Raw genomic sequence first — 118,173 nt, 5'->3', positions numbered from 1 at the left:
AGTTTTCTAGTGGTTTATTGGAGATAAGAGTCTCATGGACTTTCCTGCCCAGGCTAGCTTGGAACCTCAATCCTCAGATCTCAGCCTAAGTAGCTAGGATTACAGGTGTGAGCCACCAGCACCTGGAGATTGTGTCCATTTTTAAGAGTCTACAGTACATGTAAAGATTCAGTGGATATTGGGGTAAAAAGACCTTCCTTTTAAAAGGGGGGCTCTAGATGAATCATTTGGAGCAGAATAATATCTTAGAACATGTGCTTTAAGGAGAAAGACAGAGCACAGTGGAATGGAATCCCAGCACTCAGAAGGCTGAGGCAGGAAGCAAGAAAATCCCAACTTCAAGGCCAATCCATACTACAAAGTAAGACCTTGAATATATTTTTTTTAAAAATAGGTAGAATGGGGCTGGGAATGTAGCTTAGTGGTAGAATGCTTGCCTAGCATGCATGAAACCCTGGGTTATCAAACCTCAGTAGCACATAAACAGAAAAAGCCAGAAGTGGTGCTGTGGCTCAAGTAGTAGAGTGTTAGCCCTGAGCACAGAGAGGCTCAGGGACAGTGCTCAGGCCCTGAGTTCAAGCCCCAGGACTGGCAAAAAAAAAAAAAGAAAGAAAGAAAGGTAGGTAGGTCATTGGGGTTCCCTTTTGGCCAAACTTTGAAGAGCCTAGATGTGTTTCTGTGGTAATAGGCCTGAGCTCCCAGATGTGAGGCAGCCTTTGGAGTTCCCATGAGGATATGCTGAGTTTGTGGGCCCCAAAGGCAGCCATTCTCAGTAGCCAGCTTTAAGTTGTTCTCTGTATCACCTTCTTTCTCTCAATCCTTCTTGCAAGACTTGGTTAACATTCTATTTTGGTCTTATTAGTGGAGTAATAGAAAAGCAACCCAGTCCCACAACCTGCATGTCATGAGATGTAAACTCAAGATTCTGATCCAATCACTTTCCTGACTAGGTATTACTATCCCTGTCAACACTGAACAGGTGCCATTGAGATTCAGAAGGTTCCTTCCAAATGCTGTAGAGAAGTGGATTTTGAGAGGAAAAGTTTATGCAAGAAATATGAAGAGGAAAGTTGGATGGGGTCCAGGTGAAGACAGAATTTCAATTCATTAATTCATTCAGCAAATGGTTCATGAATGTATCCTGTGGATACATCAGGATTGTCCTGAAAAGTTTACCCTACAGGAGGCAACAGATATTCTGGCATATTAGGTGTGTATGTGTGTGTACATGTGTGGGGAGAGGATATGTCCTCTAGGAGTTTACAGTTAAGGGTTAGAGTTACAGTTAAGGCAAAGGAGTATATTTTAAAAGTTTAGCCGTCATAAGGCATTATTTCTATTCAGCGAATTTATCCTATGGATCATGCTGTGTAATATGTGCCAGAGTAATTAGAGACATGGTCTTTAATCTTAGTGATAGGTGCTAAGAAAGAAAGTGACTACCCCTGTTCTAGTAGGGGAAGCTGTTTTTGACATGGTGGCTGGACGAAAGCCTTTCTGGGCTGAGACTAAAGGGAGGCCCTACACATTTGTAGAGAGAACATTCAATTTCAATGATTCACAGAAAGGATTGGGGGTGGGATGAGTGGTGAAGGGTTGGGTTGGGTTGTAATGTCTGGATTGTGCATGCCAAGCAGTCTTGTCTTTTGGGCTGAAGCTTGGGATGGTCCCAACCAAAATACCTGTTGCCCTCCGCATAAGAGAATTCTACGGTTAGATATCAGGAATATTAGAAGGGAGGTATTCGGAGGTGTAGGAACCTTGGCATTCTTCCCCACACTCAGCCAGAACATCTGTTTCAAACACACCCGACAGTATCACCCCGCCTATAAATAACCTAACCTACTCGGAGAGTTAACACTTAGCACATTTTATCCTCACCATGGCCCTCAAGTGAGGGCAGGCATTATCCCCGTTTTGCAGATGAGGGAAGCCAAGGCAGGAATCTTTTAAGATCACACAATCAGAAAGCTTCTGCGGCTTCAAACCCTCTAGGCTGGCTCTAGAGTTCCATGCTCTCACATCAGATTTTCCCGGGTGTGGCCCCATCTGGGCTTTACAGTGCATCCGCAGTGATAACGTACAGGTAAAGTAGCTGGACTCGGTTCCCCCTGCTCACCGGCACCTGCAGAGGGACGAGGGGACCTCAACCCTCAACTCAAGCGCCACGCCTGCCTGCGTTGGCCTCCTCTCCGCCACCAGAGGGCGCACCCAGCCGGTCGCCCTGGGCCTCCCAGCGTTCTCCCTCGGAACCAGGGCCACACGGAGGTCACAGCGAAGCCTCTTCACCGTCAGGCTCACGGTTTCTGGCTGGCACTTTCTACTTAGCCCTTCTAAAACCGAGGAGGAGAGAAAAAGTCACCTCCAAGCCTGTCCGGGGCCAGCAGTCCCCGCAGCGCGCCTCCCGCGTGTACCGCGGCAATCCAGTCTGGAGGAGGCGGGGCAGGAGCGCCGCCCCGCCCACACCATCCTCACGTGACCACCCCCAGTTTCCCCCCGCCCCCCCCCAAGATCCCGGAAACGCTCGCTAGCGGGCGTGCCCGAGCGCGCGCTCTCCGGTTCCCAGGCATCCGCGCGGTTCCGGGGCTGGTGGCGCGCACGCGCGCTCCCTCGCTCGCTCGTTCCCGGGCTCTCCCTCCTCCGGGTGCCGAGCTTGGCGGCAGAGGCTGCGCGCGCGCGCTGCCGGCTGGGCCCCGCCCCTCCCTCCCCCTTCCCGGGCACGCGGGGTGTTCGGGCACCGCAGCCATGTGCTCCTTAGCGTCGGGCGCTACGGGTGGGTACGCGGCCGCTGGGCCCCCGGCTTGCGCGGGCGCAGGCCGGGCCGCGTGGCCGGCGCTGCCCTGCGCGCAGGCTGGGCGGTGGGGCGAGGGCGGCGGGCGCGCGGGACGGCGGGCGGGCGGGCGGGCGGGCGGGCGGGGGGGTGCGCCCGCCCCACGCCCCCTCCGGTCGTGCCCGGGGTCGCAGGCACACCTTACTGTTTTGCGTGTGGTAGGCGGCCGGGGCGCCGTGGAGGAGGACGAGGATCTGCCCGAGCTGTCAGACAGCGGTGACGAGGCCGCCTGGGAGGACGAGGACGAGGCCGAGCTCCCCCACGACAGGCCGCAGACCCCATGCCTGTTCTGTGACAGGTTCGTCCGCCTGGGCGCCCGGCCTCACTCTTGGGGTGCCTGGCCGCTGGGGTGGGGTGGGGGGGTCCCGATCTGCCAGGAATGGACCCCCTAGAGTGAGCTGCCCCTCCTCCTTCCTGAACCAGTTGTCGGGGGGGGGGGGGTGGCTTGTGTTGAGATAGTCCACAGTCGTTTAGGAGGAGGAGGAGCCATGAACCGGAAGCCAAGCTTCAGACCGGCCTCAGTTTCCCTTGTGTAAGATGATGAGCTGGTTTGGGATTCGCTCTTGGGTTCCGAGATGACCCTTGTTACCTGAGCTGCTTAAAAAAAAGGAACACAGACACAGAATTCGCACCACTGGAATCTAGGACTGCAGTTTTTACACAGCCACTCAAGTGATTCTAAGCTCCTTGAGTAACGAGTCTGGGAGTCACGTCGAACTAGGTGACCCCAGAGAGCCATTCCACCTGTACCGCCCCAGAGTCTGAGCCGTGGACCTGCTCCAAACGGTAACATTGTAGCTGTTCAGGTGTACTAGTTCCATTTGGAGCCCCTTAGTCATCCTTTGTAATTTTAGTAGAGGCCCTCCCACCTGTTGAAGGAATGGACGCCCGGATGCCTTTTTGCACTCGGGAAAAAAAAAAAAAGGCTGCAATGTCGTTCAATTGTTCAAGGTCACAAAGCTGTGGTTCATTTCCCCAGTCCTTCTTTCCACTTAAAAGTCTGCCTCTTAGTCTCAAAAAACTTTGGCTGCTGTGCTTCTTGAGGCCTGATTGATATTGATCCTTCGTACTTTATTAAGCATCTTCCAGTGTCCCCATACCTGGTCATGATGCGCATTAGCCTTATATCCAGTGTTCTCACATGTAGCCTCAGTGGAGGGAAAATGACTGCCCCTACTCGAATTAACAGAAAGTAGTATTTATTGACATCAGGCTTCATAAATACTGCAGTAACCTGTCTTGGCAAACGTTTGCTGAAACTACTGTCTTTGCAAGGCATACAGAAGAGGACTTCGGTGCCTCTGCTGTGTATTCCTGTCTTGTGTGTCTTGAACTCTTCACAATGTCTGTAATTCAAGTCCTGTGAGAACACTACAGGATCACTTGTGAAAAACTGCTCCTGTGGGATATGCCAACCATAGAATTACATTTTATATTTTAAAAGCTTTTGAGCTGTGCCAGTTCAAAAATCCACTGAAAGAAGAGATGACACCGGTGAAAGAATCTCAAGTAGGAAATTTGCGTGGTTTGGTTTGGGAGAAACAAAGTCTATCCAAGGGAGCTCTCTGTACTGAAAACCTTTGGATAAATACAGTGCTTTTTGTTTGACAGATATGTTAACTTAGACATTTAAAAGATAGTTCATTTTGTTTTAGGTGTTGAATGAAACTCAGATGTACTACTTCTCAGAAGGGCTAAGCTCTCTGTTCTTTAATTCCTGAGTAGAATAAAATTGGAAACAAAACTAAAAACTAGCTGATTAACAATTCAATTGTATATATAATATGAAATCAGTGTTTAGACTTCCTGGGAGACTATTCCATGAAGCTGTATGTTTTTTTTTTTCAGGTTATTCACATCTGCTGAAGAAACATTTTCACACTGTAAGACAGAGCATCAATTTAATATAGACAGCATGGTCCATAAGCATGGTGAGTATTTCTCAGAATAAAGACAGTTTTACTTGTGAAAGTAAAAGACACTTTCTGGTACTAGTCTAATATAGTAAACAGAGCAGCAGCTTACCTCATGGAAATGTCTTTTGAAGAAAGATTCAGTCATTCATCTAGATGAAGTTCAATATACTTATAACGGTTTTACAATTAAAAAGAGAAAAACCTGCTTGGCATATGAATACATTATCATCCTATTAGAATCAGAAGATCAAGGACTTCAGAAAGCAGATATAGGTCATTTTGAAAGAAGACAGGCAATCAGGACAAAGTAGAATATTAACATTAAGGCCTATGAGATTGAGTTTTATATGTTTATTAAAAAGTATGGAAAATGAAGTTGTGAAGTTAAGGTAGTTACAAAATATTCAACTGATGTTTCTGTTGACTTGCATTTAGACATTTCTTAGACTTACAGAGTTCCACTTCTTCAGGAAGATACAGAAAATACAGAATTGAGTTTTTGGTCCCTATTTTTATTAAAAACTGTAAGTGACATTGTTGAGAAATAGCAACTTGGTTATTCACAGCTGTTGGACACATGTTTAGGTCTCAAGTACATTAAGTCAGGCACTGGTGGCTCACATGTATAATCCTAGATACTCAGGAGGGTGAGATCTGAGGATAGAGATTCAAAACCAGTCTGGGCAGGAAAGTCCATGAGATTCTTATCTGCAATTAGCCAGCAAAAAGCTGAAAGAGGACCTGTGGTTCTAGTAGTAGAATGCTAGCCTTGAGTGAAAAAGCTAAGGGACAATACGTAGGCCTTGAGTTCAAGCCCCAGTACTGCCTCAGCCCAATACTTTTTATGTTTATAAGTCAAATTCAAGTGTAACCATTTGTGAATGATGTACATACAGCCTCAGCTTTTCTTCCATTACTGATGTTGCATTTTAAAGTGAATTGGAATACTACTTTTTTTTTAACTTATTAATATTAGGGTTTTTAATATGCTATCAAAGCTTCATAACATTATTTTTCAGTAATTATCAATTTCCTGTGATGGCAAACAACCAGTTTGTCCAATAACAAATAATAGCCATTATATGATTGCTCTCTTTTTTTGTCAGTCGTGGGGCCTAGGCATTGTCCCTCAGCTCTTCAGCTCAAGGCTAGCACTCTATCATTTGAGCCACAGCGCCACTTCCATGATTGCTCTTCTTTAACTTAAATGCTGCTTCATTTTTTGGCAAGATAGAACAGATAAAAAGCCTCATTATTTTTTCATTTGCATCATTTAACTTCATGGTAAAGTTAGCAAACTTTGTATACTTATGTCGTGGCAGAATAATAATTTGGTAAGCACCATAAATATTACGGATTTGTAACATCTCAGTTCTAATATTAATTGCGAATTACTTGGTAAAATTTATTATCTAATCATCAGGCTGTGTATTATTCTGACAATGGAAAAATAATTGTGCAAATTTCTTTTTTATGTTCTTTTTTAGAAATACAAGAAAAGTACTTAGAAATACAAGAAAGTACTTAAAGTTTATCATCTAGGGCTGTTTTTCAGATAAAAATATTTAGAAGTGGGTGAACAAATGAAGCAGTGGTACTCAGTAGATACTATCTTGAAAATGAACTACATAACTTGTGGGTAGGGACTGGAGGGAAAAGAGAGCTACTGGTATAGGAAGAGAGCAAGGTAATGTCCAAAAAAGAATGTACTTTTTACCTGGCTTATGTAACTGTAACCCCTCTGTACATCACCTTTACAATAATAAAAAAATTTAGATAATATTCAGAAGTATCAAATATTCAGAAGTATTTCCAGTTCCTAATACAAAATTCAAAGTATAAGTGGTAGTTTAGAGATTAGATACTATCTAATCAGAGGACCATTTATAGATCAAGTCAGTTAAATAAAACTCCCATTAAAATAGATGTCTTTTTTTTTCTTCCTACTTAGGACTTGACTTTTATGGATACATTAAACTAATAAACTTTATTAGGCTTAAGGTAAGTTGGCAGCTTGATTTATAATTTTACATAGAAATTTATGAAATAAGGATCTCAGGACTTAATCCCTGAATTGAAGTTTTGAAGTTTAAGGGTTGGGGTACATCCAGCCTACTGTTTGTTTAAGGCCTGCAAAGTCATTTGGTACATGACTGGAGAGACAAATATGCTTCTCCTCAGTGCTGGTGGCCCTTCTGCCTGTATTCATGATTTTTTTGGTCCATAAATGCTGCTATAAATCTTTTTTTTTTTTTTTGTCCATGGAGGGGCTTGAACTCTGGGCTTGGGCTCTGTCCTTGTGCTCTTCAGCTCAAGGCGAGCACTCTACCGCTTGAGCCACAGCGCCACTTCCGGTTTTCAAGTGGTTTATTGGAGGGAGATAAGAGTCTCATGGACTTTCCTGCACGGGCTGGCTTTGAACCTCGATCCTCAGATCTCAGCCTCCTGAGTAGCTAGGATTGCAGGCGTGAGCCACCTGTGTCGGCGCCTGGCTTAAATATCTTAATGGCCCTTGGCAGAAAATAGTTTCCCCACCACTAACAGGCATATATGGGGAGTTGGGCTATTCATCATATTGTGGGAATTGTGGATACTTGGAACAGGCACAACTTAAGTACTAAATGAATGTGTATGCAGTTATAAGTGTCAGCCTGGGCACAGTCCCTGAGCTCTTCAGCTCAAGGCAAGCACTCTACCACAGTGCCGCTTCTAGTTTTCTGGTCGTTAATTGGAGATAAGGTCACAAGGACTTTCCTGCCCAGGCTGGCTTTGAATCATGATCCTCAGATCTCAGCCTCCTGAGTAGCTAAGATTACAGGTGTAAGCCACTGGCACCCGGTCACAAGTGTCATATTTTAAAGAGGTGAATCAATACTATGAAAAAAAGCAATTCTATATCAGATAAAAGGAAATGCTGACGGTAATTCTGTAAAATCAGGAATGTCTGATATTAAGTACTTTGAATGCTCTTTTTTGTTTGATTTGTTTAAAATAAATTTAATTAAATTTAAACTTATAGTTACTTTCCATCAATTTGAACAATACGAAACTTCATTAAAACCACTTATAATAACTTCTAATAACTCCTTAAATAGCAACACAGTTGTCCCTGGCTATATCCCGGTTCACTTATTGCAGCTTCACTGTATCTGGGGTTTTGAAAAAAAAATACATACCTAATTCTGTACCATGGAGCTCTTATTATGTCATGGGATTTTGCAGTATACTATATGTATTAATATAATACTTAGGATTTAAATTTTTCCGAAAAAATTTAAAACAATATAAAATGTTAATTGAGGTTAATAAGAGTGGGAAAGGTTTATAGGAGAGTGGGAAGGGTTTATAAAGCCTTAATATATATACATATATAAATAATAAAATATAACACTGTGGATTTTCACTTATTGGGGCGGGGAGGGGAGAGGTTCCTCTGGAATATAATTTCCATAATAGGTGAGGGGTTTCTTATATACTAATTTTGTGTAAAGCAGACTACATTTCTGATTTTTCTTAATTTCCCTAGTCTTTACTAGGGAGGTTTGTACTACAAGCAGTGAATAAACCATGCAATTAATTTTACATCCAGAATCCCACAGTTGAGTATATGAATTCCATATACAACCCAGTGCCTTGGGAGAAAGAAGAATATTTGAAGCCAGTATTAGAAGATGACCTTTTACTTCAGTTTGGTAAGATGATCATACTGTATCTACTTTAATATTTTTTATGACAAAATGAAAGTACTGTTTTAGGAAGATATACATGTAAATCGCGCCTTACTGGTAATTTTACTATATGATGTCACATATGTGATTTCAGCTACTCCACATGGTCAGCCACAGTCCAGAAATGTTAAATGGAAAGTTCTGGAAATGAACAATTTGTAAATTTCAAATGCGTGGTGTTTTGAGTAGTGTGATAAAATATATTCTATCCAGCACTATCTCTCCAAGATGTGCATCTTTCTTTTGCTCTGTGTATCTACATAGTGGATATTGTTGTTCTTGATGTCATTAGCCATTTTTATCTAGGATTGTCTGTTCCAATATGGTACCTGTGTTCAAGTAATCATTGTTCAGGGAGAAAAAAGATCTGAGAGCCATACTAGTAGTTACCAGAAAGGCATTTTAGAAGTAGTTTGAGATTACAAGACATTTCAAAACATAGGGAAATGAGTAAGAATGATTTTTAGTTATTAGACAATGCTTTTTTTTTAAAGCTTCAAAGTTGATTTAAGAACATTTGCTGCTTTTCTCCCAAATATTCAGATCACACAACTAATTTTAAGCTACCTAATGTACTGTTTTGATGCAGAATGTATTCCACACACATTTCCATGGGCTTATCCCACATACTCATTTTTAAAACTTCCTTTGTGGCAGAACCACTCTGATTTACTATAGCCTTGTTCAATTGCTTGTCCAGTTTGTTCTTTGGTTTGTTCTGTACTGTGTAGGAGGCCTGTGGAAATTCTACTGATGTCTTATAGTTTGTCAATCTAATCTGTAGGAATGAAATCCTATATTCTTTTCCTGATTGTTGTCTTTTTTCCATACTTCTTATACCAATCAGAAGAGATGGACCCGAGAGACCATAATTTCACAGTGTATATTTGAGCAATACTTGGTTCTTACCTCTCATTTCCTTGGGAAGTTGCTATTGAGTTGTGTGACATGGTGTACTGGGGAGTAGCACACTGTGTAACCTTAGAAAAAGCACTAAAAGCTTTCTGTATCCATGAGCAATTATTGCTAGGTTTCTAGAATTCTTTCTAGCTCTAAAATTTTCTAGCTCCATTTGGACATTTGTCTTTAATGTCACTTCTCAGAAGTGATCTCTTTGATAAATGGCAAAATGGCAATAGGTGTTCTTCATAACTTCTTACATTCAAATCACTGAATACTCAGAGTATGGAATTAGTATATTAAACTTAAGAGCAGAAAGAAACTCATGGTCCTCTCACTAGGAGGTCTCAATCTGGTATGGGTTATTTTTGGTTTTGGGTTTTTAATGTCTGTACTACAGTTTTAAGATAAGGGAGAATATGATAAATGTCATGAGAAGTAGAAAAGTTCCTACAGCTCAGAAGAAGTGGTTATTGAGATGAATGATATAGTGAGTACTGTGGGGTTTTTTGGTGGTTTTTTATTTTTTATTTTTTTTTTGCTGAACCTTGGGCTTGAGCTCAGGGCCTAGGCACTGTCCCTGAGCTTCTTTTGCTCAAGGCTAGCGCCCTACCACTTGAGCCACAATGCCACTTCTGGCTTTTTCTGAGTCATTTATTGGACATGAGAGCCTCATGGACTTTGCTGCCCAGGTTGGCTTCGAACTTTGATCCTCAGATCTCAGCCTCCTAAGTAGTTAGTATTACAGATGTGAACCACCAGTGGCCAGTGAGCACTATGTATTTTACTGTGGATACATATCAGTATGGAACTGTTCACTCTACATAGGTTTATAAACTCAGTTTATTTTAACCTTTAATTTTAATTTATAAAGCAATTGTAATGATACACAATGTAAAATATTTTTGCAAAAATACTTTTGTACAGTATCTGACACAGGGTAAATGGTTAGTAAAGGAGAATTTACTCTGTGTGTGTATATGTGTGCATGTGTGTTGGAAATTAGAAAGCAAGTCTTTGTGCTTACTAGGTATGCTCTCTGCCACTTGAGCCACAGCAGCAACCCTTTCTACTCTGCTTATCTTTAGGAAAATAGTCTCAGTTTTTGCTCATATTAGCCTGAACCTTGATCCTCTTATTTTTTTCCCTTTGTAGTTGGGTTGACAGACATGCATCACCATGGCCAGTTGTTTTTTGTTGTTGTTGAGATGGAGTCTTATGAACTTCTTTTGGATATGCTGGCCCGTAACCACGGCCTTCCTGATCTTGGCCCCCTGAATAGCTGAGATGATAGGTGTCTTCTTCTTTGCCTAGCTATTGGTTGAGATGGGAGTCTCATGAATTTTTTTGTCTGAGCTCAACTTGAACTAGGACTCTCCTAAACTCAGCCTCCTGAGTAGGTAAGATTACTGGCATGAACCAGCAGGGTCTGGCTGGCAATGTATTGTTATTAATAAATGAAGACATTTATATGAAATGTATATTAAATGAAGTAGAGCTAGAAGTAGGGATGGTGTTATGTGCAGTGCCTGCATTCGGTAACAATTTGTCATTTGTTGGAGAGAAAGTTGATATAAATTTGTCATTCCCCTGGCTCTAAGCATAATCACCAGCCATTCTACCTCCACTTACTTTCAGTATATATCAAATATGTGCTAAGTGTTTGCTTTTGAAAATGTAAAGATAGCTAAATTAGTATAGAACTGAAACAAACAGATTGATACTTAGAGCATAATGCTAAATAGGAAAAGGCAAATCCAAAAAGGATATTTGCTACTCTTCATATATACTCAATCATCTCTCCTTTAAATTTATTTTTCAAAGTTTAACCTTTAATGACTGATTGCTACAAGGCTGGACACAGTGATACATGCCTGTAATTCTAGCTGCTCAGAAGGCAAAGTGGATGATTGGAGTTCAAGGCCAACCTAAGCAAAGATCATATCAGAAAAATAACCTAAAGTAAAAAGGGCTAAGGCTGTAGCTCTAGGGTTAGAGTTCCTGCTTAACAAGTCCAAGTCCTTGAATTCCAAGTAACAAAATATCGATAAATGTCAAAGTAATCAGTTAATTAATAAATTATTCATGTAAAGCTGAGTGCTGGTGGCTCATGCCTGTAATCTGAGCTACTTAGGAAGCTGATATCTGAGGATCATGGTTTGAAGCCAGCCTGGGCAGGAAATTTCTGAGAGATTCTTATTTCCAGTTAACCACAAAAAGGCAGAAGTAGAGCTGTAGTTCGAGTGGTAGAGTGTAGTCTTGAGCAAAAGAGCTCAGGGACAGTACCCAGGCCCCAAGTTCAAGCCCCAAGACTGGCACAAAAATTATTAATTTAATTTCAATAAAGTTACTAATAAATTAATAAAATAGCTACAAATTATTTTAAAAAACTGTTACCAGGACAGATTTTTATTGTACCAGAACCTAAAACAAAAACCAGTTTGAAGATTTTTTTTCTTTTGGTGCCAGTCCTTGTGTTTAAGCACAGGGCTGGACCCTATCCCTCAGCTTTTGTGCTCAAAGCTAGTGTTCTACCACTTGAACAACAGCTCCACTTCTGGCAACTTGGTGCTTAATTGAGGGTAAGAGTCTCACAGACTTTCCTTCCTGGGCTGGCTTTGAATCATGATTCTCAGATCTCAGCCTCCTGAATAACTAGAATTATAGGCATGAGTCATAGGTGTCAGGCTTGAAAAAATTTCAAAACAAATTTAAAAAATGAGGGCTAGGGCTGGGAAGGTGGCTCAGTGGTAGAGTGCTTGCCTTGTATGCATGAGGCCCTGGGTTCGATTCTTCAGCACCACAAGCAGAAAAAATCAGGGAGTGGTGCTGTGGCTCAAGTGGTAGAGCACTAGCCTCGAGCTGAAGAGCTGAAGGACAGCACCCAGGCCCAGAGTTCAGGCGTTGGCAAAAAAAAGAAAAGAAAAGAAAAAAAAAGTGAGGACTATAGTAAGGAAGTAAAACACACTGGTGTTAAATAACTAAATAGTTTGGAAACATTTTGTTGTGCTCATTAAATTTTGGTGAATGAATAACTAACTCAGTAACTTGGTATTCTATGGCAGACAGAGATTAGAAGTTAGTGACACATTGCACTGTTTTTGTGTCAGGAGTTCAAGTTGGGGCCTTTCTCCTTGGTAAGCTTAGCTACTTCATTCCAACCCTGAAGTATCTTTAGGGAATCACAACTAAAACCTGGACATGTTTTTTTGTTTTTGAAGTTATTTCTGTAGTGCTACATTTGAGGAGAAAATAAATGTGCAATTGTTACCATTTCTTGCATTAAGTTGACCTGAAAGACCACTAAATCTAGTTGAAATTTTGTAAAACTCACCAGCTCTCTATTTAGCTTTTGCTTCTAGTGTTATTCTTTTTTTGGGGGGGGGGGGGTAGAGGGGGGAGGGCCAGTTGTGAGGCTTGAACTCTAGGCCTTGGCACTGTCCCTCAGCTCTTCAGCTCAAAGTGATTGCTCTACCACTTGAGCCACAGTACCACTTCTGGTTTTCTGGTGGTTAATTGGAGATAAGAGTCTCAGTGACTTTTCTGCCTGGGCTGGCTTTGAACCTCAATCCTCAGATCTCAGCCTCCTGAGGAGCTAGGATTATAGGCGTGAGCCACCTACCCAGCTAGTGTTTTCTTTCTACAAGAGAATTTATGATAATTTTAATATTAGCATTTGGATATTTTGCAATGTCAGTAATGTCAGTATGTAGATGCCACTCCACTGTGCTCAGGATGAAGTTAATGAATGTATAGAAGAAGTCTTCATGTACACTCTAGTTTTAAGGAATATCTTTTTTTTTTTGCTATGAGTATGGCTCATATGGTAGAGCATGTGTCTAGCAAGCATGTCCCTAAGTTGAGAAAAACAGCATTATCACTAAAGGAATATCATCTTTTTGTTTTTTATGTTACTGGGAGCTGAACCCAAGGCTTTGTGTGCTTTTCTAGGCAGGCAGTTTTAACATTTGAGTGACACTCCTAGCCCAAAGGAATATATCTTCAACTTTGTTAAGGTGTATTTGAAAATTATGTGCATTTATGATATGCAATGTTAGAATGTGGTGTATATATTGTGGAATTATTACCACCATCAATTTAATCAGTATTCATCACTTCCCAGAGCATTTTCTTGTGTCTGATGAGAGTACTTAAGACCTGCTAGCTTAGCACATTACAAGCATAGACTCTGCAGTGTTCACTGTCATCACTATGTGGTAGATGAGATGTCCAGAACCTATTCATCATGTACATCTCTATAGTCTTTCTGACTCTTAGCCCTAATGATCACTATCCTTCACTCTGTGAGGTGTTTTTTAGATTTCACTTGTAAGTGAGATCATATGGTGTTTTGTCATTTTAGACTTGATGATTAAGTGAAATCATGTAGTATTTTGTCATTCTCTGTCTGGCATATTTCATGACATAATATTATTCAGCCATGTAATTGCAAATGGCAGATCTCTCTGAAGGAATGTTTGAGATATTCCGTAGATAACACAGGCCCATAAGTAGCTTTGTTACTAGGGAAACTGGCTGTATGAGAGGTTTTTTTCTTTGCTGTTGTTTTCTACTTCTTTTGCTTCTGTATAATTAATATACATATATGTTCCATTTAACTAAATGATGAAAAACTTACACTGGCATCATATAGATGTTAAATATTGAAAAGTACTTTTGCTGGGATGATAATGGGCACTTAGAACAAATTTATTCCGAAGATAATATTTATAGTCATTATTATAGGATGTCCTGATAATGCTATCTGTTCATTTCTTTAGATGTAGAAGATCTCTATGAGCCTATGTCTGTCCCATTCTCGTATCCCAATGGACTCAGTGACAGTACATCTGTTGTTGAGAAATTGAAACACATGGAAGCCAGGGCGCTATCTGCCGAAGCTGCATTAGCTAGAGCACGGGAGGATCTGCAAAGAATGAAGTAATTTATCAGTTTTACAGAAAATTGTTTAGCTTTCTCAACTCCCATTGCTGGTGGGAAGGTAGACTACAGAACATTGTGTTTTTTGGAAAGCACAATATATTTATTAAATTTAGTAGCACTAAAGATACTTATGTAATATGGTTGATTAATATCACATACTTCATAAATGCTGTTTACTAATGGATAATGGATGTTATCCTCTTGAATGGCTTTGATAATTCCTTTTTTTTTGTCAGTCGTGGGCTCTGGGCCTGGGCGCTGTCCCTCAGCTCTTCAGCTCAAGGAGAGCGCTCTACCACTTGAGCTACAGTGCCACTTCCGGTTTTCTGGTGGTTTATTGGAGATAGGAGTCTCACGGTCTTTCCTGCCCGGGCTGGCTTTGAACCACGATCCTCAGATCTCAGCCTCCTGAGTAGCTAGGATTACAGGCGTGAGCCACCAGCGCCCTGCTGATAATTCCTTTTTTATTTTTATTTTTTGTGCCATTACTAGGCTTGAGATCAGAGCCTGGGCCCTGTCCCTGAATTTTATTGCTCACACCTGGTGGTGCCCTACCACTTGAGCCATAACTCTGCTTCCAGCTTTTTGCTAGTTACTTGGAGACAAGAGTCTCATGGACTTTCCTGTCCAGGCAGCTTCAAACTGCAATCCTCAGATCTCAGTCTCCCGAGTCACTAGTATTACAGGCTGGACCCATCAGCACCTAGCTAATGCCTTTCCTTTAATTTTATATTCCAGTTGGTTTCTTCACTTTAATTTTCCCATCTTAAGTTTTCAAAAGTAGAGATAGTCTACATTTCTTACTGGTTTACCTCAAAGCTGTTTGCCTGTTGGGTTTATAAGCTATGAGTACCCATTTGATGGTTTGCCAGAATGCCCTGCATGAGAAAAAGTAGTCAATTTAGTTCCCCTTCCTGGTGTCTGGATTTTTATTATTATTATTTTTTTTATATACTAGGAACCAGTCACATTGCTGTTGTGATTGGCAGAGGAACTGAATGTTCACCCTTGGGGTTTGGGAGTCTATTTCTTAAGATCCAGCAGGGGGAGCATTGAGTTGCTTAAGATGGACTCTACCAGCCACCCCTCCCCCTCTCTCTTCCCCAACCTCTAGGCCTTTCCTTTTTTCATGGTCCAATAAACCTGTCTCAAGGGTGTATTTCAAATTGATTACAGACAATTTGCTCAGGATTTTGTGATGAACGCAGATGTCAGAACCTGCTCGTCATCTACTGCCATTGCAGACCTCCAGGAGGATGAGGATGGTGTTTATTTCAGCTCCTACGGGCATTATGGGATACATGAAGAAATGCTAAAGGTTAGAAAAGTGCACAGATACACCAAGTTCATATGAATGAAGAAATATGTGGAAACTGCTCTTTTTGATTTGTATTTTAGGCCTTTTAAATTTCTGGTGCTTAAATAGCTGATCTTGAGGTGAAAAGATTGCAGTCATTATAGATTTTATTTAATGTCATTTTTATTCTTTATTATGGAGTCTTTTTTTTTAACCTTGCTAAAAAGCGACATATCATTTAAATTGTTTCAAGTGAATCTACTAAATAGAAATTCAACTGTACCCTTGTTTTTTTTGTTTTTTGTTTTTTCTTTTTGGGTCCGGTCGTGGGGCCTGAGCTCTGGGCCTGGGTGCTGTCCCTCAGCTCTTCAGCTCAAGGCTAGCACTCTACCACTTGAGCCACAGTGCCACTTCCGGCTTTTTTCTTTTTGCTTATGTGGTGCTGAGGAATCGAACCCAGGGCCTCATGCATGCAAGGCAAGCGCTCTACCACTGAGCCACCTTCCCAGCCCCTGCACCCTTGTTTTTTAACATGGGAACTAAATGATTAGTTTTAGTGTTTTAACTTACACTGGCAAATAATTCTTTGACATAATGTTTAATTATAAATAATTTTCACAATTTTTTTGTTTTTTTGGGGGGTCCGGTTGTGAGGACTGAACTCTGGCCCTGGGTGCTGTCCCTCAGCCCGTCAGCTCAAGGCTAGCGCTCTACCACTTGAGCCACAGCGCCACTTCCGGCTTTTTTCTTTTTGCTTATGTGGTGCTGAGGAATCGAACCCAGGGCCCCATGCATTCAAGGCAAGCGCTCTACCACTGAGCCACCTTCCCAGCCCAATTTTCACAATTTTTATGGCACGATTTTTATACTTGACATTGATATATACAAATATATGCTAAATTAGTCAAGTCATTTAAATCTAGTTATTTTAATTCGTAATGTATGTTTCATCAAATATTATATGTTAAAATAGCAAGGTTTTTGTTTTTTCTTTGTCATATTGAGGTTTCTACTCAGGGTCTTGTGGTTGCTAGGCTGGGATAATACCGTTGAACCACACTTCTAGCCCTAAAATTATAGTAACGTTTCTAATTCAGTAAAACTAAAAATAAAAGTTATAACACATATAAAAGTTAGATTGTGAGATAAAATAAAAGTTAATATAAAATATAAAGTATAAAATAAAAGTTAGATTGTAAAAATTTCTGGAAATTTTAGGTGTTTATCTCTGGGGATTTAGATTGGCATCTTCAGTTTTCTTAAAATGAACCCAGTGACATTCCTAAGTCCTTTCTTTAAAGCTCATTTTATTTAATGTAAACTTTAAGATCTAATTTTCCTGAAACATGGATCTTAACTAACTAGGCATATTTAATTAAATGTTAGAAGTTTTTGTTGAGGGGCTGGGAAGGTAGCTCAGTGGTAGAGCACTTGCCTTACATGCTCGAGGCCATGGGTTCGATTCCTCAGCACCACATAAGAAAAAAGCCAGAAGTGACGCTGTGGCTCAAGTGGTAGAGTGCTAGCCTTGAGCTGAAGAGCTGAGGGACAGCGCCCAGGCCCAGAGCTCAGGCCCCATGACCCAACCCAAAAAAAAAGTTTTGTTGAGTCAGTTTTGTAAAGTGGAGGTTTGCTGATTTATACTGTTTATATTTGTGGAGGTTTTTTTTAAAGCAATATTGTATCATTACTAATGGCATTGCATTATAAATATCAGGTGTCTTCTATGTTGTAAATTGATTTAAGTCAGGTAAACTTGTTTAAAAGAAATTTATGCTGGGTGTGCTAGGAGCCGGTGGCTCACACCTATAATCCTACTTAGGAGGCTGAGATACGAGGATTGTGGTTCAAAGCCAGCCTAGGCAAAAAAAAACCTAAGAGAATATTATCTCCAATTAACCACTAAAAAGCTGAAAGTGGTGCTGTGGCTCAATTGGTAGTGTTAGCCTTGAACAAAAGAGCTCAGGGGCAGCACCCAGGCCCTGAATTTAAGCCTTAGGACTGGTACAAAATAAAAAAGAGAAGAAATTTACTTATTTTGTTGTTCATTCTGTCTTGTCTCAGATATTTTTTAAAGCTAATTTTATTAGCTTTATTACCTTGAAAAAAATCTACCTTTCCCATCTTTAATCTAGGTAAATGCCATGATGGTATAGCACTTGAGTTGTTTTTCAGGCAAGTCTACACATATCACTAGTAGGTATGAATGGTTTCAGTGTAATTCACGAGGGAAATTCATTTTGAGCAATTACACATTTCTATCCTGAACACTTAATACTTACATCAGTAACTAGAGGATATGCACACTTGACTATTGTGCAAGTGTTTTTGATGTACAACAGACTTCAGAAGTTCTAGTACCATCCTTGTCCTTTGCTAGACTCACCTGTCATACAATGTAATTACCTCTTGGTGATGACTTCAGTGTTCATAGCAAGTAGGGATATATTTCATTAAAAAAAGACTGCTTTATTTTGCTAACTAATACAGTGGCTAAAGTAAAGCAAACTGGTCTCTGTTTTGTTTGGAAGGTCTAAGATATCATTTATAGGGGGATAGAATATGTAAACTTTAAAAAGTTTTCCTTTGTCCTTTTTGTCGAAGAGCTGTTGTTGACTAACACTATGAATGTAAGATGCATCATTGTCTTTTTTTCTATGGGAAGCCATCCTGTGTGCGCATGTATCACATATTATAGTGTTCAGTAATAATTTGAAATTTTAGTAGTTTTTTACTACTACAGTCTTACTTCATGTCTGCAGCTGACTCATGCTTTCAGTCCACCTTTATGAGCCTGTACATTAAAAGTATTCTTTTATTCGCATGTATAAAATTTAGAGTATATTCCCTTTTCTTGCCTTTAGCTTCATGTTTACCTGTTTTTATATTTGGAGGCCAAGGACTTCATGACCCCTTAAAATATAATTAGAGGTCTAGTTCATTTGTTTGTTAGTTTTAATGCATTGGAATTAAAGATCTTTTATTTCTTTGGTGTTTGCATTGACATCTTAATCTTTTGTTGGAATAAATTTTTAGAATTGATTATGAAAGGTAATTGTGAATTTGCTTGCATTTCACACTCTTGCAAAAAAAAAAATCAGTCTCTAAGCTGAAGTTATGTTAGATACAAAGCACTGGTATTCGTTATACCTGGATAAGCATATGAACAAAAACAGACGAATCTATAGAAAGAACCACATGAAGGATTGCAGCTTAGCTGGGCAGCCGTGCATGGAGCCAGGACAGCAGTTAGGGCTCTATTGATTAAGCAGGGCAGTGGTAAGGCAGGTGATCGGTGAGAGCTTTCCAGGTGACTGCATTCATGACTGATGCTCACCGTTGTACATATTGTTTCTTCAGCAAAAATCACCATTTTCCAGTGCAAAGAATATAAGTAAAAATCTGTGAAGTTAGGCTTTGAAAAGGACCATTTAAAAATTAGACCATGAGTGTTTACATACATTTGTTTAATAATTTTTATAGTAACTTTTAAAAACTAGAAATAAGGGCCTGGGAATGTGGCTTAGTGGTAGACTGCTTGTCTAGCATGCATGAAGCGCTCTGGGTTCAATTCCTCAGCACCACACAAACAGAAAAGGCCAGATGTGGTGGAGTGCTTGCCTTGAGCACAGAGAGGCTCAAGGACATTGCCCAGGCCCTGAATTCAAGTCCCAGGACTGGCAAAAACAACAACAAAAAACTAGAATTAAAGGGAAAGATATAATAAGCTTGAATAATGTTTTCTTGTAAAACAATTGAAATAATAATGAGAAAGCATGGAATTCTGAGTATTTCATTTTACAAATAAGTAAATAACTTGCCTTTCAAGATCTCTCCTTTATGTTTTAAAAAATGTATAAATATTGGTATAAAGATGCTTTTGAGGGTTATAATTTGAGTAGCATAACACTGCAGGTGACTGTTGGTACGTTTGGGGGATTGGTTCTAAGACCCTAAGGATGCTAAAGTCTGCAGATTACTCAAGTTCATTATATAGTGTGGTCCAGTGTTTACATATAAGTGACATGCATCCTGTTGTATACTTTAAAATTGTCCCTACATTACAGTACTTACTAATACAAAATAGATTCTGTGTAGATAGCATTATATTGTATTGTTAGGGAATAATGACAAGAAAAGCCTGTATTTAGAATTGATTATGAAAGGTAATTGTGAATTTGCTTGCATTTCACACTCTTGCAAAAAAAATCAGTCTCTAAGCTGAAGCTATGTTAGCTACAAAGCACTGGTATTCGTTATACCAGTGCATAGATGCAATTTGAAATATTTTTCATCTGTAATTGGGTGAATGCATGAAAATGAAATGCATAGATATAGACAGTTGAGTGTATTTTCTTTTTATCTAAGTGTGAAACCTCAAATTAGAACTTTTTTCATTTTGTGAGATTTATTTTTTTTTATCATAGTTGTAGTCCCAAGGAATGTAATTAGCAGTCTGTATGTGTCTCATCTTCAGGAATCAGTTGTTCCTGACATACATAAGTGTACAGGTGAAGATTTTTAGTGCCTGCCTTGTTCACAGTTTAAATGGGGTTTCAGTGCAGAGACGTCCATAATGTGGGCTGTGGGGGTTAAATGATTTACTTTTAGGCTTTCAGGCATTTAAGTGTCACTTCCTTTAGAAATTTAAGCATCATTTCCTTTAGAAGTTTTTAGTAAAAAAATAGGATTATTAATCAGATAGGTGCTGGGAATGATTTTCTCGGAGAAGCATTCGATTCTGCTTTCAAATGTGCCTGCTACATTTATTTATTTATTTATTGTTACATTATTTTGTTTCTTCTTTCACTTGTTTTAATGGAGCTTTGGTGCAGGGATTCATGCTTTACATTCTTGGACCTTTTTAAGATGATTTAAAGTCACAGGATGATAGTGCACTCTTCTAAGAGAAAAACGTGTGTTTTGAACGTAAGTGGTTTTGACTTTCAGTGATGCTTTCCGAATAAATGCTTCGTTATTGCTAATCTTATTCTGTATTTTTGTCTTAAAAACCAAAACCCTAAACTTGGTTTTCTACGCAAAAAGCTGTGGAAAGTAGTAGTATGTGAACAAATAGCAAATATATTCCTAAAAATTTTAATTGTTCCACGTGTACCTGTAAACACAATGTTTTGTTCTTTCTAACAGGACAGAGTACGAACAGAAAGCTACAGAGATTTTATATACCAAAATGCACATATCTTCAAAGATAAGGTGAGTAGTATAGGCTGTTCTTGAGTGGTAGAAGTCCTTCCTTTGCTCATTATTATATAGCAGTTGATTTATTTCACCCTAGCTTGCTTGCTTGCCTTTTTTTTTTTTTTTGGTTGTGAGACTTAAACTCTCGGCCTGGGCACTGTCCTTGAGCTTTTCAGCTCAAGGTGACTGCTCTACCACTTGAACCACAGCGCCTCTTTCACTTTTCTGGTGGTTAATTAGAGATAAGAATCTCACAGACTTTCCTACCCAGGCTGGTTTTGAACCTCAATCCTCAGATCTCAGCCTCCCGAGTAGCTAGGATTACAGGCTACCCTAGCTTTTTTTCTTTCTTTTTTTTGGGTCCTGTTGTGGGCCTGAACTGTGGGCCTGGGCGCTGTCCCTCAGCTCTTCAGCTCAAGGCTAGCGCTCTACCACTTGAGCCACAGCGTCACTTCCAGCTTTTTTCTTTTTGCTTATGTGGCGCTGAGGAATCGAACCCAGGGCCTCAAGCATGCAAGGCAAGCGCTCTACCACTGAGCCACCTTCCCAACCCATACCCTAGCTTTATTTCATGGAAGAACTTTATGGTGCTGCCCTGTGGTGCAGGATCCTGAAAAGAAATAGTGATTGGTACTGCTTTCCAGTATAGTTGTTTTCCTAAATTGAAAGTTAATTGCAACCAAGTTCCTGTGGCTTACACTTGTAATTCTAGCTACTCAGGAGGAGGGGATCTCAGAATTACCAGCTTAAATCCAGCTCAGACAGGAAGTCTGTGAGACTCTTACTTCTTTTTTTTGTTGTTGTTGTTGGTCGTGGCCTTGAACTCTGGGCTTGGGCTCTTATTTTTAACCAACCAAAAACTTGAAATGGAGCTATGGCTTAAGTGATAGAGCTCTATCCTTGAGCAAAAAAGTTTAGAGACAGTGCTCAGACTCTGAGTTCAAGATCTAGTACTGGCACAAAAGAACAAAAATATCATTAATGAAAAGAAAGTCATTAATTACAGTGACAAAAGTTAGGCTTCACTTATCCAAATAATTTTGCCCAAACCACATTTATGATATAGAGTAACTTACGTGATTTTAGATGTGTCAGATGAATCCAGTTTTATTCTAGTGTGCTTTAAGTAGTTGAAAATCAATAATTTTAAGGTGTTATTAAAGAATTTGGTTAAATATTATAAGGTAGAATTTATTTGCCTGATTTTAAAAAATATTTTATTGTTTTGGTCTATTCTACACCGTTATATTTTGCAGCTGTTGTACTACCTCATTTATTTTAGAGATGATAGACTTTTGATGCTGGAAATTTGTTTCCTTCCTTATGAATCCTTTCCATTTGTTCTTCTCTTGCTCTCTCCCTCCCCGCTTCCTCACTGTCTTGGCTACGCTGACATGTTTGTTCTTTTATTTTTGCTTATTAGAAACAGTCCGCTAATTTTCTCAAGAATTATGATTTTTGCCATTTACATACTTTTGCTTGGGAATTTTTTCACTCTTCTCACTTTAAGAAAAAAAGAAAATGCCGGGTGCCCTTTAATACCCGGGTGGCTTAATACCTGTAATCCTAGCTACTAAGGAGGCTGAGATCGAGATTCAAAGCCAGCCCAGGCAAGAAAGTCTGTGAGACTGTTATCTCCAATAAACTACCAGAAAACTGGAAGTGGCACTATAGCTCAAGTGGTAGAGTGCTAGCCTTGAGCTGAAGAGCTAAGGGACAGCACCCAGGCCCAGAGTTCAGGCCCTACAACCAACCAAAATAAAAACACGTAATACATATACAGACACAATGAATATGCCAGGTTTTTGTTTCTTCTTCTTCTTCTTCTTTTTTTGGCTTATGTGGTGCTGAGGAATTGAACTCAGGGCCTCAGGCACGCAAGGCAAGCACTCTACCACTGAGCTACCTTCCCAGCCCCAGGTTTTTGTTTCTTCTAACCTCTATTTTAAAAGATACTTCTCCACTAAAGCTACCAGCATAACTATGTTTATTGTAACATTATTTACCATATCTAAGATATGAAACCAACCCAGATGCCCCTCAGTAATGAGTGGATCAAGAAAATGTGATACACATACACAATGGAATTCTATGCTTCCATCAGAAAGAATGACACTGCCCCATTTGTAAGGAAATGGTAGGACTTGGAAAAAAATCATATTAAGTAAAGTAAGCCAGGCCCAAAGAAACATAGGCCTCATGGTCTCCCTTATTTCTAATAATTAGTATACATCTAGGATAATCTTAGCAGCTGAGCAGAATAGCTCAATAGCTGTGCACATAGGACCATGTAAGATGATGCTAAGTGGAATGAACTCCCAAGACATGGACACAAGAGGTTTTTCTTTTCTGTTGTTGCTCGCAGTGTACTATGTGATTTCTCTTTCTTCTGTGTTTTCCCCCCTATGGTTTATCCCCTGTTGTCACTGCATTCAGTTTTGGTACCCTGGGCATTTTATATATGTTTATCAGAACTAGGGAAAGGTGAGACAAAGGACAAAGGGGGAGCCTATGCAGCAGCGAGACTCACAAGACAACATGTTGGAAATGATCTGTACCTCTTGTCGGGGGAAGAGGGGTAGAGAGAAAGAGGGAGAAAAATGAGGAAAGGGGTAACAAGTTAGACAAGAAATGTAATCACTACCTTATGTAACTAACTGCTCTCTGTACATCATCTTTACAAAAAAACTTTTTTAAAAAGTACTTCTCTAAGATTCCCTCATGGGGTTTATATGACAGTGAAGCAGTGAGTAGATTGGAGGTTGTACTGATTTTTATATTGCTTTGGGATGTGTCTGAATTGGCCTTTTATTTTTTGTGCCTCTTTTGTTTGCTGTAACAGGATACTATCCTGTTACAAATCAGTTAGATAAAATTAGGAAATTATTTATATGTTGTTTTTTTGGGGGGAGGGGGGGTTCGGTCATGGGGCCTGAATTCTGGGCCTGGGCTCTGTCCCTCAGCTCTTCAGCTCAAGGCTAGCGCTCTACCACTTGAGCCACAGCGCCACTTCTGGCTTGGCTTTTTTCTTTTTGCTTATGTGGTGCTGAGGAATCGAACCCAGGGCCTCATGCATGCAAGGCAAGTGCTCTACCATTGAGCCACCTTCTCAGCCCTATAGTATTTTTTATTTTTTTTTTTTGCTTATGTGGTGCTGAGGAATCGAACCCAGGGCTTCAGGCATGCAAGGCAAGCGCTCTACCACTGAGCCACCTCCCCAGCCCCTAGTATTTTTAAAAAAATATAAAACAATACAGTTTTCCTCTACTTAATTTTTTTTTTTTTACTGAACTTAAAAAGGTTGTCCAAGGAAGTACAATTTAACATGTCCCTCGACGTGTCCAGTGCATCTTAGAATCATTTCCCCATCATTCTCCTTCCCCATTCTCTGACTCATTTCACATTTCCCACTACCTTTATCACATATGTACATTGAAGATTTTTGCTGTATTTGACCCATTCCTTTTTCGTTCATGTATTCCTTTCCAATTTACTCTTTCCTATCAAATTTCAGCTTTTAGATAATTCATTTTGTTAAACTATTAATTGTTAAAAAGCTTTACTCCATGGAAATTCATTTCTTATATACTGCATTATAGTCAACTAAATCATATGTATGTGTGTGTATAAACATATGTGTGTTTATGATTAGGATGAATCTCATAGATTGCTAGTTGCTGGCTTTGAATTGCAGTCCTCTGCATCTCAGCATCCTGAGATGCAGGATTCCTCTCTTTGTTTTTGTAACAGCAGAGATTTAGCCACTCATCAGTGGCCCATATCTAATACTTGCTACTCAGAAGGCAAAGATCTGAAGATCATGGTTTAAAGCTAGCTCACTCAGACAAATCCAAAATTTCTTATTTCCAGTTTACCAGCAAAAAGCTGGAAGGTGTAACTCAAATACTAAACTGCCAGCCTGAGTTAAAACCCCAGTATGGGGGGCTGGGAAGGTGGCTCAGTGGCTGAGTGCTTGCCTTGCATGCATGAGGCCCTGGGTTCGATTCCTCAGCACCACATAAGCAGAAAAAGCCAGGTGGTGCAGTGGCTCAAATGGTATAGCACTCACCTTGAGCTGAAAAGCCAACAAAAATAAGTAAATAAAAATAAAAACCCCAGTATGGGCACAAAACAAAACAAAATATTTTTTTAAAAGAATGTTGGTTAATTAAATTTCCTCCCTTTTTTCCCTCCTCTTTCCTCTTTCCTTTTTGTTTGAAATCACAAAGCTCCTGTGGAGACCATATGGGTCCTCAGATTAATTTAACCTTGGGTAGCATTTAATCGAGTTATCACCCTCTCATAATTAATTTCTGCAGTCCCTGGAAGAAATTCTCAGCTAGGTGTCCTCTTTATGCTTCTGATTTTTATTTACAGTTATAATTAACTTTTCCTTCATTTTTAGAAAAAGTAAATCAGCTTCCTTCATCATTACCTTATTCAGTTAGTTTGAATCTTTGAGTCTTTCTTTGAGTCTGTCAAATTTGTTTGTTTAATCACTGTCTTCTTAGCTAAAAGTCATAAAAATACTCAATTAAAATATTAAAATAGAAGCTCGAGAAATGTATTTAACCTGTGTTTGAATACTGTTTCTATGATTTATCAACCCTATAACCCTGGACCTGCTTCTTTCCATCTCTGAAGCTTATTTTCCTTATTTACATGTTTTGCATCAGGTAGTTTTGGATGTTGGGTGTGGAACTGGAATTCTGTCTATGTTTGCTGCTAAAGCTGGAGCAAAGAAAGTTCTTGGAGTTGATCAATCCGAAATTCTTTACCAGGCGATGGATATAATAAGGTAGACAATTTTTAAGGCTTTAAATCGAACAATTATTTAACTTGTTTTCTTATCTTTAGCTGCTATCTAATGAAGACTTAGACATTTTTTGCTTTTGGTAAACCTCTACTCTGGCATAATGAGATTATAAGCTGGGAACAAGATAGGTTTAAACTATGGTAATGAGTAATCTATTCTAGAATTATTTTATATTATTTTCTTATATTTCTGATTGTGACTATATAAATGTTAGTTCTCATATAAGCTAAGAAGTTTTTGATAGGTAGGATAATACTGACACAGAACTAGTATGTCAGTAGTATTTTCTTTAGCAAATAGATTGTAGGTACTATGTATGATGTAAATTCAAAAAAATTCCTAAAAACAGAATGGTTTATCCCCTAAAAATGTCTATTTCCTAAAAAATTCTATCCCCCAAAATGTCTGATTTATAGTTAATGTTAAAAGGCCTGTATTCGAAATAGTTTATAGAATTAGATTTCTTTAGCTCTTTAACAAAGCACCTTTTATTTGACATCTAGTAATAATTTCCAGAGAAAGTAATAGAAAGCTTCATGTAGCAATATTTAGATGTTTCTCCCACTTAAACTTATGTTCTAACTCTTTCTGTTCATCTTTTCAAATATTGCAAATTTAAAATATGATGATAAAAAATGCTTAATGTTTTTAGATTTTATTCTACACCATAGAAGGTAAATAATATGATTAAAGCACAGGTTTGTGTTAGGCTTGGATTGTCCTCATTTTACCATTTAACAAGCATTTTGAACTTGAAGTAGATCTTATTTTACCTGTTGTAAACCTGTTTTAAAGTCAAGTGAAAATGAAATAAGTTATAAGTAAAGTATATACATATATATTCATACAAATCATATAGCGTGACACAAAGCAAATGTTTGAACATTTATTATTATTATTATTAGCAAGTAATTGCAGTTGTAATTTATATGTACAGTTTTATTATTTAGTGAAGGTTTTCCTCCTACTTCTTTTAGAGTCCAGTTAAATATATCATACATGCAATTCTATTTAGTAGACATTTTCTTCTGAGTTCTTGAAATGTCCTATTGAATATGTCATCATATAAGCAGTTTAGTAAAGATTTTCTTCCTAGTTTTTGTGATGTCCTATTGAATACATTATCATCATTTTGAGGGTTCTATAGAGAGCACTTTTGAGTTTCTTGTGCAGCGGTCATACAAACAAATATGAGTGCCACTGTCCCAAAGAAGAGATTCTAGAAGAAGTAATAAAGAGTTATTATTGATAATGAGATTATGGTAAGATATTTCTAATCTTAGGATAGACCATATTTATGTTTTAAATTGTCATTTTTGATTTGTGTAAAATGGGACTTCCTGTGTTCTTAGTTTAGTTTATGGAAGAAATTGAAAAGTATACCAGTAACATTGTTTGGTTTTACTTTAGAGAAGTAGAAGAAGGTTTGATTTCTAGTGATTTTTTTTTTTTTTTTTGCTTTAGAAACATGGTTATACAAAGACTATATTTAAATTTGTTTTGTTTTGTTTTGTTTTTTTGGTGGGTCATGGGCTTGAACTCTGGGCCTGGGCGCTGTCCCTCAGCTCTTCAGCTCAAGGCGAGCGCTCTACCACTTGAGCCATAGCACCACTTCCAGTTTTTTCTGCTTATGTGGTGCTGAGGAATCGAACCCAGGGCCTCATGCATATGAGGCAAGCACTCTACCACTGAGCACCTTCCCAGCCCTCAAATTTCTTATATATAAATACTAGAGGATATAGTATCAAAGCTTTTTAGAAAAAAAACTTGTTTCTCATGTATACTTTTAATTTTTAGTCATTTAATGAGTGTTATCAGTCAGTCGTCATCATAGTGATTAATTCCTGAGAAAACACTTCAAGGAGGAAAGATAATTGTGCCTCAGTTTCTATTTCTGGTCTGTAATAAGGTAGAATAGCATGGTTGAACGAAGTGATAGAGGAAAGCTCCTTACCTCATGTCACCAGAAAGCAAAGAAAGAGAAAGAAGGAAGGACCGGGGATAAGATATGTCCTTCCAAGGCATTCTCCAGTGACCTTTCCTTACTTTTAAAAAAAAAAATGATGTAATGTTCCTGAGAAAGGAATTTTGGTTGTGTAATGTAAGCTGACATAATGCAGTTTAAGAAATTAAATCTGGCTGTTCTTAACTTGCAGACATGAAAAAACAATACAAGTTTATCTAAGATGTTATATTACTAAGGGCAAATAAACTAAAAAATGATGTATAGGAGAGAATGAGAACTTGTTTCTTATTCTTGCTATTATATTTTGAACTTTACCAAATGAATGTTTACTTCAGAAACATAAACTTACCTAAGGATAGCAAAGCTATTCTGCCAAATGATTATATACTCAATTCACTCCTGGGAAGCAGAGATAGCTTCTGGTAATGCTTTTGCCATTATTCTGGATGCCTTTGGTTTCTCATTGATGCTGCCCTAGAGTAAGCTCGTTATTCAGAATATTTTGAATGTTACTGAATTTTCCTGAGATGACTGATCCATCATACTGCCTTAATTCAGTACTTATAGTCTCATTGTGACAGTAAAGATGGAATCTTGTGTTACCTGTGTACAGAAAACTAGAAAGGAAATACTGAGAATGGCCTGAGTGGGCCTGGGAGTGTAGCATACTTGCTAGCATGTGCCAACCCATAGGTTTGATTCCCCAGCACCACAAAAAATAAAAAGAAAAGTCTAGAGGATGTTTAGATCTGCTATATTATTTATGTAACTATCCTCTAGATTCTAGGATAAGAGCTTTCTTGGTATCTTTTTCAACACCTAGGATATCACATGTTGAAAGCCAATTGAGTCATCATCACCAGGCCTGAAAATCTGTTGTCTCTGCTAGAATACAGATGATTTTTCATCACTCTTCCATATTAGAAGATGAATTACTGCTCATTCCAAATAGTAATGGCCTCAGTTTAATACCACACATTATAAGTGACACATACTTGGGAGGAGACCCACATGAATAGAGTTGTTTTAGGTCCACATCTCAGCCCTGTTTTTTGTTTTTGTTTTGTTTTAATTGCCTGGTAATATGGTGTTTCATGCCTCTGTTAGTTAAAGACCTGTGCTTTTTTGCTTGCAATTATGAATGGAATACTAGATCCTTTAATAAAGATAACTGGTGTTATTTTTCTGTCTGATGGAAAAGAATCAAAATACAATTCTTTGAGTAGTTTCTTAGTTCCTTTGGTAAGACCCATTTATGAAACTCTGGACCCCAGAGCTCTGTGTTATGTGAGGTGGCTTCCACCTCCCATAGAATCTTCTCTGATAGGTACTCTAAGCAGTGGATCTTTGCAACTTTGCTCTTGTGATTTCATTACATTTTTTTCTTTTCTAGAATCTTTGATATCATCTTACAAAAAGCACTTATTACACTTTTTATTTTACTATTATTTCCGTGTGCTTGAGTATCAAAAAAAGAGAGAAATAGGTAGACTTTGACCTATTGAATAGCATGTGAAATATGGTTAGTATATTTAAAAATCTATTCCTGTATTTCTTTGCACTCTCATTACATGCTTTTCTTTTCTTTTCTTTTTTTTTTGTTTATGCTTGTTCTGGGTCTTGAACTCAAGGCCTATGTGCTGTTCCTGAGCTTATTTGCTCAAGACTAGTGCTCTATCACTTGATTCACAGCTTTACTTCCAGCTTTTTTGGGTGGATAACTGGGGATAGGAGTCTTTTGAACTTTTCTTTCAAAGCTGGCTATGAATGGTGATCCTTAGATCAGCTCAGATTGCAGGCTAGAGTCTCATAGGCTATTTAAAATAGTGGTCATCAAAAGTTCTTGTTAGAATTGTTTTATCACTAGCTTTAAGTATTATTTACCCATCTACCTGTTTATTTACTTATTTCCTCATTGCATGAACTCCCATGATACTTTATGCTGTTTGGTTGTCTATTTTTCCACATTCCATAGAATATCAACCATGGCTTTTATCTGCATTACTTTGAGCAAAGTGGATTAGAGATTTGTTCTAATAACTTATTTTGAGATCCTGAGTCTTGTCTTTAAGTAAAATCTAGACTCAGTAAGCATCACCTTTTTACTCTTTCCAACTTTGTCTCTGTTCTAGTCATAGTGAATTATTCATAATTCTTTTTTTGGTCATTTGTGGAGCTTGAACTCTGGGCCCGGGCTTTGTCCCTGAGCATTCATTTCAGCTCAAGGAGAGCTGAGTGCCACAGCGCCACTTCCGGTTTTCTGGTGGTTAGTTGGGCTTTGTCCCTGAGTTCTTCAGCTCAAGAGAGCTGAGTGCCACCGTGCCACTTCTGGTTTTCTGGTGGTTAGTTGGAGATAAGAGTCTCGCTGACTTTCCTACCATGATACTCAGATCTCAACCTCCTGAGTAGCTAGGATTACAGGTGTAAGCCACTAGCACTCAGCTATTCATAATTCTTTAAGTTTGCCACTTTTCACTCCTCTACTCCATCTGTTTATCTTTGTGATGGTATTTGCATGGCTAAATTCAGATGTTGCTTTCTTAGCTATATGGGATACTGTGGTACTCTATGATTTTTAATACTCTTTCTGTCTTACATCATATTTAAGGGCAGGGACTGTGTTCTATTTCTGTATGCCTAGTCTAAGAGAATTCATCACTTCATCATGAATGAAGTAGAAGTTATGTTGCTACTCTTAAAATAGGAAGTAAGATAGGGAAGTCTTTGTTGTTTTTATCAGAAAACTAAGTAAACTAATTTCTACTTAGAAACTAAATTGATCATTGTATTTATTTGTTTTGTCAAGAGAATTGCTTAAAATAAGCTTTTTATTATAATGAAATATTTCTACAAATTAAAGGTACACTAGATTTTCAACAGGTGTTGCCAAAGATAGGATTCACTTTGAATGCTTTTATCCTTGAAGTGAGATTAAGGGAGTAGCCATTTGAGAAAACAAAGTAAAAATCTAGTCTTTTTTTTTTTTTTTTAATGAATGGGAAATCAGGTGACAAGATTAACAGCCTTATGAAAGAGGTTATCTGTGTGGATGCTATCTATGTCAAAGTATTTTAATACAAATTACTAGGAATTATGATGCTTTGTCTTTTTTTCCTGTGTATTCCCTGAAATCATAATCTTCCCTGTTATATTCATATTTGAACAAGTAATTACTGATGCAAATAGGATTATGACTTGTAGCAGACAATAAACAGCCTAAGCAGATGGCCACTTTCAGAACACAGATCTTGTTTCTGCACAGACATTCTAAAGATATTTTAGCAATGGGGACATTTTGTTCTTTTCAAAAGCTTGCCTTTTGCTTTTATCAAAGTGCTTATAATTGTTAAAGCCTGATAAGCATTTCAGTAAACAATAGGCAGCCATAGTAATTTCATCAGAAAGAATCTTATTGCTTTTTTTTTTTTTTGGTTAGTCATGGGGCTTGAACTCTGGGCCTGGGCACTATCTCTGAGCTCTTCAGCTCAAGGCTATCACTCTACCACTTTAACTACAGGTGCCACTTCCAGCTTTCTGGTGGTTAATTGGAAATAAGAGTCTCACAGACTTTCCTGCCTGGGCTGGCTTTGAACTGTGATCCTCAGATCTCAGCCTCCTGAGTAGTTAGGATTACAGGTGTGAGCCACCGGCACCTGGCCTATTGCTTACCTTTTTAAAAACTCAGATATATGCATTTTTTTTCAAGATTTTTTATGAAGCGTGGCATATGGAAAAAGTACAAAAACTGAACTAGCATTAATATATTCAAGAATGCACAAATAGCAAACAAAATTAAACATATAGTCACCATATTGAAGATAAGAGATTTTTCCACAACTTCAAAATCCTATCCAGTCCTCAGCTATTTCTCAATCAGATGGGCTTCTATGAACAGTTCTGTTGCGTTGCAGACATTTTGCGCACATATCGTAGTGTACCTGCAGGGAATACTTACAAGTAGAATAGAAGTCTTCAAGATGTATATATCCTCAAGATTTTTTTTTGATATTGCCAGTCTATTTTCCAAAGTGTTTATATCAGTTTACATTCATATCAGTAGTATGTTAACAGGTTCTAGATTGTGCTTTTAAAAGATTTTCAAATTGCTTATGTAGCAGTGCTTTTTTGTTTGTTTCTGTCATTGATAGTGGGACTTAAGCACTATTTTGTGTGGTTATTGGACATTTTCTTTACTGAAATATTTGCTTATGTCTTTGGGTTTCTTATGTGTTCTTTTTCCTTATTAGTAGACTATATTTTGGCCTTGAGCTCTTTATAGGTTTTATGTAATTCAAATGTTCCACCTCTCACTTTTACCTCTTTTCATAACTTTTTTTTTTTGGTTGGTCGTAGGACTTGAACTCTGGGCTTGGGCACTGTCCCTGTGCTCTTAAGCTCATGGCGACCACTCTACCGCTTGAGCCACATGCCACTTCTGGTTTTCTAGTGGTTTATTGGAGATAAGAGTCTCATGGACTTTCCTGCCCCGGCTGGCTTTGAACTGCAATCCTCAGATCTCAGCCTCCTGAGTAGCTAGGATTACAGACGTGAGCCACTGGTGCCCGGCTCTTTTCATAACTTTTATGAACTGAAATTCTCATATCTTATTTACCACCATTCTTATTTATAATTGCTATTATTTAGGGGTTGAATAAGAAATAGCAACCTAAATAGGGCTTGGGAGGGGGATATATTATATAAACACTTTGTAATTGTGCCTATTACATTTAGATCTGTACTAGGCAGTGATTTGTGTTTATGAGATGAAATAGCAGTTCTTGCTCATCCCTCTCACCCATTTGATCCTAAAGACTTAGGACAAGACAGTTCTTTCCTGTCCACTTGGAGGTTATCTTTTCAAAAACAAATCAACTATATATATAACTAATAATAAACCTTAAAACTAAAACCTGGCAATAGAACAGAAAAAAAAAAAACCCAGGTCACTAATGCAGGAACATAGACATATAAAAGAATCCTAATTACAATGTTAGGAACTGGGGCTAGAGAAGCAAGTTAGTAGGAGAGTGTTCTTAGCATGCCAACGGCCTTGAGGTTTCTTCCCTAGCACCAAAAGTAGTAAAATACAAAACTGCATTAGGTAATATTAAGGAAGGTAAAGTCTTTTTCAATAAAGCACAGTTAAACATGAGAAAATCAACCAGGAAAATCATTTGAGATCATTGTAATAGATGCAGAAAAATGATAAAATTTCATTGTTCATTCAGTATATATTCAAAATTCTTAGCAGTTGGCTTCCATGGGACATGACTATAACACCAGTACTTAGGGTGGAGGCAGGAGAATTGAACTCAAGGCCAACCTCGGCATACATAGCAAGTTCAAGTCCAGTCTGAACCAGTCTGAACTATTATATACTAAGACCCAATCTCAAAAGTATAAGATTAGGAAAGAATTAGAGAGAGACAGAGAAGAACAAGAGGAGAAAGAAAGGAACAAGATCATATTAAAGTAGAAAGCGATGTTCTAATACGGTACACCTACAAAAATAAAACTTACAGGGCTGGGAAGATAGCTCAGTGGTAGAGTGCTTGTCTTGCATGCATGAGGCCCTGGATTTCATTCCTCAGCACCGCATAAGCAGAAAAAGCCAGAAGTGGTGCTGTGGCTCAAGTGGTAGAGCGTTAACCTTGAGCTGAAGAGCTGAGGAACAGTGCCTAGGCTCAGAGTTCAGGCCCCATGACCAACCAAAAAACAAAACAAAACAAAAAACCAACCCTACAGCTGCCATCAAATTCATCCCTTCTGTTTACATCTAGCATCCTGAGGAACCACTAAAGCATTCTCTTTAAGTTCAAGAACAAGATAGGCATATCCGCATCACCTCCTCTATTGCAGAATTGTAGCTAGTGAAGCAAGGTGATACAAAAAAAAGTATATAAATTGAAAATGACAGATCTGAAATACCATGGTAAAACCTCTTGGTACAATTAAAATATAGTAAAAAACAAAAACAAAAAACTCTAAAACCAAAACAAACAAGAACTAAAAAGAAAAAAGAAAAGAAAAGCTCGACACTGGTGGATCTTGCCTAGCTACTACTGCTCAGGAGGCTGAGATCTGAGGATTGAGGTTCAAATTGAAGCCAGCCTGGGCAGGAAAGTCTGTGAGGTTCTTATCACCAATTAATCACCCAAAAAGCTGGAAGTAGAACTGTGACTCAATGGTACAGTATCATTCTTGAACAAAAGCTCAGGGACAGTGCCCAGGCCTGAATTCAAGCCCTAGGACTGCCCCCCCCCCCCCTCAAAAAAAGGGAAAATATAACACGCTCTGTGGAAGGGGCTGGGTACTAGTGGGAGGGGGTTAAGTAGTTAACTCAAGGGGCTGAATGAGGGCGAGACTATGGTCAACCGGTTAGTTGCATGTGTGAAAATAAAATAGGAAAATTATTTTAAGAAGGGAGAAGAGGTCAGTTTGAGGATATTATACGTATATGTGGAAATGTCACAATGAAACCACCTTTGTAAAACCAATGTACACTAATAAATAATAAATACATGGTTTATAATGCAGCAAAAATAAAAAAGCAAATGCAGAAGCAAAACTATTCTTATTCAAAATGATATATTTGATCCCCTAGCAGGGTGTAAACATAAGCACAATGGCTTAGCAAGCACACGTTTGGTGAAGATTCAGTAGCTGACAAACACTGAGATGGAATTGGGGCATTAAAATGAAGACTCAGGCCTTTAATGTGTCAATTCCTTTAATTCATACTTTTGTACTCATGCTGATCTGTTTCCATCCCTCCTTTAAAGTATTTCTTTTCAAGACCTAGTAATTTTATTATATGATACATGTTTTCTTGAAAACGGTCAGATTTCTTTTAGGCTGACATTTTTATTACTCAGTGAGTATATTGCCATATTAACCAGAAACATTTGGGGGTATTCATTGTTATAACAATAGTAATACTCAAGAAATAAGTAAACTTGCAACATGCTTACTCCACAGGACAGTATGAGCACTTGGTAAAAGAATTATGTAATTTAATTAGCTTTCAGAATCTGCTTCTCATACTAATCCCACTCATGATAATTTTCAGACTAAATAAACTTGAAGATACTGTTACGCTAATTAAAGGCAAGATTGAAGAAGTTCATCTTCCTGTAGATAAAGTGGATGTTATTATATCCGAGTGGATGGTAAGTGTTAACAAAAAAAACCCAAAACACCTGCTTCCATTATTAAAAGAAAAAGAAAAACAATGAATATTGTAGCAGTTTTTCCGCATTTAGTTATGTTTGATAAATGGCAGCGTGGTGGCAGCATTTTAAAAATAGCAACAATCTTCCACAGTAGTTTATTTTAAAATGACATTAATTTATTGGTTATTCATCTTTTTAAAAAATACCAAGTTATACTTTCACCTTTAAAATCATAACAAGGAATTATTTTTCTACTTTGTGAACTTGGGGAGACCTGAATGTTTGCAAGGACTAATCAGGACATGTTAAAACTAACAATGTTTCTGATATTATTATCAAGCTGAATGTATGTGGATCATTAGGCTGTGTAAACGTGTCTCTTTTCACATAAAACAATGTATTGGTACTATTAAAATAATAATATTGGTGTTCAATAGCTTTACAGATTGCTGTTGTCACCTGAGTCAAAGCACAATACTTTAAAGCATGCATACATTAGAATTCATGAATGGTATTTACCAATTTGGTGTGGTTTATTAATAGGATCTTTTGATGAAGATAAGCTAATATTTCCAGTAAACAAAGATTTCCTAACCATATGCAAAGTTTATTTTAAAATTTCTGTTTGAGTTTTGCTTTATAATTTACTCTCATTTTTGAGTGAATAGAATAACAATTTTATTTAGTTAGGAATTTTAGGGAATATTTTTTAAAGTTTCAAATTTAATATAGTAGTTCATGTCCGTGTAGAGCCAATGATAGTTATTGCTGTTGGTAGTTAAACTGCTTTCATACATGAAAAATGCATTATCTTTCTTGCTTTGTATTTTGTTTACCATTGTATGTATCTATGAGATAAAATATGATAATATGGTACATATATGGTGTAAAATAATCAAGTAAAAGTAATTAGCATTTTCATCTCAATTGTTCATAATTTTCTTGTGTTGGGAACCTTAGAATGCCTTTCTTGTAGTTGCTTGTATACTGTATTACACATTGTTATGAACTATAATTACCCTATTGTGCTACAGAACATGCTTTTATTCCTTCTATTCAACTCTATTTTTGTATCCCTTATCAGCCTTCCTTCTGTCTCCCTTCTCCCTGTTCTTTCTATCCTCTACGATCACTATTCTACTTTATTTCCATGAATCAGCATTTATTTTAGCTCGCATATGAGTTAGTTGATGCAATGTTTGACCTTCTGTGCCTGGCTCATTTCACTTAACATAATATTCTTCCATTCCATCCCATTGTTACAGATGATAGTTTCATTCTTGTGTGTGTGAGAGTGTGTGTGTGTGTGTGTGTGTGTGAGAGAGAGAGTGTGTGTGTGTGCATGGGTGTCTGAATAATATACTGAGTACTTATAACACATTTTCTTTATTCATCTTCTGATGGACACTTCTTACCTTAGCAGTTGTGAAGTGTTATATAGTAAAAGTGGAGTGCAAATGTCTCTTTGACAGACTGATTTCATTTCCTTTGGATATATACCTACTAGTGGTATAGCTAGATCATAGCATAAGGAAGTTTTATATATAGCAGTTTGTGTGTGTGTGTGTGTGTGTGTGTGTGTGTGTGTGTGTGTGTGTGTGTGTGTGTGTGTGTGTGTGTGTGTGTGTGTGTGTGTGTGTGTGTGTGTGTGTGTGTGTGTGTGTGTGTGTGTGTGTTGTTCCTTGAACTCAGTACCTGAGCACTGTCCCTGAGCTTTTTTGCTCAAGACTAACACTACCAATTGAGCCACATTTCTACTTCTGGCCTTTTGGTGATAAATTGGAGTAAGAGTCTCATAGACTCTTACCTGGCTAGCTTCAAACCATAATACTTAGATCTCAGTCGGAATTGTTATGATTAAAAGCATGAACCACCAGTACCTGGCCTGTTTTTTAGATTTTTTTTTAACAGTGTTTATACAGTTTTCTATCATTGTTATTGCTTATTTAAATTTTTTTTTTCTTTTTTGGTTGGTCGTTGGGCTTGAACTCTGGGTTTGGGCACTGTCCTTGTGCTCTTCAGCTCAAGGTGAGCGCTCTACCGCTTGAGCCACAGCACCACTTCTGGTTTTCTAGCAGTTTATTGGAGATAAGAGTCTCAAGAACTCCTGCCCGGACTGGCTCTGAACCGTGATCCTCAGATCTCAGCTTCCTGAGTAGCTAGGATTACAGGCGTGAGCCACCGGCGCCTGGCTTGCTTATTTAAATTCTTACAAAAGTATTTAAGAGTTTCCCTTTCTCTATGATTTTTTTTAAAAAGTTAGAATTGAAAAAAAAAAAAAAAAAGTTAGAATTGCCTTTAATAATTCTTAGTTCCAGTATTATTCTTCTTAAATAATAGAGTTTATGAAAGTACCTTGATTTTTCTTTTGAATCAGATAAGGTATGAATTTAGTCTCAACAAATCCAACATTTATTTATTTATTTATTCATTTATTCCATCTCCCCCTTCCCCACACTTTCTCTTTCTTTCTTTCTTTCTTTCTTTCTTTCTTTCTTTCTTTCTTTCTTTCTTTCTTTCTTTCTTTCTTTCTTTCTTTCTTTCTTTCTTTCTTTCTTTCTTTCTTTCTTTCTTTCTGTTTTTGGACATTACTGGGGCTTGAGCTCAGGTCCTTCTGCTCTTGCTTTTATTTTTCTCTGTCACTGAAAAAAATCACTCTACCACATTAGCCATACTTCCAGTTCCAGTGTCTTGTTCATTAATTTGAGATGAGAATCTTTTGAATTTGTCTGCATGGACTAGCTTCAAAACATGATTGTCCTGGTTAGCTAGCAATATAGATAAGCCTGAGCCACCAGTTGCTAGCATTATGAACAGGTTTTTTTGTTTCTTGGTCGTGGGTCTTGATCTCTGGGCCTGGGCTCTATCCCTGAGCTCTTTAGCTCAAGGTGAACGCTTGAGCCACAGCACCACTTCCAGTTTTCTGGTGGTTAATTGGAGATAAGAGTCTTACGGTCATTCCTGCCTGGGCTGGCTTTGAACTGCGATCCTCAGATCCCAGCTTCCTGAGTAATTGTTTGTTGTTGTTTTTTTTTTTTTAGTTAAAATGGATTATGTAGAATCTTGTGTCTTTGAAAGTGTTTGTGTGCTTGTTTGTACAGTTTATTGCAGATTCAGAAATCTAGTTAAAAGATGTTTTCCCCTTTTAAAAATATTTCAACAAAAAAGGGACAAAATAGTAATATCTACTACGAAATAGGTGTTTAATATGGGCTTATCAACAAGTATACCAATGTAGATAACATATTACAGACCTACATCTGTTGCCTTTTACTGTGGCCCATTAACTATTACAAGCTTTAATCTAGGTAGGTTTTTGTGTCTGTAGCTCTTCACAAATTTTGCTTTTCTTTTAAATTTCCTAGACAATATGTAATTTTAAAATGCAAGATCATTTCTGTTAGTAAATTATCACTTTGTCTTTTTAAAAAAAATGATAAATGTTATTTTATAAGATTAGATGCCCATGGGCATTGCACCTTTGTGTTTCTCCCCTCTGAAAATATTTTCCTTTGATACTTGACTTTTAGATAAATGAATTTTCCAGGTTTTTTTTTTTTTTTTGGGTCCAGTCGTGGGGCCTGAACTCTGGGTCTGGGCGCTGTCTCTCAGCTCTTCAGCTCAAGACTAGCACTCTACCACTTGAGTCACAGCGCCACTTCCAGCTTTTTTCTTTTTGCTTATGTGGTGCTGAGGAATCGAACCCAGGGCCTCAGGCATGCAAAGCAAGCGCTCTACCACTGAGCCACCTTCCCAGCCCCAAGATTTTTTTTTTTAACCAGTCCTGGGACTTGAATTCAGGGCCTGGGCACTGTCTCTGAGCTTTTGCTCAAGACTGGTAGTCTACCACTTGAGCCACCGCACCACTTCTGGCTTTTTCTGTTTATGTAGTACTAAGGAATCAAACCCAGGACTTCATACATGCTAGGCAAGTACTCTACCACTAAGCCACATTCCCAGCCTGAATTTTCCAGACTTAAAAAAAGTTATTTATTTTTTGTGTTTATGTGCTACCAAGGAATAGAACATAGGGCCTCATGCATGCTACGTAGTTACCGCTAAGCCATTCCTTGACCAAATTTTCCAGATTTAAACTTGCCTTTGATTTTTGCATTTTTATTATAATTCACTTAAATTATTGGTGTATTACAAGTTAAATTTTGTTTGCTACTCTATAAATAATTTTTAGGCAATATTGCTAATACCTAATACTTTTAAGTAAAATATAAAATACATATTTTGTAGTACAGTAATATTTTTCTAGTATATAAATGTTAACAGGAGATATTTGTAAGTACTTAAACAACAAAGGAAGTTTGCAGTTCATGAAGGTATTTTTTCATAGACACAGTCTGAATCAAAGTAAAGAAAACAAAAATGTAATTAAGCTTAGGCCCTTAGGCATAATTATTCCAACTTTATAATCTTTATTTTTATTCTTGTCTGTGCCCTTAAATACTCCCTAGTCTCTCCTTTATGTAGCCTTAATATTTTTTTTGATTGGAATTCAGATCACTTTATTTTTATTTTTATTCTTATTCTTTTGATTTGGCAAAAAGGGAACACTTCTGTATTGTTTTTGGGAGTGTAAACTTGTACAGCCACTTTGGAAAGAAGTATGGAGGTTCCTCAAAAGACTCCACATAGAGCTCCCCTATGACCCAGCAATCTCACTTTTAGGCATTTACCCAAATGATCACAAACAAGGCCATATGGGGCTGGGAAGGTAGAGCACTTGCCTTGCATGCTCAAGGCCCTGGGTTCGATTCCTCAGCACCACATAAGAAAAAAAGCCGGAAGTGGCGCTGTGGCTCAAGTGGTAGAGCGCTAGCCTTGAGCTGAAGAGCTGAGGGACAGTGCCCAGGCCCAGAGTTCAGACAAAAAAAAAAACAAAAAACAAACAAAAAAAACAAGGCCGTATTAAAGCTATCAGCACAACTATGTTTATCGCAGCATTATTCACTGTAGCTAAGATACGGAACCAACCCAGATGCCCCTCCGTGGATCAAGAAAATATGATATATATATATATATATGTATGTATGTATATATAAATGTATATATATGTATGTATATATATACATGTATATATGAAATTCTATGCCTCCATCAGGAAGAATGACACCACCCCATTTGTTAGGAAATGGAAAGACTTGGAAATAATTATACTAAGTGAAGTAAGCCAGATTCAAAGAAACATAGGTCCCATGGCTTCCCTTATTTGAAATAATTAGTATACGTCTAGGATAATCTTACCAGACAAGTTGAAAAGGTCAAAAGCTATGCACATGACCATATAAGATGGTGCTATGCTAAATGAACCCCAAGATAGAGACACAAGAGGTTTTTATCTTTGTTGCTGTTGCTTTTAATGTACTTACAATGTACTATGTGATTTCGTTTCTTTTGTATATTCTTCCCCCATGGTATAACCCCTGTTTTCACTGTATTTGATTATGGTACCCTTCATCTTGTATATACATTTTTCTAAGTTGGGGAAGGGGAAGGGAAATAATAAAATAATGAAACAAGGATACAGACTGACCCATTGATACAATGACATGTACAAGACACTACTTTAAAAACGATCTTTACAACTTGGGGAGGGAGGAGTTAGGGAAGTGGGGAGGGAAGGGATGGCTGGGGAAAAACAAAGGAGAGGGTAACAGTGCTCGCTAGGAAATATACTGATTACCTTACTCATGAAACTGTAACTCCTCTGTACAGTATCTTTACAATAAGAAAATATAATTAAAAACCTGCCCACTCATACTTAAGTTGTAATTGAGAGTAGAGTATCTGGTTATAGTTATGTTTTTTTCTTTTTAAACCAGTTTGGGTGATTGAGAATATTTCTTTAAAAACACACATACATCTTTTCTTTAACCTTGTAAGCTATCCTATATCTGGAGGAAGATCTGCATTGGCTTTTGGAAAGATGTTTAGATGACTCATTTTTTCCTTGCTAGACTTGCTTATTAGATTGTTTGCCACTTTGGGGAAATGGGCCTATTTGATGATCAGTTTTATATTAAATCAAGAGTGCCATCTAGTGGGAAAAGACTTAATAAAAGTTTCTCAGAAGAGTGTGTAGAGGATGGGAGATCTTACCTTAGTCAATCTACAGTACTCAATAATAAAAATTGGGGGGAGGGGAAGGGATAAGATGAGAGAAAAGGAACTTAGTTGTTCAGGACAACAACAAGCACATAGTAGGTACCTCATTAACAGTAGTTTTGACAGGAGTAGTTTTTCTTTCATGTAATCTGACAATCACATAAAATTATAGTTAAGTAGGAACTGCTGTAACAGATATGTCACTTTGTAAAATTTAATCATCTTTTGACTGTGTCCTAATATAGAAATGCTAAAAATGTTATCCTATACTTAGGATTCATCCTGGTTTTCTAGTAAAACCTGTTACTAGTTCCTAGTATTCTTCCTGAAATATTTTAATTGATTGTAAATATATATGTGTGTCTTTACCCCTTGGCATCCGGCATACTCACTTTAACAAATACTGACTGTGTGGTGGACACCTTTATCTTACAGGACACATATAATTCCCACCTATACATTTAGTGCAGAGTAGACAAACTCTATGTATTGCTCTATTGCATCACTTATAAAACTATAAATACCACTCTAATAGCTGCAGTCCCTGCATCCCCAAATTTAGCTTGTTTAAAATATTATCATTGTTATTTCTACTTTGATCCATGGGTTATTTAGAAGTACATTATTTAATTTCCAAGTGTTAGGAAATTTTTTAGATACCTTCTACTTGAGTTAGTTGTGATAAGAGAGTATCTATCATCTGCTATCATTCTTTTAAACTTGTTTACACTCCCAGCACATGGTCTGCCATGATGAATGTTCTACATTGGTTTAAAATGAAAAATTGTTATTGCTTAATTAAGTCTTACCTAACTGTCATTTGGATCAAAATGGTTGATTATATAATTCAAGTCTTTTAAATCCTTATTTATTTTAAACATATTAGTTCTTTGAATTTCTGAAACAGTAACAGTGAATTGCTACCTATTATTCATTTCTCTTTTCACTAATGTCAAGCTTTCCTTTGGGTATTTTTGTGTGATTACACATTAGGTTTATTGTGTCTTCTTGATGAATGATAGCTTTTTTTTTTTATCATTATGAAGGGGTGGTCTTTGTCTCTGATAATGTTTTTGGCTCTTTAATCTACTTAGAATCACTGTAGCTTTTCATTGTTTGTATTCAGCTGTTACACAGATTCTACCCTTTCCCTTTTTCTTTTTCTTTTTCCAATACTGGGACATTGTGCTTGCTAGATACAGACTGTGTATCTGAATGTCTCCAACACTTTACACCTCTGTTTCTATATTTAAAGTAGGCTTCTTAAATATATTATACAGATGATCTGAAACTTAAGATGGCTCAACTTTAGATACTTTGTGTTCACAACACTGTAAAAGCCAAGATCTGTTCTGTAGAAACCCTACTTCAAATTTTGCAGTTTGTTCTTTCCTTAGGCTAGCAAAATGTTGTGTTAAAGTTACTGCAGTGAGCTGCAGCTCCTGGTCAGCCATGTCAGCACAGAGGGAAACAGCTGTCTCTATCCAGTGCACTATGTTGCTGAGCTATGATGATGGATAGGTGAGGAGTAATAGAAGTATTTTTGCTTTACATTATTTTCTGAGAGACTATTGGGTATAGTGCCATTGTAACTTGAGCACATCTGTAATGGATTCTCCTTTTTAAAAAAAAAAAAAAAAACCACTCTTGCTCTCTGTTTATAACCTTGGTTTTTTTCACAAATCTTTTTATAATTATTTTGTGATTATTTGTACTTTTTTTTTTTTTTTTTTTTGTCGGTCATGGAGCTTGAACTCTGGGCCTGGGAGCTTGAACTCTGGGTCTGGGCACTGTCTCTGAGTTCTTCAGCTCAAGGCAAGTGCTCTATCACTTGAGCCACAACACCACTTCTGGTTTTCTGGTGGTTTATTGGAGATAAGAGTCTCACGGACTTCCCTGCCCAGGCTGGCTTTGAACCGTGATCCTCAGATCTCAGCCTCCTGAGTAGCTAGGATTACAGGTGTGAGCCACCGGTGCCAGGCTCCGGTGAGTGAATGAATGAATATACATAACTATAACATGAAATTTAAAAGATGACAGAATTTATAGTGAAGAATTAGCCTCTCCCCCACTTACTTATATCCTGGTTTCATATTCTCTACCTCACATGCAAACATTTTTCTTCTTTATTGTGTACTATTCCATACATTGTGAGCCTTTAGAAATGAATGAGATTATCTTTTTGCTTCTATCCATATTGCATTTTATATACACTATTCATATAAATCCTCCTTTTATTACCTTTGAAGTTGTGAGCTCTACACAGAAAATTATATAAACTTAAAGGTACGGTGTAACCAGTAGTCATATAATAATTTTAAAAAGACCTATGTAATTATCAGTGAAATCAGAGCAAGAACAAAGCTATCCATGTATTTCTGTTATGGCTCCCTTCTTCCACCATAGATAGTGGTTTTCTGACCTGTATGATAATCATTTCCTTAATTTTATGGTTTTAGCACTTACATTTACATCCCTCAATAGTCACCTGTTTTTATTGCCTGGGTTTTTGACATTTACATAAGTTGAACAAAAATGTATCATTTTTGTATTAAAAAGTAGGATTTTGGGGCTGGAAAGGTGGCTCAGTGGTAGAGCGCTTGCTTTGCATGCCTGGGGCCCTGGGTTCGATTCCTCAGCACCACATAAGCAAAAAGAAAAAAGCCGGAAGTGGCGCTGTGGCTCAAGTGGTAGAGCGTTAGCCTTGAGCTGAAGAGCTGAAGGACAGCACCCAGGCCCAGAGTTCAGGCCCACGACCGGACAAAAAAAAAAGTAGGATTCTGCTTTCTTCACTCAATCATGTTTGTGGCATTCACTAATCCTGCCTTGTAAAGAGCATTTATGTTTATTTCTGTAGGTACAGTTTTGAGAATGCCATACAGTATGGGTTTTCATTCTACAGATAATGGACACTATATCATTCTCAATTTATACAATGACATATAATACTGCTTTTATATATACTTATTTATACATATAGTCACATTTAACTCTGCATTTCTGGGTGTATAAGTAGGAACAGAGTTGCTTTCTCTCCAGGTATGCTGAACTTCAGTGTTAGTAAATAATGCCAACTTTTCCAAAGAGGTGAATTTTTTTATTCGTTCATACTAAGTATCTGGTAGTAGTTAAATGGTTTTTAGTTTGTTTGAAGTACTAACGAAATTTAGCTTCTCATGGGATTATTTGCTGTTTGTATTTTTTCTTTTGTGAAAGAAGTGTATATAATTGTTTGGCCAATATTCTTTTGTGTTGGATACTCTTTGAAATGACTAGTGTTCTTTGTTTAGAGACAAAAATATATGTGTATATGTGTAGCCAGTCTTTTCAAACTCTGACATATCTTCTGGTACGTTTTATACCTTTTGATATGCTTAGGTTTAAGGTTGTAATGTGATCAAATTTATTGGTTTTTTTTGTGCATATCATATCCATGAATTCTTTTGGATTGGAATTAGATTTTGTAAGTTTGTGTCATTTGATGTAATTTTTTATTTTGTCTTTAATTTCAGATCATTGGCTATTTGTCACCAATCTTTTTCCAAATTCTCTTTATTTGTAACTCTCTTGAATATTTTTTAATAGTTAAAATTTTGCCTAGGAATATTTCAATAATTTATTTATTTGAACTAAAAAAAGTTAGAGATGTACAGATATGAGCAGACATTTTAAGAATAAGGCTTCCATTTCCATGAATATGGTTAATATCTAACTTCTGGTTTAAGTCCATATTTTTTTTGCAGTTCTTTATTTTTTAAGCTAAATGTCGTATTCAATTTTTAAGAGTAAATGTCAGTTTTGAAAGAAGTATGCCCCATGAGCATCATAGGAGAAAGTATCAGGTGTAATTCTCCTTCCAGATGGCACCCCTACAGGTAAGTCAGCAGCCTGTGAAATTGCAGTCTGAATTACACTGTAGATGAGCTGGACATTTGGAGCAAAGCTTTGATAGCAGTAATAAATGACTTGGTTCAGAACCAAGGACAATTCCCAGAAATTAAAAGCTGTTTAGTCACATAGGGAGCCTTTAGTAAAATGAAGTTTAGCAAACTGGAAAGTTGAGAGAAAGGACAATAGTTGTTCGCAATATATATGATTATATAGGAATCTCACATCTGCTATATCTTAAACTGGATAAATTAATTTTAATTTTATCTGATAATGCCTTATATTAGTTCTTCATATGTGTCAGTATAAGATTGGGATTTTTCCATACTAATTTTTTTACATAATAGATGGTGGTTAAGAGCCAGTTACCAGCTAAGATGTCAGCTAAGATGTTACTTTATTTGTAAATTCTAATCTTGTTTGATATTGTTTATGATTAATTTTTCATTTTGGAACACTTGTGTCCTAAATTACCAGTGTAGTCTATTTAAGAATCAACAAAGAATAGTAATTCAGAACTTACCCTGCATTACTTAGACCAGGTTCAGATTCTGTTTGATTCACTCCCTGTTGTGTAAATATAAACTACTTTTTGTCTTTTAATGCTTCTAAGCCAAGTTTCCTCATCAGTTAAATGCAAAAACTGTATGCACCCATAACACTGACTTCTGCATTCATTTATTTAGAAATTTCTTACTGCATTCCTCCTGTGTAGCTGGCACATCTCCAATCTTAGGAATGTAGCCTCTGACAATATGGCTCAAATCTTTATACTTCTGGGAGCCTCTGTTTTAGTAGAGAGAGAAAGTGAAGTATTTTAATTTGTAAGTGATCTATGAAATAGACAAAGAAATATGGACCTCAATCAAGGAAAAAGAAGACATTTTGTATGTTGACATCATAGAAGTCCCCTGTTTGATGGTTAACAGTTGAACAAGTATCTAAATACCGAGTGAAATGAATGATCCACAAAATTGGGTCCTTTGAGTTTTACATATTTATTTGTGTTTTTTTGTTGGACTGTTATTTTGACACACTCTGACTATGTAGCCCAGATTTACCTCAAATTCTTTATCTCTTGGCTCAGCTTCTCAAGTTCTTGGATTACAGGCATGTGATGATTATCATGCTTGGGTCAAGTCTTAAATAATGTAGCATAGCATCTATGGTTGTATCATTAAAAACGATACAGTTTCTCATAGTATCTCTTGGCCCAGCTATGGGCTATGGCAGCCTCAGGGGAAGGGCTCATGGACGTCTCTGCATGGACTAGCCTGGAACCAAGATCACCTATTGGAGGATTCAAGTAGCTAAGATTACACACGTGCCTCATTTTTTAAAAAAATTATTTCATGAATTATAGTTGACATTAATGGATAAGTAACTGCCTATTTATAATTGTTTGTGTGCATCGATCTGCATGAATTCAGATTGGTTAAAAAAATTATTTTTATTGTTGGTGAATTCTGTAAATCCTGTGTTCTCTGAGTATGTAGGTCATATTAGTGGAGAACCAACTTTTAAAACTTTACAAACTACTGAAGTCTTCTATCAAGAAAGACAGTTTGAAGCCAGGTGCTAGTGGCTCACACCTGTAATCCTAGCTACTCAGGAGGCTGATAGAAAAAACCGGAAGTGGCTCTGTGGCTCAAGTGGTAGAGTGCTCGCCTTGAGCTGAAAAATGCAAGGACAGCTCCCAAGCCCAGCGTTCAAGTCCCACAACTGACCCCCAAAAAAAAAAAAAAAAGACAGTTTGCTTCAAATCCTTAAGATAAGGATTTTTTGCTTGCTAAGATTTTGCTGGTGTTTACTTTTCCTATCAGTGAATTTGTTTGTTGAGAAGTAAGTCTGGTTAGTTATAGTGGCAGTAATTTGGGTGGATGGAGATGCAGTACTGAGTGAGTTGAGGAACTCAGTTGAGTTATGCCCTAGTCCACTAGCCACAGTCTAATCCTGTTTCTGTGTAAGTGATTCATACATAAGAACTGCATTTTCTTACATTTAATCTCTTGTGAAGATTTCCATTTGTACTGTGATTATTATTGTCTTTTCTCAAAAGAGGATTCATTGCCATATTCTAAAATACAGATGACAAATCTGTGTTGTTGTGCTTTTGCATGTTCAATGAACTCTTATTTCAAGCAATACTAAGTCTATAAGGTTTCCATAGTTGTTAAATAACAAGTCTGTAGTCAAAAAAGACGGGGAGCTGGGAAGGTGGCTCAGTGGTAGAGTGCTTGCCTCACCTTCATGAGGCCCTGGGTTCGATTCTTCAGCACCACATAAGCAGAAAAAGCTGGAAGTGGTGCTCTGGCTCAAGTGGTAGGGTGCTACTACTCCCTTAGCTGAAGGGAGAGTGCCCAGGCCCAGGGTTCAGGCCCCATGACAGGAAAAAAAAAGGCTAATACCTAGTTAAAATATGTTTCAACAAGTCTGTTTACCATTTTTACGAACCTAAGATGGAATCTGACATCTCATATATTTTGACACTAGATGCATATAGCATCTGTGTAAGGATACCCTTCCCCTTGTTTAATCAAAGGGAAGTTTACTAGACAGGAAACACTTTGGGAGTTGGTACTCCAGACTAGGGTTTCTCAACCTTAATCATCGACATTTTGGGCCAGGTGGCTTTTGTGTGGGCTGCTCTGTGTGTTGTGTGCTGTTCAGCAGCTCCCATGGCTTACCCAGTGATGTTAGTAGCACCCACCAGCTCCCAGGCTCAGTTGTAACAGTGAAAAATATCCAACATTATTACATGTTCCCTCAAAGGTAGGATCTAACCACTGCTATAGACAAATATTGCAACATCGCAGAGAATAAGAGAGTTTATCAGTTGTCATCTGAAATTTTACTTGCAGTGATGCAGAAACAATCTTGTGGAAAGTGGAACCATGGGTAAGAAGACTCAGGATAATGTACTGGGTCCACTGCCTACCTAGGCACGATTTTTTAGTCATTATTAGATGAAGAATTTACTGGAAAAAAAATTAATGACTTTGCAGACAGAGACAAATATTTCTGTGTTGTTAAAGGAGTAATTTCAAATATTTAAATTGATCTGCTCATAAGAATGTTGTACATTTTTTAAATCCTTTTTTTCTGTTTTTATGCAGGGCTATTTTCTTCTTTTTGAGTCTATGTTAGATTCTGTTCTTTATGCAAAGAACAAATACTTGGCAAAAGGAGGATCGGGTGAGTATAAAATTTTAGTTTTATTAATGTAATTTCAGTCTGGCAGAACCAAATGAACCTTTGAATTTCAAATAAACTATTCATGGCTGAGAAAGTTCACAATAGAGATGAAAGATGCTTCCATTAGAAGAGGCTTTAAAACATTCATTTACTATATTGTTGAGAGTGGAACATTATATAAGATGTAGGATGGCAAGCTAATGGTATTTTCAAGAACACTTTGTTGTAAAGAATTTCATTTTTAAAATCCTTTCATGGAACTTTCAAGAAGACTTTAGTTATAAAGGATTTTGAAAATAACATAAGGACTAAGCTTTAGAAGCTTTTTGATATTCAAATAAGAAATCTAAAAGAAATGACTTTTCACTTTTAATACTCATGTCATTTGTTTTATTTTTCCCCAGTAGCATATTTCATATTAAGTTGGACATTATTCACTTTGTTGTCAGATTGTCATAACTTCTAAGTAAACCTGGCTTCTGAGAAATTTAATGATACCATTTAAATAGTGATTATTTGGTTTCTAATAAGGTTTAGAGCACCACAACCTAGTAAATTTGGAAGCCCTCTCCCCCCCCCCCCTTTTTTAAAATGTCTCATGTTTCTTGAAAGCATTGCATTTACTCCAAGTGAAATGGTGTTTTACAAGCCTTTTGCTTGAACAAATGTTGTCCTCAAGAGCAAGGATTAATGTTTTATACCATTTCAGGGAGCTCCACAGCTTCTGGATCGTAGCTATAGGAGCATATGTGGTAGTTGACTTCAATTATTAAAACTGAATTGAAGGGCTGGATGTATATAGCTCAAGTGGTAGAGTGCTTGCCTAACAAGCATAAGGCTCTGAGTTCATACCCTAGTTTGAAAAAAAAAAGATTAAATTGAATAGCTTATGTCTCTCTTCATTTACTGGTAACTACCTTCCTTATCTCAAAGCTTTAGGATTAGCAAATGGTTTCCACAGTCAGTCCATAATTGATGGAAAGGGGAGAGAAGCTAAAGTAGTGACAGAGCACTGGAGCATAGCTATACTGCCTGTCCATTCATCCTTTTCAAACTTACCTTGGCAGCTGTAGTACAGTTGAAACTCCTAAGACCAAAATAGATTGTACAGAGAAAATTCTCTACAACAATAGTTCTTTTTATAATACATTTGAATGGATTCCTAATCTCTCCCATGAACCTGACTAGAATTTTTGGGTGTATTTTTTACCTTACAACAGTTGTCTATATATTTGTAATATTTGGGCGGGAGGAGTAGCAATACTGGGGTTTGAACTCAAGGTTTCACACTGGTGCTCTGTCACTTGAGCCACTAGTTATACCCTGTTTATATTATTAGAATCCTCATATCCTTTTGGGATATGGGATATGCCTGGGATCCCAAGTACAACAGAAAGATTTTGGATGACAAAAAGTAGGTGGGTAGTGATTCAGTTGTACCCAGAATAGAAGTGAGACCTTCTTCTAAAAATAACAAGTGAAAAGCAGGGCTAGAGGTATGCTCAGCAGTAGTACCCCAGCCTAGCAAGCAAAGGCCCTGAATACAAAGTAAAACAAAAGATAGCTAAAACAAAAGATATTTTATCTACAAAAGCTGTACTTTACTCAGGGTCATACCAAATTTTCTTGTTTTCTGGAAGTATTAAATATTTTCATTGAAGTTTATGATTCACTTCAAGTTAATTTTGTGTGTGGTTGCTGTTGCTGTTTTCTAGTACCCTTTGTTAAAATGCTGTCTTTTTTCATGAATCATTTGGCATCACTTGATATTTGACCATATTCACGTGGGTCTATTTCTGCATTCTTTTAATTTGGTCTTTAATCTGTCCTTTCCCTAATGCCTTACTGTCTTCATCACAGTAGCTTTATACGAAGCCTGGGTAGCAGACTGGTTAATTGCAGATAAGAATCTCTTGGACTTTTTCAGTACATTCAGTACATTTTTCAGTACAGTCTTCAGATCGCAGTCCCCTTAGTAGCTAGGATTACAGATATGAGCCACTGGTACCTAACTGTTTTAACTCTTAAAAATAGTAATGTTTGTGATTTTTCTGTTCCCTGCTGCTAGTATAAAAAATACAGGTGATTTTTATTTATTAACCTATATCTTATGACTTTACTAAGTTTATTTGTTCCTTCTAATAGTCTTATAGAAGCCTTAGAATTTTACTTCTGCTATTACATACTTCACAGTTTTAATTATTTTATGTCTATAATCCTTTAAAGAAGACAGGAAACAGTCTTTTCAGTTATAAGTAGTTAGAAATGAATAATTTGAACCTTCCCACAAAATATCTACTAACTACAAATGGTAAAGAGTCAGTTTCAATGTAGAAGCTGACACATTAGTCAAGTAATCAAAGTAGACACATTCAGGAATAAATCAAAGTAGACACATTTGGGAATGGAACAAATTCAAATTGCATACTTATTTAGAGAATACAGAAATAATTTACTTTTCTGAAACCAATCATGAATCAGTAATAGCTTATAAAATCATAAATTTTATAAAAGATAATTTAGGAACCTTTCTATGCTACTAGAAAGAAGTGTTACTTTCATTACCTTTCATTACATGTACATTATACTGAGGGGTTCTACCCTTAGAAGTCAAAACTAAACCTATTTTCCTCAATTTATATTTAAGGAAACATAAATTTGAGAATTGTTTAGCCAGTACAGTGCAGAAGTAGTGATATAACCACTTTCTAAGTCATTTCTAATTTATCTTTATGAAGACCATCACAATCATCCCATAGGGACTTTTCATTTATATATGTTATATGTGTATGTATTCAAACCTTCTCACCAGATGCTTGTGAACCAAAATCTATGGGGAAGAGCCTTTTTTGCTTTGTAAACCACAGATTTCCTGTTCACTGGAAATTGGAGATCCAGGTGCCTACCTGGCTGGGTAAAGCAAACTACCTAAAGAATTCTGTTATTTTTCTTTTAATTTAATTTTATTGTAAAGATGCTGTACAGAGGAGTTATAGTTACATGAGTAAGGTAATGAGTACAATTCTTGTCTAACATTGTCACCCCCTCCTTTTTTTTTTTCTCCTACTATCCCTTCCCTTCTCCACTACCCCTTACTTCCCCCTCTCCCTGAGAAGTTGTGAAGTTTGTTTCTAACATAGTGTCTTGTGAGTATCATTGTTGCAATGGGTCATCCTGTGTCCTTGTTTCAGCATTTTATTATTCCCTTTTCCCTCCCCAAATTAGATAAATGTGTAAACAAGTTGTAGGGTACCAAAATCAAGAACAGTAACAACAAGGGATATACCATAGGGGGAAAAACAGACAAAAGAAACAAACAAAAAAATTCACATAGTACATTAAAAACAACAGCGACAAAGAAAAACCATTTGTCCCTATATCTTGGGGTTCATTACACTTAGTATCATCTTATATGGTCATATGTACATAGCTTTTGAGCTTTTCTGCTCATCTGATAAGATTATTCTAGATATATATTAACTGTTACAAATAAGGGAAACCATGGGACCTATATTTCTTTGGGTCTGGCTTACATCACTTAATATGATTTCTTTCTGTCTTTCCATTTCCTAACAAATAGGGCGGTGTCATTCTTTCTCATGAAAGCATAGAATTCCATTTTATATATATATATATGTATATGTATATGTATATATAATATATTTATAAATATATAATCTGTTGACACAGAAATCTGTTCTGTACTAATAAGAAACAGTCTGTTCTAAACTCCAGATTTACAAATGTACTTTTGTGATTGTTTCTCTGCATACTGAGCCATGCATCTTACTATTCTCCTTTCTGCTCTGCTGCTTTCTCTTTACTGATTGTTTTTGCCCTATCATGTCATCCCTTCACTGAGAGTGAAGGAAATAGGGCTGAACATTTCCATTTTCCTGAGTTAATTATTAATTTTTATCACTATATGATCTTTCTCAATCTATTTTCCCTTTTATTTTTTCTTCTTGCTACGTTACCCATTTGCTTTAAGAAGACAAGGTTCTTCTGTCTTCCTTTTGAAATGTATCAAATGTGATAGCATGTTGAATGGAAAGCATGTGGATTATATAGACAGACTAAGCTCATCAGTTGACTAGTGGTTATGTTGGCTGATGGGGAGTAGTAATTTTTGCAAGTTAACCTATCTGAACTTGAGTTTCTTTCTCTGTAAAATGAGATAATCAGTTTTTAAAAAATCATTCAACAGGGGCTGGGAAGGTGGCTCAGTGGTAGAGCGCTTGCCTTGTATGCATGAGGCCCTGGGTTTGATTCCTCAGCACCACATAAGCAAAAAAGAAAAAATCATTCAACAGTCATTTTTAAATGTTTGATGTAAACAGTTGTTCAGTAAGTGTTAATTCTGTAATTACAAATAATTAGATTTATACGTTAAAAAGTTAAGTACGTTTAAGCATTGTGGTATTAACACCTGCCCCTGCCTTTTGTGTAATACCTCACCTTTTCTATACTCTCTTGTACTCTATCAAGTATTAACAGCTATTGGCTGTCATAGTGTTTAATGCTTTCCTTTAGCAGTTTCTTAGTTTACTGTCTACTTCCACATCGTCAGCTTTACTTTTTTCATATTTCTTAGTTTGGCTTTTTTCAACAATGTTTCACTAGTATTGTTTGCTACCTTTTTCAGTAACTAATTTTTCAAAGCGCATTGCAGCTATATGTTGGCCTAGCTAAGTTTCATGGGCCTAGTCATTCTTTATAAGTTAATGATAGAGAGCTGGGCTCAGTTTCCAATTAATATTTAATTTCTGAGATATTCTTGATATATAAATTGGAAGATATTTAAGCTTATTTGACTCACAACATATCCACTGATCTATTGACCTCATAGTACATTTCCTTTTATATATGTTGACTGAGAGTTTTGCATCGTTACTTCACTAAATCTTGGTGAGTATTGTCCTTTTGTTGTGAAAGCACCATTTGTTTTGACTGAATATCTCCTTTTGTTTAAAACCATTTTTCCTCTGTAGTTATTTATATACAAACAGTTACTTGTGTTTTACTAGAATTGGCATCTCATCCATTATTGTCCAAATTTTTCGAGATATTTCTGAGAGATAAAGGCTTTCCCATCATAGTGAGCTGGTGTAGTGACAAATGAATTCTGGGCAGTGAATCGAGAAGGACACAGATGTCAAAGCCAGAAATTTATAAATGGTCTGTTAAGAGGATTCTTTTGTCCAATCAGCTCTTTGTTAATTTCACCTACAAACACAATAATTATTCAATTATAGCTTCTATCTGACAAAATTCAAATGACAAATGTGTCAGAATGTGAAAGGATTATTCACAGTTTTTTCAGGGAGCCTAGAATTTAGGCAGTTGTGTAGACGTATAACTGTGATTATACATCTTCGTGAGTATTTACAGGTCTTACTGAGAGGTTTTTAAAAATCATTTTGTTTCAAATTACTAAAACTATAATTTTTCTCTTTGTGAAATATGACTAAGTTGGAAAATAGACCTTAACACTAGAAAAAGTAAAACATTCCTCTTTTTTTATTCCTAGTATCAGACTAGTTTCAAAGTCATTTTATTACTTTCAATAAGGTATAATTTGTATTATGAAAAATTACCATTTTTCTTCATGGTATATATCTTGAAGTAGAGTTAGAAAAGCTAACTGTATTTTCGGGTTCATAGGCCATATGGTCTCTGCCCCAACTATTCAATCCTACCACTATAACAGTACAGCCAAGATAATATGTAAACAAATAGATATGGTAGTGTTCTAATTAAACCTTATTTTACAAAAACGAGCAGCAGACTGGATTTGATTCAGGGGCCATTATTTTTTCAATCTGATACAGAGATTGGTGATATCAGAAATCTCACTTGTGATTTTAATAGTATTCTAAAGTGAAGAACTTTATGAACTTAGCTAAGTACTATATAACTCATAGGATATTTGGTTCCCATATACTATAGTGGTGAGTGTACTTCATGAAGTAGCAACATTATGATGGCCCTAATCATGCCCTCCTCATGCCTTGTAAGACTTATCTATACATAAGTCTTAAAAAGATCACAGCCCACGGGGCTGGGAAGGTGGCTCAGTGGTAGTGCGCTTGCCTTGCATGCCAGAGGCCCTGGGTTCGATTCCTCAGCACCACATAAGCAGAAAGAAAAAAGCCGGAAGTGGCGCTGGGGCTCAAGTGGTAGAGCGCTAGCCTTGAGCTGAAGAGCTGAGGGACAGCACCCAGGCCCAGAGTTCAGGCCCACGACTGGACCCAAAAAAAAAAAAAAAAAAATCACAGCCCTGCTCATTTGTTTACATGCTGTTTGTGGCTGCTTTCACACTGACAACAGAAAACAGTAATTTCCCAAATCTTTGAAATGATATATTTCTTTATTTTTGCAAATTTGCTTCATTATTTTTATAGAGGTGCTATACAGAGAGATTGTAATTGCATGAGTCAGGTAATGAGTACATTTCCTTCCGTGCGGCGTCTTCTCTTCTCTCGCTCTCTCCCAGTCCTCCCTCACACTTCCACCCGTGAGTGTACAGTTCACTTTCATCAGTGTCCATTGAGCTCCACTGCTGCACTTCTTCACCCTTTTCCCTTGAGTTCTATGCCCTCTCCCCGCCACACTCTTCCATAGATATACACGTGAACAAACCATACATAAAGAAGACAGAATCATCAACAAAATAATTTTACAAAAAAATGAGACCACTTGTTTCCATATCTTGAAGTTCATTTTGATATGTATATAAATATATATGATTTTATGTAGATATGAAGGGGCACATTTACATTGTACCTTTTCTGTCTGTCTGTCTGTCTGTCTGTCCCTCTCTCTCTCTCTGTCTCTCTCTCTCTTTTATAGGAATAATACCGCAAGCCGGTTTTCTTTTTTTTCTTTTGCCAATCCTGGGGCTTGACCTAGGGCCTAGGCACTGTCCCTCTTTTGCTCAAGGCTAACACTCTACCACTTGAGCCACAGCGCCACATCTAGCTTTTTCTGTTTTGTGTGGTACTGAGGAACCCAGATCTTCATGCATGCCAGGCAGGAACTCTACCACTAAGTCACAGTTCCAGCCCCTGCAGCTATCTTTATGATATTCTGGCTCATGATATTCTGGGTAGATGACCAAGAATGGTATGGCTGGGTTGTGAGAAAGATCAATGATTGTTTTTTCGAGGAACCTCTAGACTGCTGTCCAGAGTGGTTATACTAGTTTATATTCCCACCAACAGTGCAATGGGGTTCCTTTTTCCCCACCTCTCCACCAACATTTGTTTTTCGAATTCACAATGTTGGCCAACCTAACTGGGGTGAGATGTGATCTCAGAGTTGTTTTGCTTTGCATTTCCTTTATATCCAGGGATGATGAGCATTTCCTTATGTATTTCCTTGCCCATCTTACCTCTTCTCTTGAGAAGTTTTTCCTTAGCTCCCTTGCACATATAGCAATTAGTTTTATTAGTGTAGGAGTGGTTAGTTTCTTGAGCTCCTTGTGTATATTGGGTGTTTGGCCTTTATCTGATGTCTTATTGGTAAAGATCTCCCCATCTGTTGGCTGTCTTTCTAGGAAAACAGTAATTTCAACAACAATCGTATAGCCCACAAAACCTAAAATAATGAGTTTACAAAAAAAAACGTTTGTTGACCCAGCCTGCTCCTTTTCTCTGCTTCTCAATAAAGATAAAATTTCAAGTCACAGCATGGCAAAAGCCAATAAAAAAGCTATCCAAATAGCTAGTGCTTCAGAATTCTTTGTCTCTTTAGTGTTCATTAACTTACAGATTTGCTTCCAAAAATTAAACACTTTTCCTTATAGCTGATCTCTTGCTGGTCATCATTCCAAATAACATACCAGTTACTATAAAGAATTTGTATTAGTCATCAATTTAAACCCACTCAGGAAGCAATACCTGTTCATGATGGAAGGAGTTAATGAAAGTAACAGTTTACGTACAAGGCAGTGGACTCTGGCCCTGGACAGCTAGCACACATTCCTCACATGCTCTGTGGGAATGAATTGAGAAACTTACCAGTGAAGTAGTCATATTTCTTTTTTCTGGGTATCTCATAAAGCAGACTGAGAAGCAGTTGTTTTGATGCCAAAATACCTTACTTTGAGTTTTGTTTGGAGGAAAACTTAGTGCTGTTATCACCGAGTAATTAAATTTCCAGTGTTTTGGATGGAAATAAAGCTTGAGGTTAGGAAAGGATAATTTCTCTACTGTTTAAGTCTGAAGCTAATGAACAATCTTGGAATTTTTTTCATTTCTCCATTTCTTTGATATATTTATATTTGTTCTTTGTTGATAAGGGAATCTGTGGTTTATATTTTAATTCATGAGTCACCTACAAGTTGAGATTTAAAGTTAGTTTTCTTATTTATTTGTCAAAAGAAAAATCAGCATATTTTTCAAGTTTTGTATCATTAAGACTTTGTTCTCAGTAGAGTTTCTTCTTAAATCATTTTTTTATATAATTTACCCAGTGACCCCCTCTTGGGTCTCTTTTTTCTGTGCTCCTAGTTTTTCAGCTTCCTTTTCTTTTTCTCCCCCTTAAACTTTCATAGTTACTGTGTACTTTGTTCTACCCCTTGAATTTGTGAGCTCCTAACTTTTATTTCCATTGATATGCTCAAGGACTCTAAATTTTTATTTAAAATTTTATTTTATTTTTATAATCTCAGAAATGTATGTTAGCTCTGTATTGAATATTTTTATCTGTTCATGACATAAGCAGAAAACTTTTATATGACTCCTAAGTTGCCCATATTTATTCCCCACTTTGGTTAATAAGACAATCCATTCCATTACTGAAATTAAACTCAGTCATCCTTGAATCTTCCTCTTCCTCACTGTCACAGCCAATCTGTCAAAGTCCTGGTTCTACTTTCTAAGTATCTCTTTTCTAGTCCCATAGACATCACCCTACTTCCCTGATAAATGAATTATTACTATTCCTTAATTTGTCTCTGTTTTAGTCTTATATTCTCTCATTCTTCATATTACATTCCATTTTTTTCTAAAATAAATCTCATCATGTTACTATATCCTATGTAAAATTTTTCACTGGATTTTTATTATTTGACTAAAGACCAATTTACAACCGTGGTTTACTGAGGTACCTTTCTAAACATGCGTCTCCTTTCTAATTAGATTGCAGTTTATTGTCACCCTTTATGCATAGTTTACTCTACTTACAATGTATTCTTTTCCTCCACACTCCTAAATTGTCCTGAGGTTCTTATCTGGGCTCCAGCCATGCCTGAACTAGTTGATTTTCCTATCAATTCCCAAGTACTTCATGCTTTCCCTTTGTTAGTAATTGTCACATTAAGTTAAGTTTCTTAATGGTAAAGATATGTGCACAGTTTTTAGATTGGCACATATGCCTGACACCTACTTAATGCTCGTAAATACTTCCTAATATACTAAAAGAAGGTAATATAAACTGAACTTCTGCATAACTATGAAATTCCATTACATACTTTTTTTATATGCTGTCTTCCTAACTAGTTTGACCCTTTCTGCATATTTTAGAGGGTATGTGGTAAAGAGTACCTTTTTTTTTTTTCTATTCCTGAGGCTTGAACTCAGGGATTGAGTGTTGTCTGAGCTTTTTGCTCAAGGCTAGCACTCTGCCACTTGAGCCAAAGCTCCACTTCCAGCTTTCTGGTGTCTAATTGGAGATAAAAAGTCTCATGGACGTTTATATGTTCTTTCCCCTATGGCATATCCTATGTTGTCACTGTACTTGATTTTGGTACCAACTTATATAAACATCTGTCTAATTTGGGGAGGGGAAGGGGAATAACAAAACGCTGAAACAAGGACACAGGATGACCCATTGCAACAAGGATACCCACAGGACAGTATATTGGAAATGGACTTTACAACTTTGTGGTGAGGGTGGGGAATGGGGGAGGGGAGGGATAGTGGGACAACATCAAGGGAAGGGTAACAATGATCAACAAGTAATGTCCTCATTGCCTTACTCATGTAACTGCAACCCCTCTGTGCAGCAGCTTTACAATTAAAAAAAAAAGTCTCATGGGCTTTACTGCCCAGGCTGGCTTTGAGCCACAATCTTCCAATCTCAGCCTTCTGAGTAGGTAGTTGCACTTGGCCAAGAGTACCTTTTTTAAGATGGTACATTTTAAGTTTTCATATTGATAAACATCTGTATCGTTTATTTTAATAATTTTAACAGAGGCTCATTGGTGGCATCTTCATTTTAATTTTGATAGTAAGTATGCCAACAAGAGGGAACTTGGTTGTTTTCCCTGACCCTCTGTCTTCATTCATCTTCCTTGCTAGTAATCACACTGAGGAATTTGGTATTTATGTTTAGCTTTTTAAAAACTACATCCTCTTGTGAAAGGAACGTAACTGTGTTGTTGGGCATTTTATTGGTTGCAGTCTACCCTGACCTTTGCACCATAAACCTGGTGGCAGTGAGTGATGTGAATAAACATGCTGAAAGAATCGCTTTCTGGGATAATGTCTATGGCTTCAACATGTCCTGCATGAAGAAAGCAGTTATTCCAGAAGCTATTGTGGAAGTGTTGGATCCAAAGACTCTTATTTCAGACCCTTGTAGTATTAAGGTAGGTGTTTCACCGATTTTTGTTTTTATAACCGTGTTGCCCTTTTTCTTAGTTGTTATTGAAATTGGTACAGCTATTCCTCTGTTATCTGGGTGATTGTGTTCCAGGACTCCTTACAAATAACCAAATCCAAGGATGCATAAAAGTCCTTAAGCAAAATAATGTAGTGTTTACATGTGACCTATGCACATCCTCCCATATACTTCAAAAGTTTTTATTGCTTTTACTTAGTAAAATATATTTCTATGTAAAGAGTTATGTTATATTGTTCAGTGAACAGCCAAAAGAAAGTTCTGTAAATACTCAGTAAAGCTGCAATATAAAAAAAATACTCTCAGTTCACAGTTGGTTGAATCCAAGGGTGTGGTGATATACAGGACCATCTATGTGTTGATTTTTTTGGTTTCTTTTGGGTTTTTTTTTTTGGCCGATCATGGGGCCTGAACTCTGGGCCTGGGCGCTGTCCCTCACCTCTTCAGCTCAAGGCTAGTGCTCTACCACTTGAGCCATAGTGCCACTTCTGGCTTTTTCTGCTTATGTGGTGCTGAGGAATTGAACCCAAGGCCTCATGCATGTAAGGCAAGCGCTCTACCACTGAGCCACCTTCCCAGCCCTATGTGTTGATTTTAAATGTAGCTGTCTTCTAGCTTTTGTCCAAAGCAACTCTAGGTCATAGTATTTACACTTGATTTTGCCATCCCTTTGAAGTTTTTTTCCCTGCACAAATTTAAATTCTTTTTACTCAATTTTAATCTGACTCTTGAACTGCTTGATTCGTTCTTATTCACTGTGGCTTAATAAAGGCAAAATGTGTGGCAGTATTGTCATAGCTGCCTCACCGACCCCTCCTGGCTTTATTCTGGCTCCCCTTTCCCCCAGCAGATTATTCATTCCTATCATGTGTCTCACACAATTTAACTTCTCTCATTCACATTCCTAATTCTCTTTACTGAGAAATCGTATTACTTTCTGTGCTAAGTAGATATTAAGTAAACATATTTAGATTAAGCATGTTTATTAAAGTTCTTTTTAAAAAAGTATTAAAATAAGCACAGAATAATAAGCACAGTGTTTCTCAACAGGAACAAACCTAATTAAGTTGCATTCAGCTTTTACAGGGGAAAAAAAACAACATCCAGTACTGTGACTGTTAGGTTGTTCATTGTTCTGGTACACTGACTAAGGGATTTATGTGAGCTGTTTGGCTCAGAGCAAGCATGTGCAATTTCAGCTAACCTAGCTTTAAGGCAGAGCAGAAAGAGGAGAGTGCTTTTCTCTCTCTCTCTCTCTCTCTCATCTTTTTGTTTAATCTCCAGAACTGCTGTGAACAAATAATTAAAATGAAAAGTTTAGGACTGAAGAACAAAGGTATAAGTATACCTTTTAAAATAAAATCTAACATTTAAATATCATTTGTTCTGTGTTCCTGCCCCACAAATAAACAATAACCACATTTAACTTTGTTTTTATTTTATTTTGAAACTGTTTATTCATGCCTCAGGTATGTGATTATTTGAATTCTGTTTACTGGATTATTATTTGTTCTATTCATGGCAACCCAACAGTGGCAACCCTTAGCCTGTTTAGGCTACTATAGCTTAAAAAGTGATGTCCAACATGAATTTGGACCAGAGCAGAGTGCAAAAACAAAGATAATTGGCTATTCTTTTTCCCCTGAGTTGAATCTTTATAGTTTTACTATTCAGTTTCCATTATTGTTCTTTGTCTAATAAACTTGCCTAAATGAATTAGTGAAACATTTTTCCTTTTATTAGCGTGTGGTTGTGGTTTAGAGTTGCTATTCTCTATTAAATATTGATGGTGATCACACATAACTTACAGGAAAGGTATGACTGAAAAATATTTTTATTTGAAAGTATCATCTTGCCTATGTAATTGTAACTCCTCTGTATGGTATTCTCACACACACACAAAAAAAGTACTTATTTGTGTTAGAAGAATTAGCAGATCAGAGCCATAACTTAATATACTATTGTTTATAAGAAAGCAAATAAAAGATACTAATTTGATTTAAAGAAAAATTGAATAATAATGTTAGTAATACTTATATTTGGAAAAAGTTCCAAAATGGACTATAAGTCATCCAAATTTGCAAAACAATGGGTCACAGCAATCCTGTGTATGGGCGGGTGTGTGTATGTATAAAATTGATTTTTTTTTTTTAGTATTTTTTAACTAACTTCTTCCTTTCTTTTCTTTATAATGTATAGCATATAGATTGTCTTACCACATCTATCTCAGATTTGGAATTTTCTTCAGATTTTACCGTGAAGATCACAAAGTCATCCATATGCACTGTAAGCTATTCATTTCTGCTTTCATGAATTTTTCTGGTTTGTTTTGTTGTGCTAGTCCTGGGGCTTGAACTTGGAGCTTGGACTCTGTCCCTGAGCTTTTTGTTCAAGGCTAGCATTCTACTACTTGAGTCACAGCTCCATTTCTGGCTTTTGGGGTACTTAATTGGAGCTAAGGGTTTCACGGACTTTCCTGCTAGGGCTGGCTTCTAAACTATAATGTCTGCTTCCTGAGTAGCTAGAATTACAAGCAAGAGCCACTTGAACTCAACCTACTTTCATGAATTTACCATCAGTGTAACTGACTGTCAGGCTAATGAATTAATTATCAGGCTTTTGATAAATGAAAACAACTATTGCTTTTGACAGACTATTTTTGCTTTAGCTAGGCCACTGAACAGATCTGATTTAATAGGTGAGTAGACTTCAAGAAAGTTAGGTTAGTTTAGTAGACAAAACAGTAGGAAATTATGTCTGCATAATTTTTTTTTTATAAAATAATTATCAATCTTAGAATTAATCAATAGCATTCAACTTTCTCTTCAAAGATAAAAATTTATATCCTACTCCTAGTAATTCTTAACACTTATTTTATTTATATATATATAATATATATATGGTTGAATGCTTTATATTTATTTATGAAAAATAAGGAGTTGACATTGATTTATGTTTCTTTTAGAAAGCACTTGGATACTAAGAAAAGTATAGGCTTTAGAAGAATTAGACCTAATAGAGGGGGGGTGCTTTTCTGGATTTTTTGGCAGAACTGGGCTTTTGAATTCAGCACCTCACACTTACTAGGCTGGTTGTCCACCATTGAGCCACACCTCCAGACCATTATTTGTGGGTTTTTTTTCCTTTTTTGGTGGGGAGGGGGCAGTGGTTGGAGATAGAGTCTCACTTGCTGCCCAGGCATGCACCATCATACCCAACTCTTTGTATTCAGAGAGAGTCTTGGAACTTTACTCTTCTGGGTTGTTCTGGAACCACAGTCCTTCCAATCACAACCTTCCATGAATCCAGGATGTCAGGACATGCCACTGTGCCCAGCTATGGATTGAGAAGGGAGCTCATAAACATTTCTTCCTAGGCTGTCCTTAAAACATGATCCTTCCATCCTCAGTTTCATGTAGTTATGATTACAGGTGTGAGCCACTGGCATTTGAATCCTGTTTGATGGTTTGACATTGCATCTCAGTCTCCTGGCTTGGACTCGAACTCCTTACCTTCCTGGGTTAGACTGTCAGGGGCTAGGATTATAAATGTAGATGTGCATCTTACCTAGCTTTTACTGTGTTTTAATATTAATAATTCTTAAGAATTTAAAGAAAACCTACCTTGGTTAATAAAAATTGATCTATCTATAAAGAAAATCATAGAATGTCTTTGTCATATCACCAGTATTTTTGAGTAGTGTTTCAAATCTGTTTTCAGTGAACTTGACATAATTTGGAACAAATGTAAAATGAGTAGAAATGTCAAAAACTATATTTGTGTTTTGCTTATTTATTTTAATTTAATTAATTAATTTATTTATTTTTGTCGGTTGTGGGTCTTGAATTCTGGGCCAGGGCAATGTCCCTGAGTTCTTCAGCTCAAGGCGAGCACTCTGCCACTTAGGCCACAATGCCACTTCCGGTTTTCTGGTGGTTAGTTGGAAATAAAGAGTCTCGTGGACATTGCCTAGTTTGGCTATGAACCACAATGCTCAGATCTCAGCCTCCTGAATAGCTAGAATTACAGGTGTGAGCCACCTGTACCCAGCTCATATACTTATTTTTAAAGTAATTGTACAAAGGGGCTTTAGTTCTGTAAGTCAGTTTATGAATATAATGCATTTGATTGACATTTTTATTTCTATTAGATGAATAGATGTATTAGATAAATATTGACTTTGAAATTGTTTTCTTATTTATTGGTCATGGTCCTTAATTTCAAGCAATCAAATCTAGAACAACTTGTTTAAATGGGTAAAATTATTCAATTCAAAAGTTTTAAAGACTATTTTGGTATTGAAAATACTGTATCAAATAGCTACATAAATTTTTCCTTTTATAATCATCAGAGTTCCATAAGAAAAATCTATTTGAACTGAACTATTATATTCTCGTACAACTGTACAGAACATAGTATTTATATTTTCTTAACTTGGCTGAAATGTATTTATATAACAGACTGGGCTATAGAAGCAAGACCCTGTCTCAATAAAAAGGAAAAACAAAAATTAGGAATGGAGCTCTGAACTCTCTGAAGAAGGTAGTAGGAGGTTCGAGTTCACTTATATATCTGTTCGCTGCTGAATAAGATAGTTCTAAAGGGATGTGTTGTTATAAGCAATGCTTATTGGATATATGCCAACTGAGTGTTAATTCATCTCAGAACTTTGGTCAGATAATTAGTTGCAAAATATTGCTTTGTGATAATATCTACCAGTCATTGAACACTTGAATGTCAAGTAGTATACTACATTCTTAAAAAGCTGTCTTTCATTTAGTCCTTATAACCATTTGAAATGAGTGTTTATGTTCCCATTATACTGATAAAGAATAGATATGACTGTTAGACTCATGAAAAACTTTCTTTACAGTTTGCTGACCCATGAAAACCATCTTAGTCAGATTGTACAAACTACCAAGAAAACATCAAAAAAACTTAAAAAATAAGGTATTCCAGGTCTTAAACCAGGCTGCATTTGGCACATAAGACAGAGCTGAAACTTGTTATATGCCTAAGTTTGTATAGTTTTTGCTTTCAGTTAGTAGTTTAGCAGTGTTGTGATAGAAAGAGCAGGTCAGTATAAATCGTAAGGCACTCTTCCTCAAAAATAGGGCACAGAGTTGTTTGATGAAAGACATGCATTCTCCTATGTTCTCAGCAGATTAAAAAGCATAGCTTCTTCTGAGCACTGGTGACTCATGCCTATAATTTTAGCTACTCAGGAGGCTGAGATCTCAGGATCATGAATTTGAACCCAGCCCAGGCAAAAGAGTCTAGGAGATTGTTAGCTCCATTTAATCACCACAGAACCAGAAGTGGAGCTGTGGCTCATATGGTAGAATGCAAACCTTGAGCAAAAAAGCTAAGGGATAATCTTTAGATTAAGCCCCAGTATCAGCACACACACAAAAAAGTGTTGCTTCTAATTTCATTCCTTAGAGCAATGTGTAATTTGGTTGGCATACTTTCTCTACCATGGAGCCTGACACGAATAAGATTTTAGAGCCTAATTCTCTTATTGGATTTTCACTATTTGTGAGTACCAACTAACGACTGCTGTGCACTACACCTCTCTTTTGCTTTTTGATATGGTGCCAGCTCCTGATTCTCTGCCAACCTCCTGGAGCTATTAGACTACCATGAATGCTGACTCCCTCTGAAAAGTTAAATTAGCTACCATTACAGCAAAGAAAAATCTGTAACAGAAGTGTTAAAAGGGATGAGCGGCTAATTGGAATTTAGTTTCCCTTTATGTCGTCAGAAGATTCAGTGAAGATATTGGTAAAGGGGTAGAGAAATAACTTTGAGGAGGAAGGGTAGAAATTTTAGAGGTATTTAGATACAATGTAGAATATACCAGGATATGTCCTGATTAAGTACAAACCTTTACATATAGTATGTCCTTTTTTTCTTTTTTTTGTGCTTGAGGCTTGAATGCACAGCTACAAGTTGAGATGGACAATTTCTAACATTTAAGTCCATTTTCAAATATGTAGAACCATTTATTTCTTAATGAACTTTTAAATCTAGAGTTTAGTTAAATGGGAGAAAATTGGATTTCTCATAGTAACAAGATGCTAACATCACCTCCTTTGGATTTAATTTCAATAGCTTTTGTGCCCTAGTCTGATAGTGCCTGTAGAGAGCTTCTTTGGGTTGTTAGACCCTTCTATAGAAAAGTATCTTTCCTTTTTGCAGGCTCCACCACCACTACACACACACACACACACTCTCTCTCTCTCTCTCTCTCTCTCTCTACCACAGAAAAGAAAATGATAGCACTTTAAAATGGATATTTTTATTAACAAATTGTGAAGAACATGAGATATAGAATAGGTTATATCTTGTAAGTCCTATTTTGTTTGTATTTTGTGTGCTAGTTTGTTTTTAATGTCATTTGTTAATTGTATATTGTTCTCTTTCTGGGGTGGGGGGTGGCGACTGTGCATAAACCTCTCACCAGTATAGAAAAGCATCCACTGTCATAATTGTAGCTATACATTCTGTTAGTAATGCTTCCCTATAATGCATGAGTTGACCTTGAAAATGGAAATACTGAAGAGGGCTTTATCAGATTACTTGCTCACATAAATGTTATTGGATAAGTAGGCGTTGATATGTCATCTCTTAATCTCTTAATTTTACTTTTTTTGTTCTTATTCTTTATTATTGTAAAAGTGATGTACATAAGTCAGGTAAAAAGTACATTTCTTTTGGGACAGTGTCCCTTGCTCTCTCCCAGATTAACCCTTCTAGTAGCATGTTCTAAAATAATTACTGAAAAACAGTTTATAGTTTATGCAAATTTTTCTCATTATTTAAACATTTAGCAAGAAATGTTATTTTCAGATTTAGTTTTCTATTACTATAGTTGTTAACTTGAAGAGGAACTTGTGTATTAAATAAATAACAGATTTATTTTATATTCTTAAGAACTTCATAAAATAAGAGCTTTTATGTTAGAATTATAGAACTGCATATGTGAGTGGAAGATTTGTTGATCAAAAGTGCATTAACAGTTACTTCCATTCATAAGCAAATATTAAATACTATGTGCCAAATACTTGTTCTAACCTGGACAGAAAAATAAAAACTATTCCCTTCCCTGAAAAGGCTCTTAAATGAGAGGAGATAGGCAATGAGTACCTTCTATTGTCAATATGAAGATTAAAATGCAGAGATAAAGGATGATCTGAGACTGGGAACATGACAAAATATTTTCTGGACAGAGAATTGATTTATTAATCATTTTTCCATATAATTTTTGTTGTTGCTAGCCAATCCATGTTTTTATTTCAGTGATCTTATTTTTCATTTCTAGAATTCCTATATTTTTGTCTTAGAGTTAAGTTTTTTGCATCCCTTTAATCAGTTCTTTGATTTACCAGATGTTTTTTTGTTTTTTTTTTAACACCAACTCAATTATTGTGAAATGAAACTAAAATCTATATAGCTCAAATCTTGACTCCCTAGGCATAGTATTTTTTATTTTCATTTTAGTTTTTCAATTAAGTTTCACATTTTTCTAATGGCTTAAGGTAAAGAAAATCTTCAAGATAAACCCATTTTAGAATTATGCTTCTTAAATCTTCTTCCAATATTTGTGAAAAATCTCTGATGCTAGAACCCTAATTCCAAACTCATTCCTGAATATTAAATCAGCTCAGTACTATTTGGCATAAATTGACCTAATTTTGACCTTGCAAACTTAATCAGCTGAAGAAACTAATTATTAAAACACATCTGTGCTGCTTAGAAATAGTAAGATTTGTTTTGAACTTGCATCATAGATTTTAGTGGGACATCTGCTATATATTTCTAATAGGCTTCATTAAGTAAACTTCCTGTCTGGGGTGAAGAGTGTTCCTAATTATATGACTCTACCTCTACAGTTGGTCTTACTTAGGTTTCTCCTTGTGTGAATGACCTTCTGACTTAGAGCACAATCCTCATTTTGCTGTTCTCTGAAACCTGAACTTTCCTAGCTAGGCCTAGATAGTAGTTAAAACACTTCATTAATTCTCGTTTTCTTAGTATTGTTGCATGCTAAGGAAGGGCTATGAGGCATTGTGATACAGCAACAAGTCCAATGTCGGTAGTTCTGTTCATGAGGAGCGATAAAAACAGCCCCTCTGTATATTATATAATAGCAAAGAATTATTGAGAATTTGGTTATGTGTAAGACCATTGTAGCCACCAAAAATGAATCCATTATTTTTAGAGTGGCAAACTGAACTGTATAGGGAAGAAATTACATGATGTTGAAGTATTGCTTCAAAATACTTGAGCAGAAAAGGGAAAGCTAGGGGACAATAGATGAAGTGGCCATCTAAATACTGGTAACTGTTCAATAATAGGCAATAGGCACTCAAAGATGCTATAATTGTGTGTGTTTTTGAAATTTCCCATAGTTGGGTAATTCTTAAAGACTGACAGTGTTCTAAGAAATGTGGAAGTGTGGTAAAGCAAATGTAATGCACAGAGACAAAGCGATTGTCTTAACCATTACACTCTAGTATAAAAAAGTAGAACACAGAAAAATGTATTCAGTTCTTCAACAAAAAGACATCACCAGAAATGCCCATTTCAACCTTCCTTATAATGGCTACAAACTGGAAATAATTGCAGTACTTGCCAACAGTAGAATTTAGTATAAGTAAGTGTGACATACTTACTGAGAAGAATACAGCAATAAAGCTTTCAAGAAGAATCTTTCTAACATAAGGCTACTCAAGAGACTGAGATCATATTCGAAGCCAGCCTGGGTTAGAAAGTCTGAGACTCTTCTCTGATTAACTGCCCCAAAAAAACCTAAAGTAGACCTGTGGTTCAGGTGATAGAATACTACCCCTGAGCAAAAAACCTCCGACAGCTCCCAAACCCAAGCCCCAGTGAATGGCACAAAACAAAACAAAAAGTGGAATAAGTTGAATGGCTGGTGAAGATGAAGAGGAAAAAAAAGAACTCTTATAAGTTAATATAAACATTGTAGAAAATAGTATGCTGATGCCTTTAAAAAAAATGAAAAATACAATAACCATATGATCTAGCTAGCAAGTTCATCTTTTCCTTAGAACAGTAGGAAGTTAATTATGATGGTCTTTTGGCAGACAATGATAAGATCAAAAAAGCACTTTGGGATGATTGTATAACTATACTATGGAGAACAAATAGAAGGTCACGATGGATGTGGGAGGCTAATAGACTCAGGCTAGAAATAGCAGTGATTTACACAAAGATGTTTCTTTGTAGAAATGGATAAGTGGACATATTCAAGGATTATGTAGGAGGTAAAATTGAAAGAACTTGAGGATGGGTTAGATGAGGAAGGAAAGAAATAAGAGAAGAAATAACAGTGATACCTCCAAGGATTCTTACTTGTACACTTTGAAGAACTATGGTTCTGTTGATTAATAAAGGCAATCATAAAATTAGAGGAATTGCTCTTGAAGTTAGCAGGTTCTGAAAGCTTATTTTTTAAGCAAATATATCTTAATGTAGGTTAACTTGTAACTCTTCAGGTAAACAAAGTCTGTAAGAGGAAAAGAGTGTAAAAAGTACAGATGACCTGCCATCCCACATGAGCATAATAAATTGCCATTTCCTTAGTTGCCACCAGCTTATATGCATTGGTCCAGAGAAGACATCTTGCTTTACTCTATCCATGTCACTCTAGTCTTTTTTAAAGTGTTTCTTTTCAGATTTAGGCATAGTTCTTGCCTGAAATCCCAGCTCTTGGGAACTGAGGCAGGAGGATCATGCATTCCAGGTCAGTACATGAGACTGCATCTGAAAAATATAAAATAACCCACCCAAAAAGTACGTCTACTTTTTTTATTCTCGATGTAGTGATTATCCATTAGTTATGCAAGGATATTTCATTTTAACAAGGCTATTTTTATGCTTCTTTATCATAATCACTCTGTGATTCTCCTTCCTCTCCCTGCCCCTTTCTAAGCAAGTTCCATTAAGTTGTCTTGTTCCATTTTCATACACATATACAAAGTCTTTTCCATGAAAAAGCATATGTTCTTAATATAACTGGTGATCTATTATATACTATCTACTTTATCTGGAGCTCAGCCAAAGAAATAATCTTATTAAAGGATTTTCCAATGTGATTTTTTTTTTTCAGTAGTAGGATGGAGACTGAATTCAGGGCCTCAATTACAAGGCAGGGGCTCTACTACTTGAGCCATACCTTCAGGTGCTTGTTACCATGATTATTTTCAAGGTAGTCTCACTTTGGGCCCATGGTGACCTTTCCTAAGACCTTCCCAATATGTGCCTCCCAGGTAGCTAAGATTATAGGCTTGAGCCACCAAACCTGATGTCAGAGTAGTTTGATTGAGCTTTTCCCCATGTGACTGAATACTCCATATGAAACTTTGTCTTATTACTTTATATTTCAAAGAGAGTCTGTGTAGTTCTGAATGGTTTTATAGTTGACTAAAGCCTGAGTGCAACTCTAAATGTAACCCATACAGTTTATATGACCTGATTTCCTCTAATTTTCATTGTTCCAACCCCAAGAAGGCTTACGTGCCAGAGAAGTATAGCCATTTAAAAAAAAAGTTCACTTAATATAATTTTTTCCAAGTCTTTCCATTTCCTAACAAATGGGGCAATTATATTAAGTGAAGTAAGCCAGACCCAAAGAAACATAGGTCCCATGGTTTCCCTTATTTGCAATAACTAGTATATGTCTGAGTCAAGCAGAAAAGATCAGTTAAGTTGATGTTAGGGAAATGAACCCTAAGATATGTATTCAAATGTTTTTCTTTCATGCGATTGTTTCTAACATATTTATAAGATTATTTCTTTGTTGCTTTGTATGTCCCTCCCCCACGGTATAACCCCTGCTTTCACTGTATTTGCTGCTGTTATAATTTGTGGAGGGGAAGGAAAAAAACAAATCGTCTAAATAGGGATACAGGTGGACCCATTGCAACAATGAGACGTACAAGTCATTATGTCGAAAACAAACTTTACAACTTTGGTGGGGGGTGGGGAGGATGGGATGGGAAGGGGAAACAAAGGAGGAGGCTGCAATGCTTGATAAGAAATGTACTCATCTTGCCCATGTAATTGTAACCCCTCTGTACAGTATTTTCACAATAAAAAAAAAGTTTCTTCAATTCATTGTTTATGTTTAATTGAAGAATGGGTTTAGATCCTTTCCTTAAAACATTCATGAAGAAATACTTAATTTTTTGAACATCAGTTATGTTTACCACTTTCTGTTAACTTTGAGGTATATATTCATTTGATAGGACAGTGGAAAGGATCATTTCCAATGTGAATTAGAGAATCAAAACACAAAATGGTAATTCTGAAGTTCAGAAAAATAAGCTGTCTACAAAATCAATACTCATGTGCTCTATTCTTTTCTAAAAGCCACTGAATCTATTTTTGTTGCTGCTATGTGTTTTTTGTTTTCTTTTGTTTTTCATTTTGTTTTGTGGCAGTACTAGGGCTTGTACTTGGGGCCTTGCACTTGCTAAAACCAACCTGCATTACAAATTATTACGACTGATTCTAAGTCTCTAGATTTTAAAGAATTTAAATATTGAATTGTTCTGAAACAACTTGAGAAGACTTAAAATTTGTAAGCTATGTGATGATACTCATTTAATTACAGATAGGCATTGGGTCATGCTTGAAATCAGCAGTGTCAGAATAAGTTATGACAGAAATAATGACACTCAAGCAGTTCTAAAGTGTCTAGCTCCAGCATATCAATGAGCAGGGGAAAAATGGTTTATTTATCAAATAATCAATAGTAGTGGACTTGTGTAGAGCTGTCATTGCAGTTTGACCTAGTCTCATCTCAGAGGCTGCCAATTAGTACTATTCGGTAGTGATGGTAAATGAGTTTGACCAGATATTTTTCTCTGATTGTGTTAGTTATCTCTGAAGTAATGACCTGTAAGAAAATAATCTTCCCAGTTCAGATTTCTTTTGTCCTGACAAAAACCATTGTGAATATTGGCATCTAGATCTCCTAGAAATCCTAAAGTACCTAATGTTTCTAAACAGTTAATGTGTATGATCAAGAACTGGGAAAATAAATTTTTACTATTTATATGAGATAATTTGGAATGTGGTTTGTAATGCTTAACAAGACAAGTCAGTCAGTTTATTTTTCTGTTCTAAAGAAAACTTAATGCAAAAAAAACTAAAATTAAAGTGAAAGAAAATGTTCTAAAAAATCAGCTCTCTTTAAAACAGATGAATATAAATTCAAAGAGAAACATTTATGGTGGTAATATAACACTGTGATTAAAAGCCATGCCCTGAGACCTGCTAGACCCACATTTACCAATATAATATTTAAGGTATTTAATTTGAAATATTTAATTTCTCTCAATTTTCTATCTCAGAAGTGGAGATAACCCCAATAACTACCCTTTGGTATTTTGGGAACTAAAGAAGAATTCATCCATTTACTATTGTGCCTGCCACACAGAAGATTCTTAGAGATTCAGTCAATGTTTCTCTTCATTTTCCTGTCTGGATACATTCTTAAAGAAAGGATTGTTTCTATTTGTTTTATTTTGAACAGATCCATTTGCTCATAGGAATTTAGGACTCTGTGGTCTCATAGGTGGGGTCTACTTATTCCTTCAGTATTTACTAAACCAAACAGATGTGCTTTTACCACATCAACAACCAGTTTCTTTCTGTATATGCAAAAAAAAAAAATCTTCAGACTTATCCATATACCTGAGTATCTACTGTATTTACAGAAATTATTCCTTCTTTGAAAATGCTATTTATACAATTCTGCTGTTTCTGAAAGCAGCCTCATCTACCTACAGTTAGAGAGTTGTATTTTAATGTAAATATTACATTTCTTCTAATATCTTTCTTCTAACAAATGATATGTCTGGGTTTTCCTCAAAGCTGCACACATGGTGGTCAGTCTGATTTCTTTTCTCCAGAGATTTCTTTTCTCTAAGGGATAGGCCATACTGAACCTTGGGGACCCTGAGATATAAGCTATTTCACCAGCGTATGCAGGGATTGTAATCAAAAACAAAATAAGACAAACCAAGTTACAAATACAAAACCAGAACTTAAGATAGCTAGTATAATTACTATCTTTGAAAAATGGCAGCTTGTTAATGAGAAACATGATGATCCCTGGGCTCTGCAGAGAGGTCATAGCCGTCTTTCACTTCACTGTTTCAAAAAGAAGCGAGCTGTTAATTTCTGGAAAGTTAGATGTTCCACATTTACTATCTCTTCCCTTTTTTCTATCTGTTAGTAGCATCTATGCATCAGAAGGCAAATGTGTTTGATAGCACTTGATCATCTAGCTATAATGATTAGTTTTAATAGTTTTCAGTTTTAAACCTTAAAACAGAAATACATTTCCATTTTGTTTTCCCTCTTAGATTTTTTTTTTTTTTTGGTCAGTCATGGGGCCTGAACTCTGGGCCTGGGCACTGTCCTTAGCTCTTCAGCTCAATGCTAGCGCCCTACCACTTGAGCCACAGCACCACTTCCAGCCTTTTCTGCTTATGTGGTGCTAAGGAATAAAACCCAGGGCCTCATGCATGCGAGGCAAGAACTCTACCAGTGAGCCACCTTCCCAGTCCCGTCCCCTTCCCCTGCCCTTAGATTTTTATTTTGAGTTAGAATTTCTTTTTGTTGCCAGGTGGGCCTCCCAACTCCTGGGGGCCCTCCTTCCTCAGCTCCCCTAACAGCTGGGACTACAGTCACATGCAAGTCATACCTACTTGCTTTAATTGTTTTCTTAAGTTCAACATTCTATATAGTGTGAACATTCTCTCTGTATGTGCATATATATATATACACACACACACACATATAGATATATGCACATACAGATACCTATGTATATATATCTATAGTGTATAGTATATGCCTGCATGAGTATGCATATGCTTATGCTTGTGTGCCAGTTCTAAGCCTTGAACTCCTCAGGGCTTTCAGCTCTTGCTTAGCTTTGTTAGTCAAAAGCTGGCAGTCTACAACTTGAGCCATACTTCCTGTCTGGCATCTTTCTGGTTAACTGAAGATACAGTTTTATGGATTTTTTCCCCCCTGCCTGGGCTAGCTTTGAATCACAGTCCTCCAGGTCTCATCCTCCTGAGTAGCTTGGTATAACAGGTATGAGCCCCTGAAACCACTGTCAGATATATTCTTAAGAATGCAACGGTTACTTAGCATTGGTAATGTTTTCTGGCATTTGAGGAACTGAAAATGAGAATTATAGTCCTCACATGGATAGGTTTTAGGGACATTTTTGAAAAGCAACATGAAAAATGGGATATAGTAAACATTAATATCAAGCAGTAAGAAACTGAAGGTGCATGAGGGAGAAGGAGATAGAAATCTGGAGAAGCAGCGAGCTGCTTTAAATGCAAGCACAAGCAAAAAGATACTTTTCATGAGTACTTTTCATTTAAGTAAAAATGTAATGATGAAAGTTATGTAAAAGATATCCACTGCTGTCACAACCTTTTCCTTCAGAAAGCCTTTTAAATAGTGTATGCACTATAATTAGTGGGACATGGTTAATTTTTGGTACAGATATCAGAGACTATTATCTTGAAGTAGGTGTTATCTAATATCAAGTTTGAATAAAAATAGTTGTAAAAGAAATAAAATATCCTGACTTCTTTTTCCCAAAGATTGGTACAAATTTAGCCTGTGTCCCTGCATCATTTAACAAATAGGTCACTTAATTAACTTTCTGTAGTTTCTGAGTATTCCAGGTTATGTCATGCCTTTGTAACTGCACCATCGTTCTCATTGTTTAGATATGTTACAGTGATTGAGCTTAGGCACTAAGGATAGGTGAACTGGAAAGTGGTGAGTCTGCCTTTAATTACCTGTTGGAATCTACAGTTGAACAAAAGACAACAAACAAAAGCTGACAACAAACAAAAGCTGAGTGGATAGTGTGCAACGACCTTTAATGGATACATTCTAATCTACTCCTTGGGATTAGGGAAGACTGTCCAGAGGAAGTAAGGTTTCAACTGAGACAATAACCAGTTAGTTACTTTAGAGTGAGAGGGGAGAAAGTTACAGACATGGGGGCTTTTATATATGTACAACAATGTAAGAAAGACTCTGCCTCTTAAAATGGTAGACGATGTAAAATGGAGAAAGACCCTCTCTCAGAATGATTACAAAAGTTGGAAAAAAAATAGAAAACACTGTAAGTTAGTAAAGCACTTCTTAGTCAAAGCTCAGAAAGGAAGAATAACATTTGGGGCTACATTTGCCTATAGGATTTGCTTAGGCAGAGGAAGCTGCTGAAAAGATGTGCATAGCCCTGTGGATTACATCACATAGGTGTGAGTATAAATGGGATCCCTGTAAAGCAAAGTGCTGGGTACTTGGAGAATCTTAAAAAAACTGAACTCTGGAAGAGTGTAGAGATCAAGAAACCCTGACCTGGCCTACAGCCCAGCCTCAAGGCATCTCACTGGCCTTAGAAATTCAGGAGTCTATAGGACTCGATTATTTCTTCAGCAGTTTTTCAAATACCATGTTCAGAACATAAAAAGAAAGCAATTGATTACAAAAGGATATAAGACAACATGGACCCAGTAGATAATAAAAAGAGCTCTAGATCTTATATCAGTATGGATTTAAAAAAATAATTCTAATTACTAAGTTCAATGATTCCTTGGCACTACATAAACAGAAAAAGCCAGATGTGGCGCTGTGACTCAAACGGTAGAGCGCTTGCCATGAGCTGAAGAGCTGAGAGACAGCACCCAGGCCCAGAGTTCAGGCCTCACGGCTGACCAAAAAACAAAACCAACAAACAAAAAAACTGTATATTAAACCTAGCATTGGAGCCTTAAGCCTGTTGTAATCCTAGCTAATCAGAAGACCAAGACCTGGAAAATTGTGGTTTGAAGCCAACCCAGGTAGAAGAGTCTGCAAGGCACCATCTGTAACGGGCACAATGCCAGACTACAGGTATAGCTTAAGTTGGAGAGTACCCTCTGTGAACAAGAAAGTTGAGTAAGAGCTTGATGTACTGAGCTGAAGCCTCAGCACTAGTGCATGCACATGCACATACACACAAAGGCTATATATTGTATGAACGATTCAAAATAGTCAAATTTGTGGACTGGTTGAAAGGAGAGTAAATGTAGCATTTCTTTTGGGAAAGATAGAAGTATTCTAAAATTAGATTATTGTGATGGGGATACAGCACTGAGTATATTTAAGATCTATAGTTGCATACTTTTTAAAATAGGATGTGAATTCCATCAGTTAAAAAGAGAAAAGAAATCATATAGAATCCCTCCCCCCAAAAAGATCTTCAAAACAGTCACTGGGGCTTGGGTAGGACATTGGAATTACCTTTATCTAAAGCCAGCAACTAGGATGGTAGGTGAATTCTCAGTGGTCACAATAAAATTTAAAAACAAACAGAAAATCTGGAAGCTGAGGCAGGAGGATCACAAGACCTTGTCTAAGACAATAGAAAACTCTTGAACCATGACACCATCATTGTACTGGAAGACAACTGCCTAGGCTGAATTCTTTTTTTTTTCTTTTTTTAAGAACATTTTCCCCAGGAAGCCTTCATGAAGGAAGGCATTAAAGGGTATTCCAGCAAACTGAAAGTGATTCCTGCTGGAAGGGCAGAAATACAACAAGCAGTGAAGATTAACAAAAGTGAAAAATGTGTGGTAGTGTCCCCAGCAGTTATGAGTGTGTAGCTTCACCAAAAGATGTATATTAGAATTTTCTAACAGCACTCTTGATAAAACTCAAAATGTTCTAAGTTTCTGTCAGCAGTTTACTGGCTACATTGGATAGAGTAGTCCTCTCTTATCTGGTTTTGTTTTTCCAAGTTTTCCATTATTTGAGAATAACAAAAGAAAGGTAAATATAGTACTACAAGTTTTTCTTTATTTTGGGTCGGTTGTGGGGGTTGGACTTTGGGCCAGGGCGCTGTCTCTCCACTCTTCAGTTCAAGGCTTGCGTTCTACTACTTGAGCCATAGCTCTGCTTCTGGTTTTCTGGTGTTTTATTGGAGATAAGAGTCTCATGGACTTTTCTGCCTGGGCTGGCTTTGAACCATGATCCCCAGATCTCAGCCTCCTTAGTAGCTAAGATTATAGGCTTGAGCTACCAGTGCCCAGCTCCAATAAGATATTTTGAGATCCCATTCAAATATTGTTAACGTACTGGTCATTTCATTGTTGCTGGTGTATTTTGGGGGTGGTGGGGACAGGTCATTTGTGTGGCTTGAACACCAGGGTATGGGTGCTGTCCTTGAGCTCTTTTGCTCAAGGCTAGTGTTCTGCCACTTTGAGCCACAGCATCACTTCCGGTTTTCTGATGATTAATTGGAGATAAGAGTCTCACTGACTTTCCTGCCTGGGCTGGCTTCAAACCTCAATCGTCAGAATTTAGCCTCCTAAGTAGCTAGGATTACAGACATGAGCCACACCAAAGGCCCAACTTTTGCTAGTTTCTTAATGTGCCTCATTTATAGTCACATGTCTACAGACATGAGAATGAACAGTTAGTAAAAGCTTGCAACTATGTAGACGACCTCACCTACAACTTGAGGGGAAATTAGCCAAATGCAAAAGATTAATGCCTTCGTTCCCTTTATGTTGAACGTGTAATAAGGAAAAGTGTGCCCTTAGAGCCTAAGATAGTGATTACTCCTTTCAGTGGAGCTGCCTAGGACTGGCTAGGTTCAGAAAAGGTCTCCGGGGGGGGGCTGAAGATGTTCTGTTTCTTAATCCAAGTGTGGGTTTCACAGTTCTTTTCAGGTTGACAATGTGCTGTACTATTCCCTTGTATGTGCTTTTCTGTATTACATTATATATTAAAACATTTTAAGGATAAAAATATTGGTAAGATTATGTGTGTGTGTACATACACACACACACACACACACAGACTATATAAAATAAAAATCTCTCATGTTTGCAAGTTGGAAGAAATTTTGAGTGGTTAATGCATTGAGGTTTATGAAATGTTAAATACTTGTGTTTCAGTGTGGCATAATGTTGTGCACATGCACAATCCCAGCTACTCAGGAAGTTAAATAAGCACAGGTATCACTTGGACCTAAGAAACATACCAGGACTTCATGTGTCTGAAAAAATTAAAAATTTTAGAAAGAAAATAAAAAATTTAGACCCCCAAAGAAATGATTGATTTTGCTCCTAAAACACTTTAATAAGCAGTTTCAAATTATAAGTAACCTAAATAAATTTAAAATGAGTTTCAGCTATTTGGAAATATTTTGAGTAGACCAAATAAAAGGATATTATTGTTAAGTATCTGATACTATTAGACCTTTTGTCTGTTTTGCTTCTTCACATATTGCTTGGTGTACTGCTAAACACCACTCAATCTGGCAATACCCCTTGAGGATTTTATGACACTTAATGTGTATTGTTCCCTGGAGGAATCATGAAAGAAAGCAAAGATGGAAATTTACTCTTGGGATAAAATGGAAAATTAATTGAAGAAGAAAGCCTATAATTTAAGACATAGTTAATATTGTGAGAATTATCATTTTCATATTTATTGATTGTGTACACTAGTCATCACATTTCTTGCTCTTGTGTGCTATAGCTTGTATGGCTTGTGTTTATATTTTTATCCAATTGGTTTGCATATGACAGTGTAGGCTGTTTGGGGTTTGTGTGTGTGTGTGTGTGTTTTTGTTTGATTTCATTGTCTGGTTCTTCTTGCTTTGCTTGCATCAGAGTTACCGTCATTTGGCTTTTAAATTCCATATTAAGATTTTGAAAGAAACACTCCAACAAAAAAATGAATTGCATCTCTGTTATAGTGATTCTGCTGCATGGATTACAAGCACTCTGTCTCCATGCTTGGATAAACTCCATCAAAAGCACATTATCCTCCTACTTCTGCGGCCAGCTGCCTAATTGTATCTGCTGTAACCACACGCTGTTGGAACATGATACCAATGAAGAACAGAAATGATAAATTACTCCCTGCAGGTGATAGTGATAATGATAATTTTTAATTTCCTTCTCCCTCATAAGGTTTAGGCTGATCTTATTTCTTGGCTGTCGTCCTGTTACATGCACACGTGATGTGTCCTTCTCAAGGAAAGACTTCACACCAACATACATGGAAAAGAAATTTGTTTTTATTCTAAATCATTCTTCAAATGCGCATGTAGAAAATGAATTACATCTCCTTTTATACCCACAGTGTACAAGCAAAACGTGGCTTTAAAATGTCATGATTCAATTTACAAATGCCATGAGTTCTTTAATTTTTGAAATCCACTAAAATGGACTGAATGTCTCACTCTGAAATTATTTTAATGCATAGGAATTTTTAGAATGCACAGTAAAGCAACATCATTCCATTATCTGTTTATGTTCTTCAAAACTATTGTGGAAGCTTCACGGCAAATTTCAAGAGGGATCAAACTGTGACAGAAATTCTCAGTGTGCACTTATTTTCCCTTTTGTTTTTTTCTGTCACCATCATTGTTTTTATATTGCTATTGTTCATTACCACCCATTTGCCCTTTTCTTGGTCTTGAGATCTTATGATTAAAATTTCTGTGGTATCATTGTATGAGATTTTATTTAGTTGTGACCCTGCCTTTGCTGATTAACTCAGCAAAGATACTTATCTTAGTGACTCCTGCCTCCAGGCAGTTGCCAGTGCTCCTGACAAGAGTTACACTTGAGACAAGAGAAATTTATTTTCTGTTCAGACTTCTAACCTATCTGATCTTTCTTTCGCAAGCACATATCAAGTGGTAACACCAGCTATTGCTATTATGTATTAGTCCTCATTTTCAATTTCCTGTATTGTTGTTTATTCTTGTATCTTGAATGACTTCTTTTGGGAAAATATAAATTCATTGCAGTTAACGCTTAAAAGATCAAAAGAGGATCCGTCATAGCAATGTCATGAAACTATAATTGAAAAAAAAAATGCTGGTATGTTCTCTAGATAAAAATTGTCTCATTAAGTCAGCTGCTATATTTGATTGGCTATATCATTGTTTTGTATTTTCAAATAGATCTGCAAAAATAGAAATACAATTGCTGTCTTAAGAGTTGACCATTTGTAAATATGTGCATTGAATCCAGGGCCTCACACTCACACTTGTTTAGGTGAGTTCTCTACCATTTGAGCTATGTCCTCAGCCCTTTTCTTTAAGTTAGGTTTTCACTAATTTTGTCCATACTGACCTTGAACTCTTTGTCTTCCTGTGTCCTCCCAAGTAGCTGGAATTATGGATATGTACCACCATGCCCTCCTCTCTGCAAATGATTTTTAATCTTGGGTGATTTTCACCTCATGGTGAAACTGAAATATTAAGAAGGTAAATGGGGCTGGGAAGGTGGCTCAGTGGTAGAATGCTTGCCTTGCATGCATGAGGCCCTGGGTTCGATTCCTCAGCACCACATAAGCAGAAAAAGCCAGAAGTGGTGCTGTGGCTCAAGTGGTAGAGCACTAGCCTTGAGTTCAGGCCCCACGACCTACAAAAAATAAAAATAGTTAATTATTTAAATAAATAATTTTTTAAAAAAAGTAAATGTGCTTGAGGAAGAAAAGACGCTCTGATGCAATTTCAAAGAGAACTGTAAAATACATGCAATTTCATACGTATTACATCTCTTCCAAATGCTCATAACCAAATGTATCAAAATCTCTTATTTTTCCTTGAGCTTGCTTATCTTTGTCTTTTAGTCACCCAAATAAGCCAGTATTTCTTGCACTGTATTAATAGAGGTGAAGAAAGGAGTGGGTATGGATTAGTTTCTTGGATTTTTTTTTTTTTTGTTGATCGTGGAGCTTGACTCTGGGCCTGGGCACTATCCTTGAGCTCTTCAGCTCGAGGCATGTACTCTACCACTTGAGCCACAGAACCACTTCCAGTTTTCTAGTGGTTAATTGGAGATAAGAGTCTAGCAGTCTTTAATGTCTGGACTGGATTTGAACCATGATCCTCAGATCTCAGCCTCCTAAGTAGCTAGGATTACAGGCATGAGCCGCCAGCACCCGAGTTTGGATTTTTTAAATTAATTTTATTGTTACTATTAAGATGTGTACAGAGGGTTTGCCATTTCATAAGTCAGGTAATGAGTACATTTCTTTTTTTTGAACAATATCACTCTTCACTTCTCCCTAGTCATTTTCCATATAGTATATACTGAATAGCATGGCTGCATTCATTTCCTCCTTCCCTCCCTTTCTTAACCCCCCCCCCAAGCTTCCCTAAAAATGAAAGCAAAACAAACACCACCATCAACAACAACAAAACATGTTTCCATTTCCTTAAATTCATCTTGATAAATAGTATTTTAATTATTCAGAGAAGTTTGACTTTTAATCATAATTCATAGATAGATTTGGGGGCTGAAGGTAGTTCTACAGTATCTATATTACAAACACACTATGTATTTTTCATGTTGTGTGAACTCATATCAGTCTTTTTTCTTTAGACTTGAGTTCTTTAATTGTAATTCTATAATTATTCCACCATGTCATTGCTAATTTCCAGTCTGGGTTTGAGGAATTATTGTTTGTTTGTTTTTGTTATTATTTGAGGGGAGGGCTTGCCATGGTTAAAAATATGTTTTTCTTTATGTATGTTATATGTTTTAGTTTCAGGTCTAAAGGTCTTAGTTTAATGTTTTTAAATAGTTCTGTAATTATTGTAAATATTCTATCTTTTCTCCTTAAACTTTTTGTTGATTCTGTTTTGCTCGTCTGCTGGAAAATATATAGAATTATTAATTGGGGGAGAAACCTTTTCTTTGCCCCTAATTCATTTAGTTCTAACTACCTGTTAGACATTGCCCTAGCCCCACAGGATGCAAAGATGAGTGATAGGAGAGGTTCACTGAGGAAACTGAGGCAAAGGTGATGAACTGAATGCTTGTCCATACAGTACTATCATAGATAAATTACAGTAAGGTGTTATTTCAAATAACCTATTTTCACAGGAGCTCTTCATGTTTGCTGGAAACAATATAGACAATCACAAAGATTGTGAGTGCTCCAACTTTATCTATCACCTACTGTAAATAGCCTGGTAAATATCTTTACAGATATATATGTATATTTAATACATATACTTAATCTAATACATATATTTAATTTTCACAATATGCCATATGTGACTATAATGCCTACTGATTTGTCACGATGCTCTTTACCTGATAGAATAACGTGACTGTTCTTCCACATCAATCAAGATTTACCGAAGGATTATTTTTGATGGCCAAGTGATATTAGAAGGAAAACAGTTTTTCTACACATAAGACTTCTGACACTAAAATGTGTAAGTTGTGTGACAACTCACTCTTCAGTTGTCTATAACACAAGCTGGGTATCCTATAATTCAATTCTGATACTGCCTGATTTAACACAGATTCTACAGGTTAGGTCTCCACCTGATGAGACTGCCCCACACTTCAGGTATCAGCCACAAGAACTGGGCCCCCAAATTACCCATGTTTCTGTCCACGTGGTTACACAGAACAACCAAGGATTCACAGAACTTAGAAACACTTCACTAGTTTCAAAGTTTCATATACACAATTACAAAGGATATAAATGTATAGCCAGATGAGTGGGTTTGTGGAGCCAGGTCTGGGAACATCCTAGGCACACAACTCTACTGCTGTCCTAGCACATAGACACATCCACCAAACTAGACACTCTGAACTGCTCCTTGTTCTGGGTTTCTAATGATGTTCCATTGTGTTATATGACTGAATAAATCATTGGCCATTTGTAATTAGCTCAGTCCTCTGCCCCTTTTCCCTCCCCAGAAGAATAGTACATCTGGTTATTCTTCACACAAACCCCTGTTTTTCTAAATATGACATACTTTTTTTTCCACATGGTTATTAATCATTTGATGTTTTAAAAATAAATTTCCTGACTTAATTTTTGTTCGTTTCTTTTGTTGTGTTATTATTCATTTGTAGTAGCATAATATAGAAAAGACAATAAATTAGTCTAATTATGTAAGGCTAGTTATATTTGAGAGACTGAAGACTAAAATATTGATTTGGCTAAAACTTTTCAGAAATTGTGTTGGCTGAGGGACATAAAAACAGGAGTTAAGCCTGGGTCCTACTATTAAATAAATTACATGCTTATAGGGCAGAACTATATGGTAACATAGCACAATATATACTGTAATAGAATTATGTATAATATATATCCAGCAAGTAATTATTGGTCCATTATATGCTACCACTGTTCTGGGTACTAAGAATATAGTGGTGAACTAGAAGGTCAGGAAGGAACAAATTTAATAAAAAAAATTCACCTGTGGAAGGTGGCTTAAGTATTGGAAACCAACTGAAAAGGTGGTTTCTGATTAACTATATGGTTTTCTGTGATCATTCATAGCTGAATAATCTGTTAGAATTATAGTTTTTTTCAAAATACAGAATTTTATGTATGTGGAGAAAGACTAAAATATTGTTCCTAATTTAGTTGTGTATGTTCCTAATTTAGTTGTGCACAGGTTTTTATTCATTTTGATAATATTTTGAAACTTATTGACAATAATTGTATGTATTTGAGGAGGGGTTAATAAAAAATTTAAAAATATTTTTTTCAGGGGCTGGGAAGGTGGCTCAGTGGTAGAGTGCTTGCCTTGCATGCCTGAGGCCCTGGGTTCGATTCCTCAGCACCATATAAGAAAAAAGCCGGGAATGGCGCTGTGGCTCAAGTGGTAGAGTGCTAGCCTTGAGCTGAAGAGCTGAGGGATAGCACCCAGGCCCAGAGTTCAGGCCCCACAACCGGACCCCAAAAAAAAAAAAATAAAATAAATAAATATTTTTTTCAGTTCTCTCTTGGTATCTAAAATGTAATGAACTTCAAAGTTAAATATTGAATTTGCTTTGGACCCAATCCATATTTAGCCCTTCAAGATCAATAAAACTTAACATTCTTAGCAAAAACAGCAGAGTACACAAATTGGCTTAATAATGATTTTTTAATAATCAATCTCTTGTGTTTAAAACTTTATAATCTTCATTAAATGTTTTAAAAACAGATTATGTTAAGCTTGTCCCATTAGTGAAAGGGAAAGGAATAGTGTGGCTTAAATTTTAAGCAAAAGTAAGATTACATATTCATATAAATGTTCATTTTTATTGTGGGCCTTTTGTGCTGTTACTGTAATATTAGAATTAATTTTTGAGTTTTTCCTTTAGGTATTTGCTTAAGTTTAACTTGAATACTTTTGTGCTTAGTATATTTTCAAAAAAATGTAGTATTTCCAAATTTACTGATTTCAAAATTATTTTTGTGATCTTACCACAAATGTTCGTATATTTTGCTCTGTAATTGGAAACACTAGGGTTAGTGACATGGAAGTGTTAGTGACATGAAGTGCTCCAAAAAATTAATAAAATTGGTACTACTAGGTCAAAACAAAGTAAACGAACTGGCTTTGTATAAAAGAATGTATTTGCATTATTTTATTACTATCTTTATAACCCATCTAAATGGGTTATATCCATCCCATGGGTTATGCTATGAATCAAATATATATAGTTGCTTATGATTGTACAATCTATACTGAACTTAACCTGGCTAGTGCTTTGGTGGGTCTGTCTTGGTATCTGTCCTGCAGTTTTAGTTGTCTGGCAGAGGCTCCCAGATGGCTTAACTTTACTGTCAGCATCTCAGTCAGTCGTCCGGTTTGGGTCAACTAGTGACTGGCTGGACCTCCCTCTACCTGCTTTATCATTTCTAGTCTTATTTATTTTAGTCTATCAATTCTCTTTAATAAAACATTGATATTTGATTAATTTTTTTACCCTCATTGTTACATTGTTTCTGTGGAGAAAAGCCAAATTATATTCCTTTGTCTTTTATTTATATCTTCCATAAGAAAAACAGTTTAAGAGGTGTTTGGTTGCTAGGTGCCAGTGGCCTATGACTTTAATCCTTGTTACTCAGGAAGCTGATACCTGAAAATTCTGCTTTGAAGCCAGCCTGGGCAGGCAAATCTGAGAGACTCTTATCAATTAAAAGGTATCTTTGAAGCCAGCCTGGGCAGACAAGTCTGCGAGACTCTCATCAATAAAAAGGTGTCTTTGAAATAGTTCCAAATTTGTCATGTCTTTAAAGGCCAAATAGTTAACTATTATATCCATATAAATAGTTTAATAATCATTTGTGTTCTTTTAAATTAATAGGCAATCATTGGCTACTTTGACATATATTTTGAGAAGAATTGCCGTAACAGGGTAAGTATCCTGAGTTCTTCATATAAATTAATTATGTGGAGTATGTTGTGTTTTATTTTTGTGCCCCAAGGTGTTTGATCATAGCATTTTGCTGTTGTAAGCATTTGGAGCTTGTATGATTTAGTAGAGTAATGTACCATGATATTAGAAATCTGTACTTCATCAGAAATACTTCTGAACTTTACCAAAACAGGTCATGTTCTCCACGGGCCCCCAGAGTACCAAAACACACTGGAAACAAACAGCATTTCTACTGGAAAAGCCATTTTCAGTTAAAGCAGGTAAGAAGATAAGAAGGGGAAAGAATCTTATTTGTTCTAAAGTAAACAGAAATTTTCATTTTATAACCATTATATGCCTACTGTGCACATTGGGGACAGTATAACAGATGTTAACGTAAGCTGTTTCTGGAGCATCCATGTATATATACATTTCAGGTGGCATTTAATTAAAAGAAATGTTTTTAAGAAAACTTTTAATGTTCAATGTATTTTGCCCCTAAAATAGAGAGTATTATGTAGCTCAAAACTTCCATAGAATAACTCAGTAGAAATGCCAGAAGGACTATGTTCTTATCATAGAAATAAACTATCTCTAGGGTAAAGGATATCTAAATGCTTCTTAGCAAAGTTGAACATAGGACCATGAAAAAAAAAAAATGGAACTACAGGTATGTAGTTTAATGGCAACATAAGAATTTCAATGCCACCACATATAGTTAGACAAGGAAAATCAGTTAGAAGCAACACCCAGAAATGTTGGAATTAGATGAGCATGTTGAAGTATTATAAGTTCATTTGTATGCATATAACAATGAGAATGTGAGAAAATAACCTTCAATGCAAATAGAACTTCTAGATGTAGAAATTGTAATATTAAGTGAAAATGGTAATTGTTGAAATTAGTGAGTATAAGAAAAAACAACAGTTAACTTGAAGATACTGCAATAAAATATATCAAAATGTGTCAAGAATGAGATGAGGAAAAAAAATTTCAAATGATCATGTAATAGCATGCGTCCGTGAAAGAAGCTGGAAGACAAACGGGAAGAAAAAAAGGACACAGACTAGTAATACAGTTGATATAATGCAGTTGACAAAATAACAGCCAAATTTTCTTAAATTGGATAAAAACTGTAACATGCAGCTTAAATAATTTTAATAACCCCCCCTACAGGATATATATATATATATATATATATATATACACACACATATATATATATATATATATATATGCACACATGCACATGGGCATGCACCCCCCCCCACACACACACAAATTTAGAGCTAAATATTCTTTATGCCAAAAAAAGATGAATTATATATATATATATATATATATATATATATATATATATGAACATAGAAAGGAGTGTCAGAATACTCATCAGCAACCATGTAAGTCAGATGATAATCAAATGACTGGACAATATGATAAAAATATATCCCTATGGTGACTCTGTAATCTGAGTAGTGTTTCAAAATTTCCAGACCTATCTTTTCACAATCTTAGATAAGTCCATATGTTTTATCTATATTGACTAGTCATTTCAAGCCTAGGGCCTAAGCAAGTGCTTACCCAGACTGAGCCAAATCCCAGCCTTTAGACTAATCATAGTTTAGCTAATGATCATGTTTTCTTCTTATTATTTGACTATGCCCAGATATTCTTCTACATAGACAACTGTTTTGATCTCTTCTCCTTGATAAATTACAACTTTTCTCTTTCCAACCCAGCTCATTCTTTAGTTGGCCCAGAAAAATAGTTGTTCTTTCTTTCTTCTATGAAATAATTGTATACATACATCTATGTTATGGTGAGCTCTGATAAGAAAAGATGAGTTATTTGCTTCTCTCCTGATCTGATACAATATTTGACATACTGTAAATTGATTCTGTTGTCATGCATTGAAATTAATTCCTCTCATCACTTTGGATGATATCATGCTAAGGCCATTTAGCTGGCTGCTATCAGTAATTCTCCTGTTTTTGCCAACTGATGTCCTCAGAAATTTATTCAACTTGAGTAGCTTGTTATTCAAATTTATCTTGGCTAGTCTGAAAAGAAGTTTTTCTCAGTGCACTGTACAATTTTCAGGTCCCGTTTAAGCTAAGTCTCATTGGGAGACGTTGCAAGATATGAGGCTTGTTCACAGTTTTCAAATTTTAATATAATAAGATTTTTTAAATAAGTAAAATAGTTGTAAACATACTATAGTTATTCTGCCTAGGCTGGTGGTTGTGCTATATGATTTCTAAATATGTACGTATGTTTTTGTATGTTTGTGCTAATATTTTTAGTAATAGTAAACCTGTTTTGGTAGTAGTAACTTTATCCCTGTTAATAGCATAGTGCTTAACAGGGGAGAAAAGCAATATAAATAATAGAATTTTTTTCAAACTAAGAATTTACCTAAAATAAAAACTTAGCCAGGCACACCCATAGCTCATTCCCATAATCTATTCAGGAAACAGAGATTGGGAGGATCATAGTTCCAGGCCAACCTAGGCAAAACAGTTCACAAGACCCCACCTAGAACAATAACTGGGCATGATAGTGCCTGCCTGTCATCCCTATCTGTATAGGAGACAACGATCAGAAGGATCATGATGGCAGGCCAGGCCTCGTTGAGTACTCAAAAGACTACCATCTGAACATAAAGGGCTGGGCATGGTAGCATGTGCTTCTCATCTCAGCTGTGTTGGGAAGAGGAAATAGAAAGCCTGTGGTCTGTCTAGGCAGGCCCTAGCAAAAAAGCAAGAATGCATCTCAAACCAGAGCTAAGTGGGCTGGAAATGAGGCTCAGGTGGTGGCAAGCATGAAACCCTGAGTTCAAACCCCAGCCCAACACACACACACACACACACACACACACACACACACACACGCACGCGCGCGCGCGCGCGCCAGTAAGTTATAATACATTTGGCTAAGAGCAAAGTAGAACAGTAAAAGGATGAACCTAATTGGTTTGGGGTTTTAGGCTTGTTTTTGTTTTTAAGTCTGGATACATTTCACGTAGTTGAGCTTAAAAATATGATTAAGACTAGGCTATGTTTTTCTTTTTCTATACATAATAGGCTTTTACTATGGAAAATCTGGATTTTTTTTCCCCCTTTTTCTGAAATCTAAGCTTTCATAGTGATATTGATTGTGTTTTTCTTTTCCACTTCTGGGAAAATGAAATTTCATTGTTCTAGAAGAAAAGTAATTTTTAAAAGTGCACTAGCGGAATTGAAATGAAACCAGTGTTCTTCCTGCCCCAGCTGCAACACTGCTGTGTGTTACACTGAGAGCTGTCTGCAGGCATAAACACAAGACAGTACAGCTCGGCTTCACCATGTCCTTTGCAGTTCCCACCACACCGAAAACACATTACATCAGTCATCTTGTATCTAGTTGACACTGATTAATTACCCTGATCTATTCTGCTGTTATAGCCACTGCCTTGGCATACTGTAGATAGGCCTAGACAATTGAAGGGAGTTCAGCACTGTGAATTATGTATTTATTACTGTGACCCTTCTTGCCATTTAATTAACTTAAATATCTGTGTGCCCTGGTCTTTCAAATTATTATTATGGAAAAAATGTCATATTTGTCTTTTGTTTAAGATGTAAAAATAACAGCCATCAGCTTTATACCTAAGGCAATGCATGTTAATTTTTCAAATGTTCTCTGTAATATTGATACATAAAATCGTCCCTGTGAAAATTTAACAGAATTTTTCATTACTAATTCAGTTTGACTAGGGCTGCCTTGCTCAGTAGAAAAATGCACAAAAATCTTATTAGGTATCCTTTGAACCTGAAATGAAGAATTAGATCCCCTGCTTTAGAAGCACCATGAAACATTTCTATCTTAAACCTTCCTTGTAAGGAAGGATTTTTACAACATCTTCAAATTAGCTTACTCATTTTTAGTTTTTCTTTCTCTTATTTAGGTCAGTAATCTATTTCATGTTAATTTTAAGAGGTAATGGATCTTTTCCAAATGTGTATTTATTTGTTTCATCAATGCTTTTTAAAAATATATTTTATTGTTATTGTAAAGGTGATATGCAGAGGTGTTATGGTTACATAAGTCAGGTAATAAGTACATTTCTTTTTGAACCATGTCACCTCTTCCCTTGTCTATTCCACTTTTTCTCTTCCATCCTCACTCACAAGTTGTATAGTTCATTCTCCACATAGTATCTAGTGAGTACCGCTGCTGTATTTGTTCACCCTTTGTCCCTCCATTTCTGTCTCCCTTCTCCCAAAGACAAATTAACAAACAAGACAAAAGGAAAAGACAACAAAAACAGCAACAACAACAAAAATCTCATTTACATCTCTTGGAGTTCATTTCTAAAATACTATTTTATGTGATCATATGCACAGAGCTGTGAAGCCTTTGTGATCTGCTCCTATGAATATCATCAATCCTTTTAAAAAGTCTCTTTCTAAGCACTCAGTTTTTTTTCATCAGTCTGTACATCTGTCCTTTAGCCAGTAAGACACTGTGTTTATAAGTTCTCCTACTTGTTCTTTTTTCAAAGTTGTTTTGGCTATTCTGGATATTTGTTTATATATGGTTTTTCTAATCAGCTTGTGAATTTCTGCCCTCTTAGTGGATAGGTTTTCTTTATCACTTCAAAGGGTTTATTCTGCCTGAAGTTGGCTTTTTGTTTTAGATCTATGGGTTTATTAGTCCTCTGGCATACTTTCTGAATTTTTTTTTCCTGTGTGTGCCTATTTTAACTTTCTAGTTCAATATATATTGGGCTGTATGATACAATTCCCTAGTTACTAAGTCTGCATCTCTACTAATTGATTGGTAAGAATTTTAGAATTCTTTTCATGCTCCAGTTTGGGTGATTTTTCTTTCTAGTTGTTCAGATTCACCAATTTTTCTTTTTCTGCAACATCTCTAGCTCTGAAGGTTCTATTTAAATCTGCTTTTTGTTATCTATTCTTTCATCATAGTTCCTCAATCTTTCTGTTGACTGATAGGCCTCAATTTGCTGCTTTTTCACATACCCAAGTGTTTTTTTTTATTTGCTTGCTTTTTGTTTTTTGTTTTTATTGTGAAAATACCATACAGAGGGGTTACAATTACATAGGCAAGATAATTAGTACATTTCTTATCCCAAGTGTTTTTTAATTGGCCAGCAGACATTAAAAATTTTGTGTTGCTTAATGTTTAGATTTTATCTTTAAAAATAACTTGATACTTGTTTTTGCAGGCAGTTAATTATAGTCTACCTTGATTCTAACCTTTAACATTTGGTTAAGAGGGCATTAGATGTTACAGTTCAGATTTCAACTTTTGACCTGTTCGTTCTATTCTGCCTGGTAAATTCCCAGATGTGTGAGCTGTGGGAATTGTTTGGTTACTTGCTTTCTAGATGCTATGTTTTGTTCAGAACTACAGTTTTGTCCCACAGTATACAGGACAGTGTCTAATGAACATCTAAAGAGATGTTAATGGAGATTTCTCAAACTGTGTTACTGAAAATAACTGATCAGTAATGAATTTCATCTACTCCCACTAATGTTATATGTTTATTTTTACTTCTGTTTAAATCTTGACATATTTGATTTGGTAGAGTATCTAACAATAATGTTAAGTGACATCTTTGCTGTGTTCTCACTTAAATCTAAATGCAGTTTGCTTTTTATATTTGTTCTTGGATTTTTTAATAAGTTTTTTATTGTGAAAATACTGTACAGAGGAGTTACAGTTACATGAGCAAGGTAATAAGTACATTTCATATCAAGCATTATTGCCTCCTCCTTTGTTTTTCCCCTACCATTCCTTCCCTCCTACCTCCTCAACTACACCCCCTCAACCCCGCCTAAATTGTAAAGTTCGTTTTTCAACATGGTGTCGTGTACATCTCATTGTTAACAATGGGTCAACCTGTATCCCTATTTAAACATTTTGTTTTTTCCCTTCCCCTCCCCAGCAAATACAGTGAAAACCAGGGGTTATACCATGGGGGAGGAACATACAAAGCAACAAAAAAAAATCACATGGTACCTTATAATGTTCTTGGATTTTGATAAATAAATATTTATCAAAATCCCTTAGTAAGGAAATTGCTTTTTTGTTCCTTTGTCAATCCCAGGCCTTTTATGAATTAATGCTGAAGTTTTATCAAAGGCTAATTGGTCATTCTGTAGTAATTTGAGCATGTGTATGCCCAACAGTCCAGTAGTTCACATTCTAGACATTTGAACACTGTAAGAACACTACAAGTACATACACTGTATGTAACAGGGATACAGTTGAAAAGTGTGGTAATGGGCAATTTGGTCATTGTGCAGACCTCATACAATATACTACTTAAATATACCTAGACAATACAGCCTGCCAAACACTAAGCTACACTGTTATATGTGCAGCTGTCACTGGCTGAAATGTTCCTACACAGCACAGGACTATAATTATACTAAAAACAAACTGGAAACAGTGTGAGAGAAGAATGGATAGTCTACTGGGACGGTCTAATACTGACAATATTGAATGTAAATGAACTGTAGCTATCCTATCTGGCTCATCTTCATCTTGCAAACTTTAAATGAAATAAGGAAGCCATGAAAAATAGGAAATGCAGAATGTTTTTAGTCTTAAAGCATGCATACACTTAAGCCATATACTACACATGCACACACACACCTTTTTTTTTTTTTTTTCCAGTCCTTGGGCTTGAACTCAGGGCCTGGGTGCTTGAGCCTTTTTGTGCTCAAGGCTATCAATCTACCACTTGAGCCACATCATCACTTCTAGTTCATTCTGAGTAGTTTATTGTAGGTAGAGTCTCATGGACTTTCCTGCCCAGGCTGGCTTTGAAATGTGATCCTCAGATTTCAGCCTCCTGGTGGGCCTTCATCACCCAGTTTTAAGCCATATATTTTAAAAGGAGGCAACATGTAGATTTTAAGGAAGCATCTATGTGTGTGGAGTTATTTTTGAATCATTAGCTGTCTTTTTTAACATATGAAGTATTTTATAGAAATAATTTATATTAAGATACACTGCTTATTAAATAAGACAAAATTGATAAGCCATTAAGCCCTAAAAAATGAGCTATTGCTCATAAGTGTTGGTAATGCAGCAATAGTAAATTTAACCTAATCTTAGTTAATAATTACTATTCTCTATCATAAGAACTTTAAATTTTAAACTGTAACCTTAATTTGACAAAAGTGGCGATTCCAAGTAATCCAGGAATGGTGATTCATGTATATAATCCCAGCATCTGGGGCTTAGTTTGAGTCTAGCCTGGCTATATAGCATCACTTTGTCTCAAAAGGAGTGTGTGTATGTGGAAGAGGTTGGGAATTTAGCTCAGTGCAAGAGTACTTGTCTGGCAAATGAAGGCCCTGAGTTTAGTCCTCAGCACCTTAAAAAAAGCAGTAAAGGAGAGGGGGGAGAATAGAGTAGTAAAATACTTCTTACATGTTTAAAACTGGAAAATGTCTATGATTTGTTGAAGTTAGTAATGCCTTTACTTCTTCCCTAGGTTAATGTCTTAGATAAGAAAATAACTATTAGAACTTAGTAAAGATAAACATTTTAATATATATTTTTATTGTTATTGTAAAGGTGATGTACAGAGTTATTATTACACTTAACGTTAATAAGTCAGGTAATGAGTACATTTCTTTTTGAACAATGTCACTCCTTCCCTCTTCCTCTCCCAGTTCTCTCCCATCTCACCCACAAATGGTATCATTGCTGCATTTGTTCACCCTTTGTCCCTCTCTCTCTGTGACCCTCCTGACCCTCTCAAAGACAGACAAACTAACAAACAAGACAAAAGGAAAAGAAAACAAAAACATCAACAAAGAAAAAAGAAAAATCTCTTGTTTCCATTTCTTGGAGTTCATTGCATAAAATATTATTTTATATGATCATATGCACAGAGCTATTGAGCCTTTGTGATCCTCTCTAAGAATATCTACCGTCTCACTGTGTGAATGCCCAGAGACTTAAATAAATATTAATGGTTTTGTAAATGAAGATACCTGCACATACAGATGTCCTATGGTAGTAATTAATCTGCACTCTTTAAAATTTGTAGCCCACCTGACTAGTAATCTTTTTTTTTTTTTTTGGTCAGTTGTGGGGCCTGAACTCTGGGCCTGGGTGCTGTCCCAGAGCTCTACAGCTCAAGGCTAGCCATCTACTACTTGAGCCACAAAGCCAATTCCAGCTTTTTCTCCTTATGTGGTGCTGAGGAATCGAACCCAGGGCCTCATGCATGCAAGGCAAGCACTCTACCACTGGGCCAGCTTCCCAGCCCCAGTAATCTTTTTTATGTGCACTATTAGTATCACATGTGGTAGTTTATTTCATTTTCTTACTATAGACAAATAAGTTAGATATAAAAGCTAAAAGTATATGTACATATTCAGTCAGACCCCAACAAATGGAATCATTTTTATATTTTACAAAATTGAATATACCCTACTCCACATTCAATTATCAGTCTTGACTTTTTGCAAAGATGTATAAAATGCATCAGTAATATAGTACTTATATCCTGAAAATAAGTATTGAGTGTTGTTTTCACCAATACTGGGGCCTGAACTATTTGCTCAAGGTAGGGCTCTACCATCCAACCACTTCTGGCTTTTTGTGGTTTATTGGAGATAAGAGTCTCACAGACTGTTCCTGCCCAGGCTGGAATCCAGGATCCTTAGAACTCAGCCTCTTGAGAAGCTAGGATTATAGGTGTAAGACACCAGAGCCTGGATGTTTAACAAAAGAAAATTCATTGCCTAGAGAGAAGGTTGCAGTTGTATTTATTTGTTTAAAAACTTTTTTTTTTTTTTTTTTTTGCCTGTCCTGGGGCTTGACCTCAGGGCTTAGGCTCTGTCCCTGAGCCTTTCTGTGCGCTACCACTTGAGCCACAGTGCCACTTCCAGCTTTTTCTGTTTATGTGGTACTGAGGAATCTAACCTAGGGCTTCATGCATGCTAGGCAAGCACTTTACCACTAAGCCACATTTCCAGCCTTAAAAAGATTTTTAATAGGATATTGCTCAGTACTTGGATAAACATTGATTTGGTACTTACATGATTTATATAGATACTTCAATCATTATGTGCTGTCTCATCCTGTCCAGCCATATTCCTAGTATATTGTTTGCTGTTAATTTTACTAATGCAAGGAATAATAATCAGTTACAATTGAACAGTGTTTTGCTATTTTTAAATGACTCCCTGCAAATAGAGAAAAGTGAGCTGAGAAGTATTTATGATCACAAAAGCACTTAAGAGTCCCAGTTTTGGAATAAAATAATAAATGTTTAGGAAAAGTAGCCTTTACCTAAAACTGATGCAATTTTTTTGTGTTCCTTGTTTTAACTTATGTAAGTTCTGTTTCCCATTTACTATGTCAGTACATTGAAGACCAACAGCCTTCAGTGCATTAAAGTTTCTCCATCTATAATTCCTCCATATCCCACTTCTTGAAGGCTTTCTGTACCTGTTTTCTCCCCTTAAATGCCATTACATTTATACTCCTTAATCCTAGTTAGTCATGACTTTAGCCCTGCCCTTAGGTAACCTATTAACTCCTATAAAACCTTGACTCACTGCCTCCTTCAATCTTCCTGAAGCCTATTTTAGACATAAGCTTGTTATGTAGCTGCTAATATAACTATGTCTTTTTACACTTGACCATGAACTCTTTAAGACCCTGCCTTATTCTCTTTTCTCTATGCCCAGAACCACTGAGAGCCTTGTAGACAGTAATAAAACTACCCCCACTGCCACCTCCACCATGCATGACTGTGGTTTTGCTCTCTCACATAGGATTTGGCTAGGGATGTATGTGACTCAGTGATAGAGCACTGCAGGTACAAGACCTTGGGTTCCATCCACAGCACCAAAAGGGGCTAAAAAGGCAGGGGGTGTGGAGGGAGAAGGTGGATAATCAAAAGCATTTCATCCCTGAGATATGTAGATCGTAACATAAAACTGTTCTAGAGGTCTATTCAACAATGAAAAATTTTAGAGAAGCCTCTTGAAACAAAAAATTGTTAAGTACAATTACTTACTTTCCTGTTAGAGTATGCTATGTGAATTCTTATTCATACTTTTGCCTCTCTGTCTCTTACAGGTGAAGCCTTAAAAGGAAAGATCACAGTTCACAAGAATAAGAAGGATCCTCGTTCTCTTATTGTGACCCTCATGTTGAATAACTCAACTCAGACTTACAGTCTTCAATGACAAAGCCATGCATGCACAGCTAGCTTGCAGGTTTAATGTGGGGGTAGGGCCAGTAGTAGATGGGAGACAGCAGGTTTTGGATAAGGACGTGGAAGAGATAGGAGGTAGTTCAGCTGAGGACAAGGACCAAGTGAGTGCTTCATAGTAATCCCATTCTTAGAGGTCTGCTCAGCCAGATTTAAGCAAGTGTTAGCCCCCTCTTGAGTTGCTATATTGAAAATTGTCTAAATTGGCTTATATTTGGAGCAGTGATAATTCTTTGTTTTTTATAAGCTTCTTACTAGAAATTTTAATAACAATTGATTAGTTTTTAGATAACAGTTTCCTAAATTCATAGCACAATCAAGTACCCATTTTATTGACCATTTCCTTTGTAATAAGGAATAACTTTTAGCAGTATTTTTGCTAGACTATCAGGATATAGTAGACAGCAAGTGTAAGGAACTGGAAGCAGCCTTCTACAAACTGCATTTAAAAAGACAGCTTAAAGTTGACAGGCTGTCTATTATACCTGTGATTCTCGTTTGTAGTTTCTTCCCCTTTTGTGGATATTCTTTGGCCATAGACTTCCAGGATTGCCCAAGAATTCTAAACTCAATATATTCACTTCTAGGTTTCATAGAAGTTTTTAAAGAATGGGATGTATACTTATTTACTAATACATTACCTTTTTAAAAGTAGATCTATGTGCAGAGGTTAAACATATAACTGCTAATATACTTATATCATTATAAAGTTGTGTCATTTGCAGTTATTGATGTCAGTTTGAAACTGAATGGAAAATGCTTAATAAAATGTATAGAACAATTACCACTATAGAACAGTATTACTATTATAAAATATTTCAGCTTTTGTAAAAACATAATCATTCAAGACAAGCATTTTAAAAAGGAATCCATTTTAAGAAAATAGAGATTTTAGTGGGAGAGGTAGGCATGTATGTTCAGCTATATTTGGTTGTCGGTGAAAATAAGGCAGTTTAACATGGTGTTGAGCAACAGCTCTGCATCAGTGCCATGTTCAACCTTGAAGTGTTATCTCTATCACCTCCTTAGCCTCTGCCTCCTTAACCTTCCATAGATGTACCAATTTAAGATATTTAGATCAGGACCTGCACATAGAAAATAGTAACACTGAGTAACAGCTCTTTTAAATATTCAAGGACCTCTTCTGAAGAATGCGTGACATGCACATCTGATCAGAGTAAGAATTATCAACCTCCTTGGATAGTAATTAAGTATCTTAGCACATAAATGGGCAAAAAGATTTTCATAGAATATATCTAAATAGCAAAAATCTGTGTCAAAAAGAAAACATCTTAAGCTAGACTTTGATCAGTGAAAAAATAACCCCTTTAAATGGTGGTATTAGGATTGTAGTCTTGGTCTTTCTTCATAAACATCATTTCTGTTTTCAGTGAATTAAACCAGATAGTTTGTTTTTAACCATTGAATTCAGACCATTACTGAAAATGTGAGGTGCAGATATCTTTTAAAAGTACTTTTTTGTTTGTATTGATGTGGGCTTTTGCTCTGTTACCCAGGCTAGTCTACAACACCTGCACATAAGTGATTCTCCCGCCTGAGTCTCCAGCCTGCTGAGGCTACAAAACCAGCTCGTTTAAATTCTGTCATGGTAGTTTCCTGTACACATTTGAAGATTAGAGGGATAAAATATATAAGGAGATCCTTAGGAAAATGTAGGTGATTTTTTTTTTTCCAGGCAGAAGAGTTTATTGGAGGGAGCGCAAACTGTCAGCCTACTAGATGATTTTTTTTTTAAGTGACCAAAAGTGATCAATTTATTTACTTTTGAACCAGTACTGGGGCAGGAATTTAGGGTTTGCATACTATTCCTGGCTTTTTTACTTAAGGCTGACACATTGCCACTTGAGCCACCATTCTGCTTCCCATTTTTTACTATTAAAGTAGAGATAAGAGTAACAAACTTTCCTTCCTGGGCTGCCTTTGAAAATTGAGCCTCAGGTTTCAACCTCCTAAGTAGCTAGGGTAATAGGTGTTGAGCTATCAGCTCTTGGCTTGGTCTTTTTTTTTTTTTTTTTTTAAGTGACTAACTGATAGCTTCCTACTGTTTAAAAAGATATTTCTCAAAAGTTACTCCTCTGTAACTTTCTTGTTTTGGAGAGGTTTTTTTCCCCATTGACCCTTGATATTCTTTTCATGGCCTGCTGTAGTTAATAGATCTGTTCTATTCAGTCAGCCTTCCCAGACTGGGACGTTCTAATTTGTGCACCTAAGCATTTTATGAGAACATGAACATCCAAATGTTAGCTCTTCAATTGGAATTTCTGTCATTAAACTGCTGTGAAAAATAAGTACTTCATAGCCCTTGACAATGATAAATACAGTGTCCTTCCATGCTGTGGGCAGATGAGCATTTAAAGATAGCAATTTGTTTTATTTCCATTAAGAAAATACATTTTCTCCTATTTGCCTTTGTAAAAACCAAACAGTACAGTGATGTGTAGGCTTCATCCAAATATGATATATGATAGTCATCTGTGTGGAGAACAGCAGGTTCTGAAGAGAATACTTTGGAAGGAGAATTCCAAGAAAACAGAATTCTTTTTTTTTTTTTTGTCAGTTGTGGGGCCTGGACTCTGGGCCTGGGTGCTGTCCCTCAGCCACAGTGCCACTTCTGACTTTTTCTGCTTATGTGGTCCTGAGGAATCGAACCCAGGGCCTCATGCATGCAAGGCAAGCACTCTACCACTGAGCCACCTTCCCAACCCGAAAACAGAATTCTTGAAGGTTGCATGCAATGCACAAAATTATTCTTTCAATTACAATTGCTGGGAGGTGTACACACCTGTAATCCCAACAACTAAGTAGACTGAAACAGGCTAGGCAAGTTAACCAGACCTGATTTCAAAATGCAAAAATTAGCCAGGTGCTGGTGACTCGCTCCTGTAATCCTAGTTATTCAGGAGGCTGAGAGCTGATGCAGCTCAAAGGCAGGATGGGCAGGAAAGCCCGTGAGATTCTTACTTCTGATTGACCACTAAAAAAATGGAAATGGAGCTGTGTCTCAAAGTGATAGACCACGAGCCTTGACCAAAAGAGCTTAGAGACAGCACCTAATCCCTGAGTTCAGTCCCCATGACAACCCCCCCCCCCAAAAAAAAGCAAAAAGTAGAAGACACACGTGGGTATAGCCTAGCAATAGAACATTTCCTAGCACGCTTCAGGCCCTGAGTTTAATTCTCACTGTCAAAGCTAAAAAGAAGCTACAACTTGTATAGAACACATTTTAAAATAACTCATTTCTGCAGTACTTAAGTCTGAAGTAAAATCTTTGCTGGGACTAAAGAAGGATGAGAATCTTGGTCCTACAGATGTGTTTTCTTTCTCATGGTCTCCCTGTGTTCTCCAGCATTCTGCCTCACTTCTTACAGAGGAATAAGAAAAGTGTCCCGCATGACATTGCTGGTTTGAGATCAGCAATTCTGCTTTCAAGTGGAGGAAGTAGGAAGGAGTAAGACACTGCTAAAGAGCATTCAAGGGAGGAAATTGAAGTAGGATGATATGCCGCTCAGCTCTTGATAGCTATGCCAGACATTATTTTTTTGTTATTTTATTTTATTCATCTCTCACTCAACCTTTCTTTTTTTATTTTTATTGTGAAAATACCGTACAGAGGGGTTACAGTTACATGGGTAAGATATATGCCAGAAATTATAACTTAGATGCTGAGCCACAGCATGAATCAGAAATATTCCAGGTATTTAGATTTTTTTCTGTATACCAAAATAACAAAAACGTGTCAAATCATACAACATATAAGTCATTTCTCAAAACTGAAAATAATAGGCTACAAATTTAGTCTATACTTGCTGTCCCACTCCTCAAGAGAGAAATTTATGGTGAGAAACAAGGTCAGGAATTAGCTGATGCAGGGCTGGCAAACTAAATGGCAAGATAACTTGAGACTAGATTTTTTTTTGTTTTTTGGTCAGTCGTGGGGCCTGAACTCTGGGCCTAGGCGCTGTCCCTCAGCTCTTCAGCTCAAGACTAGCTCTCTACCACCTGAGCCACAGCGCCACTTTCGGCTTTTTTCTTTTTCTGCTTATGTGGTGCTGAGGAATCGAACCCAGGGCCTCATGCATGCGAGGCAAGCGCTCTACCACTGAACCACCTTCCCAGCCCCTCTTTTTCATTGTTTTATGTAGGTTTTGTTTTTTTCTTTTTAATTAAGTCTAGGCTGGGAAGGTGGCTCAGTGGTAGAGCGCTTGCCTCACATGCAAGAGGCCCTGGGTTCGATTCCTCAGCACCACATAAGCAGAAAAAGAAAAAAGCTGGAAGTGGCGCTGTGGCTCAAGTGGTAGAGCACTAGCCTTGAGCTGAAGAGCTGAAGGACAGCGCCCAAGCCCAGAGTTCAGGCCCCACAACCGGACCCAAAAAAAAAAGAAAATAATTAATTGGAGTGATTGGATTTTAAGTGATTTTTTTTTTCCTCTGCTAGCTACACTTTCTGTAATGTTATATAATTTGGCTACGTTTTTAAAATATATGCTCAGAAATAGTGTTTGCCAGTAGTTTTTGCTCATCCTGCAAGATGAGCCCACAAGCGATGCCATCAATTTGGAATAAATATGGGAACCAAAGAACTGAAAACTACAGGACTTTCCCAGCATCACAGGCTTAGGACCCTTGCTTTGGGACTCTCTAGACTGACTTTACAGTGTCTTATTACTGTTCTCCTCAGTAAGCCCAGGAATCAGGTATCCTGTTCATTCTGCAAATCCCATCTCATGTCTGTGTAGCCCTAAAGATCCCTTTTATAGCCACAAACCCCTTGCTCTCTGAAGAGGTTTCTGCTTCCCCTAGTAGCCCTTATAGTAGTGACTGTCCTCTCCAATACCATCCCCTTAGACCTGCATGTGAAGTAGGTGACTTCCTGGCTTTTGGCCCATTCTCCTCACTTGCTGTCTACCTCCTGACTGACTTTATCTACTGTTCATCAAAACTAACACCAACTATTTCATCCTGTCACCATCATTCCTTCCTAACTCCAAGCAATAGCTCTGAACTTAATGTCCATGCTCCCCCTATTTTATTAGCAAGGCAATATCTCATAGAGATGATATCCATTTTTACAACCTTGCTTTTTGGTTTATTGACCACTCTGTGCCAGCATATTTAGCCATCTTCCAGAGAAGGTTATAACTCCAAACTGATTCCTTTGTGCACTTAATCTTTATTATTGTAAGTTCCTTCTTGCCTATGGAAATTCTAACAATCTTTTATCTCCACCAAGGGCAAAATTTGATTCACATTTGCACTGTCCCTTGCCTCCTTGTGCTTTCATTTCCCTCCTTTCCCATCTTAAATTCTGTCACTAAAACACTCTTTTGCTTCTCTTACAATCTTACTCTAGTACAAATTCATGACCAATCAGTAAGGCTAGAGGAAAGCACCCAACAACGCAGACTGGGTCAGGCTTTTATATACTGCCCAGAAGTCACTACTAATTCCCCTAGTCTACTTCTCCATTTCTTAGTTTACACCTTGTTTTTTGTTTGTTGGTTTGTCAGTTGTAGGGCCTGAACTCTGGGCCTGGGTGTTGTCCCAGTGCTCTTCAGCTCAAGGCTAGAGCTCTACCACTTGAGCCACAGCGTCACTTCCTGCCTTTTCTGCTTCTGTGGTGCTGAGGCGAACCCAGGGCCTCATGCATGCGAGGCAAGCACTCTACCACTGAGCCACCTTCCCAGCCCGTACACCTTATTATATAGCTCCCCTTCATTTTTTCAGCTGAAACCCTTGTATCTGTTCATTGTAGAAATAGATCCAATCAGAGAACTGCTTCCAGATCACAACCTCATGTCCCACATTACCGTCCTACCTGTGAGGGATGAACTTCCAGTATGTCTGGCCACGGTTTCTTTCTCACCTGGGCACTCTCAATCATCCACAGATTTCAGATTTCTTCTCTACTGCTCCCTAGTGCATGCACTCTCCTCCCCACTCCCACCTCTCTTTGTTGGTCGTGGGGCTGGTACTATGGGCTTGGGCGCTGTCCCTCAGCTGTTCAGCTCACGGCTGGCGCTCTGCCACTTGAGCCACAGCGTCACTTCTAGTTTTCTGGTGGTTAATTGGAGATAGGAGTCTCATGGACTTTCCTGTCTGGGCTGGCTTTGAACCGCGATCTCAGGTCTCAGCCTCCTGAGTAGCTAAGATTACAGGCATGAGCCACCGATGCCTGGCTCTGTCTCTCTCTTTTTCTCTCTATCTCTCTGACATGGAAGGCTTTGTTTTTGGTATTGGGGATTTTCTTCGTTTTTCAAAATAGGCATAGTTAAAGAGACAAAAACATCAAAGGAAATGAAAGGAAAATGATAAAGAGGGGAAAGCTCTGAACCACAAAAAGAAAACTCCCCTAGTTCCTATTTTTGTAAATCTCAGTGATATATGGGATACCACAAGGTAAGTGACAGAGCAAGGCGACGACTAAAATTTGCTGTTTGGAATCATGACTCAGTTTAGAGTTCAAGTTTACACAGAAGCAACTTCAAGCCAGGTGCTGGTGGCTCACGCCTGTAATCCTAGCTACTCAGGAGACTGAGATCTGAGGATTGCGGTTCAAAGCCAGCCCGGACAGGAAAGCCCGTGAGACTCTTATCTCCAATAAAAACCACTAGAAAACTGGAAGTGGTGCTGTGGCTCAAGCAGTAGAGCCCTCGCCTTGAGCTGAAGAGCTGAGGGACCGTGCCTGAGCCTAGAGTTCAAGCCCCCACGACCAACCAAAAAAAAAAAGCAACTTTAGTCAGAAGTTGAAAGTTAGAAGACTCACATTCCTAATTCCTTTTTTTAAAAATGTTTTTTACTGTAAAAATAGTGTACAGAGGGGTTACAGTTAACATGAGTAAGGTAATGAGTCCATTTCCTATTGAGCTTTGTTACCTCCTCTTTTGTTTTTCCCCTACCATTGCTTCCCTTCCCACCTCCTCAGCTCCCTCCTCCCTCCCCCCCCCAAGTTGTAAAGTTTGTTTGCAACAGTGTCTTGCACATCTCATTGTTACAATGGGTCAACCTCTATCCCTATTTAAGCATTTTGTTTTTTCCCTTCCCTTCCCCAAGTTAGAAAAGTATATATACAAGATGCAAGGCACCAGAATCAAATACAGTGAAAACCTTTTACCCTTGTGGTTTTCATTACATGCTTTGATATTTAATATAGTTCAGCAAATTTATCTTTTTGTATTGTGTCTCTGCACTGGGATATAAGCTCCCAGGAGATAGGGATTTTTATCTACTTATCTACAGTATGCATTAGAATATAGTAGGAGCTCAGTAAATACTTGCTGAATAATTAAATGAATGCAGTATCTACTGACCAATAATCTAGAGAGTTGGCCTACTATAATTAACCAGTATAGTATAGTTGTTTTATTCTATTATCTGAATTGCTTGTTAGACTTTTCTTTTTGGGTCCAGTTGTGGGGCCTAAACTCTGGCCCTGGGCACTGTCCCTCAGCTCTTCAGCTCAAGGCTAGCGCTCTACCACCTGAGCCACAGCGCCACTTCTGACTTTTTTCTTTTTTGCTTATGTGGTGCTGAGGAATCGAACCCAGGGCCTCAGGCATGCAAGGCAAGCGCTCTACCACTGAGCCACCTTCCCAGCCCACTTGTTAGACTTTTCTAAGTTAGAAAATACTTTGCATATCATTAGTATGTATTCATATGTTTCTTTGTTTTTTTTAACCATTGTGAAATTTTGAAGTTTTAGAACTTGGACCCCCAAATAACTTGAGTTCACACTGATAGGTCAAGGATTTGCATATGGAGGATCATATATACCCAACATGTACACAGTTAAATAGCTCTGTATTGACTTTTATGGTGAGCCTTCTCAAAATATGTGTAATTTAGAACTGGCAACAGCCAATCCTGTTGTATTGATTGGTAAAGAAAATTACTTGGCAGAAATATGACTAAAGTTTCAAAAAAAAAAAAAAAAAAAACAGTTAAAAAGCCAGATGTGCTTTTGTTCCACCATAATCCCAGCACTGGAGAGACTTAGCTGAAGGATCCAGACTTCGCTGCCATCCTGGACTATCGATTGAGACTTTGCCTCAGACATTAATATAAATATTTAATACTTTGTTTAGTTATGAATTCATAGGTTAGGAAACAAGGATAAAGTTGTGAATGACTCAAAAAGTTCTTCAACACTATATAAACAATACTAATAATTAAAAGTAGCTCATGAGAAATTTCAACCAAATAACTGTACAACTTGTCCAGGTTTTGTAATAATGTCATCATTGTGAATTTGTAAAATTTTTGTCTCTATTCTAGAAGATTTTTTTGGGGGGGGGGGAGACTTTTTGTGAGGCCTCAGGAATATTTACTGAAGATAAACTTCTCACCTTCCCTCCACAAGCCTTAGGAGTGGCCTACATTAACATAACCTACATTAAAGGGAGGGGAGCGGTCTTTCTTACATTAGTGTGTCTGCAGGGAACCTCCTGCTGGGAGTCCTAATAGGATTTCTTCCCCTTGCACCTCTGTTTGCCCTGGCTCCTCTATGGTAGTCTGTTTAATGAGACAATGCTGTAATTGGAGGAAGGGGATGTTCCTAGGTCCTATCTTTTCCTTTAACAGGCAGAGGTGTTCCTGAGGGAATTTAAAATTCTGTTTTGTTTCCTGCCATTATATATGTTACCAACATTCGGTGACATCTTGAGTACATTGAACCAAGAAGATCACAGTAGTCACTTGATCTCTAAAACTCAGTCCTAGTTGAGCAGATTACCTCTCAGAGATGTTCCTGAGGACAGGAGTGAGTGGGAAGGAGAGTGAGGAGATGCAACAGAGAGAAGTTAGAAGCTCTTCATGAAGAATTTAAAATACGACCTATTGTTAATGAAATAAGTAACTGAAATGTGTATATATATGCATATATACATAAATACATGTGTATGTATACATGTATGTATGTAAAGAGGGAGAGAAAATATATAGTGAAGTTTAAATTTGGCCCTCCTTGGCAGATGCTCTACCACTTGAGCCATCTCCCCAGCCCTTTCTTCTTTTAGATATTTTTCTAATAGGTGCTTACTTTTATATCTGGGTCCACTTGGGCTGAGATCTGCCTGTTTACATTTCCTGCATATGCCACCTTGCCCACCTTTTCCCTTCAGATGGGGAAAGGGTCGCTTAACTCTATGCTGGACTCAAAATGTGATCCTCCCTTCCCCCTGTAAATAGGATTACATGTGTGAGCCACTGCCCTGCAATGAATATAAGATGTAAAAGTTGCCACATGAAAAAATTACAAGTTGTTTAACAGATCAAACAGTGTTGGCTATGGGAAAGGCATGGGGTTATAGAAAATCTAAGATGAGCTCTTCTGATAGTCTCTTGTATTTTCTTAATTGTCAAATATATGTTCTACCTCAGTTACAAGAAAACATTTGAAAACAAACCAAATTTCACATGGTTGTCGCCACCTTGCTAGTTTCGTTGGGGCTGATAAGAGAGGTAAGCCCGGCCTGTCATGCGGGACCCAGGAGTCTGCCTGCTGTATCAGCTATATGACTGTTGGCCTTGTTGAGAAAAAATTGATGAGCCTCCAGCTGTCTTACGTGTTTCAACCTTGCTGTGAAGATTTGGATACAAGGCAGGAAAGAGCACCACAAAGTGGGTTTTTGTTACTTATTTCCACATTCACTGGATGGCCTAGAGAAATGGTCTTATTCTTGCATAGTACCTTTACCTGTAGAGGATTAATAGATACAGAGTTGCTCTGGGACCTGATGAGGAGGCAGAGGAGAACAGACTTTCTCTGCCTTGGCCATAACAAATGAGTCATGCTTCAGAAAGAATTGAATTCTAGGGTTACAGGCATCCTACCATGACCTGCTTGAAGTCAGTATTTGATGTGTGTTTAACAGTGGTGTGTTGGTACATATGTAACAGTTCTCTAAACCAACTCCCTTCCCCTTGTGCTAAATTTCATTCCTTCTAATTTTGGTGGCATAAGTACTCTTAACTGTGGTTGATTTCAAACTACAAACATACCATCATGTTTAGGAATGCTTAAAACTTCAACCATACAGATTCAAGAGGCAGAAACAACCTGCAGGCCATTCATGGGGGGTAGGCAAAAGGGGGTTACTTGGTGGTTGAACTAAGCAGGAAGATGGAAAGTGTATATAGTTGAAACAGATGGTTTGCATGTATGGAATCAGAACAATGACACTTGTTGAAATTTGGAAAGGTGACCAGTAGAGATTGTTGGGATACATTGTAAACATAGTAGTAGAGATTGATTGGAATATATTGTAAACATGCATAGAAATGTCACAAATGCCACCTCCCTCCATAATGAAATTTAAAAAGGGCTGTGAGCTTGACTCAAGAAATAGAGCACTTGGAAGTGGCGCTGTAGCTCAAGTGGTAGAGAACTCGCCTTGAGCTGAAGAGCTGAGGGACAGAGCCCAGGTCCAGAGTTCAAGCCCCATGACCGATCGAAAAAAAAAAAAAAAAAGAAATAGAGTACTTGCCTAACATGCAAGAGTCACTGGGTTCAATTCCTAGTATGGGGCAGGGCAGGGGTGTTGGGGCCAGGAGGGGAAATAAAAGATGAAAAGCTATCTATGTGCAGTCTATCTATAGACAGATCTTAGACATTATAATGCTGAATCTTTTAAAAGCAAGCAAGGCTAGACTATACACAGTATGAATCCATTTATAAGACCCAAGCACAAAAAAATTGTTTGGAGGCACACATACACATGATAACTAAGGGGAAGGGAATTATAGACATTTCTTTCAGGGTATGGATGGAGTGAAGCATGTAGGCAGAAGGCACAATATAGAATTGGACTTTCGTTTTTTTGTGCTAGTTCTCAGGTTTGAACTCAGGGCCCAGGCACTGTCCCTAAGCTTTTTTTTTTTTTTTTTGGTCAAAGCTAGTACTTGAGCCATAGCTTTACTTAGGCTTTTTAAGTGGTTTAACTGGAGATTAGAGTCTCAGACTTATCTCAACCTCCCAAATAACTAGAATTACAGGTGTGAGCCATGAATGTCTAGCAAGATTTTTTTTTTCGGTCGTGGGGCTTGAACTCTGAGTCTGGGCACTATCCCTCAGCTCTTCAGCTCAAGGCAAGTGCTCTACCACTTGAGCCACAGCACCACTTCCAGTTTTCTGAGTGGTTTACTGGAAAAAAGAGTCTCATGGAGTTTCCTGTCCAGGCTGGCTTTGAACCACTGTTCAAAGATCTCAGATATCAGCCTCCTGAGTAACTAGGATTATAGGCTTGAGCCACCAGTGCCCAGCTGAATTGGATATTTTTTTAGTTCTTAGTTTTGGTGGTGAATTCACTGGAATTTTTATTGTTATAGTATATGTATATTCCTTCAAGCATTAAGTAAAAAGACACAATTACTTAAAACTTAAATGGCATGCATGCAGAGTACAGATGGAGCACAGAGAACAGGGTGTTTATTCCTGGAACAGGGCTGCAGGGTAGAGGTAATGATAGGGCATTTGCCTGGCATGTATGATGCTGGATGCCATCCCCAGTGCCAAGAGCAAAATAATCCTGGAACATCATCGAAAGACCTTACAAAAGAAGAAGGAGGAGGAAAAAAGGAGGGGGGCGAAGTTCGAGAGGGGAGAAAAGAAAATGATGGAAAAGAAAAGAACTCTACAAAAGCAATCTCATTTTAGCCAGCCATATTTGGAAGGTTGAAGGAAGGAAGAGGAGAAGGAAAACCCATGCACAAATGACAGCATAAGGGGGAGAGGGGGTAGCAGGAAGGATTGGGTGGGGGAGTGGGGGGAGGATGGGAAGGGGAAACAAAGGAGGAGGCTACAATGCTTGATAAGAAATGTACCCATTATCTTGCCCATGTAATTGCAACTCCTCTGTACAGTATTTTCACAATAAAAAAATAAATGACAGCATAATCACAGGGACCTGAAAATTCAACACCAGCTCATGATTGAAGCTTAAAAATCCTGAATAAGAATAACTCAAAACTATATTATTAAAAGCTAAAGACAGCGGGGGGAACAGTGGCTCATGCCTATAATCCTACCTATTCAGGAGAATGAGATCTGAAGATTGCTGTTTGAAGCCAGCCTGGGCAGGAAAGTCCATGAGACTTCCAGTTAACTAGCAAAAAGTTAGAAGTAGAGCTGTGCCTCCAGTGGTATAGCACTAACCTTGAGCAAAAAAGCTCAGGAATAGCGCCCAGGCTCTTAAGTTCCAAATCCTACCACAGGCCAAAAAAATTGTAACATAGTCAAATAATTAGGAAATGTTGAATTTCAATTCATTTAAATTATTTAATCTTCAACTTATAGAATAAACTTTAATGATGGCTATGTTTAACCACTAGCTTTTCAGAATTCCTGAAGATTTAACAGTTTTTGGTAGGGGCATAAGCCAATTTCAATTGACCCTTATTTATCTGACTACAGAGTCCTCTATACTAGTTACCTGTAGATACTTTAAAATCCTATCTGGATTCCAGGCCCAGATTGGCCTGGAACTTATGATTCTGTTGCCCCAGCCTCCTGAGTATTGGGATTATAGGCATGTACTACCACACCTAGCTCCAAACAAGCATCAAATACATTTAGGGAATATTGCCTGGTTGGTATGTTTCTTTAAAAATCTGCCACTTGGGGGCTGGTAAGGTGGCTCAGTGGTAGAGCACTTGCCTTGCATACATGAGGCCCTGAGTTCGATTCCTCAACACCCCATAAGCAAAAAGAAAAAAGCCGGAAGTGGTGCTGTGGCTCAAGTGGTAGAACGCTAGCCTTGAGCTGAAGAGCTGAGGGACGGCGCCCAGGCCCAGCGTTCAGGCCCCACGACCGGACCCAAAAGGAAAAAAAAAAAAATCTGCCACTTGGATAGGTATAATTTAGACCCTACTTAAGAGTTGCTGGGATAAAGAGACCCTGCCAGTCTAAACTCCAAGTTCCCAATATCCTGTAATAACATTTGGCATCTGCAGGTGCAGTATTCCTTAAACTCTATCTTTGGGAGTGCTGTGCATTTAGGCAAAGTCTAAGGAAGTGATTAAAAGCACAGATTAAGTTGAACATAAATGAATCTAGATATTGGAAAGGTTGAGATCTGAGGATCGTGGTTCAAAGCCAGCCTTGGGCAGTAAGGCCCATGGAAGTCTTATCTCCAGTTAACCACAAAAAAAGCAGGAAGTGGAGGTGTGGCTCAAGTGGTAGAGCACTAGCCTTGAGCAAAAAAGTTCAGGGACAGTGCCCAGTCCCGGAGTTCAAGCCTCAGTACCAGGACACTCCGTCTAAGCATTTTTATCCATTCCAGAGGATTTAGACATTGCCATGTTTTTACTAGAACCTGCCGACGGGAACTGATTTTTTTTTTTTTTTTGGTCGGTCATGGGGCTTGAACTTGGGCTTGGGCACTGTCCCTCAACTCTTCAGCTCAAGGCGAGCGCTCTACCGCTTGAGCCATAGCGCCACTTCTTGATTTTTTTTAATGTGTATACATTTAAGTTAAAATTCCCCTAAATAGAAAACACTTAGCTGTTTCATAGCATTGGTTATAGAGGAAATTTCTTGGCATCAGATGACAGTGATTTTACAGCGGGCTTCTTCTGAGTCAGCATCATTAGGTGAAGGAATTGTCACCCTTCACAGAAGACTAGCCCAGGTTCTCAACTTCTCCAGCCACTGAATACTGATGGCTTTTTCCCAGTCAAATGAAGGGCACAAACCCCTCAATGCCTGTGAACTTCTTGCCGACTCAGCCTGCTGTATTCTATTTTAGGGAAGTGGAAGGTGGAGAAGGCTCAGCACCTCGAGTTACACAAGCACTGGAGTAAGAGATGCCATTGTGACTCTACCTCACTATTGTAAAAGTCCAATTTAACTTGAAAAAGAAAAAAAAAAGGACAAATTCTTGATCTATTCATCCATTGAGAAGCGTCTGGTCTGATTCCATACCTTGGCTATGATGAACAGTGTTAAAATGAACATGGTTATGCCAGTGGCTTTACTGTATCTTGGTTTGTAATCTTTCAGGTGATGCCCAAGAGTCAAATCGCTGGATCATAGTTTAGGCTTTTTGTTTTGTTTGAGGAACTTCTGTCTTGCTTTCCAAAAAAGTGGAAGTTTACATTCCTTTCAACTGTACTAGGTTCCCTTTTACCCACATCTTCACCAGCATGTTATTTGTTTTCTTGATAATGGTCATTCTAACTGGGGTGAAGTAGATGTTGTTTTATTTGTTTTTTGTTTTGTTTTGTTTTTTTGTTTTTTGTTTTATTGGTTGTGGGGCCTAAACTCTCAGCTCTTCAGCTCAAGGCTAGCGCCCTACCACTTGAGCCACAGCACCACTTCCAGCTTTTTCTGCTTATGTGGTGCTGGGAATTGAACCCAGGGCCTCATGTATGCCAGGCAAGCACTCTACCACTGAGCCGCTTTCCCAGTCCAAGTAGGTGTTGTTTTAGCTTGCATTTCTTTTATGGCCAGAGATGTTGAGTGTTTCTTCATATGTCTGTTGGCCATTTTTACTTCTGAGAAGTCTCTCTTTAGCCCATTAGCCTATTTATTAATTGGAGTAAATGGTTCTTTGAGGGTTTAGTTTTTTAAGCTCTCTGTATATTCTGGATATTGGGTATTGTCTGATGTACAGCTGGTGAAAATCTCCCATTCTGTAGGCTATCTTTTCAGCTTGTTTATATCCTTTGCTGTACAGAGAGTTATTGCTATATTACCTAAGCAGATCTTGAATTCCTGGGCTTAAATGATCCTTCTTCTGCAACCTGCTGACTACTTGGGACTACACCTACCTTAGCTTCTTGTCAGTTCTTGGCTCCAGTCTGCTCTCATATGTCTTCATCTTCTGCTTCCTTATCCCTTGTAGTTGGACATTGCCAGGTGATGTGCTTTGGTCAGTGATAAATGTGCGGAGGTGATTTTAAGCCTAGACCTTAACAGACTTCAACTGTTTTGGTGTTCTTTCTTGTGTTTCTGTATTCTCTATAAGAAGAGTATGCCCCAGGAGGTCCCTTGGTCCAAAAAAGAGGTCGAGAGACTTGTGGTTTCTTTGAGCAGAAGTGACAAGGAGGAACCTATCCAAATACCTGAGTTCATACAATGGGACGGACCATGGATGAAGGTTGTGGAGAGCATTATAGCACAGAGGACAGGTGACAGAATTAGCAAGACTCAGAGGCCACATGCCATAAGATGCTAATCAGTACTAATAACAACCTAGGTTTTATTGAACATAATTGAATATCAAGTGTGATGAAGAGCATGCAACTAACCAAGCATCATCTGAGCATGCTGTGATGGAAACTCTGGCATGGGGCTGGTGGTGGAGATACCATGTCAAGTGGAACAGACATTCACTGGAAGAATCCATAGGACTTGGTAACTGGTTAGTACCTGGAGATGAATACGCGTGACAAGTTGTAAAGATCACCAAGGTTTTAACTCAGGAGGCTGAGATCTGAGGATTGCGGTTCAAAGCCAGCCCAGGCAGAAAAGCCCGTGAGACTCTTATCTCCAATAAAAACCACTAGAAAACCGGAAGTGGCACTGTGGCTCAAGTGGTAGAGCCCTCGCCTTGAGCTGAAGAGTACAGGGACAGTGCCCAAGCCCAGAGTTCAAGCCCCACAACCGACCAAAAAAAAAAAAAATAGCGAGGAACTTGATGAAGAATACTTAATTAGCAATTAATCAGAAGTGTATTCAAGTATCAGTGAAGAAAACCCTGTAAAGGACTTGTTCATTTATTCATTCATAAGTATTTATTGAGTATTTATTATGGATCTGGCTCTGTGCTGTATTTAAACAGATTACTGGGGTGGGGCATAGGGAGGGGGTGGGGAGAGGGCTGGCTCGGAATCTTATTCAATGACCACACAAATGGATGGGACGCACACCTGTGGAAATACATAACAAAGAGACCTGATGGTGCAAACACAGAATATGAAAGGATTTCCTGAGAAAATGATGGTGTTGGCATAGAGATTAATAGGAATGTAGAATATCACAGTCATTTCTATTAATGTGGTACTGAGCATCGGAGTATTCGTTACCTTGGAGATTTAAATCAGCTTCTGTGACGATCTAAACTCAGCCATGTAAGTCAGAGGGTCTTCAACTTGAGTTTGCTTTGTAGTCATGTAGGGCTGCTAAATCACTCACTGCTGGGCCTCAGCACTTCTGATAAAATCAGAAGTGGGGGTCTGAGAATCCTGTGTCTTGTATCTTTAACAAGTTCCCCAGTGACCCTGCTGTCACTGATCTGAGGGGTACCACACTTTTAAGAACTACGGTTATAAGTTAACACTCATGGCATCCCTTGCCAACCAATAGACATGTGAACACACAAGTGACTTCGGACCAGTTTCAGGGTTGCTCACCACGAAAATCAGTTTCCAAAGTCTTTCCCGTTGAAATGTAGGTGCAATGTTAACATATCATGTCAACCTTTCAATCCTTACTGAAGAAAAGAAAAAACAGACAAAAAACCAAAATGCTACTGTAATTGTAGACTCACTCTGCACTTAGCTCTCGGTGACCAAATGTCAACAATGCTCATGGAATCTGGGAGGGAACGACAAGGACCTGGGCCTTTGAGGCAGCAGCACAGTTTTGCTTTGTTTTCTTTTTTGTTGGGAAGGGGGAGAAGGAGGACATTCCTGTTGGCCAAGCTAGATGAATGGTGTGCCTGAGAAGGGGAGAGAGACAGGACTTTGACAAGTGCCAAATGACACTTTTCAATATCAAGAAGCCCAGTTCATCAGCTTACTACACATGTCTGAATCTCATTTTAGACTTTGATCAAAGGCCCCACAAAAGCTACAGAGACTGATTACAGCAAGATCTAGGGATAATCATGAGTTGACATCTTAGCCACATAGTCTTTCATCTTATTGTTCCATAAACAGAATCAACCTGCTTTATAGGATTGTTATTAGGACCAATAAACTAATGTATATAGAAATGCTTACTCTGGTTCCTGAAAGTAGATCACAAGCTCTAAATAAAGGGACCTATTAAACTTTTACAAAATTGTTTTCACTAAATCATTATTCATTTATTTATTTTAGCAGTACTGTAGTTTGAACTAGAGCCTCGCCGTTAGGCAAGTGTTCTACCACTTCAGCCACGCCTCTAGCCCTACACTCACTATAGAGTGTAGAGTTCTCTGTCATCACTTGTAGATCATATATTACCCTTTCTCACTGTGTGGGGAGGGTACATTTTGTTTAATCTCATGAATCTGTACCATGGTTGTTCCTAATTTGTTGCCATTGTCAGCAGTCCTTGCATTAATTATCATTTTGCATTTCATTATTATCTCCTTAGAGTACCTTCCTAGATGTGAGAGATTGCCAAACTTGGGCAAACAGCTTCTGACACTTGACCGTTCTATTTTAACTAACAATTTTTGAGCAACTACTATATGCTGAGCCTTGTGCTGGTTGGTATAAAGGATCCAAAGATAAGTAAGATATGTTCTGCAGCCAGAACGGAATAACCACTAAGATTTGTGAATAAAACATTCAGGATGCTGGATGCTGAGGTTTGAGGCTTGATCTAGTATGGAAATCTAGAAACTATTAAGGAACTGTTCATTCACATAGACCCTAAGGTCAAAACATTCAGGAAAGATGGAGGAGAGGATCAGAGAAGAAAAGCATGCTCTAGAGAGAGGAAATGTATGTGGGAAAGACCGGTGTAATGGCCAGAAGCATACATTCTGTAACCAGAGCACCCAGATCCACTTCTTAGCTTTGCTACTTTTGACCTCTCCAGTCCTCAGTTTCCTCATCTTAACGATAGGGCTGAAAGTGATGGTAGGGTTATTATGAAGACTGAATAAGTGATTGCACAATGTTCTCAGTCAAGCATCTAGCAAGTAGAAAGCACACTGAGCCATCTACTCTTTTATCTTCTTGCCTTTGCTTTAAGAGTTTAAACAAGACCGAGAGTCAGCATTGAAGGGTCCTTCCCAGCTTCCTCCAGGGCTTTCCTCTTTAGTCTCCAAAATTACTTGACACCACCAAGAAGAAAGAGCTATTGATGAGTCCCAGAGATTGTTTGCTGGTTGGAGATATTTTCAGTTAAAATTCTTATACTGATAACAGTTCTGTTAGCTATAGTCTGTGACATGTGGGAAGGCACAAGGTAGCCCTTCAGGGACATGCACCAAGAGGAGTGCCAAAGGAAATGGCAGGCCAAGTCCTGGAAGCCAAGGGCAGGAACTGGGGCTGGGGGGAGCAGAGCAGACCGGTATCAGCCTATGGAAGGAAGATGAGTAGGGAGAGCTCCACACAGGAGGAAATGAAGTGCAGTGCAGGGAGGGAATACAAGGAGAAATGTCACAGAGGTAGGTTTGGGTCATATCACACAGAATGTCTAGCACCAAGAGATGACCCCTGCAGCCTAAAAGAGACCCTGGAGGCTAAATCCTGAGTCTCATCAGGAGCTCCCCTCTGGCGCTTCCAAGGTCTTCATTCTTGCTTACCTAAATGTGCCACTCTTCTACAGTTCCTCAAAACTATCCTGGGAGTTAGCCCCTAAACAGTCTTGAGATTCAGAAGAAAAAGCTTCCACACTAGCATTGCTTCAAAGAAACACCTTTTATTAGACAGGCTAAGGAATACTTTGAGCTTTAAAAAACCTATCTCATTGAGCGAGGTAAGCCAAGAGCAAAGAGGCAAATGGTACATGGTCTCCCTGGTAAGTGGATGTTAAATCCAAAATGTTAAGTGATACAACAAAATTAACAGGACTTAAGAAACAAAGGACTTCCACTCATCTGGTCGAATCACTACTAAATAACCCCATGCTGCTGATCACATGTATGGTGTATATGTGTACACCGGAGGGGAACCAGGAAGACAACCCAGAGCTAGAGGGAATCAGGGAAAAACATATAACAGCGGGACCCATCAGCTGCACTGGACATTGACCAAAATGAACTAAGCAACTCAATGGCAGCGAGGGGAGGGAAGGAACAAGTGGGAAAGAGGGAACAGCTGATGCTATGCAAAACAAAAGAAATGTACATACCACCCAATATGGAAGAAATAACTATTGCAAAGCTCATAGAACTCATAAATGTTATAGACCATAATAGACAATTTGCTCCAGGAAAGTTAGAATGTGTTTGTGACTTTAACTAAGCGTCACTATCCCACAATACTGTGAAATTTGGGAAATTATGTAACCACTTAATCACAATAAAAAATTTGAAAAAAAAAAACCATCTCATGTCTAAGTAATGAAAGAAGTTCAGAGGGCTACCAGTAGCTTGGCCATTCAGCTATCAGATATTGGAGCCAGGCCTTTTAGTTCAAAGTTGTGATCATTTTGGCATCAGACCACTGGACAGACACTGATGTGTTTGTTTAGGCTTGTTAGAATCTCAAGAAGCCACTTCTTGGTGTAAAACGATGCAGTTTTGAGCAGTAGAGAGCTGAAACTTCTCAACCAAGCAGAGAGTTCATTAAGCTGCAGGGAGCTCTTAATATCTTCAACATTTCAAGGCAGCTTTATGCTCCCTGAACAAAGGGACAAACTAGCAGAGGTTCCTAAAAAGGTGAATGAGAGTCTTTGCTAACTAAATACTGCAGAGAAACATCTTCCCCATTTGGCTGCAATTACCTTGGTCCCAAGTTACATCATTGCTAGTGAAATAATTAACAAAATAATGGTAATGATACCAATGGTGAATTAAATGGAAATAAAAGGAGCTCAGTGTACTGTTCAATTTTCCACTTGGGGACTACTCCTAAGTTGTGTTCTTCAGCTTCCCCCTGGGAATTTCCACATGTAAATAAATATGCCTGATTGAAACTGCAAATTTACATGTCTACATGAGCACTGAAATCTAGCTTGGAGTCATTTCTCTCCTATCCCATGCAGAGATCCTAAGGCTAATGTCATTGAAGATGGATTTTACACACACACACACACACACACACACACACACACACACACACACACACACCATACCGTCACATGTCAATGTTCCAATGAATTATGTAAATATAGACAAGTACCTTCAAGACTGACCTCTGCCACAGACTCTGACACCTTCCTGGCCTAGCCAAACCAAGTGGAAAATTGGATTTAAAGGAAGAGAATCAGAACTTCATTATAACCCAGATGGTTTGTGGTATCTGGACAGACCACCACAAATCAACACAATCCACCAAAGAAAATCACGGACAGATGTGACAAGTAGACACAGCAGCAGTCCATGCTAGCAGCAGGTTTTTATCTTGCTGTGTTTTGTCAGAGTCTTAGTGACAATCATTAATTCTTCTAATAGGACACACACTACAACAAGAGTAAGAGTCTTGAGTTTGAAACTTAGCTTTGCCTCTTACTGATTTTTGGATGCATTACTTTAAAAGTTTACTAAGCAGTAATCTTTAAGCCCCACCTTTAAAACAAGGATAATAATACCTATTTACAAGATGATTGCTTTGAGAATTATGAAGAGAATATGTAAAAGCATAGTGCCACTAGGCTGAGACTAATACTCAAGAAATAGGAACATTGCTTATCCTAAGTAGCCTCAAATGAAAGTTGACTTTATTTCAGAATGAATGTAAATTGGGGCCTTAGACTTTGATTTTTAAAAGAGTCAAGACCTTCTTCAATCTTGAAATTATATTGATTTTAGGTTAAACCTAGATTGGTTTTCCAAAACATTACTCGTCATTTATTAGCAATGTAATTTGGAGCAAATCTTACCTTCACTGGCTTTAGTTTTCTTTTCTGTTTATGACATAGTCTGAGCTAAGACTATAAGACTCTCAGAAGAAAAGATAGAGTTTTCTGATCATTAATTAGACAATTTTTGGATATAATAAATGTACATATGATAAAAGAAGATATTCAAGTTGGACTTCATTAGAATTTAAAACTTCCATGCTTCAAAGCACACTATCAAGAAAGTTAAAAGGTACTCTACAGAATAGTAGGAATGGGCTGGGAAGGTGGCTCAGTGGTAGAGTGCTTGCCTTGCATGCATGAAGCCTTAGGTTCGATACCTCAGCACCACATAAGCAGAAAAAGTCGGAAGTGGTGCTGTGGCTCAAGTGGCAGAGCTCTGGCCTTGAGCTGAGGAGCAGAGGGACAGTGCCCAGGCCTAGAGTTCAGGCCCATGACTGACCAAAGAAAAACAATAGTAGGAAAATGTTAATATATAATTATAGATTACATATGTTAATATGTTATATAATATATAATTTATAACATATTAAATACATATACATATATATTCAAAACAAAAAATAAACCAATTGTAAAAAAATGGATGAAATCTTTCAATAGATACTTTTCCAAAGGAGATATACAACAGCCATGTCCATTTTCATGGCAAGTAAGTATATAAAAGATGCTAACAGCATTAGCCATCAGAGAAATGCAAATCAAAACCATAATAAAATATCATTTCATTTTGTAAAATGGTACAGCCATTTTGGAAAAGTCTGGCAGTAATCCAGCAATTCCATTCGTTGTAACCAAGAGAAGTAAAAATCATTCAGGATGATTGCTTAATAGGGTTTATTTTGAGGATATGAAAAGAAATTAAAATTAAATTACAGTGATCATTTGTCAACTCTATAAATATACTACAAAGGCTGTGAATGTGGCTTAGTTGTAGAGTCCTTGCCTAGCATGCATGAAGCCCTAGGTTTGATTCCTCAGTATCATAAAAAAGCCAGTAGTAGAGCTGTGGGCCAAGTGGTAGAGTGCGAGGCTTGAGCAGATGACACTCAGGGGAGGTTCCTGGGCCCTGAGTTCAAGCCCTAGGACTGGCAAAAATATAAATAAACAAACTACAAAAAATTGACTAGTACATCTGAAAAAATGGTATAGATGAGATGATTTATTTGAGTCTTGCTAGATTAACATTTATGGGATAAAAGCATATCTTGAAATGAGGCTGGGCTTTATGGGGAAAGGATGGCACATTGACAGGAAAGGATAACCAGCCAGTGTATAATATCAAATAAAATTTATAGAGCACTATTGTTTTGAACTGCTGTTCTGTACTAGGCCCAAGAAGACCAGGCCAAACCCTAACATGCTAAGTTCTACATAATCAAACTGAATCAAGCCACTTTAAGAATTAAGTCTAGGCAATTTAAAGCAACTGGTCAGAAGGGTCCTGGTTTGGCATGATATAAAGGTTCCCTGATTCATCTCTGTAAGGATCTCTGTGCTTGTTGTTCTATATCTGCTTTCTTCAATCCTTTCTATCCATACCACCAGCCTCCTTCGCTCAGCTCACAGGCATACTGGTCCTGTTTTAAAGAATAAGGTATTACCCAATTAAAGAATTGCAAATATAAGCTAACCGAGACCTTTAAACTTGTTAAATTTAAACTTGTTAAATTTGTTGTAGTTTTGTCTTTTAACAACAGTACCAGAAATCTGAGCTGTCAATTATAAATATCAGTGAATTCATCTATTGGTAATAGATTGCTTAGAAACCATTAATAGTGGATGATTCTTAGTATGTGGCTGGCCCTGTTCTAAGCACTATCCATGAAGCTCATTTGATTCTCACAACAGTCTTATGAGGCTTAAAGTGAGAAACAGGCTCAGAAGGGACATTCACCCTTCAGTTGCTTATCTCAGGCAAATATAGTCAGCTTGACTCCAAGGCTGGAGCTAAGGATCTCTTCCAACATGACCTTTTTCTTTCTCTATCTTCCGTTGCTTTCTCCATCCTCTATTGCTTTCTCCATGCATCTACCTGGATGGGATCATAGTGTGTGCTTAGTCAGCAGTGAGCAAATAACAGAGTTGAAAATAACCTCCTTATTTCCTGCTCTATTTCTTAAAAACAGAGAGTGTGATCCTTCCTCCTTCCTTCCTTCCTTCCTTCCTGCCTTCCTTCCTTCCTTCCTTCCTTCCTTCCTTCCCTTTTTTTTCCTTTCTCTTTCTCTCTGCTCTCTCTCTCTCTGTCTCTCTCTCTCTCTCTCTCTCTCTCTCTCTCTCTCTCTCTTGCCTTGCATTCAGCTTTCCTTGATACTCAGACATTTGCTTGCAAGGCACACACTCCTGACTTCCCAAGGCTAGATGTGTTCCTCTTATCTAAGCCAGACTGGCTGGATTTTTCCTCGCTCTTTTGTAAATATCTGAAATCCAGCAGCTTCCCAGCCGGCTCCTGAGGCTCTGTATGGCTCTATACCTGAGAAGTTTGCTGCAAGAAACTAAAGAAGCCAGATTTTAAATGCCTGCTGTTTGTTTATTCCTCTCACCTCCAGCCATAATGCTTTGTTTGCAACACAGTAATTGTTCCACAGCCAGTGATTCTTCTATCATAAACACAGGAATATGGTTCTCAGAATGCAGCAAGCTGTGGGAGATGATAAATTTGTGCAGGCACAGCTACTGCAGGCTGGTCCTGACATGGAGCACATGCTCTTTGGCACCTGCCTCTTCACCGGCCTCTTGCTCCTGCCCATGTGAGAAGCCAGCACTTACTGCATTGTCAAGCGAGTGCCCACATCAAAGTCCAACTCCAATAGAAGCTGCCCCGAATCTCAAATATGTAGCTATACTTCAGTGGCCTCAGTCCAACATTGGAGCTTTGTCATGAGGATATTGGACATTTGGGCCCAGTTCCAGGTTTCTGGGTGACCACTTAACCTGCCATCAGGGCTCCATGAATTCTATGTGGCTACCTGGGCTCCTTGCAGGCATTTGGGCCTTGTTAAAGCCAGCTGGGCCTCTGTGTGGGTGCATATACTTCTTTGTGGGTTCTGTGGCTCTGAACCCACAGACATCCCAGATCTCCGTATCCCTTCAGAGAAAGCCATTGAACCCTTTGGCCTGCAAGAGGGCACTGGGCCCGGTATGAGCTCCTGAGACAGGCACAGGATATGTGGCTGCCATTGAACATGTAAGACTGGACACTGGTCTGATTCTCTTTGAGTAATGCTTCAAGATTTCCCCTAATTTCCTACTTCATGACCATAGAAAGCAGATAAAATTCCCATGAGTCAGACAAATGGGCATCACATCTGGACAACAAGGACATTTGCTCAGCAAAATGAAATTCCCCTTAGTGACACATGCCCAAGTACTGCAC

At 37.5% G+C, this 118,173-nt stretch overlaps 1 protein-coding gene across 1 annotated transcript; it reads left to right on the top strand.

The window, feature by feature from the left end:
- The first annotated feature begins 2,665 nt into the window (after positions 1-2,665).
- On the top strand, positions 2,666-94,546 carry Prmt3 (protein arginine methyltransferase 3). Its single transcript, XM_042691655.1, has 16 exons — positions 2,666-2,773; positions 2,993-3,128; positions 4,679-4,761; positions 6,698-6,747; positions 8,336-8,438; positions 14,156-14,315; positions 15,495-15,636; positions 20,764-20,829; positions 25,491-25,612; positions 34,666-34,765; positions 47,890-47,968; positions 58,375-58,562; positions 60,794-60,880; positions 83,794-83,844; positions 84,038-84,125; positions 93,964-94,546. The coding sequence occupies exons 1-16, from the start codon at positions 2,746-2,748 to the stop codon at positions 94,071-94,073; spliced, it is 1,593 nt and encodes a 530-aa protein (XP_042547589.1). The 5' UTR covers positions 2,666-2,745; the 3' UTR covers positions 94,074-94,546.
- Positions 94,547-118,173: the final 23,627 nt, after the last annotated feature.

This window comes from Dipodomys spectabilis, unplaced genomic scaffold (assembly GCF_019054845.1).
Source record: "Dipodomys spectabilis isolate Male_0828 unplaced genomic scaffold, ASM1905484v1 ptg000145l, whole genome shotgun sequence".
In the NCBI taxonomy this organism is placed as follows: Eukaryota; Metazoa; Chordata; class Mammalia; order Rodentia; family Heteromyidae; genus Dipodomys; species Dipodomys spectabilis.
This window is presented reverse-complemented; position numbering and strand designations above follow the sequence as displayed.

Bases quoted from the DNA above. Each gene is read 5' to 3' on its own strand.
- Prmt3 (XM_042691655.1), top strand. From the start codon at position 2,746: ATGTGCTCCTTAGCGTCGGGCGCTACGG. The intron at 2,774-2,992 runs GTGGGTACGCGG...TGCGTGTGGTAG, and splicing joins CTTAGCGTCGGGCGCTACGG to GCGGCCGGGGCGCCGTGGAG. The intron at 60,881-83,793 runs GTAAGCTATTCA...TTAAATTAATAG, and splicing joins CAAAGTCATCCATATGCACT to GCAATCATTGGCTACTTTGA.